Source organism: Canis lupus, chromosome X (genome assembly GCF_003254725.2).
Source record: "Canis lupus dingo isolate Sandy chromosome X, ASM325472v2, whole genome shotgun sequence".
NCBI lineage: Eukaryota > Metazoa > Chordata > Mammalia > Carnivora > Canidae > Canis > Canis lupus.
The window spans coordinates 79899780-80043958 of record NC_064281.1 but is presented as its reverse complement, the minus strand read 5'-3'; the positions used below and the strand labels follow the sequence as shown (position 1 = coordinate 80043958).

At 38.8% G+C, this 144179-nt stretch overlaps 3 protein-coding genes, 1 long non-coding RNA gene and 3 pseudogenes across 15 annotated transcripts in view; 3 read left to right on the top strand and 4 right to left on the bottom strand.

The window, feature by feature from the left end:
• PWWP3B (PWWP domain containing 3B) overlaps nucleotides 1-3681 on the bottom strand; it is a 26673-nt gene extending 22992 nt beyond the window's left edge. For 7 of the 11 annotated variants that reach the window (XM_025431542.3, XM_035711982.2, XM_049107451.1 and 4 more), the window contains exons 1-2: nucleotides 3527-3681; nucleotides 858-1041 (exon numbers count right to left, since the gene is read on the bottom strand). The gene's annotated coding sequence lies outside the window, so the exon portion shown is untranslated. Of the gene's footprint in view, nucleotides 1-857; nucleotides 1042-2300; nucleotides 2438-2643; nucleotides 2733-3526 lie in introns of all 11 variants that reach the window. The other 4 variants (XM_025431544.3, XM_025431546.3, XM_025431547.3 and 1 more) reach the window with 4 other exon arrangements.
• Nucleotides 3682-13678: 9997 nt separating this feature from the next.
• Nucleotides 13679-17608, bottom strand: LOC112649118 (histone acetyltransferase type B catalytic subunit-like; annotated as a pseudogene).
• A 7009-nt stretch (nucleotides 17609-24617) lies between these two features.
• On the top strand, nucleotides 24618-26763 carry LOC112649231 (heat shock cognate 71 kDa protein-like; annotated as a pseudogene).
• A 43880-nt stretch (nucleotides 26764-70643) lies between these two features.
• On the top strand, nucleotides 70644-72894 carry LOC118353703 (uncharacterized). The gene is made up of 3 exons (XR_004813037.2): nucleotides 70644-70774; nucleotides 70889-70971; nucleotides 72066-72894. It is a non-coding gene; the product is annotated as an uncharacterized LOC118353703 (long non-coding RNA).
• LOC112649532 (proline-, glutamic acid- and leucine-rich protein 1-like) lies at nucleotides 70667-111550 on the bottom strand. 2 transcript variants are annotated; one of them, XM_049107653.1, is made up of 2 exons: nucleotides 110139-111550; nucleotides 70667-71040 (listed from the first exon to the last, which is right to left on the bottom strand). In XM_049107653.1, exon 1 carries the CDS (start codon nucleotides 111265-111267, stop codon nucleotides 110542-110544), a length of 726 nt encoding a protein of 241 aa, XP_048963610.1. In that variant the 5' UTR covers nucleotides 111268-111550; the 3' UTR covers nucleotides 70667-71040; nucleotides 110139-110541. The 2 variants fall into 2 exon arrangements, with proteins under 2 accessions (XP_048963610.1, XP_025287661.1); XM_025431876.3 differs by lacking the exon at nucleotides 70667-71040 and adding an exon at nucleotides 108177-108443 and having other exon boundaries at nucleotides 109383-111550.
• On the bottom strand, nucleotides 104207-110450 carry LOC112649119 (CTD small phosphatase-like protein 2; annotated as a pseudogene).
• A 13860-nt stretch (nucleotides 111551-125410) lies between the features above and the next one.
• SERPINA7 (serpin family A member 7) lies at nucleotides 125411-143745 on the top strand. Its single transcript, XM_035711980.2, has 7 exons — nucleotides 125411-125551; nucleotides 125868-125910; nucleotides 139910-139956; nucleotides 140081-140716; nucleotides 141772-142045; nucleotides 142783-142930; nucleotides 143463-143745. Exons 2-7 carry the CDS (start codon nucleotides 125900-125902, stop codon nucleotides 143664-143666), a joined length of 1320 nt encoding a protein of 439 aa, XP_035567873.2. The 5' UTR covers nucleotides 125411-125551; nucleotides 125868-125899; the 3' UTR covers nucleotides 143667-143745.
• Nucleotides 143746-144179: the final 434 nt, after the last annotated feature.

The window sequence follows — 144179 nt, the reverse complement described above, 5'->3', positions numbered from 1 at the left end:
ATGCATGAGAGGCTTTGGCAGTATCAGACATTATTTGTGTTCCTGGATAATTTGGGCCATTGGGACCCCACTGGGTTATCACCAGGGAATGTTCGGCTTTAGGTTTTCTATGCAGCTGGTGCTGTCCTGTCTGGTCCAAAGCAATCTCATGGACAAAGATCATAGGGCTCAGCATCAACCTCATTAAGTGTATGACTTTAGGGAGTGAGAGAATTGTGACGGCTGTTGGGAACGAATTAAATGTCAAACCACTATAAGGTGCTATTCAAGAGAGTATACAGATGTCTAAGGTCAGAAGACTTTAAGCAGGTATTAGGGAATCTGTAACTATGTTATCTAGTATGTGGTGTCAAGGAATGGAGAGTCAGGCCATGGGCTAAAATCTCAGGTAGATACCTGAATAGACTCTTGCACAGTTTTCTTCACAGTGGTTTAACAGATGAGATTTTTTCCTCCAAACAAGAAGCTATGACTCTTAATTACAGGATGGGAAACAATATAAATTGTACTGCTAATTTTTGACCTGACATAATTTTAATATGAAATGTAGCTTTTATTTTATTTATTTTTTAAAGATTTTATTTATTTATTCATGAGAGATGCAGAGAGAGAGGCAGAGACAGAGGCAGAGGGAGAAGCAGGCTCCATGCAGGGAGCCCCATGTGGGACTCGATCCCGGGACCGTGGGATCATGACCCCAGCCAAAGGCAGATGCTCAACTGCTGAGCCACCCAGGTGTCCCTGAAATGTGGCTTTTAATTCAAAATGCTATGGTTACAGTGGGAAGCAAAACAAATTACACCCTAAGTTCTCAACACGTTTTTCACGTGAAGTATTTCATGAAACAAGAACTTTACCCAGTATCACGTGGATTATGGAAGGTCCAGTCCTGTGATCTGGTTGTCTTGATTCTCACTCCAGCTACTTCTCCAGCAGTCTTTTTTCTGCTCAGCAATTCTGAGGTCGCACTGCCTTTCTGGGGCTCAACTGGCATCACATGCAGATCCTTCAGGTCATGTGCATCTCTGATATCAACCTAGACTGTCCCAGGGGAGACAAGGAATCAAACCAATTAAATGGAAAAGGGGTAAAGAAATTTCCCTGACAAAACTTTCAGGCCCATCATGCTGAAACGCAGGAAGGAGGTGAAACTTCATCTGTGATGTAGATGCCATATTTATTACCCTTTGGGTTATTATGATTTGATTCATACTAAAATAAGCTCTCTCATGAAAAGTATGATTTGGGGACAGGAAAGAAGGGAAATAACAGTTGCCTTGTGTCTTCTATATCTAAACTTTGTAGCTACTTAAATAAAAATACTTTCTATTTGAATTCTCACCTCAGTCCTCGTGTGGGTCCTTTTTCTGTTATATATGTGAAAGATTTCAACAGAACTGAAATCACACTGCACATACAGTCTCATGATCTGCTAATGAAAAATATGTTTCATTGCTTTGTCCACTTCATAAAAATGGTTGCCTGGAGAAAATTTAGGACACCAGGCAAGCGCCATCTTGTGACCAGAAACAGAACTGCAGATACCCTGCCTTAGGGAAGGGTGGGAACTAATTATCCAGACAGTAGCCTTTTTGGGCTTCTAGATTTTTCCATTCTCAATTTAAGAACTGTGTTAGACAAAAATGGAATTATAATTCTGATTTTCATGTTTTTATTATGATATGTCTCATGCATACTGTATATCTTCATCTTTTTTCAAAGAAAGCAAATCTCCACAATAATGGTCAAAATAGAGTGGTTTGCTCTCTATATTTCTAGATTTTTTCCTCCAGATATTTATAAATGTGCATGGTTTTTAAAGAAGAACATATTTGATCATCTCTCCACATCAATATTTTCTTACATTATCTCGTTGCAAATTACTTTTACAAGGGTTGTCTCTATTTCTAAAATTTGATCCCATTTTTTCATAGTGAAAATTATTCTAGCTTACTCTTTTCAAAATAAGACTTTTTAAATGGAGAAATATGATATATAGAAGACTGAAGTGTTCTGTGTCTCCAACTATACCTATATCCCCAAATAATAAAGTAGCATGCGTATTTCCAGATTTTTCTGGCATATATTAATGTGATGCAGGTCATTCTGCAATTTGTTTATTCTTGGAATATACTATAGACACCTTATCTTATTATTTAGCTCATTGCATTAGCTTAGTCTTTTCACAGCTGCATAGTATTCAACATTATGGATGTACTATTCTATGTGACTATTCTATAATATGTTTCAAACATTTTTTGAATTATTTCCTAAGAGTACATCAAAATACAAATACATACCTTCTGCTTGAACCACCATCTGGACAATAGTCTAAATATCAGAATTGCAAGAAAACCCCAAGCAACCAGATAACCAGCCTTCTCAGATCCACCTCCAGGTAAAGACAATGGAGTGAATGTGGTGTCTATTTAAATATCTGTAACAAAACGGATTGCTCCCTCTCAGCTCCATTACATGTTTCCAAAAAATCTAAGGATACATAAAATCTAAAGAAGAAAATACACGCCCATCATTACTTCAACCACTGAATTGTTTACTTCTTACATTTGAGTCTAATCCCTTTGACTGTTTCCCTCATCATAGATATACTAGAATGTACTATCTGAGATTGCATTTACTCACCCATATATTTGAAGATCTTTCCATGTTTATATACGCTTACACATTTGGGGGAAGGTAGTTCCTCCGTGTTTTAAATTCTCTTCTTTATGCTGACACAGGTAATACATGTTAAGTGAAATGTGGAAGAAAGAAGAAGTGGAAAATTTCCTTTCTTCTTTTCCCCAGACATCTTTTATTGCTAGACACACAGTTTGTTGTGTTTCACTATGTTAACATATGTCTATTATTCCTTAGCTTATGATTTTTCAGATATTTTTCAGATTATAGTAAAACTAGAAATACATCATTCTTCTGATAGGTAGAGATGTAGACAAATATGGTCCTCTGAACATCCATAAAAAAGCAATTCTTTTAAGTCACTGAGTATCCCCTGACAAATAACCAAACTCCTAATTTTCAGAAGTACTTAAATCTGCACAGTTACACATTACTTCAGATTACTTCAGATTACTATATAAACTCCACCACAACAGTAAGATTTGTTAGAAACAAAATACAACCAAAGTAATATAAAAACCCAACACCCCCAACTAAGTTCATTTTTCATTTGGGATTATCACAATCTTTTTTTTTTTTTTTTTTTTTGGTCAAAATAAGAAAGATTAATTTCTCAACTTTTGTTTCACCATTTATCCCATCTTACCACTGCTTTTTGTTTAAAACCTAAAATGGTCTATTCAGAAGTTAGCTTTGGTAACCTCATGAAGTATTTTTTCCGCAGGTGTAATCTGATCACCACCTCCCCCACTTTCAATATGTGAACTTTTAAAATATCTGAAGGAATACCAAATTCAGATATTAATTCCCTCACAGAAACAAAGTCTCCCACAAAACGACATTCCTTTCCCTTTACTGCAAAGCAGCAGTCCCTTCTTTTCCTCACCTTTACTCGAAAGTTTCCAGAAATCTCCGAAAATAACTAGCTTTTACGACAGCCATTACCTCCAAGCTTCTTCTCTTCGGCGGAAGCCTCCAAGTCTGTCCGTAACGCAGCTCCTCCCCAAGACTGGCCCGGCACTGCTCACATCCAAGCTTCTAGAGAATGCTCCGCCCCCCCGCCCCCTGTGATGGAGAAAGCAGGAGGTCCTTCCCTCATTTAGAGGGAGGAGAATCACAAGTTAAACAGAAATACAGTTAAAAGAAGGAACTGGTCCTTTTAAAGAATTTTAAAGCATTTTGGCAAATATGTCTGTTCAATTTCCATTCAAACCCTTAAGGTGGGTGATTTCCTGAAAACAAAACAAAACAAAACAAAAAGAGAAAGGAAATAGAGATAGCGAATTTCTTTTCCATATACTAAAGATGCAGTTAGATTTTCCTTACATATTTTTTTTTCAGGCCTTCTATGATACTTTCTCTCTGGTAAATTTGAAACCTGCTAGTCAAGTTTCCCTACAAAAGCATGCTAAGTGTCTTGGTTGGGATTGCTATGAATGAATACTTTATTTTAGGTAGAATCAATTATTTACAATTTTGAATCTGAACCTGGGACATCATATATCTATCTCTCCTTCCACTTAGGTGTTATACTTCCTTCCTTAAGTAATTTCTAAACAAAAATCCTGAAACAAAATCTGGCTATACTGAAATTGAAAAAAAAAAAAAAAGAGTGTCAATAGTAAAATCGCAATAAGCCAAAGTAAAAAATCAACCACAGACATAAAAATGTTCTTCAATGCATATGACTGGATAAACAAAAATATCCTTAAACTGGTTCTTGTATTTCAATATGAAAGAGATGAACAGCAGGGTGGAGAAACTGGCAAGAGAAGCAATTCACAATTTTATTTCTTACTTCTAATACTCATTTCCCTGTGAAGAAAGCACAAGTAGTGCAACTTGAAGGTTCTGCTTCTAGACTAGAAAGGCCTCTAGGCTGATGAATAGTTTGCTTAAGTCTTAGGTTCTCTTAGTACCATTTCACTCTCATAATGAGCAGTATCCTGCAATCCACTTTACCCTCTCAATAAAGCTGACATTTTGGTTTCATTTGCTATTTCATTTATTTTGTTGTTGTGCAAGTTGTTCATTATTTCTGAGATGTCACAATTGTAGAGACATTTATGTATCTGCTAATTAACCTCAAAATTTTAATAATGCCAAATGGATAGGAATACATTACTGGACAAGTAAGAAAAATTTGCTTGACTCTAACAGAAGTGGGAGAAAATGCTGATCAGCTCTTCCTGAGGCTCTTCAGCATACAAAGCATTTTGATCTCTCCCAGATTAAAGTATTTATTTTGGTCAGAAATACCTGATATGATTTCTAACAGCACAATCTCTCAAGAGCTCTAATATAATTCCAAAAAACTAAAGCTTCTCAATACTGCAATTCTCTAAAAATAGTTTCTGTTCATGAGAATTTTTGCAAAATTGTGGAATCAGCTCTGCTGTTTATCAAGGACATAATACTGAGAAACATTGTTCTTTGAAACATGGAACATTGATAACAGAAAATTGATAAACTTTGTTCTTTAAAATGGAAAGCCCTTGAGAAACTATGTTGTTAAGAACAAAAAGATTCTCCTCTGAGGGTTCTCTTTGTTCTTGGTAGGACTGTAATTTTCTTTAGTATTGGAAAACGCTTTAAAAAGAAACAAGTGGAACATAAAAAATAAACATACCAAATCATAAAATATTGAATACATCAAGTATTGGTGAAGATAAGGAGAAACTAAAGGTTTGTACACTGTTGGAGTATAAATTGGAACTCATATTTTGGAAAATGTGTGACATGGTCCCTTAAGGTTGAACATTACAGAGGTTAACAGAGAATATTTATGGCTTTTGGTAGCAGAATGGCACGACTAAACAGGTAGTAGAGAAATGATCTCCACAGAGATACATATACTCAGAGCACATAGAAGACTATCTAGTCTGTACCAGGAAGTAAATATCCACAATTAATTGTTTTTCATTTTATTTATAAGTACCTTTAAATGCTTATAATAAATCACTTGTACCCTAATCTATTATACACTTTATAAAAATACAAACTGAGGGCATCAACGAATTTTTCACTATAGTGATAATAAAAAAATATGTAGAAATCTCTGCTTGATGGGACTCACAGCCCACCCAGTTCTTGCACTGGTCTTCTTCTTGAATTGCATTGTTTGGGGCTATGATATAAAAAGACTAATCTGAACTCCTAGATTGCCTATTACTGATTTTGCTGCCCATAGAATTTGCCATTATTCATTAAATGTTTAAGATAATAATGAGAAACTGAATTGTAGTAAGCCAAATTTTTTAAAAAACATATTTTATTTATTTATGAGAAACACACACACACAGGCAGAGACATAGGCAGGGGGAGAAGCAGACTCCTTGAAGGGAATCTGATGTGGGACTAGATCCTTATACCCCAGGATCATGCCCTGAACCATAGACAGACGCTCAACCACTGAGCCACCCAGGTGTCCCTAAGCCAAGTTTTTACAAAAGGATTGGTTCTTGCCAACTTCAGACACGGCCACAAAATATGTGGGCTTACAATTATCCCATTTGGATTATATTATAATATAGATTTTCACTGAAATATTATAAAGCCAAAATTTTAATATCAACTATGATTGTGGGTTTTTTTAAATGTCGACTTCATTTCTAAGCTCTCTCATTGACTTTGAGACTTCAAAAATAATGAGTGAATGCTTTTTAGATACCTGGGAAATTCCTAAGAAAATCTGAATCCATAAACACAAAGCATCAAACATATCAAGTTGCAATACAAATAATTTTTATTTAGAGTTTTATATATAAAAGTACTTATTTTTTACAAAGTTCAAATTAAAATGATAAAATCAATATGGTATATGCATCACCTTATAACATTTTGATATTAGTTATATTTTAAAGCTTAAGTTTAAACCTTTCTATAATATGAATAGTTTTGTATGTATCTGGGTCTATATGTTCAAGTATATACATATAGGGCAGTCCGGATGGGTTAGCGGTTTAGCGCCGCCTTCGGCCCAGGGCCTGATCCTGGAGACCCGGGATCGATCGGGCTCCCAGTGTGGAGCCTGCTTCTCTCTCTTCCTGTGTCTCTGCCTCTCTCTCTCTCTCTCTCTCTCTGTGTGTGTGTGTGTGAGTCTCATGAATAAATAAATAAAATCTTTAAAAAAAACCCAAATATATACATATAATGATACACTGATATAAAGAAGAGGGGATCCCTGGGTGGCTCAGCGGTTTAGCTCCTGCCTTTGTCCCAGGGCGCGATCCTGGAGTCCCGGGAGCGGGAGCGAGTCCCGCGTGGGGCTCCCAGCGTGGAGCCTGCTTCTCCCTCTGCCTGTGTCTCTGCCTCTCTCTCTCTCTCTCTCTCATGAATAAATAAATAAATAATCCTTAAAAAAATAAAAATAAAGAAGAGCAACGGAGGAATAATAGAAAGGAGAGGGCCAAACAGTTAAAATGAAAAAATGATCTTAGAATATACAATTTACCTTCACAATGAGATCATATAGAGTTATTTATTTTTCATATATTCTATCCAGATTGCAAAAAGATTTAATATACCTCACCTGCATGCATATTTTCAACTCAAAATAGTTCATCTGTATCCTTTTACATTGCCTCTTACCATATTCATAGATTCTGCATTTAAAGAAAAGCTAAAATTTTTACTATTGTTATGCTTCTTTCGGCTATGTTTATTTTATTTTACAGTTCTTTTTTATTGAAGTGTAGTTGACATATGATATTCTATTAACTTCAGGTGCTGTGTTTATTCTAAGTGTTGCATTGTTACTCTGGTTAACAAGGTAGCCAATGATAAAGCTGTTCCTTATTCTTAGGTAACTATGTTCTAATTTTAATGGAGCAGCCTGTTTCCCCTAATAGACCCTTTTGTTATTTTCTTCTCCAAAATCTAACCCTAAATTTAGAGTAATAAAACTGTCAGGTTGTCTCTTACACACAAATCATTTTTGGCAGTTTCTAGATGGCTAGAAGACAATACAAAAGGTTTATACTCTCACATCATAAAAGGCGAAATGGAAAACAGACTCAAGTATATTTGGTAAGCTTTTTATTTTGTAATTGGATCCACAGTGTTAGAATAACTACTATTTTCTTTTCAGATATGCATTACAGAAAAACTGTCAAATCAAAGAGAGAAAATCAACTCCTAGGTTAATTTTGTAGAGCTAAAGTACTAATGATGTAAATATTTTTCAGTAACTGCCTCTTCTGGGTATGTAGAAGTATGTTCTTTTGTGCATGGTCAGACACAACAACTTTTTACAAATTTCTGTATAAGATTTCATCACTAGGTCATTATTCTCTGCTTATTAGTGATGATTGTGCTCCACACTTTATGGGAAGGTTTTTTTTAAATTTTTTAAAGGTTTTTATTTATTTATTCATGAGAAATACATAGAGAGAAAGAGAGGCAGAGGCAGAGGCAGAGGGAGAAGCAGGCTCCATGCAGGGAGCCCGACGTGGGATTCGATCAATGCGAAGGTTTTTAAAGTCCTAGAAGTTTGTCAGTCATAATTCATAAAATGTTTTACAGTTACTTTTAACAAATATTGCCTAAGTCTCTAAGAAAAGGTCATGGTTAGGTCCATATATTTACATATTTTACCCAATAGGGAAATCCAGACTCCTATCCTGATATATTCGATCACTCTAATAAGTTAACCAAAGCCTGTCGATCTTGTATCTTCCTCCCCTGCACACATGAACCTTGTTATAAGCTACAGATACATGGTTGGGTATAGTGGAAGAAAGTTCCAAGAAAGTTAACCTTAGAGCTGCAATGAAATGGATTTTATAAAAGACAGGAGATTCAAGTTTCCCAAGATTATCTGACTCAGGAGCAAACTTCAAGAGGTAAGACTGCTGCTCCAAGAGGAATGGAAAAAAACAATTACTTACAGTGACTATGGGAGGACTAAATGAAATTAATAAGAAAAATCTAATGGTGATTGTTTGCATTGGGATGTTTTAGGTATTGTGCTTCATATTCTCTATTCACACAGTCTTATACTGCAAAGTTTTTCTCTTTCTTCTCCTTTTCTTCTTCTTCCTCCTCTTTTTTGAATTCTAACTCTCAAAATCATAGGTTAGGAGAAGTATCTCACTCCTTAAGTGATAGGAAATTTAAGTGATTCTCCAAAAACTCCATGCTAAGAATGTTTTAGCTCATGTCATCAAATTTTAGGATTCAACAGGCTAAATTCTACAGAATATTGCAGTATGGAGTGTAGTCCATTAGAATTCAGAAACACAAAATATCCTGTATATTTATATTATGACATTTTAATGTAAGAACAGACCGTAAATATGAATTTTCAGGGGAATAAAAAGCCTTAAAGATGGTGACTCTAGATATATAGGAGACTGTTTGAAAGGCCCACTCTTTGCATATTGCTGGGGAGGCATATGGCAAGATGCTTACATGTTGGATATTTCCATTATGACAAGCAGACTGTTAGATATGAACTTATTTGTCAATTCTGCTACTTATTAGTCATATAATCTTAAATAAGTTCCTTAACTTTTGGATGTCTCATTTTCTTCATCTGTAAAGTGTGTGTAATCTTATTAATGTCTACATCTAAAGTTGACAAAAGTAATTTTAACAATCATATATTTTATCAGATATCAAATCAAATTTGTCACCATACAAGAAATGTCACATTTGAGGGTAAAATCACCTAATTAAAATTAACAAGCCTTCCATCAAGAAACAAATATTACACTTGATAACCATACCTAAAGAGAACTTTCAGGAAACTGTCTGGTACTTGCTTTGTTATCCAAAGGGTCTCTGCCTCACAGATAGTAAAGAATATCTTTTCTGGCAGGTCAGGAACCTTGGAAATCTGGAAAGTTCTTAGGGGACGGCTGCACAGTAACAGGTATTGCAAACAGATGGAGGTGAATTTCTTAGCCCTTGTTCTATAGCTTGGGATGAGGTAAAAATAAGATAATAATACTAAAGGGCATTTCCGAAGAAATAGGGACCATTTAAAACAGAGCTTTCGGGGTGCTTGAGTGGTTTAAATATCCAACTTTTGGTTTTGGCTCAGGTCATGATCTCAGGGTTGTGAGATCAAGCCCTACAGAGGGCTCCATGCTCAGCTGGGAGTCTGCTGGAAGATTCTCTCCCTCTGCTCTTACTCTCTCACTCTCTCTCAAACAAATAAACAAAATTTTAAGAAAGATAAAACAAAGCTTTGTATTCATTTCATACTCTTCCAGCAAAAGTTATCAGGTCATGGCAGCTTCTCACTCCAAAAGTTGTTAATTATACAATAAGAAGGAATATGTATATTTAATAACATTATTGATGCAGTTATGTGAGTATCTGAGGGTATGTGTAAAAAGAACACACTCTTAGAGCCCAGGTTTATAAACAGAATTAAACTATTACCATTAAGATCGATTTACTTTGGAATTTTATTTGGAAAATTTTCCTAAAGGCTGGAAACTGAATTAAAGGAATAATATAAGTAAAAACCTTTATGATAATCATGATGGTAATAGTGATATATAAAGTAAGCCTATATCTACTTTTTGCTATATTCAAAAATTGTACAAAATGGTTACTCAAACAGTAAGTTAAAATGAGAATGATTATTGCTTTGTGGAGGAGAAAACCAAATGGAGTGACAAAGAAAAGAAATTGTCCCCAAATGAGAAATGAGCAAACTATATATTCTGCATCTTTGTTTCAGCTTGAAAAAAATTACTGACACTAACATTATTCAGTGACCTGTTTCCAATCCCTGTTGACTATGTTTCATGCTTTCCTGATAGATGTTCCTATTATGCACTATTGCTGGAGGATAAAACAAAGCCCCAATCTATGGCAGATACATTCCTAACATTTGCTACTTAAATGCACCTGCTTGTTATCTTCTTACTGATAGCATGTACCATCCTGCTACAAGCTTCCTTGGTAATAATTGGAACATTATGTGTTTAAGGACATTATGTCTTTAAGACTTTGTGAAAGGAAACTTTGATTAGTATAAAAATCTACTTGTTTATGTAAGCATTCCTGGTTCCCATGTTTGTAATCATTCCATTTCAAAATCCTTTCTGACCTGGCGCACTCTCATTTAAATGACTTTGTCATCTTGTTTCCCTTCCTGGTGAGTTAATAAAATTTGACACCTTATAGATAAATTCATTTAAAGCAAATTTTTATCAGATAATATACAAAGTGTGTAACAATGGCTAAGGCATAGGCCTTAGACCAATATCCAACACAGGCCATAAGCAAATAGCATGGCCATAAGAATGTATACTGGTTGCCCACCTTCTGTGCAAGAGCAGAAGAAAAGAGCTTCCTGGAGTTGAGCACTTAGGTATAGAGAAAGAGAAACTAGTCAGTGAGTTACTGTCAGGGCCAAAAGGGGCTGAGAAATTTCTGGTCAAATGTGTGGGAACATGGTGGTGAAGGACAAAGTGTTTCCAGTGGAGAGAGATGAAACTCCTCTGATACACTGCCCACAGAGATACAAGTTTAAGTTTGCCTCATTTTGGAGATTTTGTGTTCCTGAGTTGATACAAAAAAAAAGTCTACATACAGCAAATGGCTAGTGAAACTGAGTTGACCACTTCTTAAAGTAATTTGACAATAAGATTTTTAAAAAATGTAAGTAAAATTGCTGAAGACCTGACAACTACATTATCACAGTGCATAGGTAATTGAAAAAAACAACAACAACCAGCTCTTGTCCCACTCTGAGATAGCAGGTTGGAGTTGCAGTACAGACACAGCTCTTCTTGGGATTAACAAGCAAAGTGCACGACCCCTGTGGTTTTTCTTGAGGACTCTAAAGCAAGGAGTCATTTGACTCTCCAGAGGACTCATAAAAGAAGGACTAGGTTGGATCAGAATTATTCTCATACGTACATTAAATAGAGGTCATCATCATTTTCTCTTAAAAATATACGTATGAGACGATTCACAAGACCTACAATCTAGCCTTTATAAATCGTCAAGGGGGTTTATTCCAGGATGGTTACATATTTGATATTCTCAATATAATAGGCAATCTGATCAAAATTTATTTCCCAGCTCTACCACTTATTAGTTATGTGATCGTAAGTTCCATAACTTGTATGTACCTTAGTTTCCTGAGTACATAAATATAAAATCTGAGTAATCTTAAAACCTACCTCTGGGGTTGATACAAGTAATCAAAATAGTTCACTTGAAATGGAAACATCTGAGAATTCCAGGAAACTTCTGAAAAAGAAGTGTAAGTGTTTGAAGCCATATAAACAAAGTGACAATGATTAAAAGTGTTTAGCACTAACCTACCTAGGTGTATAGCAAGAGGCTAATTAAGGCATAGCAAGAATAAAAGAAAGAGAAAAAAAAGCCCCAAATGAACTACTGAGTATCTGAAGATACACATGGTCTATTAATATATGTGAATATAGATGAGAAATCCAGCATGGATTTTCTATGCTCTGGAAGAGTCCTTGGGCCATTGAGTGGTCTGGGTTTAATTCATGGTTTTCTACTAAAGCAGTGGTTTTAATAAGACTCTTTTGTTTTAGGGTTACTAATTGCTCTCACCGTTGGTTCCCTTGTCTTTTCCTCCTATAACTCCAGGGAGGTATGAAACTTTGTTTTGAATGGGCAATATTTGAAGATACTGGATTAAGGACAGGACAGAGCAGAAAAATCAGCAAAGAAATGTTTATATCAAAGGAGGAATTTTAAAAAGTTTTCTTATTTAAGTTTCAGTTGGTTAACATACAGTGTAATATTAGTTTCTGGTGTACAATTTCATGATTCAACACTTCCATACAACACTGGGTGCTCATCACAATAAGTGCACTCCTTAATCCCTATTACCTATTTCACCCATCCTTCCCTCCCATCTCCCCTCTGGTAACCATCAGTTTATTTGGTATGCCTCTCTCTCTTTCCCCCATTTGCTCATTTCTTTTGTTTCTTAAATTCCACATATAAGTGAAATCATATGGTATTTGTCTTTCTCCGACTTATTTCACTTAGCATAGTACTATCTAGTTCCATCCACATCATTGCAAATGGCAAGATTCCAGTCTCTTTTATGGCTGAGTAATATTCAGTGATATATATATATATTATATATATATATTATATATATCACATCTTCTTTATCCACTCGTCTGTCAATAGACGCTTGAGCTCTATCCATAATTCAGCTATTGTAGATAATATCACTATAAACATTGGGGGTGGGTATATCCCTTTGAATTAGTATTTCTGTATTATTTAGGTAAATACTTAGTAGTGCAATTGCTGGATTGTAGTGTACTTCTCTTTTTAAAAAAGATTTTATTTATTTATTCATGAGACACAGAGAGAGAAGGCAGACACAGGCAGAGGGAGAAGCATGCTCCTCGAGAGGAGCCCAATGTAGGACTCTATCCCAGGACTCTCAACCACTGAGACACCCAAGAACCCTGGGTAGATCTATTTTTAACTCTTTGAGGAACCTCCATATTGTTTTCCAGAGTGGCTGCACCAGTTTGCATTCCCACCAACAGTGCAAGAGGGTTTCTTTTTCTCCATATCCTCACCAACACTTGCTGTTTCTTGTGTTGTTGATTTTAGCTATTCTGACTGGTGTGAGATCTTATCTCATTGTGTTTTTATTTGTATTTCCCTGTTGATGACTGATGCTGAGCATCTTTTCATGTGTCTGTTGGCCATCTGGATGTCTTCTTTGGAAAAATCTATTCATGACTTCTGCTCATTTTTTAAGTGGATTATTCATTTCTTTGGTGCTGAATTGTACAAGTTCTTTTTTTATTGGAACTGAGCATTTATTACACTGCTAAGAAGGGAAGCAATTGCAGTGGTATATCAGAAACTATATATGTTTTTAAATGTAATATATGCTCATAGACTCCAAAAAATATTCAACTAAAGATAAGATAGATAACTTTTAATGTAAGAAAAATGTTACAAGATAAAGTTAAAGTCATTAGCTTTTCCACAATGTACAGAAATTTGCTAACTTCCTGTACAGAGCAGAATAATCTTTACTCTTGAATGAAGTATTCAATAGCTACTGGTAATCTTTCACAAGTTCCTGAAAGCTTTCTTCCAACTGTTCATGTTACATGCTTATTTCTATTTGATTCATCTGGTTTGTCAGTTCTTTTGGTCTGAGACATTTTCTCATTTTTGCAAGATCTCTCTGCTTTTTCTTATACAGGCATGTCCACTTTATAGCTTCTGTATTGTTCAGCATCACTTAATGCTGTTTATAGATTCTGTATTGTTCAGTTTATAGCTTCTGTATTGTTCAGCATCACTCATGACAGTTACCAGTATTCAAAGAATTTCATAAATCCATCTAGCATGTTGCTTATTTATTTTGAACTTCTGTTGTGCCTCTCTTGCCATATCTTCATTGAATCCTTGCATCAACTTTTCCTGAGAAAAACAGGGCAATCTGAACAAAGCTTCACAAGCACAAAGTCTCTTAATTTCACATAACTTTTGGATGAATCTTCCTTCGTAATATCAAGAACAGGAGGAGATGTAATGTAGTATCCTATGAACTGTTTCGAGAAGTTGAACACTGCCTGGCCTTGACCTTGAAATGGAGTCAGTATCAGCATCTGACTTACAGTGGGTTAGGTTTTATCTGGGTACACATAGTAATTACAGACTATCATGTAGCCTATGGTTGCAAAGAGCATATCTCCATCCTTAATTATACTTCTCAAATACTAGAAAGTAGTGTCATCTTTCATCATCCATGTCAATAAAGCTAGCAGTTTCAATAATCCACATCAAAAAGGTCTGAAGCTTTTCATGATATTCTCAAAAGCCTCTACATGTCATGTAAGCCTTGTATATCTGAAAGGTAAAATTTTCTGCTCCTGTTGGACTGAGTCCAGAGTATGTATGGAGGAAGGTTTCAAATGGCTTGAAATCAACTTATTTTTCCAGCAAATAGAGAAAAATCATTCATGTTTGTACAAAATCCAGGTAGAACTATTTGTTCAGTTTTGCCTTTTGCATCATAAGCCTTTACACAAAGTTTTTATCAACTTTAGATGCATACTCAACATGGAACATTGTTGACAGGCTACTAGCAATATAGTATAACAGGATCTTCAAACTCTTGTAACCAAAAGCAGTTTCATTATCCCCAAAGAGGTGATGGGTATATTCAAGAAAGAAAGTTCTAATGTCATTCTGAAGACCTTCAGGAAAATGAACTAACTTTAGTTCAATTGCTGTGATGGTGTTACATTTGTATTCTGCCAGTTTCTTCTCCTCTGAACTCTCATATGCAACCAAAGATTTCTCCATAGTACCAAGTCCAACTATTTCTGAACTACAAGCTCCCGTAGCTGAGGAAGGATGAATATATGAGTTCTTTATATATTTTGGATAAAAATTCTTTATCAGATATGTCATTTACAAATATCTTCTCCCAGTCTGTAGGTTGCCTTTTAGTTTTGTTGACTATTTCCTTCACGGTGCAGAAGTTGTTTTTCCCCCCTTTTTTATTCCTATATTATTTTAATTTTTAGTTTAAATACAGTTAATTAACATATAATGTATTATTAATTTCAGAGGTAGAGGTCAGTGACTCATAAGTATTATGTAATACCCAGTGCTCATTACATCAGGTGCCCTCCTTAATGTCCATCACCCAATTACACCATCTCCCCACCCCCATTCCAGCAACCCTCAGTTTGTTTCCTATGACTAAAAGTCTCTTATGGTTTGTCTCTCACTCTGATTTCATCTTGTTTTATTTTTTCCTCTCTTCCCCTAAGATCCTGTTTTGTTTCTTAAATTCCACATATGAGTGAGATCATATAATTGTCTTTCTCTGATTCATTTATTCTGATTCATTTATTTTACTTTGCATAGTACCCTTTAGTTCCATCCACATCATTGCAAATGACAAGATTTCATTTGATTTTAATGATTTTATTTATGGCTGAGTAGTGTTTCATTATGTATGTATATATATATATGTGTATGTATATATATGTATGTGTATATATATATATATATATATACATATATCACATCCAGAAGCTTTTTATTTTGATGAAGTCCCAATAGTTTATTTTTGCTTTTGTTTTCCTTGTCTCAGGAGACATATCTAGAAAGATGTTGCTATGATCAATATCAGGAAATCACTGCCTGTGCTCTCTTCTAAAATTTTTATACTTTCTTGTCTCATATTTAGGTCTTTAGCCCATTTTGAGTTTGTTTTTGTGTATCGTGTAAGAAAGTGGTCTAGTTTCATTCTTCTGCATGTTGCTGTCCGGTTTTCCCAACACTATTTGTGGAAGAGACTGTCTTTTCCCCATTGAATATTCTTTTCTGCTTGGTCAAAGATTAATTGACTATATAGTTGTGGGTCCATTTTTAGTTTTGTATTCTGTTCTATTGACCTATGTGTATATTTCTGTGTCAGTGCCATACTGTATTGATCACTGGAGCTTTGGAATATAACTTAAAGCCTGTAATTGTGATGCCTCCAGCTTTGCTTTTCTTTTTCAAGGTTGCTTTGACTATCTAGAGTCTTTTGTGGTTCCATACAAATTTTAGGAATGTTTGTTCTAGCTCTGTGAAAAATTTTGTTGGTATTTTTATAGGGATTGTATTAAATGTGAAGATTGCTTTGGGTAATATAGACATTTTAACAATATTTGTTATTTCAATCCATGAGCATGTAATATATTTCCATTTCTTTGTGTCTTCTTTAATTTCTTTCTTCAGTGTATATTTTACAGTTTTCAGAATATAAGTCTTTAATCTCTGGTTAGGTTTGAGTCTAGGTACTTTATTATTTTTGGTACAATTGCAAATGGGATTGATTCCTTAATTTCCTCTTCTGCTGCTTCGTTATAGGTTTATGGAAATGCAGCAGATTTCTGTACATTGATTTTGTAACCTGCGATTTTACTGAAATCAATCATCAGCTCTATCAGTTTTTTGATGGAGTCTTTTGGGTTTTCTACATAGACTACCATGTCATCTGCAAATACCAAAAGTTTGAATTCTTCCTTATCAACTTGGATGTCTTTTATTTCTTTTTATTCTCTTTGCTGTGGCTGGGACTCTCAGTACTATGTTAAATAATGGTGGTGAGAAAGAGAACATACCTGTCTTATTCCTAACCATAGAGAAAAAGCTCTGGTTTTTTTCCCCATTGAGGATGGTATTAGCTGTGGGTTTTTCATATATGTCCTTTATTAGGTTGAGGTATGTTCCCTCTAAAACTATTTTGGTGAGGGTTTTTTTTTTATCATGAATGGATGTTGTACTTTGTCAAATGCTTTTTTCTGGATCTATTGAAAGGATCATATGATTCTTATATTTTCTTTTATTAATGTCATGTATCACATTGATTGATTTGTGAATATTGAACCACCTTTGCAACCCAGGAGTAAATTCTACTTGGTCATGGAGAATGATATTTTTTAATGTATTGTTGGAGTTGGTTTGCTAGTATTTTTTTTAATGATTTTATTTATCCATTCATGAGAGACACAGGGAGAGAGGCAGACATAGGCAGAGGGAAAGGCAGGCTCCCTGCGGGGAGCCCAATGTGGAACGTGATCCTAGAACTCCAGGATCATGCCCCGAGCAGAAGTCAGATGTTAAACCACTAAGCCACCCAGGTGTCCTGGTTTGCTAGTATTTTGTTGAGATTGATTGCATCTATGTTCACCAGGGATTCAAAGAAGGAATCTTGTCAATGAGAATGCAATAAAGATAGGAGAATGAGGAGAAAAGATGTTACAGAGGCCTCAAGCATGGAATATACTTGAAAGAAAAGAAGTATAAGAGTACTGTCATAATACCCTGAGATGAACATATTCTAATCATTATTAATTTATTGTAAAGTGTAGGTATGTATGTCCATACTCGTGTGCAAGGGAGAGCAGCACTGATGTTACAGAAATCCAAAAGCTAAAAGTCACCTGCCACTTTTCTCACCAGAATCAAAGTCCATGAGTACCCTAAAGCTGTGGGGATTAGAGCATACAAGTGTTGTGTTACCAAGGCTTCTGGAACTCCCACTGCTATTGTTAAGGCCAGAGCCAGAAGCACACAGCTGCCTAGGCTGCTAGAGCATCTGTGACTTAACCACCATAGCTGGGACCTTTCTGCCTGAGCGGTAACCAAGGAGACTCCACTTCCACTGAGGAGCCTGTGTTCCTGCTGAGAAACCAACCTCCCCACTGTATCTGCTGTAATTTCGGGAAGTGTGGCAAGAAAACAATAGGAAAGAAAAGAAAAAGAAAGGAAAGCAGAGGAAAAGATAAAGGAAAGAAAATTAAAGAACAGAATAGAACAGAAAAGCAAAGAAAAGAAAAAAGAAAAGGAACAATCTCTTCTCTCTTTCTCCTACCTTCTAATCTCCTAACAGTACCTTTCATTGACATAGTCTAGAAGATGCCAAATAGGAAAGGGGCCCTGGGAAAATTAGTTTATGGGTTCCGATCACCTTTAATACAGAAGGATGGAAAAAGGAGCTGAGAGCATGAGATACAATAGGATTATAATGTCTTCATTGCCAACATTTTTCTGTAAAATAATTACATATGCTTATAGAAAAAATACTTAGCTTTCCTGTGTCTTAGAACATCTATATTTTCCCCTCATTCATAAAGGATATTATTCCCAGAAATAGAATTCATAGCTGACAATTCCTTTCTTTCAGTGCTTGGAAAATGTTGTGCCACTTCTTTTTGGCCTCCTGTGGTTTCAGATAAGAAATCCACTGTTACTGTATTCTCTCTGGCTTCTTTCAATACGTTTCTTTCCTTAGTTTTCAAAAGTTTAATTATTTTGTGTGTTGGTGTGAAGTTATTTATCATATTTGGGATTCTTCCAGCAACTTGAATCTATAGTTTTATATCTTTCAAAAATTAGGGGATTTTTCAGCTATTATTTCCCAGAATATGTTCTCAATTCCACTCTCTTCTTCTGAGACTTCAATATTATGGATGTTGGATTTTTTTTGAATGTTGAATAATTTGCTGCTGTCCCACAAATCACTAAAACTGTTCATTTTATTCAGTCTATTTTCACTGTTTTGTCCAGATTAGGCAAGTTCTATTAACCTGTCTGAAAATTTATGATTCTGCGCTCTATAATCTTGTCTCTGTTATTGAGCCCACTCATGTGGTTTTTATTTCAATTATTGTGTTTTCATTTCTAAAATTTATGTTTTGTTCTATTATGTGACTTCTATTTCTTTACTGGGATTCTCTTTGTTTTCATTTGTTTTAAGATTATTTTTAGTTGCTTGTTTAAGCCTTTTTATGATGGCTTTTTAAAGGATATTTAAACATTCATTCATTCATTCATTCATGAGAGATACAGAGAGAGGCAGATACATAGGCAGAGGGAGAAGCAGGGTCCCTGCAGGAACCCCATGTGGGACTCCATCCCAGGATTCCGTGATCACACCCTGAGCTAAATGCAGACGCTCAACCACTGAGCCACCCAGGTGATGGCTACTTTAAATCCTTCTCAGATAATTCCAACAGCTCATTCTCTTGGTGTTGGCTCTGTGTATTGTCTATTATCTGTTTTGTGTTTTTTCTGGTTCGTGGTATGTTTGGAATGATTTCCAGCTGTATCCTGGATATCCTACATATTATGAGACTTTGTATCCTGTTTCATCTTAATTTTAAGTAGGCTCTCACCCTGTTGAGGTGTAGTGTAAGGCTCAGGCTATATGTATGTTCAGCTTCTACCTCAATTTTACCAACACCACTCTGCAAAAGTGGGGCATTGACTCATACTTATTGCAGATGGGTGACACAGGAACACAGATACATGCTGGGCCTCACCAACACCAGAGAGGACAGGGTTGCTAACAAGCTCTGCTTTATACATTCTTGTTCATTCTTGTTGCTGCTGGGTGGATATGGAGGTTTAGCTCCCCAATGTACCTCACTGTCCTCAGGGATGGAGAGAGAAGAATGCTTACTACTTCTGACTTACATTGTCTTGTTCAGCATTGTTGATGCCAGGTGGGGTTGGAGACTCTGGTCACCATTTGTTGTCAGTGTGCCCTGGCAGATGTACTAGAGCACTACTTATTTCTGCAGGGAATGAAGATAGAAAATTAGCTGCCTGCTAGACCTTCCACCAACTGGCTGAGGAATCATAGTGCTGCCTGTTTCTGCCAGGTAGAGCATGGATTAACTTCTTGACCAACCTCACTGACACCATCAGGTGGGAAAATCAGAGTACAACTAATTTCAGAGGGTAGGTAAGTAGAATGGACAATCCACTTCCTGTTCACCCCACTGAACAGGAACTGTGGGATTGAAGGTGGTTTCTCATTGTGTTTCACTGAAATAGCGTGAGTATTGTCAAAAATTTTTTCTGTTGTTAAGCCATACTTATCTATGGCCTGGCCAGGAGGGATAGCCTTTTCTTTGAACTTGTGTTTATTTTTGTCTGCGCTTGTTGGTGTTTCAGAGTTGGATGCTTTTGCAATGACTGTCTGGTGCATATGGGAGGCAATAAGGCAACTAAAGTACCTCACTTGTTGTGTCCTTTAAATCCCAAGTTCCCTAGTCAATTTGTCTTCTAGTTTCCAATGATCAGCTTTTTTTTCCTTCTTATTTGTTATATTATGTCTAAGATTTTTTAGTTGTAAGTATAAAAGGAGGGAGATGATCATCCTCATTATTTTTTAAAATATTTTATTTATTTATTCATGAGAGAAACAGAGAGGCAGAGACATAGGCATACCAAGAAGCAGGCTTCCTGCGGGGATCCCGATGTGGGACTCGATCCCAGGATCTCAGGATCAGGACCTGAGTCAAAGGCAGACACCCAACCACTGAGCCACTCAGGCACCCTCATTAATTGTCCTCATTAAATCTCTAAATATGCATGTGCAAATAATGATATAAAATTAATGTTTGCCTATTCCTTATACTAGCATTAAAAATAAACTTAATACTTAAAGTATGTAGAAAAAAGCACACTGCTGGTGGTATTATACACTGTTACAATAATTTTACAGCAAATGTCTTTCAAAGTTTAAAAGTACCTTTTATACGTATGTCTGTAATAATGGTTTTAATTTTATTACAAAAGATGTATTTATAGATTACCTGTGGCTCTGTATTAAACTTCACTCAAGAGAGAAATTAAGATATTTGCATATAATTGTTGACCAATATGCAAATTCAAAAATGTATTGATTTTTTAAGGTATCTTTATTTTTTATTTAAATTTTAATTCGTTGACATACAGTGCAATATTGGTTTCAGGAGCAAAATTCAGTGATTCATCACTTAAACATACAACACCCAGTTCTCATAACAACAAGTGCCCTTTTTAATACTTATCACCCATCTAACCCATCCTTCACCTATCTCCGTCCATCAACCCTTGGTTTGTTTTATGTTGATAAGCATCTCTTATGGTTGTTTCCCTCTCTCCTTTTTTCTTTTCCCCCTTCCCATATGCTCATCTGTTTTCTTTCTTAAATTCCACATATAAGTGAGATAATATGGTATTTGTCTTTCTCTGACTGACTTATTTCACTTAGCATAATACTAATAGCTCCATCCATGTCATTGCAAATGGCAAGATTTCATTCTTTTTGATAGCTAAGTGATACTCTACTGTAATTATACGCCACATCTTTTCTATTCCTCAGTTGATGGACATTTGTACTCTTCATAGTACAGTTATTGTTGATAATGCTACCAAAAATATCAGTGCAGTAATCCTTTAAATCTGTGTTTTTGTGTCTTTTGGATAAATACCTAGTAGTGCAATTGCTGGATCATAGGGTAGCTCTATTTCTAACTTTCTGAGGAACCTCCATACTGTTCTCCAGAGTGACTGCACCACTTTGCATTCCCACTAAAAGTGCAAGAGGATTCTCCCTTCTCCACATCTTTGCCAACATCTGTTGCTTCTTGTGTTTTAATTTTAGCCATTCTGACAGATGTGAAGTGGTACCGAATTGTGATTTTGATTTATAGTTCCCTGATGATAAGTGATGTTGAGCATCTTTTCATAGGGCTGTAAGCCATCTGTGTGGCTTCTTTGGAAAATACCTATTCATGTCTTCAGCCCATTTCTTAACTGGATTATTTGGTTTTGGGGTGTTGAATTTGATAAGTTCTTTATAGTTTTTTGATACTCTTTATCAGATATGTCATTTGCAAATATTTTCTCCCATTCCAAAGGCTGCCTTTTAGTTTTGTTAATTATCTTCTTTGCTGAGCAGAAGCTTTATATATTGGTGAAGTCCCAATAGTTCATTTTTGCTTTTCTTTCCCTTGCCGCCAGCAGCATGTTTAGTGAGAAGTTGCTATGCCTGACTGCGGTCAAAAAAGTTGCTGCTAATGTTCTCCTTTAGGATGTTGATGATTTCCTGTCTCACATTTAGGTTTTAACCATTTTGAATTTATTTTAGTGTATGGTGTAAGAAAGTAGTCCAGTTTCATTCATTTCATGTGCATTTCATTCATTTCATGTTCATTTCATTCCATTTCAAGTGCATGTTGTTGTCCAGTTTCCCCAAGATAATTTGTTGAAGAGACTTTTTTCCATTAGATATTTTTTCTTGTTCTGTCAAAGATTAGTTGACCATATAGTTGTGGGTTCATTTCAGGACCATTATGTTCCATTGATCAATGTATCTGATTTTGTGCCAGTACCATACTGTCTTGATGATTACAGCCTTGCAATATAGCTTAAAGTCCAGAATTTTGATGCCTCCAGTTTTTTTCTTTTTCAGAATGCTTTGGCTGTCTGGGGTCTTTTGTGGTTCCATACAGATTTTAGGAATGTTTGTTCTAGTTCTATGAAAAATGCTGGTGGTATTTTGATAAGGATTGCATTAAAAGTGCAGATTGCTTTGGGTAGTATAAGCATTTTAACAGTATTTGTTCTTCCAGTCCATGAGAATGGAATGTCTTTCCATTTCCTTGTGTCCTCTTTAATTTCTTTTATAAATCGTTTAGAGTTTTCAGTGTTCAGAATTTTTTCCTCTTTTGGTAGGTTTATTCCTAGGTATCATCCTATAGTTTTTGGTGCAATTGCAAATGGGATTGATTCTTTGATTTCTTTTTCTGCTGTTTTGTTATTGGTGTATAGAAATGCAACAGGTTTCTGCATATTGATTTTACACCCTGTGACTTTGCTGAGTTCATGTATGAGTTCTAGCATTTTTTAAAAGAATCTTTCAGATTTTCATAGAATATCATGTCATCTGCAAATATTGAAAATTTGACTTATTTCTTGCCAATTTGGATGACTTTTATTTCTTTTTGTTGTATAACATAGACTTCCAGCACTATGATAAATAGTAATGGTGAGAGTGGACATCCTTGTCTTGTTCCTGGCTGTAGGGGAAAGGCTCTCAGTTTTTCCCCATTGAGGATGATATTAGCTGTGGTCTTTTTGTATATGGCCTATATAATGTTGAGGTTTGTTCCCCGAATTCCTACTTTGTTCAGGGCTTTTTTCAAGAAAGGATGCTGTACTTTGTCAAATGCCTTTTCTGTATCTATTAAAAGGATCATATGGTTCTTATCCTATTAATGTGATGCATCAAGGTAATTGATTTTAGAATATTGAACCTCCCTGCAGCCCAGGAATAAATCCCACTTAATAATGGTAAATTAATTCTTTTAATGTACTGTTGAATTCAATTTGCTGATTTGCTGGTATTTTATTGAGAATTTTTGCATCCGTGTTCATCAGTGATATTTGCCTGTAATTCTCCTTTTTAGTGGGGTCTTTGGTTTTCGATGCAAGGTAATGTTGGTTTCATAGAGTGAGTTTGGAAGATTTCATTCTATTTCTGTTTTATGGAACAGTTTGAGAATAATAGGTATTAACTCTTCTTTAAATGTGTGGTAGAATTCCCCTGGGAAGCCACCTGGTCCAGGACTTTTACTTGTTGGGAGATTTTTGACTACTGATTCAATTTCTTTTCTGGTTATGGCTCTGTTCAAATTTCTGTTTCTTCTTGTTTCAGTTTTGGTAGTTTGTAGATTTCTAGGAATTTGTCCATGTCTCCCAGGTTGCGACTTTGTTGGCGTAAATTTTTCCTAGTATTCTCTTATAATTGTTTGTATCTTTGTGTTGTTGGTTGTGATTTCTCCTCTTTCATTCATGATTTTATCTATTTGGGTCCTTTCTCTTTTCTTTTTGATAAGTTTGGCTAAGGATTTATGAATTTTATTAATTATCTCAAAGAATTAGTTAAGTACACTTAGTAAATTAGTAAAAACTCCTAGTTTTGTTAATCTGTTCTACTGGTTTTATTTTGTTTGTTTCTATATCAATTATTCCTGCTTTAATCTTTATTATTTCCCCTCTTCTGCTGGCTTTAGGCTTTATTTATTTGCTGTTCCTTTTCTAGCTCCTTCAGGTGTAAGGTTAGTTTGTGTACTATAGACTTTTCCTGCTTGAGTTAGGCCTGTATTGCAATATATTTCCCTCTTATGACTGCCTTTGCTGCATCCCAAGGGTTTTGGACAGTTGTGTTTTCAGTTTTAATTGCTTCTATTTTTTTAAATTTCTTTTTTAGTTTCCTGGTTAACCCATTCATTCTTTATTTAGTAGGATGCTCTTTAACCTCCATGTGTTTGAGATTTTTCTGAATCTTTTCTTCTGGATGAATTCAAGTTTCATAGGGTTGTGGTCTGAAAATATGCATGGTATGATCCTGACCTTTTTGTACTGGTTGAGGGCTGATATGTGACCCAGTTTGTGATCTATTTTGGAGAATGTTCCATGTGCCCTCGAAAAGGTGTATTCTGCTTCTTTGGGATGAAATGTTTTGAATATATCTGTTAAGTACATCTAGTCCAGTGTGTCATTCAAAGCCCTTGTTTCCTTGTTGATCTTCTGCTTAGATGATCTCTCCATTGCTATAAGAGGGGTGTTAAAATCCTCTACTATTCTCTCATTGAACGCTGTGCCAGATCTGCAGATGGCTGTTCTCTCCTTGAGCTGAGCCGGCCCATACAGAAGCAACTATGTCAAAGGGACCTGCAGTTGGGATCGATCTTGGCACCACCTACTCTTGCGTGGGTGTCTTCCAGCATGCGAAAGTGGAAATAATTGCCAATGATCAGGGAAACTGAACCACTCCAAGTTTTGTTGCCTTCACTGACACCGAACGATTGATTGGTGATGCTGCGAAGAATCAAGTTGCGATGAACTCCACCATCATGGTTTTCAATGCCAAGTGCCTGATTGGATGTAGATTTGATGATGCTGTCGTCCAATCTGATATGAAGCATTGGCCCTTCATGGTGGTGAATGATGCTGGCAGGCCTAAGGTCCAAGTAGAATACAAAGGGAAGACAAAAAGTTTCTATCCAGAGGAGTTGTCCTCCATGGTTCTGACAAAGATGAAGGAAATTGCAGAGGCCTACCTTGGAAAGACTGTTACCAATGCAGTTGTCACGGTACCTGCATACTTCAATGACTCTCAGCGTCAGGCTACCAAAGATGCTGGAACTATTGCTGGTCTCAACGTACTTCGAATCATCAATGAGCCAACTGCTGCTGCTATTGCTTATGGCTTAGACAAGAAGGTTGGAGCTGAAAGGAACGTGTTGATCTTTGATTTAGGAGGTGGCACTTTTGATGTGTCAATCCTTATTATTGAAGATGGAATCTTTGCGGTCAAGTCCACAGCTGGAGACATCCACTTTGGTGGAGAAGACTTTGACAACTGAATGTTCAACCATTTTATTGCAGAATTCAAGCACAAACACAAGAAGGATATCAACGAAAACAAGAGGGCAGTCCGTTGTCTCCATACTGCATGCGAACAGGCTAAGCATACACTTTCTTCCAGCACCCAGGCCAGTGTTGAGATTGATTCTCTGTATGAAGGAATTGACTTCTATACCTCTATTGCTTGTGCCCAGTTTGAAGAATTAAATGCTGACCTGTTCGGGATGCCAAGCTGGACAAGTCTCAGATCCGTGATATTGTTTTGGTGGGTGGTTATACCCATATCCCCAAGATTCAGAAACTTCTGCAAGATTTCTTCAATGGAAAGGAACTGAATAAGAGCAACAACCCTGATGAGGCTGTTGATTATGGTACAGCTGTCCAGGCAGCCATTCTTTCTGGTGACAAATCTGAAAATGTTCAAGATTTGCTGCTATTGGGTGTCACCCTACTTTCTCGTGGTATTGAAACTGCTGGAGGAGTCATGACTGTGCTAATCAAGTACAATACTACCATTCCTACCAAACAGACACAAACCTTTACTACCTACTCTGACAACTATCCTGGTGTGCTTATTCAGGTCTATGAGGGTGAGCATGCTATGACCAAGGATAACAACCTACTTGGCAAGTTTGAACTCACAGGCATACCTCCAGCTCCTTGTGGCATTCCTCATATTGAAGTCACTTTTGATATTGTTACTAATAGTATCCTCAATGTGTCTGCTGTGGACAAGAGCACATGAAAAGAGAACAAGATTACCATCACTAATGACAAGGGCCACTTGAGCAAGAAGGACATTGAGCGCATGGTCCAGGAAGCTGAGAAGTACAAAGCGGAAGATGAGAAGCAGAGAGACAAGATGTCTTCCAAGAATTCACTTGAGTCTTATGCATTTAACATGAAAGTAACTGTTGATGATGAAAAACTTCAGGGCAAAATCAATGATGAAGACAAACAGAAGATTCTTGACAAGTGCAATGAAATCAACTGGCTCGATAAGAACCAGACTGCAGAGAAGGAAGAATTTGAACATCAGCAGAAAGATCTGGAGAAATTTTGCAACCCCATCATTACGAAGCTATACCAGAGTGCATGAGGCATGCCAGGAGGAATGCCTGGAGGCTTTCCTGGTGGTGGAGCTCCTCCCTCTGGTGGGGCTCCTCTGGGCCTACCATTGAAGAGGTTGATTAAGCCAACCTGATGACAGGTCTAATATTGTTCCATACATTTGAAGGACCCAAATTTGTAGCAAATTCCATTGCAGTTTTAAAGTCAAGCTGCTATAGTAAAGATACTGGGCATTCTTCATATTTGAATATGGAATATGTGCACAGGGAAAGGAAATAAACATTGCACTTTATAAGCACTGTATTGTTAAGTGGAAAATGCAATGTCTTAAATAAAATTGTATTTAAAATTGGCACTAAAAAATCCTCTATATTATTGTATTGGTATCAATTATTTTATTTTTATTATTAGTTGATTTATATATTTGGGTGCTCCCAAGTCAGGATCATAAATATTTATAATTATTGGATCTTCTTGTCGGATAGATTCATTAATTATGAAATTAATGCCCTTTTTCATCTCCTGTTACAGGCTTTGTTGTAAAATTTAGTTTGTCTGATATAAATATGGATACTCCAGCTTTCTTTTGACATGCATTAGCATAATAGATAGTTCTCCATCCCCTCATTTTTATTTTTTATTTCTTTCCAGGTTCCAAGTCCCACTGGTTTTATTACATTTTTTGTATATATTTTTTGTATATGTTTTTACTGGAGTTCGATTTGCCAACATATACTATAACACCCAGTGCTCATCCCAACAACTGCATCCCCTCAGTGCCTGTCACCTAGTCACCCCATGCCCCCTGCCCACCTCCCCTTCCACTATCCTTTGTTCATTTCCCAGAGTTAGGAGTCTCTCCTGTTTTGTCAGCCTCTCTGATTTTTCCCACTCATTTTCTCTCACTTACTTTATAATCCCTTTCACTATTTTTTATACTCCCCATATGAGTGAAACGATATGATTGTCCTTCTCTGATTGAATTACTTCACTGAGCATAATACCCTCCATTTCCATTCACATCAAAGCAAATGGTGGGGATTCGTCGTTTCTAATGGCTGAGTAATATTCCATTCTACATATATACCACATCTTCTTTATCCAGTCATCTTTCAATGGACACTGAGGCTCCTTCCACTGATTGGCCACCGTGGACATTGCTGCTATAAACATTGGGGTGCAGGTGTCGCGGCTTTTCACTGGATCTGTATCTTTGGGGTAAATCCCCAGTAGTGCAATGCTGGGTCATAGGGTAGCTCTATTTTTAACTCACTGAAGAACCTCTAACAGTTTTCCAGAGTGGCTGCACCAGTTCGCATTCCCACCAACAGTGCAAGAGGGTAACCCTTTCTCCACATCCTCTCCAATATTTGTTTTTTTCTGTCATGTTAACTTTCACCATTCTCACTAGTTTGAGTTGGTATCTCTTGTGGTTTAGATTTGTACTTCCCTGATGGCAAGTGATGCAGAGCATTTTCTTATAGGCTCCTTGGCCATGAGTATGTAGTCTTTGGTGAAATTTCTGTTCATGTCTTTTTCCCACTTCATGATTACATTGTTTGTTTCTTGGGTGTTGAGTCTAATAAGTTCTTTATAGATCTTGGATACTACCCCTTTATCTGATAGGTCATTTGCAAATATCTTCTCCCATTCTGTAGGTTGTCTTTTAGTTTTATTGATGGTTTCTTTTGCTGTGCAGAAGCTTTTTATCTTGATGAAGTCCTAATAGTTCATTTTTGCTTTTGTTTCCCTTGCCTTCATAGATATATCTTGCAAGAAGTTGCTGTGGCCAAGTTCAAAAAGGGTGTTGCCTGTGTTCTCCTCTAGTATTTTGATGGATTCCGGTCTCACATTTAGAACTTTCATCCATTTTGAGTTTATCTTCCTGTGTGGTGTAAGAGAATAGCCCAGTTTCATTCACTGCATGTGGCTATCCAATTTTTCCAGCACCATTTGTTGAAGAGACTGTCTTTTTTTCATTGAATAGTCTTTCCTCCTTTGTCAAACATTAGTTGACCATAGAGTTGAGGGCCCACTTCTGGGTTCTCTATTCTGTTCCATTGATCTATGTGTCTGTTTTTTGTGCCAGTACCATACTGTCTTGATGATCACAGCTTTGTAGTACAACTTGAAATCCGGCATTCTGATGACCCCGGCTCTGGTTTTCATTTTTAATATTTTGCTGGCTTTTTGGGGTCTTTTCTGATGCCACAAACAACTTAAGATTATTTTTTCCAACTCTGTGGAGAAAGTCCATGGTATTTTGATACATATTGCATTAAATGTGTAAATTGCCCTGGGTAGCATTGACATTTTCACAGTATTAATTCTTCCAATCCATGAGCAGGGAATATTTTTCCATCTCTTTGTGTCCTCCTCAATTTCTTTCAGAAGTGTTCTGTAGTTTTTAGGGTATAGATCCTTAACCTATTTGATTAGGTTTATTGCTAGGTATCTTATGCAGTTGGGTGCAAATGTAAATGGAATTGATTCTTTATTTCTCTTTCTTCAGCCTCATTGTTAGTATATAGAAATGCCACTGATTTCTGGGCATTGATTTTATATCCTGCCACATTGCCAAATTACTGTATGAGTTCTAACAATATTGGGTGGATTTTTTTGGGGGGGGTTTAGGTATAGTATCATGTTATCTGTGAAGAGGGAGAGTTTGACTTCTTCTTTGCCAATTTGAATGCCTTTTGTTTCTTTTTGTTGTCTGATTGCTGAGGCTAGGACTTATAGTGCTATGTTGAATAGCAGTGGTGAGAGTGGACATCTCTGTCACTTTCCTGATCTTAGGGGAAAGGCTCTCAGTTTTTCCCCATTGAGAAATATATTTGCTGTGGACTTTTCATAGATGGCTTTTAAGATGCTGAGAAATGTTCCTTCTCTCCCTACACTATGAAGAGTTTTGAACAGGGATGGATGCTATATTTTGTCAAATGCTTTCTCTGCATCTATTGAGAGGGTCATATGGTTCTTGTTTTTTTTTTATTGTTGTGGGATCTATCACGTTGATTTCTTTATGAGTGTTGAACCAGCCTTACATTCTGGGGATAAATCCCTCTTGGTCATGGTGAATAATCCTCTTAACGTACTGTTGGATCCCATTGGCTAGTACCTTGTTGAGAATTTTTGCATCTGTGTTCATCAGGGATATGGTCTCTAATTCCCCTTTTGGAGGGATCTTTGTCTGACTTTGGAATTAAGGTGATGCTGGCCTCATAAAACGAGTTTGGAAGTATTCCATCCCTTTCTATCCTTTGGAACAGCTTTAGTAGAAAAGGTATTGTTTCTTCTTTAGATGTTTGATAGACTTCCCCTGGGAAGCCATCTGGCCCTGGACTTTTGTGTCTTGAGAGGTTTTTGATGACTGCTTCAATTTCCTCCCTGGTTATTGGCCTGTTCAGGCTTTTTATTTCTTCCTCTTCCAGATTTGGTAATTTGTGGTTTCCAGAAATGTGTCCATTTCTTCTAGATTGCCTAATTGGTTGGCATAAGCTGTTCATAATATGTTTTTAAAATAGTTTGTATTTCCTTAGTATTGGTTGTTATCTCTTTAATTTGTGATTTCATTAATTAGAGTCTTTTCTCTCTTCTTTTTAATAAGGCTGGCTGATGGTTTATCTATCTTATTAATTCTTTCAAAGAACCAACTCCTGGTTTTATTGATCTGTTCTACTGTTCTTGTGGTCTCTATTTCATTGAGTTTTGCTCAAATCTTTATTGTCTTCATCTGTTTGCTATACGTTTTATTTGTTGTTCTTTCTCCAGTCCTTTAGGTGCAAGGTTAGCTTACGTATTTGAATTTTTTCCCAATTTTTTGAAGGATGCTTGTATTGCAATGTTTCTCCCTCTTAGGACTGCTTTTGCTGTATCCTGAAGATTTGAATGGCTGTATCTTCATTTTCAATAGTTTCCATGGACCTTTTAAATTCTTCTCTAATTTCCTGGTTGACCCTTTCATCTTTTAGTAAGATGGTCTTTAACCTCCACGTGTTTGAATTTCTTCCAAATTTCTTCTTGTGATTGAGTTCTAGTCTTAATGCATTGTGCTCTGAAAATATGCAGGGGATAATTCCAATCTTTTAGTAGTGGTTGAGATCTGATTTGTGACCCATATTTGGTCTAATCTGGAGAAAGTTCCATGTGCACTTGAGAAAAATGTGTATTCAGTTGCATTCGGATATAAAGTTCTGTCAATATCTGTGAAATCCATCTGGTCCAGTGTATCATTTAAAGCTCTTGTTTCTTTGGAGATGGTGAGCTTAGAAAATATGTCATTTGCAGAAAGTGCTGTGTTGAAGTCTCCTACAATTAGTGTATTATTATCTAAGTATGTCTTTACTTTGGTTATTAATTGATTGATATACTTGGCAGCTCCCACATTCAGGGCATAAATAATCACGATTGTTAGGTCCTCTTGTTGGATAGACCCTTTAAGTATGATATAGTGTCTCTCTTCATCTTTTACTACAGTCTTTGGAATAAACTTTAATTTATCTGATATGAGGATGGCTACCTCTGCTTTCTTTTGAGGACCATTTGAATGGTAAATGGTTCTCCAAACTTTCATTTTCAGGTTGTAGGTGTTCTGAGGTCCAAAATGAGTCTCTTTTAGACAGCAAATAGATGGGTCTTGCTTTTTTATCCAGTCAAAACCCTGGATGGGATCATTTAGAGCATTAACGTTCAGAGTAACTAATGAAAGATATGAATTTAGTTTTTTAATGGGACCATTTAGCCCATTAACGTTCAGAGTAACTACTGAAAGATATGAATTTAGTTTTTTGATGGGATCATTTAGCCCATTCACATTCAGAGAACTACTGAAAGATATCAATTTAGTGTCATTGTAATACGTATTCAGTCCCTGTTTTGTGAATTATTTCTTTGGTATTCCTCTTTCTTTTACAGGGTCCCCTTAATATTTCTTGCAGAGCTGGTTTGGTGGTCACATATTCTTTCAGTTTCTGCTTATCTTGGAAGCTCTTTATCTCTCCTTCTATTCTGAATGAGAGCCTTGCTGGATATAGTATTCTTGGCTGCATGTTCTTCTCATTTAGGACCCTGAATATATCCTGCCAGCCCTTTCTTGCCTGCCAGGTTTCTGCGGAGAGATCTGCTATTAATCTAATATTTCTCCCCATATAAGTTAAGAATCTATTGTCTCTTGCTGCTTTAAGGATTTTCTCTTTGTCTTTGGAATTTGCAAGTTTCACTATTAAATGTGGAGGTGTTGAACGGTTTTTATTGATTTTAGGAGGGGACCTCTCTATATTCTGGATGGGAATGCCTGTTTCCCTCCTCAGAGTAGGGAAGTTGTCAGCTATGATTTATTCAAATATGCTTTCTGGCCCTCTGGGCGCTCATGGAACCCCAATTATATGTTTATTCATTCTTCTGAGGCTGTCTTTTATTTCCATTAAATTTTCTTCATGCACTTTTAGTTGTTTTTCTCTTTTTTTCCTCAGCTTCTTTCCTTGCCATCAACTTGTCTCCTAGGTCGCTCACTCTTTCTTGTACCTCATGAATCCTCGTCGTTAGGACTTCCAGTTTGGATTGCATCTCTTTTAACTGATTTTTAATTTCGGCCTGATTAGATCTAAATTCTGCAGGCATGAAGTCTCTTCAATACTTTATGCTTTTTTCCAGAGCCACCAGTAGCTTTATAATTGTGCTTCTGATTTGGCTTTCTAACATTGAATTGTAATCCATATTCTATAACTGTAGCAGAAAGTACAATTTCTGATTCTTTCTTTTGTGGTGAGTTCTTCCTTCTGGTCATTTTGCTCAGTGCCAAGTGGCTGAGTCAGGTGTATCAACCACGACATAAGTAAATTTCACCCTAGATGATTCTGATGAATTTAAACACCAGAAAATGTAAACAAAGATCAGAACAGAATAAAACAAAAGGACCACTAAAGTGAAAAATGAGTTTTAAAACAAAATAGTAAAAAATAAAAGGCCAAGATTCCCAAAGATGGAGAAAAGAAAGAAAAATGAAAAAAAGAGAAAAAAGCAACTGTAAAGAGGAAAAATAAGAAAAAAGAAAAAAAGAAAAGAAAGAAGATAAGGGGGGACTGGCAGGTGATGGTGGTGAAGAACTTGTTGTGGAGAGAGAATGTAGTCTACCTGAGGGGTCCTAGAGGGTGATCCTCTTGGTTCTGAGTGTATTAAGTTCTGTATGTTAGAAGACGCTCAGTCCCAAATTTATGTAAACCATAAATACTTGTAGAAAGCCCCACCATTGACCACCAAAACATAAATGAGATAAAAGTGGGCGGCAGAATGGGAATGAAGAGAGAAGATAATCTCACAGAATGAACTGACACCATATGCCACTTAGTTCTGGGGTGCATGCTGGTCATGTTTTAGAAGGTATTAACTTCTACCATTGTAGACCAAAATGAGGTAGAGAAAACAAAAAACACAAAACAAAAAAACATATCTTGTATATCTCCCAAAATTGAATTGAGTATGTTGAAGGGAATCTGTAAGTAGAAAATATATCTAAGGCATGTAATTGTAGAACTATGAAAGTCAAAAATGAAGATACTTATAAATGAAGGGGTGAAAAAATATTGTAGATAAGGTGGGAAAAGAGAAAAAATATCAGAAATTTTTAGTCTGATATAAAAACGAGTTCTACTGGAAAAAGAGAAAAAAGAGGGGTACCTTGTAGTTATATATACTATAAATCCCTCTACTTCCCCTGGAGCTTTTCAGCACTGTGTGGTCAGGAACTTTCTCTTCCTCTGTCCTTCCAGCTGGTCTTCTGGGGGCAGGCCCTGCTGTTCTGATTCTCAGGTGTCTGTACCTGGGGGAGATGTCCCGCCCCCTGCCATGTGCCAGGCTCCATGGGAGATGTTTGCCCTATGAGGCCTCTGTTCCCTGGCGGCCCTGCCCCACCCAGGTACATGGTGACACAAGGAGGAACAACAACACTGGTGGTGGCCAAGTCTCCAGCCCTGAGCTCCCCGTAGTAACTACCACAGTCTCCCAGTCTCCACTGGCCTAGATGCTCTCGGTGGGGCGGGGCGCTGATCTACACAGCTTGGGGGCAGCTGGTGGCAGTAGAGTCCTCGCTGTCCTGTGCCCTCCTTGCCTCCACCTGTCCTGGGGGGAGTGCAGGATCCTGGGCTGTGTCTGCCCGGCACCCTGGGATTTGGGCCTGGTGCTGCCAGAATCGTGCTTCTGGGGCCTTGGCTCCCGAAGAGCACAGGGCGCAGACTACTCTGCCTGGAGCTCCCACCTGACCGACCAGTCTCTCCTCGAGGCCCCACCCTATGCACGCTCCAGCCCCTTACTGAGATAGGTCTACAGTTTGTGGTGCGCTTTCCCCTGGGCACACTTCCTCTATTGGGGCCTCCAGGAAACTGGAGGCTTCACTGCTCCTCTTGTGATTCTGCCTGATTTCCCTGCTAAGTGCTTTTCTTTCCAGGAAGAATCCAGTGCGGATTTTTAAAGTTCTTGCTTCTCCGGGGCTGGGCTTTCCTGTCCTGGAGGCTCTCCCTGCCTAGCTTTAGTCCAGCTCCTCGTGGGGCCCCTCTCCCACTTGATTCTTTCTTATTTTATTTTTTTCCCCGCCTTCCTACCATGTTAGAAGCAAAAACGCTTCTCTCTGTAGCGATCTGGCTGTTCTCTCTTTAAATCTCAGGTCGAATTCTTAAGTTTTCAGGATGATTTGAAAGTTATCTAGGTAAGTTGGTGGGGCCAGGTGAGTTCAGGACCCCTACTCCTCTGCCATCTTGCTCCACCTCTCCATCTCCTCATTTTTAATCTGCAGGTGATTTTTAGGCCTAAGATAAGTCTCTTGTAGGCCGAATATAGATGGGTCTTTTTTTTTAATCCATTTTGATATTCTATGTCTGTTGTTTGTAGCATTTAGTCCATTTATATTTGGCATGATTATCAAAAGATATGAATTTAGTGCCATTGTGCTACCTGTAAATTTGGTGTTTCTGGTGATGTTTTCTAGTCCTTTTTAGTCTTTCTTGTTTTTGGTCTTTTTTCTTCAAAAAGTCCTCCTTAAAATTTCTTCCAGAGCAGTTTTGGTGGTCATGAAATCCATTAGTTTTTGTCTTGGAAACTCTTTATCTCTCCTTCTATCCTGAAAGACAGCCTTGCTGGATAAAAATTTCTTGGTGTATATTTTTCCAATTCAGCACACTGAATATTTTTTGCTGCTTTTTCTGGCCTATCAAGTTTCTGTGGACAGATCTGCTATGAACCTGATATGTCTTCCCTCGTAGGTTAAGAAAATTTTTTTTTCCTTCGCTACTTGAAAGGTTCTTTTCTTATCTGTGTATTTTGTGAGATTGACTGTGATATTCCTTGGTGATGTTCAGTTTTTGTTGAATTTAATGGGAGTTCTCTGTATTTCTTGGATTTTGATGTCTGTGTCCTTCCCCAGAGTAGAGAAGGTTTTAGCTATAATTTGCTTCAATAAACCTTCTGCCCCGTTATGTCTCTCTTCATCTTCTGGGATACCTAAGATATCAATGTTATTATATTTTAGTAAGTCACTGAGTTCCATAAGTCAACTTTCATGGTCTGTTACTATTCTTTTCCACTTCTTTTCAGCATCATTATTTTCCATAATTTTATCCTTTAGGTCACTGATCCACTCCTTTGCTTTGTCCATCTTCCTTTTTATGGGCTCCATTTGGGATTGCATCTCAGTTTTAGCATTTTTAATTAAAGTCTGACTAGGTTTTAGTTCCTTTATCTCTGTGTAAGAGATTCTCTGATGTATTTTGTGCTTTTTTTTAAGCCCAGGTAGTATTCTTATAATCATTGTTTTAAATTCTAGTTCAGACATCTTACTTATATCTAAATTGATTAAACCCCAGCCATAAATTATACTTCCAGTTTCTCCCATTGGGATGAATTTCTCTGTCTCATCATTTTGTCCAGAAAGGAAAAGAAGAAAGAAAACAAACAAATAAACAAGAAAAAAAACCCCAAAAGACCCAAAGAAACCCCCACTCCAAAAAACAAAATACTAGATCCTGGGTGTGTTTGGTCTGCTTGTTAAAAGAATCTAGATCCCAAAATAAAAAATAATAATAAAAATAATGTGAAATAGGGAGGAGGGGGAAGATGGCAGAAGAGTAGGGTCCCCAAATCACCTGTCCCCACCAAATTCCCTAGATAACCTTCAAATCATCCTCAAAATCTATGAATTCGGCCTGAGATTTAAAGAGAGACCAGCTAGAATGCTACAGTGAGAAGAGTTCGCACTTCTATCAGGTAGGAAGACGGGGAAAAAAGAAATAAAGAAACAAAAGGCATCCAAGGGGGAGGGGCCCCGCGAGGAGCCGGGCTAAGGCCAGGGCGAGTGTCCCCAGGACAGGAGAGCTCCGTCCCCGAGAGGCAGGAGCTTCACCAATCTTCCTGGGTGGAAAGGCGCCCACAGGGAGTCAGAGCAGGACCCCAGGAGGGCGGGGATGCCCTCAGGCTCCCTGGGACACTAACAGACACCTGCGCCCCGGGAGAGTGCGCCGAGCTCCCTAAATGGCTGCAGCGCACACGGCTGGACCCGGGAGTAGCTCAGAGGGGCTCGGGTGGAGGCTCCGTGGAGGGGGCTGCCCGGCCGGGAGTGCGAATCCAACAGCGGAGGCCCGGGAGCACAGGGTGCCCAGACACAGCCCAGGATCCAGCCTCCCCCCCAGACAGGCAGAGGCCGGGAGGGCCCAGGACAGCAAGCACGATCCTGCCCCGAGCTGAGCAGATCAGCGGCCCCGCGCCTGGAGCATCCAGGCCCCTGCAGACGGAGAGCTCTGTAGCTACTGTGGGAGCTGAATCCAGGGCTCCAGAGCTGGCTGCCGCCAGTAGGGTTATTCCTCCTGGGGCCTCACGGGGTAAACAACCCCCACTGAGCCCTGCACCAGGCAGAGGGCAGAGCAGCTCCCCCAAGTGCTAACACCGAAAATCAGCAAAACAGGCCCCTCCCCCAGAAGACCAGCTAGAAGGACAAGTTCCAGGGGAAGTCAAAGGACTTAAAGTATACAGAAACAGAAGATACTCCCCCGTTTTTTTCTTTTTGATTTCTGATTGCTTCCCCCACCCTTTTATCCCTATGTTTCTTTTTCTTTCTTTTTTTTCTTTATTTTCCTTGATTTCTTCCTTTTTACTTTTTTCTTTTTCTCTTTTCTTTCCTTCTTTCTCTCCTCTCTTTTTCTCCTTTTCCCAATACAACTTGTTTTTGGCCACTCTGCACTAGGCAAAATGACTAGAAGGAAAACTTCACCTCAAAAAAAAAAAAGAATCAGAAACAGTCCTATCACCCACAGAGTTACAAAATCTGGATTACAATTCAATGTCAGAAAGCCAACTCAGAAGCACTAGTATACAGCTACTGGTGGCTCTAGAAAAAAGCATAAAGGACTCAAGAGACTTCATGACTGCAGAATTTAGATCCAATCAGGCAGAAATTAAAAATCAATTGAATGAGATGCAATCCAAACTAGAGGTCCTAACAACGAGGGTTAACGAGGTGGAAGAACGAGTGAGTGACATAGAAGACAAGTGGATGGCAAAGAGGGAAACTGAGGAAAAAAGAGACAAACAATTAAAAGAACATGAAGACAGATTAAGGGAAATAAACGACGGCCTAAGGAAGAAAAACCTACGTTTAATCGGGGTTCCCGAGGGCGCCGAAAGGGACAGAGGGCCAGAATATTTATTTGAACAAATTCTAGCTGAAAACTTTCCTAATCTGGGAAGGGAAACCGGCATTCAGATCCAGGAAATAGGGAGATCCCCCCCCCTAAAATCAATAAAAACCGTTCAACATCTCGACATTTAATAGTGAAGCTTGCAAATTCCAAAAATAAATAGAAGATCCTTAAAGCAGCAAGAGACAAGCAATCCCTGAATTTTATGGGGAGGAATATTGGGGGAACCGCAGACCTCTCCACAGAGACCTGGCAGGCCAGAAAGGGCTGGCAGGATATATTCAGGGTCCTAAATGAGAAGAACATGCAACCAAGAATACTTTATCCAGCAAGGCTCTCATTCAAAAAGGAAGGAGAGATAAAGAGCTTCCAAGACAGGCAGGAACTGAAAGAATATGTGACCTCCAAACCAGCTCTGCAAGAAATTTTAAGGGGGATTCTTAAAATTCCCCTTTAAGAAGAAGTTCAGTGGAACAATCCACAAAAACAAGGACTAAATAGATATCATGATGACATTAAACTCGTATCTGTCAATAGTAACTCTGAACGTGAACGGGCTTAATGACCCCATCAAAAAGTGCAGGGTTTCAGACTGGATAAAAAAGCAGGACCCATCTATTTTCTGTCTACAAGAGACTCATTTTAGACAGAAGGACACCTCCAGCCTGAAAATACAAGGTTGGAGAACCATTTACCATTCGAATGGTCCTCAAAAGAAAGCAGGGGTAGCCATCCTTAGATAAACTAAAATTTACCCTGAAGACTGTAGTGAGAGATGAAGAGGGACACTATATCATACTTAAAGGATCTATCCATCAAGAGGACTTAAAAATCCTGAATATATATGCCCCGAATGTGGGAGCTGCCAAATATTTAGACCAATTAATAACCAAATTGAATAAATACTTAGATAATAATACACTTATACTTGGTGACTTTAATCTAGCTCTTTCTACCCTCGATAGGTCTTCTAAGCACAACACCTCCAAAGAAATTAGAGCTTTAAATGATACACTGGACCAGATGAATTTCACAGATATCTATAGAACTTTACATCCAAACTCAACTGAATACACATTCTTCTCAAGTGCACATGGAACATTCTCCAGAGTAGACCACATACTGGGTCACAAATCGGGTCTGAACCGATACCAAAAGATTGGGATCGTCCCCTGCATATTCTCAGACCATAATGCATTGAAATTAGAACTATATCACAACAAGAAGTTTGGAAGGACCACAAACACATGGAGGTTAGGGACCATCCTGCTAAAAGATGAAAGGGTCAACCAGGAAATTAAGGAAGAATTAAAAAGATTCATGGAAACTAATGAGAATGAAGATACAACCGTTCAAAATCTTTGGAATGCAGCAAAAGCAGTCCTAAGGGGGAAATACATCGCAATACAAGCATCCATTCAAAAACTGGAAAGAACTCAAATACCAAAGCTAACCTTACACCTAAAGCAGCTAGAGAAAAAACAGCAGATAGTTCCTACACCCAGCAGAAGAAGAGAGTTAATAAAGATTCGAGCAGAACTCAACGAAATCGAGACCAGAAGAACAGTGGAACAGATCAACAGAACCAGGAGTTGGTTCTTTGAAAGAATTAATAAGATAGCTAAACCATTAGCCAGCCTTATTAAAAAGAAGAGAGAGAAGACTCAAATTAATAAAATCATGAATGAGAAAGGAGAGATCACTACCAACACCAAGGAAATACAAACGATTTTAAAACCATATTATGAACAGCTATACGCCAGTAAATTAGGCAATCTAGAAGAAATGGCCGCATTCCTGGAAAGCTACAAATTACCAAAACTGGAACAGGAAGAAATAGAAAATCTGAACAGGCCAATAAATTGAAGCAGTTATCAAAAACCTCCCAAGACACAAGAGTCCAGGGCCAGATGGCTTCCCAGGGGAATTCTATCAAACGTTTAAAGAAGAAACCATAACTATTCTCCTAAAGCTGTTTGGAAAGATAGAAAGAGATGGAGTCCTTCCAAATTCGTTCTATGAGGCCAGCATCACCTTAATTCCAAAACCAGACAAAGACCCCACCAAAAAGGAGAATTACAGACCAATATCCCTGATGAACATGGATGCAAAAATTCTCAACAGGATACTAGCCAATAGGATCCAACAGTACATTAAGAAAATTATTCACCATGACAAAGTAGGATTTATTCCCAGGACACAAAGCTGGTTCAACACTCGTAAAACTCTCAATGTGATTCATCATGTCAGCAAGAGAAAAACCAAGAACCATATGATCCTCTCATTAGATGCAGAGGAAGCATTTGACATAATACAGCATCCATTCCTGATCAAAACTCTTCAGAGTGTAGGGATAGAGGGAACATTCCTCAACATCTTAAAAGCCATCTACCAAAAGCCCACAGCAAATATCATTCTCAATGGGGCAGCACTGGGAGCCTTTCCCCTAAGATCAGGAACAAGACAGGGATGTCCACTCTCACCACTGCTATTCAACATAGTACTGGAAGTCCTCGCATCAGCAATCAGACAACAAAAAGACATTAAAGGCATTCAAATTGGCAAAGAAGAAGTCAAACTCTCCCTCTTCGCTGATGACATGATACTCTACGTAGAAACCCCAAAAGCCTCCACCCCATGATTGCTAGAACTCATACAGCAATTTGGTAGCATGGCAGGATACAAAGTCAATGCCCTGAAATCAATGACATTTCTATACACTAACAAGGAGACTAAAGAAAGAGAAATTAAGGAGTCAATCCCATTGACAATTGCACCAAAAGCATAAGATACCTAGGAATAAACCTAACCAAAGAGGTCAAGGATCTATACCCTAAAAACTGTAGAACACTTCTGAAAGAAATTGAGGGAGACACAAAGAGATGGAAAAATATTCCATGCTCATGGATTGGCAGAATTAATATTGTGAAAATGTCAGTGTTACCCAGGGCAAGTTACACGTTTAATACAATCCCTATCAAAATACCATGGACTTTCTTCAGAGAGTGAGAACAAATTATTTTAAGATTTGTGTGGAATCAGAAAATACCCTGAATATCCAGGGGACTTTTAAAAAAGAAAACCATAGCTGGGGGCATCCAATGCCAGATTTCAGGTTGTACTACAAAGCTGTGGTCATCAAGACAGTGTGGTACTGGCACAAAAACAGACACATAGATCAATGGAACAGAATAGAGAATCCAGAAGTGGACCCTGAACTTTATGGTCAACTAATATTCGGTAAAGGAGGAAAGACTATCCACTGGAGAAAGACAGTCTCTTCAATAGATGGTGCTTGGAAAATTTGACATCCCCATTCAGAAGAAAGAAACTAGACCACTCTCTTTCACCATACACAAAGATAAACTCAAAATGGATGAACGATCTAAATGTGAAACAAGATTCCATCAAAATCCTAGAGGAGAACACAGGCAACACCCTTTTTGAACTTGGCCACAGTAACTTCTTCCTCGATACATCCACGAAGGCAAAGGAAACAAAAGCAAAAATGAACTATTGGGACTTCATCAAGATAAGAAGCTTTTGCACAGCAAAGGATACAGTCCACAAAACTAAAAGACAACCTACAGAATGGGAGATGATATTTGCAAATGAAGTATCAGATAAAGGGCTAGTTTCCAAGATCTATAAAGAACTTCTTAAACTCAACGCCCAAGAAACAAACAATCCAATCATGAAATGGGCAAAAGACATGAAGAGAAATCTCACAGAGGAAGACATAGACATGGCCAACATGCACATGAGAAAATGCTCTGCATCACTTGCCATCAGGGAAATACAAATCAAAACCACAATGAGATCCCACCTCACACCAGTGAGAATGGGGAAAATTAACAAGGCAGGAAACCACACGTGTTGGAGAGGATGCGGATCTTACACTGTTGGTGGGAATGTGAATTTGTACAGCCACTCTGGAAAATTGTGTGGAGGTTCCTCAAAGAGTTAAAAATAGACCTGCCCTACGACCCAGCAATTGCACTGTTGGGGATTTAGCCCAAAGATTCAGATGCAATGAAATGCTGGGACACCTGCACCCCGATGTTTCTAGCAGCAATGTCCACAATAGCCGAACTGTGGAAGGAGCCTTGGTGTCCATCGAAAGATGAATGGATAAAGAAGATGTGGTTTATGTATACAATGGAATATTACTTAGCCATTAGAAATGACAAACTCCCACCATTTGCTTCAATGTGGATGGAACTGGAGGGTATCATTCTGAGTGAAGTAAGTCAATTGGAGAAGGACAAACATTATATGTTCTCATTCATTTGGGGAATATAAATAATAGTGAAAGGGAATATAAGGGAAGGGTGAAGAAATGTGTGGGAAATATCAGAAAGGGAGACAAAACATAAAGACTCCTAACTCTGGGAAATGAACTAGGGGTGGTGGAAGGGGAGGAGGGCGGGGGGTGGGCGTGAATGGGTGACGGGCGCTGAGGGGGGCACTTGACGGGATGTGCACTGAGTGTTATTCTGTATGTTAGTAAATTGAACACCAATAAAAAAATATTTTATTAAAGAAATAATAATAAAGTGAAATAAAATGAAGGTAAACCAAAAAGTATATATATAAATACAAATTTTAAAAATAATAAAATATAAAAAAGGAATCAAAAATAAGAAAATAAATGAAAAAAATAATAAGAAATAAAGGATGAAATTTAAAAGGAAACTAGATCTTATTTCCCTTAGAGCTGACGTTTTCAGCACTCTGATCAGTAGACTTAGTGCAAGTTAGTTGTTTGTACTGGTCTTCTGGGAGAGAGGTCTGCTGCGCTGCTTCTCAGGTTGGTATGTTTCAGTGGAAATGCACCTCCTGTGTGGGAAGAGAGGGCTGGCCTTAGTGTAAGCTGCTCTTGCTTCCACTAAGTGGTGCTTTTTTACACCCTGAAAGCCTTCAGTGCTGATGGAAAGGATGGATAAGGCAGCATCCCGTTCTCTAGCCCTGGAGTTGAAGGCTTGCTGCCCACCCCTCTCTCTCTTCAGTGAATCCTCACAGAAGAGCAATTAATTTTCCTCTTGTGTCTGGTTTCCATCTGAAGTCTGCATTCACCCTGCCTGTGTCTGTCTGAGGTATTTTATTTTATTTTATTTTATTTTATTTTAATTAAGAAAAAGTTTTTATCCTAAGCATGAGACTGAGTTTCAAAACTTCAAATTTTAGGAACTCCTCTGGCATGGACCTCCAGTGTTCCTCCAGGAGAGCATCTCACCACATTTTTGCCATTTTCCAGCTGGTCCCAGGAAAGCCATTGCTCAACTGTGCAGTGGTTTGCAGTTATGGCAAAACAGAACAGAAAGCCAGCACCAAGACCTGCTGTTCTCAGCTGGCTTCCCAGCTTCTATGCCTAGGAACAGTGTAACACGGTTGGCACCATCTGTTATTATTGCAACCTAGGGGATCCTTAGACCATGCTGTCATCCCTGGCATTCAGCCCAGCTTCAACACCTGAGCACCTTTAAGCCAGGCCAATCTTCAGTGTAGCAGACTTCCAAAAGTTCAGATTTTGTGCTCTGCTGCTAATAATACTTGTGGTAGCCTCCATAAGCAGGATTCCTCCCAGTTGCCTTAGCTAGAGCTATAGCTCCCCTAAGTCAACTCTCTGCACATCCTACCTTCCAAAAGGTGGTCACTTTTCTACTTGTAGACTTGCAGTTTTTGTTCTCTCAGATTTCTTGGGTGGGTCAAAATGATTTGATAACTATTTAGCTATATTTGAGGGCAAGGCAAGCTTAGGGTCCCCCTCCCTACTCCTCTGCCATCTAAATTTCTCCTCCTCAAATTTACTGATTTTTTAATTAGCAATTTTATCATTTCAACATATTTTCCCCACTGGATTTCATGTTTTTCAGTTGAAGTACACTTTAAAAAATTAAAATAAATATTGTACAGCTCAATGTCATAAACACCCTTATAACCACCACAGGTTCAAGATATAGAACACTTATCCCATTATAGAATATTTTCTTATGCTCTTCTCTAACCAGTAGCTATAGCTACTGAGCCAACAGTTTTTCTGACCTTTATCAATATATATTACTTTTCTCTGATCTTGAACTTCATATAAATTGAATCATACAGCTTATATTATTTTGTGTAGATGGTTTCTTTTAATAAACATCATATGTTCTATTCATCCATGTTGATTTATTAGTGATTTCTTTTTTTAATCTTTTTTTAAAATTTTTTATTGGTGTTCAATTTACTAACATACAGAATAACCCCCAGTGCCCGTCACCCATTCACTCCCACCCCCCGCCCTCCTCCCCTTCTACCACCCCTAGTTCGTTTCCCAGAGTTAGCAGTCTTTACGTTCTGTCTCCCTTTCTTTTTTTTTACTGCATAATATTCCATTGTATGAATGAATCTAATGTACTTCAATAGAAGTGCAGGAAGGACCTCAAGGTGGCAACATAGGTCATTCCTGACTTCAGTTTCCCTCAGAAGATCATCCAGCAACTATTCGTAGACAAGAAACCACTTTGAAAATCCCAGAATGCAAAGGTGAGACTGAAGCACACCCCTGCTCCACAGAGGCCAGGAAATACCACATGACAAAGGTCATAAGAGCAGCTTCACTTTAACCACAATGCCCCTCCCTAAGGCCAGCACATGGATGGGGCCCCACTGAACTTATGATTTCTCCAGTGTGAAAAAGAGAATCCAATATGGACATCCAGCTTTGCAGAATTGTGGGCTACTTCCTGGGAGGCCCATCCAGGTCTCATTTCATGGGGTTCACTGGGGGAATCTGCTGGGTTTGACCACTGAGGATTAGACAGAGAAGTGAGGGGCAACTTACAGCAACCAGCACTCAGATCTCAGTGGGCCATGTTTCTGCTTACATTGGTGCTTGAGCAGAGATCCCAGCTAGTGGATCTGCCCATCTGCAGAGTTGAAGCTCTAGCTCCCTCTAGCCAAGGACCTTGGTTGGTTCTGCCTGATTTGGATCCCTAGACAACAGGCCATTCCAGCTTTGGAGTCCATTGTAAATCTCTTCCCAGGCAGGGGAACTAATTTTCCTTAGCCCAACTGCTAAGCACTACTATCAGTCCTGCCCCTCTGAGAAATGTGGCCACAGATACCCAGCAGCTGTGGAACACACATTGTGGCCTTCCTGGCAAGAGAACAAATTTGCAGTCTTGCCCAGTTCCTGAGCATAGCCTCTAGGTCCCACCCCTCCAGGAAGTGCAGCCAAAGGCACCTAGAAAGTTCAGAGCCCATCCAATGATCTATCTACCTAGGCACGGAGCCAAGCCAGCAGCCCTGCCAACTGTTGAGCATAGCATCTGGGCCTGCATAATCAGGAAGCCTGAAAAGTGACCCTAAGCAGCCTTGAAGCCCATCCTATAGTACCAATAAATCCAGCCTGTAACCCCACTCAGTGGCAGAGCAAAGCCTAAAGCTTTATTACTTTATTACTGAATACTTTATTACTGCTTTACTACTGAATACACCTTGTGGTCTCACCCAGGCAGGGAGCTCAGCCAGTGAGTCTGGGCAATAGGAAAGGAAAGCACAGCCTGTAGCTCCAGCTAACCAGACAGCCAAGACAGCAACCTAGACCCAGTGTGGAACATGGTTACTAACCCCACTCAACTGTGTCCAGAGACCTTTGCTAGGAACCTTGAACAATAGCAGAATACAGCCAACAGCCTATCTAATTGCAAAACCCAGCTTGTGGCTCTGTTTAACTGCAGTGCACAGCCTACAGTTCTCTACTTGATCTCAAAGTATAGTCTGAGGCCCCATCCAACTGTGAAGCCTGACCTGTGGCTCCACTTGAATGTGGAATCCAGCCAGTGGCACCATCTGGTTGTTTGGGGAGCACAGCTGGAAGTCCCACCAAATCAGATGTGGTTGTAGACACTAGCTAGTGGACCCAGCTGACCTTGGAACACAGCCAACAGCCCCTCCCAACCAGAGAGCTCAAAATGAATCCCTGCTTGAACATAGAGCCCAGCCAATAAGTATACTCAATCATGGAGCCCAGGCAGGAACTCCCTCCACTCCCAAGAGCACGAGCAGTAATATCACCCAACTAGAGACCCTGATAGCAAGCCCTGTCTACCCTTGAATACTACCAGCTGACCTGAACAGTACGTTGAGCTAAGCTGATTGATGAAGCTCTTTCTCTGCCAAAGTAAACCAATGAAGTCTGGAAGAGGAGACAGCTTATTCAAATGTGCAGATACCAATGCAAGGTTACAAGGATTGTGAAGACTAAGATAAAAGTTATACCACTAAATGACACTAATAAAACTTCAATAATTGACCCTAAAGAAATGGAGAACTAAGAACTGACAAATAATTCAAAATAATCCTCTTTAAAATGTTCAGCAAACTCCAAAAACACACAGACAGCAAGTGAGGAAACAAAGAACAAAGGATATACAAAAGAGATAATAATTAACAAAATGGCAGTAGAAGGTCTTTGCCTATCAATTACCTCAAAAGTAAGTGAATTAAATTATCCAATCAAAAGACATAGAATGGGTAACTGGATTAAAAAATCCAATGATATCTTGCCTACAAAAGACTCACTTTAGCTTTAGAACATGCTTAGTCTGAAAGTGAAGGGATGGAAAAAGAAATTCCAAGCAAATAGTAAACAAAAGAAAGCAGAGGTAGCTGTATTTATATCAAAAGATAATATTTAAGCTAAAAATGATCACAAGATAGGAAGAAAATCATTACAGAATGATAAAAGGGTCAATTCATCAAGAAGATGTAACAACTGTTAATAATTATGCACCCAATATCCTGGAATTCAAATATATAATGCAAATAATAACAGAAGTAAAAGGAGAGGGGATCCCTGGGTGGCGCAGCGGTTTGGCGCCTGCCTTTGGCCCAGGGCGCGATCCTGGAGATCCGGGATCGAATCCCACGTTGGGCTCCCTGCATGGAGCCTGCTTCTCGCTCTGCCTGTGTCTCTGCCTCTCTCTCTCTCTCTCTGTGACTATCATGAATAAATAAATAAAATCTTAAAAAAAGAAGTAAAAGGAGAAATAAACAGCAATACAATAATAATTGGGGACTCCAAAACCCCACTCTTGACAATGGATAAATCATCCAGAGAATCAATAAGGAAAATGGTTTTGAAGAACACTGTAGATGAAATGGACTGAACAGACATATACAGAATACTCCATCCAACATCAGCAGAATACACATTTTTCTCAAGCACATATGAAACAAGACTCAACAAATTCAAGAAGATCGAAAATTATATCAAATGTCTTTCTGACCAGAATTGTATGAAACTAGAAATTGAGAACATGAGGAATGTTGGACAATTTACAACTATGTGACAATTAAGCAACACTCCTGAAAGAACGATGGATAAAAGAATAAATGAAAAAGGAAATTCAAAAATATCTCAAGACAAACAAAAGTGGAAGTACAACATACCAAAATTTATGTGATGCAACAAAAGCGGTTCTTGGGGGAAAGTTTAGATTTTAAGTTTAGTTTATAAACACACACACCAAGTAAAAGGAAAGATCTCAAAAAAACAAACAAACAAACAACACTACTCAAGGTACTAGAAAAAGAGCAAACTAAACCTGAGGTTAGCAGAAGGAAGGAAATAATAAAGATTAGAACAGAAATAAATGAAATTAAGAATAAGAAAACAATAAAGATTAACAAAACTAAGAATTGGTTCTTTGAAAAAGATAAAATTGGCAAACTTAGCTATTAAAAAGGAAAAAAGAGGGGAGACTCAAGTAAGATCATAAATGAAAGAGAAGAAATTACAAAGATACCATGGAAGTACAAAAAATTATAAAAGCTACTATGAATAATTATGTCAACAAATTGGATAACCTAGAAGTGGATAAATTCCTAGAAACATACAATTTACCAAGACTGAATCATGAAGAAATAGAAAATGTGTAGACCAATAACAAGTAAGGAGATTGAATCAGCAATAAAAAACCTCCCAACACACTGAAAACCAGGACCAGATGGTTTCACAAGTGACTTCTACCAAACATTAAAAAAATTAAAAAATTCTGCAGAGTGGGGGGGAGGTGGAATTCAGCTTTCACTGAGAATTGTTGACAGCAGGAGTGAGGGAAACAGTTGAGTATCTTCACCTCAGATTGCTCCATTCAGTACCATTGGTTCCAGATAGGTTTGGAGAATCGGTATCCCACTGGGCCCCACTGACAACAGGGCATGGGGCAAGCAGATTGTCTAATAGCTGTTTATCATCACCTCCTTCCGTCTCATTGCTGCCATGCAGATGTGGAGACTCATCTCTCCATTGGATTACATGAACACTGGTGCATTTAGCAGGGTGACTGAGGCAGACTGGTGCCTTGCTCCAGCCTCTCATCAATTCATTAAATCTTGTTGCTCTCAGGCAGACTTGGAAGCTTGGATCACCACTAAACCCCACTGACACTACCCAGGTAAGAAAATCTACACACCATTTGCTTCTAGAAGGATAGAAGATTAGCTTTCCACTCAGTCCAGCAGCACCTGGCAAGGGAATCAAGAGTGTCATCTGTTTCTGCCTGGCGGGATATGAAATAGTAGCACATTTTCAGTCTCACTGACACCAGCACTTGCTTCTGTGGGGTAGAGGAATGTTCTGGAGAATCACTTTCTCATTAATCCCTGGTAAAACATGAGAAATAGATTTTTCCATTGGTGTTGGTTGTAATAGGATAGATATTGACAAAAATTTCTGTTGGTGACCATCCTTTCTTGGTTCTTTCCTTAGAAGAAATGGTATTTTCTTGGAGCTTTTTTATCTGTGTATTTTGGTGTTTTTGGATTGGATCTTTCTGTAGTGTTTTTTTCATGAATATAGGGAAAGCAATAAGGCCATTTAGGGAACTTACCTCCATATATTCCTCAAGTTCTGAGGTTCCCCCCAAATCTATATTTTTAATACATTTTGAAGCCTTTCTATGTTTCTTTTTTAAAATTTTTTTTAAAATTTATTTGTGATAGTCACAGAGAGAGAGAGAGAGAGAATGAGGCAGAGACACAGGCAGAGGGAGAAGCAGGCTCCATGCACCGGGAGCCCGACGTGGGATTCGATCCCAGGTCTCCAGGATCGCGCCCTGGGCCAAAGGCAGGCGCCAAACCGCTGCGCCACCCAGGGATCCCCTTTCTATGTTTATTTACTGTAATTTTATGTCCAGAGTTTTTAGTTGAAACAGGTAGGATCTGGGAAGAAAGGAGTTACTCTATTTTGGCAGAACTGGGAGTCCCAATTAAACCAACTCTGTACTCTTTAAATTTTTTAAAAGATTTTATTTAGTTATTTGAGATAGAAAAAGAGAGCGAGTGTGTGAGCATGAGCAAGGGGGAGGGGCAGAGAGCGAAGGAGAAGTTAGGAGTCTGGCTCCAGGCTCGATACCAGGACCTCAAGATCATGACCTGAGCTGAAGTCAGAAACTTAACCAACTGAGCCACCCAGGCGCTCTTTAAATTTTTTTAAATTTAAATTCAATTAATTAACACATAGTGTATTACTAGTTTCAGGGATAGAGTTTAGTGATTCATTAGTTGCATGTAACACCAAGTGCTCATTACATCACATCCCCTCCTTAATGCCCATCACCCAGTTACTCCATCTCCCCACCTCCCCTACAGCAACCCTCCTCAGTTTGTTTCCTATAGTTAAGAGTCTCATGATTTGTCTCCCTCTCGATTTCATCTTATTTTAATTTCCCCTCCTTTCCCCAATAATTCTATTTTGTTTCTTAAATTCCACAAATGAATGAAATCATATAAGAATTGTCTTTCTCTGATTGACTTATTTTGCTTAGCATAATACCCTCTAGTTCCCTCCATGTCATTGCAAATGGTAAGATTTCATTGTTTTGGATGGCTGAGTAATATTCCATTGTGTGTGTGCATACATATAAGTGTATGTCCATTCATCTGTCAATGGATATTCTGGGCTCTTTCCATTGTTTGGCTCTTGTGGCAGTGCTGCTATAAACATTGGGGTGCAGGTGCCTCTTCAGATCACTGTTTATATCCTTTGGGTAAATACCTAGTGTTGCAGTTGCTGGGCCATAGGATGGCTCTACTTTTAACTCTTTGAGGAATCTCCATCCTGTTTTCTAGAGTGACTCTACCACCTTGCATTTCCACCAGCAGTGTAAAATGGTAATGATAAATAGATAGATGATAGATAGATAGATAGATGATAGATAATTGATCTAGATCTAGATCTATACTTAAATTTAACACTAACATGAATCTTTATAGGATTGTCCAAAATGGTAAAATACATAATATGGTTAACATTGAGAAATACTGCAACTGGAGACTTTTTGCACATTTTCACAATCCAAATTAGGATTAACAATAAACAAAATTTCCAAGTAAGAGTGATGTCAGTAAAAATGAAAACTTAGGGAACTCCAAAACTCTGTTTTCCCACAAAAGCAATAAGTAAATTGACAAAAACTCAGAATTATCTTTATTGGAACTTTGGAAATGAATCAAATGTTTACAGCAACCAGATGAATGGTTAGTCAAGAATAACAACAATGACAAAAATACCTGAATCTTGGTAATGGAGTTCTGTGGTATTCTAACTTACCCTGGGTCTATCCTCAACTTCCCAGATCAATGGTAGCATTGAAGACAACAGGCCATATTCCCAGTATAGATTCCTAATTTTGGAAGGAGGTAGAATGAATCTTATTTTCAAAGAATTGTAGTTTTTTGGTTTAGTTTGTCTTATGGGTTCCCTGAACAACTAGGTCAGAGTATGCATTTATTTTGTCTGGCTCAGAACTCTGTCAGGGAGAAGCATCTATCCAGAAGATTTTACCTAAACATTTAAAGGCAAATATTTACAACTCAACAACAACAACAACAACAACAAAAAACCTTAATTTAAAATAAACAAAAAAACTTGAAAAGACATCACTCAAAGAAGATATGTAACTATCCAACAAGTTTTTGAAAAGAAACTGAACACCATTAGCCATTAGGGAAAAATAAATTAAAACCACCATGATGTATTATTTTACATCTACTAGGATGTCTATAATAAAAATGATAGAAAATAAATGTGAACAAGTATGTGCACAAATTTGATCATTTGTACATTGCTGGTAGAGATGTAAAATGGTTCAGCTATAGTGGAAAAGATTTTGTCAGTACCTTACAAAGTTAAACATGGAATTACCACATGGCCCAACAATTTTACTTCTAGGTGTATACTTAAAAGAATTGAAAACAGGTGTTTAAACAAAACTTGTACACAAATGTGCATAGCAGCACTGTACCTAATAGCTAAGAAGTAGAAACCTCTCAACTATCTATCAACTAATGAATAGATTAAAAAATCTGTTATGTACATACTATAGAATATTATTCAGCTATAAAAAGAATTAACAAGGCAGGAGACAACAAATGTTGGAGAGGATGCGGAGAAAAGGGAACCCTCTTACACTGTTGGTGGGAATGTGAACTGGTGCAGCCACTCTGGAAAACTGTGTGGAGGTTCCTCAAAGAGTTAAAAATAGACCTGCCCTACGACCCAGCAATTGCACTGTTGGGGATTTACCTCAAAGATACAGATGTGATGAAACGCCGGGACACCTGCACCCCAAAGTTTATAGCAGCAATGGCCACAATAGCCAAACTGTGGAAGGAGCCTCGGTGTCCATCGAAAGATGAGTGGATAAAGAAGATGTGGTTTATGTATACAATGGAATATTACTCAGCTATTAGAAATGACAAATACCCACCATTTGCTTCAATGTGGATGGAACTGGAGGGTATTATGCTGAGTGAAGTAAGTCAGTCGGAGAAGGACAAACATTATATGTTCTCATTCATTTGGGGAATATAAATAATAGTGAAAGGGAATAGAAGGGAAGGGAGAAGAAATGTGTGGGAAATATCAGAAAGGGAGACAGAATGTAAAGACTGTTAACTCTGGGAAACGAACTAGGGGTGGTGGAAGGGGAGGAGGGTGGGGGGTAGGAGTGAATGGGTGACGGGCACTGGGGGTTATTCTGTATGTTGGTAAATTGAACACCAATAACAAATAAATTAAAAAAATAAACTCAATTGCCCCCAAAAAATAAATAAAAAGAATGCAGTACTGATATAGACATGGATAAACCTGGAAAATATTATGCTAAGTAAAAGAAGACAGACAAAAATGTCACAAATTGTGTAATTCCATCTATATGAAATATCCAGAATAGGTAATCCATAGAATCAGAAAACAGATCAGTGATTTCTAGGGGCAAAGAAGGTGGGGAACTGGGAACAACTACTTCACAGATACAGTTTCCTTTTGGAGAGATGAAGATATTTTGGAACTATAAAGAGGTGGTGGTTGCACATTATTGTGAATGCACTAATTATCATTGAATTTTCCACTTTACAGTGGCTAATTTAATTTATGTGAATCTCATCTCGCTAAAAAGACAACTAGGACATTATATAATGATAAAAGTGTCAAATTATCAAGAAGATCTAAAAATAATATATGTACAATATACACAACTAACAACACAGCCCCAAAATATATGAAGCAAAAACTGACAGAATTGAGGGGACAAATAGATAATTCTACAATAATAGCTGGGTACTTCAATAATATCACTTTTAATAACAGAATAATTATACATATGATCAGTAAGGAAATAGAAAACTTGAAAACACTATATATAAACCACCTAGACCTAATATGCTTATATAGAACCCTCCACCCTCTCACCCAACCACAGCAAAACACATATTATTAAGTATACATTAAACATTATTGGATAGGCTATGAGTTAAGCCATGAAATAAGTCTCAATAAATTTAAAAAAGATTGAGATCATACAAAGTATCTTCTCTGACCACAATGGAATAAAATTAAAAATCATTAATAGCAGGGGCACCTGAGTGACTCAGTCTGTTGAGCCTCAAACTCTTGACTTCAGCTCAGATTATGATCTCAGGGTTGTGGGATTAAGCCCTGTGTGGGGCTTTGCACACAATGCAGAGTCTGCTTGTCACTCTCCTCTCTTTCTCTCTGTCAAATAAATAAATAAAATCTTTAAAAAAATCATTTAACAGTAGGTAAAGAAGAAAATTTTCAAATGTGTAGAAATTATAGAATACATTCTTAATCAATGAATCAAGAAGAAATCTCAAGATATATTAGAAAATATTTTGAGATGAATGAAAATAAAAATTCAACATACCAAATCTTATATGATGCAGAAAAGTGATTGTCAGAGGCCAAATTATGGCAAATTATAGCGTCTGGATATTTTCTTTGGAAAAATATCTATTCATGTCTTCTGCCCAATTTTATTTGGATTATACATTTTTTAGGTGTTGAATTTTACAAGTTCTTTGTACATTTTGGATACTAACCTACTTTATGCCTTAAGGAAATAAAAATAAGAACAAACTATACTCCCTCAAATCAGGACAGCAATAATGAAGTTTATAAAGGGTATAATTGAAATGAAGTATAGAAAAACAATAGAGAAAAACATCAAAACTAAAACTGTGTTCTTTAATAAAATCAACAGAATTAAGAAATCTTTAGCTAGACTGACTATAAAAAAGAAGAGAACGTTCAACTTAATGAAATCAGAAATGAAATTCAGGGTATTACTACTAAACTACAGAAAATACGAAGGATATAAGAGATTATTATGAACAGTTATAAACCAATGAATTAGATAACTTAGATTGAATAGAAAAATTATTTAAATCACAGACTAATGCAAATGATTCAAGAAGTGGAAAACGTTAATAAGTCTATAGCAAGTTAAGAGATTAAATATTAATCAAAGATCTCCAGAGAAGAAAATCCCAGTAATAGATGTCTTCAATGGGGAGTTCTAGTAAATATTTAAAGAAAAAGTAGCACCATTTTTTCTCAAATTATTCCAAAAGTTTGAAGAGAAGGGAACACTTCCTAATTCATTCTGTGAGGCTAAACTTGATAACAAAGTCAGGTGAGAACATTACAAAAAATGAGAATTAAAGGCCAATATGTCTTTTGAATACGGATGCAAAAGCCCTCAAAAAAAATACTAGTAAACTGAATCCAGATGCATGTTAAATGGATTATAAACCATGACCAAATCCTTGGGTTTATCCCAGTGTTGCAAGGGTAGTTCATCATATAAAAATCAACAGTAGGATAACCTTCATAATAGAATGAAGAAAAATCCCAACATGATCATTGCAATTGGTGCAGGAAAAGTATTTGACAAAATTTATCACCCCTTCATGATAAAAAATTGTAAAAAATTAGGAATAAAAAAATCCTTCTTAACATGGAAAAACTTGTAGCTAACATCACAACAATGGTTTCTATGATTAGGAACAAGACAAGTATGTCCACTTGATTCAATATTTTATTGGAAGCTCTAGCCAGAACAATTAGACAAGAAAAAAATTAATGGAATTCAAGTTGGAAAAGAAGTAAAACTATATTTACAGATGACATTCTATAAAAATTCATAAAAATTTCACAGAAAACCCGACTATAGCTAATAATCAAATTCAGCAAGACTGCAGGATATGAAATGAATACTTGATGAAAATGGGCAGAAGTGAGTACATGTATAACTTGTGTAACCTACGTGGGAACTCAATAAGGCACCATGAAAGGAGAATCAGCAGTCTCTATAGAATTTTTAAATTAGCCTACCCAGGGAACATTATGGAAAAAAGTATGAAGCTTCCTCAAAAAGTTAAAAACAGAATTACCATATGATCCAATAATCCCACTACTGGGTATTTACACAAAGAAATTAAAACACTAATTTGAAAACACTTGTGCACCCCTTTATTTATTGCAGCATTCTTTTCAATAGCCAAGACATGGAAGCAACCCAAGTGTCCATCCACAGATGAATGGATAAAGAAGATGTGAATATTACTAAGTCGTTAAAAAAATAAGTCTTGCCATTTACAATGACATGGATGGATACAGAGAGTATGATGCTAAGTGAAATAAGTCATACAGAGAAAACAAATACCTATGATTTTAGCCATATGTGGAATTTAAGAAAGAAAACAAATGAACAAACAGAAAAAAAAGAGACAAACAAAATAGCAGACTCTTAAATATAGAGCACAAACTGGTGGTTGTCAGAGGGGAGGTGGGTGGGGGAATGGGTGAAGTAGGTGAAGAGGATTAAGAGTACACTTATCATGATGAGCACTGAATAATGTATAGAATTGTTGAATCATTATATCATGCACCTGAAACAAATATAACGCTGTATGTTAATAATATTTTGATAAAAATAATAAAATAAATAAAATTAGTCTACTTAAATTTCTGATTTTGAAAATGACAACCTAACTTCTTGAGAAAAATGTATGGGGAAGAAGAAAAAGGGATAACAACTACTTGTTTAATGGTACAAGAAAACTAGTGAGGCAGCCAAACATGCAGGAGAAAAGAATCCCAAAAGATCATGAAGTGGTGAGACCTGAATTTGGCAAGGTGTTTCTTGCTGTAAGAGATTTGCTGATTTTGAAAGCAGCATCTATCTATTCATCTTTCAATAGACACCGAGGCTCCTTCAAGTTTGGCTACCATGGACATTGCTGCTATAAACATTGGGGTGCAGGTGTCGTGGCTTTTCGCTGGATCTGTATCTTTGGGGTAAATCCACAGCAGTGCAATTGCTGGGTCGTAGGGTGGCTCTATTTTTAACTCTTTGAAGAACCTCCAACAGTTTTCCAGAGTGGCTGTACCAGTTCACATTCCCACCAACAGTGCAAGAGGGTTCCCCTTTCTCCACATCCTCTCCAACATTGTTGTTTCCTGTCTTAACTTTCACCATTCTTCCTGGTGTGAGGTGGTATCTCATTGTGGTTTTGATTTGTAGTTCCCTGATGGCAAGTGATGTGGAGCATTTTCTCATGTGCTTGTTGGCCATGAGTATGTAGTCTTTGGTGAAATTTCTGTTCATGTCTTTGGCCCATTTCATTATTGGATTGTTTGTTTCTTGGGTGTTGAGTCTAATAAGTTCTTTATAGATCTTGGATACTAGCCCTTTATCTGATAGGTCATTTGCAAATATCTTCTCTCATTCTGTAGGTTGTCTTTTAGTTTTGTTGACTGTTTCATTTGCTGTGCAGAAGCTTTTTATCTTGATGAAGTCACAATAGTTCATTTTTGCTTTTGTTTCCCTTGCCTTCATAGATGTATCTTGCCAGAAGTTGCTGTGGCCAAGTTCAAAAAGGGTGTTGCCTGTGTTCTCCTCCAGGATTTTGATGGATTCTTGTCTCCCAATAAGATATTTCATCCACTTTGACTTTATCTTTGTGTCTGGTGTAAGAGAATGGTCCAGTTTGATTCTTGTGCGTATGGCTGTCCAATTTTCCCAGCACCATTTAATGAAGAGGACGTCCTTTTTCCATTGGATAGTCTTTCCTGCTTTGTTGAATATTATTAGTTGACCGTAGAGATGTGGTATATGGAATGGGAGTTGGGTGGGGGGATGGGGTGACTGGGTGACAGACACTGAGGGAGGCACTTGACGGGATGAGCACTGGGTGTTATACTATATGTTGGTGAATTGAACTCCAATAAAAAATATACAAAAAAAAAAGAAAGAAAGCAGCATCTAATAGATTTTGGACCTGAGCAGAACTTCTAGCAGCATCATGGAGCTTGAGAAACAAAAACTGGATTCTTGGGTCTGATACAGAGTAAAAGCCCTATGAAAGCTCAAAATCTTCAGTAAAGCATTATGAAGAACTAAATTCTAAAAATAAAAATTAACTGGAAATTGATCAGCCCTCTCAAAGTTTGAATCCCAGCTTTGAATCACCTGTCTGAATTAAGGTCCTCTGCCTTAGACAAAACAACCTTAATGTAAAGGGCTAAAGGGAGATGTAATTACTATCTCAGAATGAAAAATAATACAGAATGAATGGAAGAAATATAGGAAATGAAAATAGCAGAGAATTTCTAAAATAAATATTGAATGGTATCCAAACAAAAATTCTAGAGATTCTACAAACTCCACAACAAATACAAAGAACATCAACACTTAAACACATTATGGTGAATTTATTGAAAATCAAATGCAAAGAAAAAATAGCACACAATAGTTATTTAAATAGCCTTTAATGGTATTGTTTTTAAAAGTTGGAATCATGAAGGCGAACAGAAAGAAAGAGACATTGAGAGCACAGAGGAAGTAACAGAAGGAATCAACTACCACCACCAGAGATGGGATGAAAAAGGGGAAAGAGATTGGGGTTATTAAAATATGTTTGCAAAACTCTATTTCTGGAACTATAAAAATCACCAGACCCTCCCATCACAGGTGTCATGTCAAATCACAGAATAAGATGTGTACAGTACACAATTGGAACATTAATCTTCCTTTGGCAGGAGCAACCAGCTTTTCCCACACAAGAGAAGGGATCAGATGACCCTTGGCTCCAGTTATATCCCCCCTTTAAAAAATACAAAACTCATAATAATAGTGGACACTCAATATAGCTGGTGTGAATGGAGATATTCCTCTTTTTTTGCCTGTAAATACACTACTACATATTTCTCTTTCAGTATATATGGGCATAACCCAGGTGCCATAGAAAACACAATGTCATTATGCAATTTTGATAAAATTATTGTTAGGTTTCTATGCAAAGTAGAAAATATAAATTCATCCTCAGAGGTAGACCTTTAATCTAAACTTCAGCCATTTATAGCCTTCTTAATACAATTAATGAATTAGTAGATAAAATATTAAAGGTAATGACAATTTTCAAAAAAACATTGAAGGAAAAACAGCTTTCGGTGGATTATGGAGGACACAAGGTATCATTAATAGTTTTGTCCTTCCAACAGACACACAGACCTGGGTTTCAATCCCTTTTAAGGATGGCCATGACAGATACCTAGGGTGGAACAGATCTTAATGCCCCAGAAGCCCCAAATCCAATCTCAATATGCAATTGCCATAAATGACCCCTACTTAAAGATGAGCAAATGGAGGCATGTCTTAAATATGTCTTATGACCTTTTCTAAAGGCCTCAGGTCTGAGTAACTTTCCAATGGACCTTGGACCCTCAATCTAAATCCCCAGGCAAACATACACATTAAAATCTGCAAAGATTGGGTCATTAGAGATTCCCAATATTGGATCATAGTATAAAGCATAAAACTTCAGGTCATAATTGTGTTCAATACCTGGACCTCCAGGTATAAATTTCTTTATCCCAGGCAACATAAAAATTAAAATGTGGATGGGTCACAAGATTAACATATACATGGTTATAAATATGTCATGTTTATAAATGGTCACACCATTAACATATCCTTTCTATGGTATCTCTGCAAGTGCTACCTTAAAACACTTCTCAATATTCACATATTTCTTTCAAAGCTAGACATGAATGAATGAATGAATGAATGAATGAAAAAATATGAAAAAAAGTTAAAACCTGGAGATAAAGAAGACTCAGATGAGAAAGTAGAACCTATGTAATACATGTGAGTAAATATTTTATTAGACAGAGATCTATATAAAGCATGAAAATTGCCCAATTACAACAGTCACCAGAACTCTCATGAGGAGAAAAAAATTTTAATGAGGATGGGTTACACAGGTTCGGAGAAAACAAACAAACATTGAGGCAATGCTAAGACCAAATGGTATAATCATTGGACCAACATGTATGATGAAAGTGAAGAAAAAATTAAGCTTCTGGAGAAGAGAAACAAACTCTAACAAAGTATCCTATGCTGTTGTGACCACAGGTAGAGAAACTTGAACCTGTCATATTTGGGAAATTGCATTCCTCAGAAAATGCTAAAACCTATACCCTGCAAATGGATAATGATGTGTGGAGTTAAGTAGCTTTTGCTCATTCTACAATGAAACCAGCAAACAAACAAGTAGCTTTGCAAAGGACCTCACAACCTCACCATCAGAGTACATAAATAAGCATACCATTACACAAATACGAGTTATTCCAGTTAGAGAGACAGAACAGTGGTATGGCTTTGATTGACTTCAGGAGATCAATACAAGCGTTGATTTTTATTTTAATTAATAAGAAGATTAACAAGACAATTTCCTTTTTGTTCAGGCCTGGGTGGGTACTCTAAATAAGATGAAACCATCTCATACCTCTGGAACCCACAAAAGAAGTGCCATCCAGGATAAGATTACATATGTAGCTAAGAAAGACAGTTTTTTTTTTACCATTCTTGGTAGGTTATAAATAAATAAAGTACTGAGAGGATAAAGTCATTCCAGTTTTTAAACCTACTTGGATTGACTTACTAGGCCACTAGCAAGGGTGTGAGGAGAAGGTCACTCTCAGGCATGTGGCCAAAGTCACACAGGTGGGAAGCAGGGAGCCCAACCTGGACTCAGATCTGACTCCTCCATAGCAGTCAGGTGCATTATTTCCACCACTCTTTCACCAAACCTGTGTGAGGAACCAGTCATTGTGGTGGTCACTTCCAGGATGATGTTCATGCGTAGAATGAGAAAGTCTGTGATTATAACCTCAGAGTAAGTTTTGCTTAATTTTATGGCCCTGATGATCATTTTGGGAAAACTCTGGCTATTTTTGGTAATCTCTATTATATTTTTTCACTCTTTCTCACACTCTCATGTTTTCACACTTTCACTGTCATACTCACATAGTCTTCTATTTATTTGAGACAGAGAAAGAGAGAGAGAGCGAGAGCGGTGGAGGGGTAGGGGAGAGGAAGAGGGACAGACAGTCTCCCCACTGAGCATGGAGCCCAAAAAAAACATGGGGTTTGATCACAGTACTCTGAGATCATAACCTGAGATGAGGTCAGATGCTTAACCAACTGAGCTACCCAGGCCCCATGCATAGTCTTATACTCTTGCTCCTAAACTTTACATTCTTACGTTCTCACACTTACAGATTCACATACATTCACATATTTTAAAATGCTCAACCTTAAACAAAACACACACTCACACACCTATTTATGAACATTCATTTGATCCTGTGTAAAAGATTTTGTTCTGATCATAGAATGATCTAAGTCAGTGGTTTATAGACACTTGCAGACAGACAAAACATCTTTTAAGGATGATAAGATTATATTTCAAATTAAATTATAAGACTTCTTATAATTACAAAGGAATATCCCATAGCAGCCTCTTAGAATTCCAAGGTAGAGAAGGAGTTTCTTTTGTTTTCATTGAGTAGATTATAAATTGATACACAGAAAGGTCCCAAAGAATATAAAGAAATTGCCTCAGCTTGAACTGATAGGGATTATACAAAATAAAAAGAGGTACTGGGACATCCAAACTTTTCTGAGAGTGTAGAAAATAGGTTACTCAGTTTTTTTCTTAAATTAATTAATTAATTTATTTTTGGTTACTCAGTTTTAAACACAGGCTACCTCTTAGGGAAAAGGAAAGATTAGTCCAAAAGCAGAAGCAAGATCTGCAATGCAAACAAGAGCCACAGAGAATAGATCCCAGGGAGTAGGACTAATCCCTAATCAAGGAACTGCAAGGGATGACTAGTTGGATTTGAATAGCCATGTTCAGTGGCTGTTATGTGCCTATTATTTACCCTTTTGAATTGTAGTGTCTATAGTAATTTTCCTGTACTTTTCTCATATTTTATATTGGAAGGGAAGGAGCAATTATTTGTCTCAATTCAGAGGTCTTCGGATTGAGAAGAATGGTACTCAACTAGGTGAACCTGAAGAACAATATGCGAAGAGCCGCATGTGCACTGGACCGGAGATGTTGAGATCTTGATCTTGAGAGAATCCTTAATGGTAAGAGACTTTTAGAGGGTCTTAAAAGAGACAAGTGTAATTGGCATTCATTTTTGTAATTTGCATTCTGAAAGAATATTGAAAGAATATTTATTGCTTTACAGTAGACTGTGGAAGATCGTATTTTCCAAAGATGGCTACTACCTCACCTTCCATCAACATTGCTTTACCCCATTGAGATGTGGGGGTCTATATTCCTTCTCCTACCAACTGGGCAGGTTTGGGAGAATGTTTTATCTAATGGAGTTTGGTGAAAGTGACATTATTTGACTTTCAAGGAAAGATGAAGAGTCAATGCAACTTCTATATCGTTTTCTGAACACTTGCTTTTGAATCCTGAGCCACTTGTAATAAGTCTAATTATCTGGAGGCTGCCATGATATAACGAAGTCATGTACAGAGTTCTCATGCATGCATGTGCTCTGATTGGCAGTCAGCTTTTGAGTTCTTCCAATCCAGGCACCATATGTGTGAGTGAATGCACCTTAATATTATTCCATTTGCCAGTAAATGAGTGACCCTTAGATAGACCCAAGTCTATCAAGTTGAGGCCCCAGATATAATAGAGCAGAGATGTCTTCTACTGTGCCATCTCAGAATTACTGACTCACAAAATCTGATAACATAATAAATTTTTTGTTTTATATCACTATATTTGGGATAATTTGTTACACATAATAATAATAATAATAATAATAATAATAATAATAATAATAATAACCAGAACAGGAATTGGCATCAGAAGTATGTTTAGAGAAACCATTTTAACGATGCATTCTCTGAATTAGTTCTTGATACTTGGGAATTAGTTCTCTGATCTTATTATATTTAAAAATATCAATGATTCTGTTTCCATTGGCAAAGGGTACAAATGATAGTTCTTGGTGTACATCAGCAAAACAGTTTTTTATATTATCACCTGTAGACACTTAGAAGCAAATGCATGTATGTGGAAAGACTTTGGGTGACTAAAATATACTTGCAGCTATAAAACACTTCAGTGAAAATAAAGATTATAAAGCAGTGGTTGTTTGCTTCTACATGTTTCAGAGAACTTGAGAAGGAAAATGATGAGTTCAGGGCTTTAAATTCCCAGATCAAATTTTGGATAGAGAACCAAACCCTATCTATGAGTGTTTTTAAAAAAACAGTCATTATCTTTTGTAGTCATGAGGCTGAGATTTCTGAAAAGCAAAACTAAAGTATAATCTCATGGAGTGCTGAAGTATAATGCAAATTTATTTTCCAGCCTCATGGGTTCTCTTATGTTAAAGTTAGAACATTGTGTATAGGGAAGAGATTAAACAATGAAAATTTAGACAGGGACATACAGGAAGATCAGGATGAAGCTAATTTCCTTGAAGTACTAAGTTCTACTATTCTCCCTTTGCCTTTACACTCATGTCTCGGCAGATCAGTATCTTGTAGCAGGAAAAACCTGTAATGGTCTTACCTGAGGTAGTTGCCTTGTGAGGGACTACTGATCCACCTCAGGACCTACCCATACCATGTATCATTGCTTTTCTTTTAGTTTTATTTTTCTCAACTTTATTAAGATACAATTGACATATATGTAAGTTTAAGATGTACAGTGTGTTGGGACACCTGGGTGGCTCAGCGATTGAGTATCTGTCTTCGGTTCAGGGCGTGATCCTGGTCTAGGGATCAAGTCCCGCATCGGGCTCCCTGAGAGGAGCCTGCTTCTCCTTCTGCCTATGTCTCTGCTTCTCTCTATGTATGTCTCATGAATAAACAAAAAAATATTTTTTAAAAAAAAGATGTACAATTTGTTGATTAGATATACTTATTTATATACACTAGTTCCCTCTTATCTATGGTTTCACTTTCCAAGGTTTTAGTTACCTATGGGCAACTGTAATCTGGAAACAGATTATCTTTTTTTTTGATGAATCATCAAAAGTCAATAGTAGCCTAAGGCTATATCATGATGCCTATGTTATTCACCTCACTTCATTTTATCATGTAGGCACTTTATCATTTCACATCATCACAAGAAAAATGATGAATACAGTATAACATGATATTTTGATAGAGCACATTCACATAATTTTTATTATGGTATATTGTTATAATTTTTCTATTTTATTATTGTTATTAATCTCTTATTATGCCTAATTTACAAATTAGTATTTATCTTAGATATGTATTTAAAGAAAAGAATGTAGTATAAATGGGTTTGGTACTATCCATGGCTTCAGGCATCCAGTAGGGATCTTGGAACATATCCATCAACAGATAAAGGGAGGGCTATTGTACTGCAAAATGATTACCACCACAGTGTTAGCTAATACTTCCATCATGTGACATAGTTACTATTGCTTTTATATCTGTAATCAGATTCAAGTCCTAGCAGCTTCCAGAGCATGAAGTAAAAAGTGTAGCTTATGAAGAAATGTGATACACATCAAATGAATTATAGGATTTTTTCACTTTTATTAATGGAAACCTAGGATACATGTATGAAAATAGATCTAAAGTTGTTGTCAGGATGGAAAAATATGTAGTATTGGGCCAAATTTATTTATATGGTGTCACTAAGTAGAGATCTCATATTTAATATGTCAGCTTGAGTGGTGAGAGTGACCCTAACATTTTGCTTGGTTATTTGACAGAAACATGGGCCCAAAGATATCCTATAGTAAATGAAATTAAAGTGCCAGGACTTCCTTAGAAAAATGGAGATGAAGGTATCCAAAGGTTTAGAGAGTTTGAAAGGATAGACTGGATTTATCATTTAAGACCTCCACTATTATGTCCAGAAAATTCCAGAAGACTCTTTACCAAAGCTATAAGAAACATATTCCTGGGGGGAGCCTCAGCTTCACTGAGGATCTGTGATGTATAATCTTGGTAGGGCATAAATGAGAGTGGAAACTGCCACCATCAAATTGGGCTTCCTAAATTGAAAAGGGTTATTGTGTTCCTGCTTTAAAAGGAGCTAAGTGGAGACATACATTTGCCAAAGACAAGATGGGTAGGGTTACTAAAATAGGCAGCAGAGCTTAAGCTGTAATAATAATTTTCTGACTCACAGTGATCTTCGGTGTTGAGAAGTTGATTATGGTACCCCTAGAACAAAAATAGATGGGCAGCCTACTCAATTCTACTTCATCTGTATAAATCAAATGGCTCTATATCTAATGAATGGAGATCTGACTTGAATCACTATAGTGAATCACAGCTCCTTGTCAATTTCCATACTTGAGCCACTTCACAGACCCAGTGCCCTGTGAAAAAAAACAGAGGCCAGATCTCCTTGGCAAAAGGACTCTGCTACCCAGCCAAAATAAATTTTGTAAATCTTAATCTGGTCTTCCCTAAAGGGACTTGCATATACTTACCAGGTAATTGTACATTGAGGAAACAGGGAAGAAGTCATACATGTCAGAGATTACTAGATACTGACTCTGAAGGAATCCTAATTCCTGGAGACCCAAAATGTCACTCAAGTAAGTGACGAATTTTCACTAACTTGTTGTTATCCCCATTACAGAATGCACAAATAAAATATGGATAATCAGAAACTGAAAGAATCCCCACATTTGTTTCCTAATCCATAGAATATGAGCTTATTTGGTAGAGAAAGCCAAATGAAAAACACAAAAACTGTCTCTAACTAGCAATATAGTATACTGAAAGCAATATTGTATACCAGAGGAAACTTCAGGAAACTTCAGAGGTTAGCATCGCCAGCAAGGACTTGAAATATTCAGGGAGTGGAGATTATCATAACATTTCCATTCAACATTCTGCTCTGGCCTGCACAGGACAGAGATGGGTTTTCAAGATTAACAATGGATTATTGTAAAAGCGGTCAAATGATGACTCCAAATATAGATACTATTTAAAATGTGGTTTCTTTGCCTGAGAAAAGCAACATATCCCCTGGAACCTGGTGTGAAGCTTATTTTCATCTATGTTTAGCAGTGAAGACTATATGAAACAGTTTGATTTTGGCTGGTAGGACCAGCAAGTTACTTTCATGTTCTGTCAGAGCTATATTAACTCTCCAGCCTTATGTCAAAATCTAATCTTCAGTGAGATTTGTCAACTCTCTGTACCATAGGATAGTGGTAGTGTCCCTTACATTGATGCTATCAGGCTGATTGGGCTGATGAGCAGGATGTAGCATGAATCTTGGCAAAATAAATACATGCTGGAGAGTGGAAAATGAACCCCACAAAAATTCAATGACTGGCCTTCTTGGTGAATATTCTGGGGGTTCAAATGTATAGAGAATGTTAAAATATCCTTCTAGGGGAAGAACAAGTTGCAGCCACTGGCCCCTACTACCAGGAAAAATGCCTAATAGATTTCTTTTGATTTTGAAGTCATTATATATCTTTTTTGGGAGTGATAATCCTACCCATTTAGTGAGTATACTAAAAGGCTGTCAATTTTGCGTGGGGTCCAGAATAAGAAAAAGTTGTGTAGTACACTCAGGCTGCTGTGCAAGCTGTTGTGCCACTTGGTCAATATGGCCAAACAGATTCAATGGTATTTGCAGTGAGAATGGCAAATCAGAATGCTAGGTGGATAATTTTTCAGACACTTATTAGGTGGTAGTTTGATTACATTTCATTCAAATACCCATGGCAAATATTTGATTTGATTTGATACCATTCTCCAGATAATAGTGGTATACTAGCTGCTATATTTACCACCCTTTACTTTTTCTGAGAGGGGACCAATATGAGGTTATTCTCATTCTGGCAATTCCCATATTAATATTCTATTTTCCAAAATTAGCAATATAACTTTCTTAAAATAAAGAGGTTACGGATTTCTCAATTCACAGAGGCACATTCTGATGTTTTCCACCTTCTCTGTAGCTTCCCTGGTCTTTTTCTCTATAAAAAACTATAATTGCAAAAATAAAAACTCTTCTATAGCCCATGTCAATCTATTTGTAACAGAGGAGAGAAATAAAATAAGATATTGACAGTCAGACCAAAAGATTGTCAGAGAAGCAGAATGTTCTTAAGAAGAGTTGTTCTTTTTTATTCTTTTTTTTAGTGTGTCAATTGCAGTTACTCCCACTTTTAACAATTTATCTTTATTTTTATTTAAGAAATTTTTAAGCTTATAAACAAGCTTAGGGGATCCCTGGGTGGCGCAGCGGTTTGGCGTCTGCCTTTAGGCCCGGGGCGCGATCCTGGAGACCCGGGATCGAGTCCCACATCGGGCTCCCTGCATGGAGCCTGCTTCTCCCTCTGCCTGTGTCTCTGCCTCTCTCTCTCTCTCTGTGAGACTGTCATGAATAAATAAATAAATAAAATCTTTAAAAAAATAAAAAAATAAACAAGCTTTTTAAGAAATTTTAAGCTTATTTTTAAGCTTATAAACAATAAAAATGTATTTCTTTTTAAAATTCCAGTTAGTTAGGGGATCCCTGGGTGGCTCAGCGGTTTAGCGTCTGCCTTTGGCCCAGGGTGTGATCCTGGAGACTCGGGATCGAGTCCCACATCAGGCCCCCTGCATGGAACTTGCTTCTCCCTCTGCCTGTGTCTCTGCTTCTCTCTCTTTCTGTATCTCTCATGAATAAATAAAATCTTTAAAATAAATAAATAAAATTCCAGTTAGTAAAAAAAAGAAAAAAAAGAAAAAAAATCCAGTTAGTATACAGTGTTATATTACTTTAAGGTGTACAATATGGTGTTTGAACACCAATAAAAAATAAATTTATAAAAAATTTTAAAAAAATATTTATTCTTACAATATGGTGTTTGTATTCTTTGGTAAATATCAAGTAGTGAGATTACTAGATAATAGGGTAGACCTATTTTTAACTTTTTGAGGAACTTCTACACTGTTTTCCACAGTGGCTATATCAGTTTGCATTTACATCAACAGTGCAGGAGTGTTTCTTTTTCTCCACATCCTCACCAACACTTATTGTTTCTTGTGTTATTGGTTTTAGCCACTCTAACAGGTGTAAGGTGATATCTCATTGCAGTTTTGATTTGTATTTCCCTGATGGTAAGTGATGACGAACATCTTTGTATGTGTCTGTTGGCCTTCTATGTCTTCTTTGGAGAAATGTCTGTTCATGTCTTCTGCCCAATTGTAATTGGATTGTTTACTTTTTGGGTGTTGAGTTTAAGTTTGTTATATATTTTGGATACTAATATTTATCAGGTATGTTATTTTCAGATATTATTTCCCAGAAGAATCGTTCTTAGGGAGGATTGTTGTGTATAATCCTTAAATGGGTTCCATAAAGGTATGTCTGAATGAGATGATGGCTGGTAGCCGGTAGCTGATTATTTTCATGGGAGAGAGGTGGTCTTGAGTAACAGAATTTGTGTACTCAATATGTGCAGAGAAAATGAGATGTGTGGGAAAGAGGGTGGGTATGGTCAGGCGTGGGCAGCATTTCCAGAGCAAAGGGTAACACTGTTTCTGTACTTAGGCAACAAAGCATGACAGGGAATGAGGAAGGGAAAGAGGTATTCCTCTTTCAAATATTCCAAATTAAATTCCAAATATTTAATTTGGACTACCTGTAACATTTATAACATTTATTTTTTTATTATTTTTTTAAAGATTTTATTTATTTATTCATGAGAGACAGAGAGAGAGAGAGAGAGGCAGAGACAGGCAGAGGGGAGAAGCAGGCTCCATGCAGGGAGCCGGATGTGGGACTCGATCCCGGGTCTCCAGGATCAGGCCCTGGGCTGAAGGCAGTGCTAAACCGCTGAGCCACCAGGGCTGCCCCATTTATAACATTTAAAGGTTTCAGGGCAAGAGTTCAATTGGGGGCCTACCCACTATGTATAATTATCTGTGAAAGGTTTAAATCAATTAATAGACTGTTAAAAAATATCTTACCTACCATGAAAAATATACCTTTATACATTTGTATTAATCTGAATGGCCAGGTTCAAATTAGACTACTCAGTGTATTTTAATGTTTCTTTTTCTTATAAAGTTTATTGAAGGAATTTTAACACAGAGCTTTCAGTGACAGTTATATGTCAGGAAAGGTTGGGTGATACTCGAGATCACATATCCAGATGCCTAGAGTCTCCAGGGCTGCCAAGTGCAGTGTATTAGTTTTCTGTTGTCACATAACAAATAATCATATAGAGGATCTCTTTTCCCCCCTCCTCTCACTCTCTTACTCTCTCTGGACTCTATTGGTTAGAAGAAAGTCATTGCTATCCCTCCAAACTCAAGAACAGGGGATTATACAAAGAGTGTGAATACCAGAAAGTAGGAATTATTGGGGAGGTCAGCTTATGACCTGTCCACTATACTTAGACTCCTCTAAATTCTATTCCAGTGGTGTGGGGAGAATAGAGCCCCTCACCCTTGGCCTGTGCTCCTCATTCCAGGCTCCAGGTTCTAGGCCCCAGCCTCTCCTCCATTGCTCCTCCGTATACACTAGGCTCCATTCTTCCCCTCAATAGGCTTCATGTACATATGTGTGGATAATGTAGTCAACTTATCCTCTGTTCCCTGTATATAACCACCACCTCTTAGTTAACTTGCAGTCTGGATGTATACATACATTGGCAGTGAACAATCGAGCACAGATCCATTGAAGAAGAGCATGCAAGCTTCTTGGAGCTTGGGATTTAGGGTCACGTGAGGAGAAAATTCTGGGCACCAGATGAATGGAGCATGGCTCAAGGTGGGAGGCATGGTTTCTAAGTATGCATATCCCCTTAACCTCACACACTGGACTCCCAGCCATTTGCAGAATTGCAGACCACCAGGTAACCTTCCACAACTAAATTGTCTTCACTCTCACTCCATAATATGTAGCCACTATCCTAAGTAAGTAATTCTTATACATGACTTCCTGCATGTTACATATGCATGTATGATTCTTATGTATTCTTTTTACTACATGTATATTTACCTGTTATCGATTTAAGGCAATTAAAAAATGTTGATAAACTTTGCATAAATTCCATTATAAAGTTTGTATACTTTTGGCACTAGTTTTTCCCTTATTCATTTTTCCATTGCCACCACCCAATCCTTGCACTTGTAGGTCTTTTTCTGTGTCTCCACCCCTGAGAATTCTAGTCTCTTCTCCAGTCCAATTTTTATTGTCCTGTTCAATTTACCTAAAACAGTCTTAAGACAGTGAAGTAAGGCTGGTCATAACATAGATGAAGCTCAAACCAGTGGTTCTCAAACTTTAGTATGTTTCAGAATCATCAAAAAGACTTTTAAAACTATAATTCCTGGCCTATCTTCTAATTTCTAGTTCAGCAGGCCTGGAGTGGGGTCTGAGACTTTGCATTTCTAACAAGTTCCCAAATGATGTTAATACTACTGGTCTACATCAACCCTGTACCAGCTCAGCACCATCTGGTCAATTCAGGTAAGCTAGGCAATTTACCACGTTATTTCAATAAAATGCAATAGGGAGAGGCAAGACCCTCATCTCTCTTTATATAAATTGTTTACAACCTGATATTTTAATTATTTTGTGGCTGCATTAAAAGGGCTTAAAACATGGTTGAAAGTGATCTTTTTTTCAATGATTGTAAGGGGTAACAAAAGAGATTTAAAGATAAGTTTGGGTCAGTGTTATTTTTCCAGAAAATCTGAAGCTTATATATTTCAAGCAAACTTTTATTTTTATTCTGAACAAATACTGTCATATATCTCTGAAAGATATAAGAGCAAAGTAAAATATCAGTGGATGTTACATTTTGGGTGATGAACTTTGGAGCAAAACCAGTGTTGATAAAATTTCCCAGACTGCTGAAAATCAGAAAATCTGAAATCTGTGAAGAATAAATTCATTGTTTTTTCTTCATCCATGTCTTTCTATGCCTTGACACTCAAGAAAGAAAAAGAGAATATTAGCAATTGAACACAATTAACATACATCAATGACTTTCTAAATCTAATAGTAAATCCTATGTATGTCTGTTGTCTCAACAAGAGAAAACAATGCAATTTTCCTCTTGCAATCTAGACTCTTGGGTATCAGGCTGTTTATGCACCAGTTGATGTCTTCAATCATCTGATCACACCAACCTCATTTCCCACTTGTCAAACACCACAATTTTTTTTTTTTTTTTTGGTGGAGGGTGGGAGAAAACCATTTAGGGATATAAATAAGTCTTTCCACCTTAAAAGTCTTTGCTCTTTTCATAAACCATAATCTCTTAACCTCCCAGGCCTTTTGTGCATATCTATAAAAGGAGAGAGAAAAGAGGGAAATAAAAGAGTACACGAGATCTAAGTTAAATTAACAATTCAGTGATAACCAAAGCCTTACTCTATGTTTTATTTTGACTGTCACATGAAACACAAAAACTTAAAATTGAATGGTTAGGAATAAATCTTTATTTTTTAAAATATTTTATTTATTTATTCATAAGAGATACAGAGAGAGTGGCAGAAGGAGAAGCAGGCTCCCCGTGGGGAGCCCGATGTGGGACTCGATCCAAGGATCCCAGGAACATGCCTTGAGTGAAGGCAGATGCTCAACCACTGAGCCACCCAGGCATCCTGGAATCAATCTTTAAATGTGCTCCTACTTGATATTCATTTTTTTTACAACTTTTTAGGTAGCCACATTCTCCAAGGTATTATCTCATATTTAGTACAAAAGACCACATTTAAGCAGGCATGGATGATGAAGGCCCATCTAGTGTATTTTTCAGTCACTTTAGCCACTTGTTCTAGTAACTGCCTTCTAAACAAATATGATATCAACCACTGAGGGAGGTACTTGAAGGGATGAGCACTGGGTGTTATACTCTATGTTGGCAAATCAAACTCCAATAAAAAATATACACCCCCCAAAAAAAAACAACAAAATAAATATGATATCAACTACCAGGTCTGAAATATCCCACCTGTAGAAGTCTTACAGTTTCAGCTCAAAGAGTAGGTATGCCTATGACAAAAATACATTTCAGTATGTCCTCCACTGTATATGATTTAGTATATATGTAAATTTTTAACACTAAAATTGGTTTATATAAATAAATTTAAAACATTATTTAAGTTACTGAGAAAATGTAGGAATATAATATGTGTATGACAGGAATGGTTGGATGATACTCAACATGGATTCTCGCAGGCTGTGCTCTACTGATCTGGATCCTTTTCAGGCCCTCTGGTTTCTATTTTTTTAAAATTTTATTTATTTATTCATGAGACACACACAGAGAGAGAGAGAGAGAGAGAGACAGACAGACAGACACAGACAGAGGGAGAAGCAGGCTCCATGTAGGGAGCCTGACGTGGGACTTGATCCTGGGTCTCCAGGATCAACACCCTGGGCTGAAGGCGGTGCTAAACCGCTGAACCACCAGGGTTGCCCTGGTTTCCATTTTTATCCTTTATTTTCTCCTCCTCAGTTTCAGCTATTTCAGTGATGTATGTCAGGCATGGCTGGGTGATACACAAAACTACATACACATACCTGGGTTCTTAACAACTGCTCTCTTCTGGGTCCAGATCTTTTCCAGCCCTTTTGTCAGGTTTTTCATTTCTGATCACTTCTTTCTTTTCCTCACCTCCAGCTTCTCGAGCATCATCATCAGCACTTTCATAGTTATAATCTCTGGCTTTATTAGTGAAGAATAACACGGACTTCGGGACCAGAACTTCACGGAAAAAATAGCCCAACTTATAATCGGTGGCAACATCCATCTCTCTGCCCTCAGGAGAATCAGGAGGATAGAAGTAGATGAAGAAAGAATAGCCAGGCATCTTCCTGGTGATGGATGCAAAACTTTTGCGGCCCTCACCTCTCTGCAGCTTGCTAGTTTTCACGGTGACATCTTTCCCCTCTTTCCAGTAGATCTTATACCCTGTGCTACTGATAATTTCTGGCCCTTTGGAGAAGAAGGGATCAGAATCACCTGGGTCTGATCGCAGTTGGTAGGTTTTCGTCAGGACTTTGTTGAAAAAGTATTCATTTGACTTGATGATGAATTCTATGGTGAAGCTCATTGGTTCCTCGAATCCTGAAATTTTAATTTTTACATCTTCCAGGTGCTCTAGTACAAGCTCATCACTTTTTTGGATCATCCTGCTGAGGATCTTCACGTTTTAAAAAGCTGTCAACCAAAAGTGAGGTATGCCATTTGTGTGCCCTTCTCCCACAGGCTCTCTTTCCATATCTCCACATGTGCCTTCCTGAACACCTACTTGCCATTGACATTCACCTTCTGTGGGCTCGTGGATTGCATTGATGATCTAAGATCTCTTATCAAGCAGAGGTTGGTAGAAGGCAGCATACTTTTTCTCTAGATCGTGAAAGTCTCTGTAGAATTGAGCTTCTACTTGGGCATACTGGGCCTGAAGGTTTTTGAGAGCTTTCACCACTGCTTAATGGCTACAGGCAAATGCTGGGCACCTCTTGCTTTTGGGCTGGGTGCCCCAATGGGGGAAACAATGACCTGAGGACACAGCTGCAACTTGGTAGTTACAGTCCCTCTGGCTGCACAGGCCCCCAACTCATAGAATACCTCTGCATTGGGGACTTGCTTTCCCAGACCTTGGAATCCTCTGGTTCTCTGCCTTCTAGTATATAGCCCTTGGGCAATTTCCTTGGACAATTGGATGCAGTTTCTTTCTGACAGGTATTCACCCTTTCAGTTCTCTACTTTATCTACCAGGCCCTGACCCTCCTGAGGTGTGAGTACCTCTCCTAGATCTTCAGGTTTCCAGGGACCATGCCTTACCAACATGTGATCTGCATGGGGCCAAACCAAGTGGTGGTTATTATAATGTACAAGTTGTGGAATGGAACAGATACAGGAACTAAAACCATGCTGTGGGGAACTCATGGGTCCTATAAGGGTGATTTCAGCACCCTCTTCCTGTGCCTTCTTGTCTTCTCCTTCATCTTCATCTTCCTCCTGCTCACCATCATAGTCCTGTTCCTCTTCCTCTTCCACCACTTCCTTATTGCCTTCCTCCTGACCCTCCTCCTGTTCTGCTGCCTGGATAGCCCTGTCCTTAACTATGGGCTGGGAGGCCTCCTGCCCGGCCTCTTCTTCCTTAAGAGTTCTTGTAACTTTCTGGGAAGCCATAAAGGCCACAGGCCCTCAAATCCTATCTGATCCTTCTGTAGGATCTAGATAACTTGAAGAGTCTTGGTCATGGTCTGCTGCACTATCAGCTCTGTCTTGGCCTCCATGTGCTGGGTTTCATTCCTCTTTGGCAGACATAGCAATAAGGATGCTCCAGTCTATGTTTGGGCCTGAGTGCTGACCTGGTTGCTGTGATGACTTTGGTGAAGATGGCAACTACCAAGATGGCTGTTTCCTAGGAGAACCTATTGACTGAAGGGCCTGCCTACAGGCAGTGGGGTCAACAAAGAAGATGGATGCAGAGTGCACAACAGTCTTTAAAGGTGTGAAAGCCCTACCACAGAAAGGGCAGGAGGCCTGCTGGAGGAGGGGTCAACTAAGACTGCACTTGAGATGGCATTGGAAGGTGATAAAAATCAGGTGGGTAGATGAAAAGAAGCAGAACTTGGAAGGGTCAACAAAGGGCCCCTCTGTCATTGCAAGCTCTACATTCATTTACTGGGAAGTGAGAATTGATGTGCCTGGTGCCCCGTGAGTGATCAAAGCCCTTTGATTTTCGTCTCAAAATCCTCGTATATGAGACCATAGAGGTCTGGGTTATTTTTAAGCTCATGCAAATCCCATCCATTTAACGCCACTATTTTCAGAAAACTATAGAGCTCCAGTATGACTGTCTTCTGTGTCATTGGAACTGTGATACCCACCCCTACTCCCCATTTTTCATCTAGGGACAGCTCATGTCAGTAGAATGGAGCCTTAAAGAATTGTACAGCTCAGCAGTGTTAAAAATCTCCAAGAAGAGAGATAGAAAAAATTCTGGGGGATCCCTGGGTGGCGCAGCGGTTTGGCGCCTGCCTTTGGCCCAGGGCGCGATCCTGGAGACCCGGGTTCGAATCCCACATCGGGCTCCCGGTGCATGGAGCCTGCTTCTCCCTCTGCCTGTGTCTCTGCCTCTCTCTCTCTCTGTGTGACTATCATAAATAAATAAAAATTTAAAAAAAAGAAAAAATTCTGGACATACTAACATTATTAAAGCTGCCTTGATAAAGAGCATACAAAGTTAAAATGGATTCAGTCAGAATAGAGTTGAAGAAATATTAAAAAACAGGAGCAGGAAAGTGTTTACTAAATGCTGTTGTTTCACATCAAGCCTCTACAATAAAAATACAGAAAAGAGGACACATAATTACAGGCAACCATTAAAAGCTTAATGTTTTTTATCCCAGGCACCTTGCTGGGATAATCTGAGTAAACTAAGACTTTCTGTTGCATTCAGACATACTAACAAAGAAATCAAGTGCAAAAAGAATCCTTACAATGATGGATAAATTAAGCATTTTTTCATATTTATTCCGAAAAGCAAAATGTTGGTGTACCTGCGTGTCTTAATTGGTTGAGCATCCAACTCTTGGTTTTGGCTTCGGTCAAGATCAAAAGGTCATAAGTTCAAGCCCCACATCAGGCTCTGCTCTCGACACAGAGTCTGCTTGTCCCTCTCTTACTGCTCCCCTGCACCCGATACACATTCTTTCTCAAATAAATAAAATTTAAATATATTTTAAAAAAGAAAAGCAAATGACATATAACTAACGCTGAAAAATATTTTAGAAAAAAAATCATAGCAAATGAATTAAGAAACATCACATTCAGAAAATAACACTGAAAAATTCCTTTTTATCACCCCAATGCTCTTTCAATGTATTTAATTTTGTTCATGGTCCCACTTCAAGAGGGAGCATGGCAATGTCAAAAATCTTGATTTAAATTTTGAAGGGAATGTAGCAAAGTAACTAACCAGAAAAAAAAGGAAAAATCAATGGCACAAAGCACCTAATAGATTTGCCAAAGGTCACACAAATTACTGGCAGAGTCAAGTATCTAATCAAGATTTCCTGATGTCTAATTTGCATTTAAGACAGAATTGCTTATTTCCTATCCAACTTGGGGAGAAACATGAGAACTGAAGGTTAATTAACCAGAAGGCCAGTGGCCTTAATTGAGGGAATCTGAAAGGACCAGGCCAAGTTGTCACGAGCATGCCCCTTCCACCGTTGATTGAAAGCATTTTCAGGGACTGAGAAAGAAGTCCCATAGTTCGAGGAAACAAAAGGCTCAAAGTATGGCTTGGAGAAAAGGGTAAATGTGAAGTGGATCCATAACATGTAATATATTGACTACAAACTGTGTAGTTTAAAGAATCAGAAGGGATCACAGTGGGTGGGCTCCTATCAAGAAAGAAGGGAGTACTTAAGGTAGACATCAGAGGCTAGGCAGCAGACTCCTAATTGGATAGGACAAACTTCACTTCGCCTCTTCAGTATGCCCTTGCCTTCTCAGAGTATCCTTGATTCTCTCATAGAAGGAAATTATAATAGAGATTTGACTTTGCACTACTGTAAAAACTGATAAAAAATTCTTGATTCAGCGTCTCTTTGGAGTCTGATGCTGATCCTCAACTCACTGGACACATGGTTAGGAAGCAAGAATGAAAAAGAGCTGGGAAATGTAGGGAAAACTGAAACATGCAAATAAGATGGAACCTGTATCTTTTCTCCCATTGAACTCCAGGTCAGATTTTATCTCTTTTTAAGCCTAAAAATTTGTTCCATGAGTGACATGCAGGAGAAATGGAACTCCTCCCGCAAAATCTCCGTTAATCCTGGCCCAGAAATGGGAGAACCTTGGAGGGGTATGACTCTGGTAGCTGAAACTATGAACCTTGTTACAGTCATTGCCAACAAGTGAAGCAGCAGATGCACAAAAAAGTGAGTGATGCACAGCAGAGCTTCTGATATACACCATCCTTTCAAGAGTGAAACGTGGCTACTGTTTCATTTTTGCTTTCCAGATCTTAGGCAAAATTTTACCGTGGCCAATCTTAACTGAAAACATGCAAAATAAAAGATTCTGGGAAATGTAGTTTCACTTAACCTAGTTGATGCTACCCAGAGCTTTCATAGTCCAGCCTTTGTCAACTTGGCACCCATACACACTACCAACAAAAGAAAATAAAAAATCCATGCTTCTGCCTCTCATGATGCAAGTAACCCACATACAACTGAGAACATACTCACCTTCTTCATAAAAGATGATACAAGATTATTTTATCTACCTAAGATAATGCTCATTCTTCCTCTATGTTCCCTTGAACATCCAGTAACTTGTCCACTGAAATAAAAATTAACCATAATTAACAAATCACATGTAAATAAAAAAGAATAGGGGTAAAGGAGGGTAGAAGAAAATGGTTTAGCATAAATACAGATATATAGGTATCATTATAAGGAAGAAATATTCATAACTATTATAGTCCTATGTTTTCAATCTGCTCTAGTGGTCATAGCTGATATTTTCAACTATCTTCTTCCACTCCTCATTATATATTCTCACTGGTCTCAGTAAGCCCCTTATATTTAGGTAGTCAATGTTTCTTGGTTGTTGGAGCAAACAAATTCTTCATTCCTGGATGATCTGGACCATTAGCCCTCCTGTTAGTGTTGATTGATGTAGTTTTCCATTGACTTTATTAACAGAACATGGGAGTACTTTGAGGGTTAGGGTTAGGGAAACTTCTACATTACAAACTACCATTTTGAGAGGGAGGGGCAAGATGGCGAAAGAGTAGGGTCCCCAAGTCACCTGTCCCCACCAAATTACCTAGATAACCTTCAAATCATCCTGAAAATCTACGAATTCGGCCTGAGATTTAAAGAGAAAACAGCTGGAATGCTACAGTGAGAAGAGTTCATGCTTCTATCAAGGTAGGAAGATGGGGAAAAAGAAATAAAGAAACAAAAGGCATCCAAGGGGGAGGGGCCCCACAAGGAGCCTGGCTAAGGCCAGGGCGAGTGCCCCCAGGACAGGAGAGCTCCGTCCTGGAGAAGCAGGGGCTTCACCAATCTTCCCGGACAGAAAGGGGCTCACAGGGAGTAAGAGCAGGACTGCAGGAGGGCGGGGATTCCCTCAGGCTCCCTGGGACACTAACAGACACCTGAGCCCCAGGGAGAGAGCGCCAAGCTCCCTAAAGGGCTGCAGCGTGTGCCCGGCTTGACCCGGGAGCAGCTCGGAGGGGCTCAGGCGGCAACTCCGCGGAGAGGGGGCTGCCCAGCCGGGGGTTCGAATCCAACAGCCCAGGCCCGGGAGCACAGGGCTCCGGGGACACAGCCCAGGATCCGACCTCCCCCTGGGACAGGCAGAGGCCAGGAGGGCCCAGGACAGCAAGAACGCTCCTGCCTCAAGCTGAGCAGATCAGCGGCCCCGTCCCCAGAGCCTCCAGCCCCTGCAGACTGAGAGCTCCTTGGTTACTGCGGGAGCTGAATCCAGGGCTCCAGAGCCGGCCGCCGCTACTGTGGTTGTTCCTCCTGGGGCCTCACGGGGTAAACAACCCCCACTGAGCCCTGCACCAGGCAGGGGGCAGAGCAACTCCCCCAAGTGCTAACACCTGAAAATCAGCACAACAGGCCCCTCCCGCAGAAGACCAGCTAGACTGACAAGTTCCAGGGGAAGTCAAGGGACTTAAAGTATAGAGAATCAGAAGATACTCCCCCGTGTTTTTTTTTTCTTTTTGATTTCTGTTTGCTTCCCCCACCCTTTTTTCTTTCTCTTTCTCTTCTCTTTTTTCTTTTTTCTTCCTTTTTTCCTTTTTCTTTTTCTCTTTTCTGTCCTTCTTTCTCTCCTCTCTTTTTCTCCTTTTCCCAATACAATTTGTTTTTAGCCACTCTGCACTGAGCAAAATGACTAGAAGGAAACCCTCACCTCAAAAGAAAGAATCAGAAACAGTCTTCTCTCCCATAGAGTTACAAAATCTGGATTAATATTCAATGTCAGAAAGCCAATTCAGAAGCACTATTATAAAGCTACTGGTGGCCGTAGAAAAAAGCATAAAGGACTCAAGAGACTACAAGACTGCAGAATTTAGATCTAATCAGGCAGAAATTAAAAATCAATCGAATGAGATGCAATCCAAGCTAGAAGTCCTAACGACGAGGGTTAACGAGGTGGAAGAACGAGTGAGTGACATAGAAGACAAGTTGATGGCAAAGAGGGAAACTAAGAAAAAAGAGGCAAACAATTAAAAGACCATGAGGATAGATTAAGGGAAATAAATGGCAGCCTGAGGAAGAACAGCCTACATTTATCTAGGGTTCCCGAGGGCACCGAAATGGACAGAGGTCCAGAATATGTATTTGAACAAATCATTGCTGAAAACTTTCCTAATCTGGGAAGGGAAACAGGCATTCAGATCCAGGAAATAAAGAGACCCCGCCCCTAAAATCAATAAACACCATTCAACACCTCAACATTTGATAGTTAAGCTAGCAAATTCCAAAGATAAAGGGAAGATCCTTAAAGCAGCAAGAGACAAGAAATCCCTGACTTTTATGGGGAGGAGTATTAGGGTAACAGCAGACCTCTCCACAGAGACCTGGCAGGCCAGAAATGGCTGGCAGGATACATTCAGGGTCCTAAATGAGAAAAACATGCAACCAAGAAGACTTTATCCAGCAAGGCTCTCATTCAGAATGGAAGGAGAGATATAGAGCTTCCAAGACAGGCAGGAACTGAAAGAATATGTGACCTCCAAAGCAGCTCTGCAAGAACTTTTAAGGGGGACTCTCAAAATTCCCCTTTAAGAAGAAGTCCAATGGAACAATCCACAAAAACAAGGACTGAATAGATAACATGATGACACTAAACTCATATCTTTCAATAGTAACTCTGAACGTGAACAGGCTTAATGACCCCATCAAAAGGCGCAGGGTGTCAGACTGGATAAAAAAGCAGGACCCATCTATTTGCTGTCTACAAGAGACTCATTTTAGACAGAAGGACACCTCCAGCCTGAAAATACAAGGTTGGAGAACCATTTACCATTCAAATGGTCCTCAAAAGAAAGCAGGAGTAGCCATCCTTATATCAGAAAAACTAATATTTACCCCGAAGACTGTAGTGAGAGATGAGGAGGGACAATATATCATATTTAGGGGATCTATCCAACAAGAGGACTTAACAATCCTCAATATATAGGCCCCGAATGTGGGAGCTGCCAAATATATAAATCAATTAATAACCAAAGTTAAGACATACTTAGATAAGAATACACTTATACTTGGTGACTTCAATCTAGCGCTTTCTACACTCGATAGGTCTTCTAAACACAACATCTCCAAAGAAATGAGAGCTTTAAATGATACACGGGACCAAATGGATTTCACAGATATCTACAGAACTTTCCATCCAAACTCAACTGAATACACATTCTTCTCAAGTGCACATGGAACTTTCTCCAGAATAGACCATATACTGGGTCACAAATCGGGTCTGAACCAATACCAAAAGATTGGGATCGTCTCCTGCATATTCTCAGACCATAATGCCTTGAAATTAGAAATAAATCACAACAAGAATTTTGGAAGGACTTCAAACATGTGGAGGTTAAGGACCATCCTGCTAAAATATGAAAGGGTCAACCAGGAAATTAAGGAAGAATTAAAAAGATTCATGGAAACTAATGAGAATGAAGAAACAACCATTCAAAATCTTTGGGATGCAGCAAAAGCAGTCCTGAGGGGAAAATACATCGCAATACAAGCATCCATCCAAAAACTGGAAAGAACTCAAATACCAAAGCTAACCTTACACCTAAAGGAGCTAGAGAAAAAACAGCAAATAGATCCTACACCCAGCAGAAGAAGAGAGTTAATAAAGATTTGAGCAGAACTCAACGAAATCGAGACCAGAAGAACTGTGGAACAGATCAACAGAACCAGGAGTTGGTTCTTTGAAAGAATTAATAAGATAGATAAACCATTAGCCAGCCTTATTAAAAAGAAGAGAGGGAAGACTCAAATTAATAAAATCATGAATGAGAAAAGAGAGATCACTACCAACACCAAGGAAATACAAACGATTTTAAAACCATATTATGAACAGCTATACGCCAATAAATTAGGCAATCTAGAAGAAATGGACGCATTCCTGGAAAGCCACAAACTACCAAAACTGGAACAGGAAGAAATAGAAAACCTGAACAGGCCAATAACCAGGGAGGATATTGAAGCAGTCATCAAAAACCTCCCAAGACACAAGAGTCCAGGGCCAGATGGCTTCCCAGGGGAATTCTATCAAACGTTTAAAGAAGAAACCATACCTATTCTACTAAAGCTGTTTGGAAAGATAGAAAAAGATGGAGTCCTTCCAAATTCGTTCTATGAGGCCAGCATCACCTTAATTCCAAAACCAGACAAAGACCCCACCAAAAAGGAGAATTACAGACCAATATCCCTGATGAACATGGATGCAAAAATTCTCAACAAGATACTAGCCAATAGGATCCAACAATACATTAAGAAAATTTTTCACCATGACAAAGTAGGATTTATTCCCGGGACACAAGGCTGGTTCAACACTCGTAAAACTCTCAGTGTGATTCATCATGTCAGCAAGAGAAAAACCAAGAACCATATGATCCTCTCATTAGATGCAGAGAAAGCATTTGACAAAATACAGCATCCATTCCTGATCAAAACTCTTCAGAGTGTAGGGATAGAGGGAACATTCCTCAACATCTTAAAAGCCATCTACCAAAAGCCCACAGCAAATATCATTCTCAATGGGGAAGTACTGGGAGCCTTTCCCCTAAGATCAGGAACAAGACAGGGAAGTCCACTCTCACCACTGCTATTCAACATAGTACTGGAAGTCCTAGCTTCAGCAATCAGACAACAAAAAGACATGAAAGGCATTCAAATTGGCAAAGAGGAAGTCAAACTCTCCCTCTTCGCCGATGACATGATACTCTACATAGAAAACCCAAAAGCCTCCACCCCAAGATTGATAGAATTCATACAGCAATTTGGCAGCGTGGCAGGATACAAAATCAATGCCCAGAAATCAATGGCATTTCTATACACTAACAAGGAGACTGAAGAAAGAGAAATTAAGGAGTCAATCCCATTTACAATTGCACCCAGAAGCATAAGATACCTAGGAATAAACCTAACCAAAGAGGTCAAGGATCAATACCCTTAAAACTATAGAACACTTCTGAAAGAAATTGAGCAAGACACAAAGAGATGGAAAAATATTCTATGCTCATGGATTGGCAGAATTAATATTGTGAAAATGTCAATGTTACCCAGGGCAATTTACAAGTTTAATGCAATCCCTATCAAAATACCATGGACTTTCTTCAGAGAGTGAGGACAAATTATTTTAAGATTTGTGTGGAATCATAAAAGTCCCCGAATAGCCAGGGGAATTTTAAAAAAGAAAACCATAGCTGGGGGCATCCAATGCCAGATTTCAGGTTGTACTACAAAGCTGTGGTCATCAAGACAGTGTGGTACTGGCACAAAAACAGACACATAGATCAATGGAACAGAATAGAGAATCCAGAAGTGGACCCTGAACTTTATGGTTTTATTCGATAAAGGAGGAAAGACTATCCATCGGAAGAAAGACAGTCTCTTCACTAAATGGTGCTGGGAAAATTGGACATCCACATGCAGAAGAATGAAACTAGTCCACTCTCTTGCACCATACACAAAGATAAACTCAAAATGGATGAACGATCTAAATGTGAAACAAGATTCCATCAAAATCCTAGAGGAGAACACAGGCAGCACCCTTTTTGAACTCGGCCACAGTAACTTCTTGCAAGATACATCCATAATGGCAAAAGAAACAAAAGCAAAAATGAACTATTGGGACTTCATCAAGATAAGAAGCTTTTGCACAGCAAAGGATACTTTCAACAAAACTAAAAGACAACCTACATCATGAGAGAAGATATTTGCAAATGACCTATTAGATAAAGGGCTAGTTTCCAAGATCTATAAAGAAGTTCTTAAACTCAACAGCAAGGAAACAAACAATCCAATCATGAAATGGGCAAAAGACATGAAGAGACATCTCACAGAGGAAGACATAGACATGGCCAACACGCACATGAGAAAATGCTCTGCATCACTTGCCATCAGGGAAATACAAATCAAAACCACAATGAGATACCACCTCACACCAGTGAGTATGGGGAAAATTAACAAGGCAGGAAACCACAAATGTCGGAGAGGATGCGGAGAAAAGGGAACCCTCTTACACTGTTGGTGGGAATGTGAACTGGTGCAGCCACTCTGGAAAACTGTGTGGAGGTTCCTCAAAGAGTTAAAAATAGATCTTCCTACGACCCAGCAATTGCATTGTTTGGTATTTATCCCAACGATACAGATGTAGTGAAAAGCCTGGACACCTGCACTCGGATGTTTCTAGCAGCAATGTCCACAATAGCGAAACTGTGGCAGGAGCCTCGGTGTCCATTGAAAGATGAATGGATAAAGAAGATGTGGTTTATGTATGCAATGGATTGTTACTCAGCCATTAGAAATGACAAATACCCACCATTTGCTTCAACGTAGATGGAACTGGAGGGTATTATGCTGAGTGAAATAAGTCAATCGGAGAAAGACAAACATTATATGTTCTCATTTATTTGGGGGATTATAAATAATAGTGAAAGGGAATAGAAGGGAAGGGAGAAGAAATGGGTAGGAAATATCAGAAAGGGAGTCAGAACATGAAGACTCCTAACTCTGGGAAATGAAGTATGGGTGGTGGAAGGGGAGGAGGGCGGGGGGTGGGGGTGAATGGGTGACTTCCACTAAGGGGTGCTATTGATGGGATGAGCACTGAGTGTTATTCTCTATGTTGGCAAATTGAACACCAATGAAAAATAAATTTATTATTAAAAACAAAAGAAAACAAAACAAAACAAAAAACAAACTCCCATTTTGTGTAGCAGTGGAATTTCTTCTTGATAGTCAAGATCTACTTCACCAACCAGTACTATAACCCCCCTTTTTTTCTATTGATTCGGTGGCATGAGTAACCCAAGGTGACCAGGTGGCAATCTCAACTAGAAGCTCAATGGAGCATTTGAAGTTAGACATTCAAACCAGGAGAGCCTAGCTCATGGGAATGGGAAGCAAGAATTGTGCTAGGGGAGCAATGAGAAGATTTACTCATATTTTTACTTCTTGATTTCTCAACCTGTGAATCCAGGCTATGGAAAAATAGCACAACATATTGGACGCTGATTTAGAGCATATAGCACATTACAGAGGTCATGGTTTACCTTACTAATTGTTGTCATCTAGATGACTTAATAACTGAGTCATCAAAAGACCATTCTACTCTCTATCAGACCAACTGCTTCAGGTGATGAGAAACATGGTCAAACCAGAGAATCTCATGATTATCAGACCGTTGCCATATGATTTTTTTTTTTGCCATACAATTTTTTCGTGTGGAATGAATATTTCAGTCAGAAGAAATGTTATGTAGATTACCATGATTGTGGGAATAAGGATGGAGGAAGATGGAAGAGGAAGATCCTAAGTTCACCTTGTCCCATGGATACAACTAGAGAACACTCATGTCAGTGTAAAGAACCAGAAAAATGACTCAAAGACTGGGAGAATAAACTCCACAACTAAAGATAGAGAATAGACCACATTGAAAAGGATGGGAATGGATGAGACTCAGTAGGGGTCTAAACTATTTGGGGTGAGGATCCATGGGTAGCTCAGGTAGTGCTTGCCTTTGGCCCAGGGCATGGTTCTGGAGTCCCGGGATGGAGTCCCACATCAGGTTCCCTGCATGGAGCTGCTTCTCTCTCTGTCTGTGTCTCTGCTTTTCTCTCTCTCTCTCTCTCTCATCAATAAATAAAATCTTTAAAAAAATAAACTGTTTGGAGCTATCCACAGGAGAGAGGGTGGGACACTGTGAGCATGTAGAGAGGAGAGAAACAAACTATCAACCTTCTTGTGCCCAAGATTGCGAATCCGAGAAACCACCAAGGAGCCCACACCGATGCAAGCGCACGGGGGTTTATTTGCAAGCTCGAGCTTGGGTCCAAGTATACCTAACACAGCGGAGCAGGGACTTGGACCCCGAAGTGGGTTACAGCTGGTTTTTTTATAGGCTGGTCTGGGGGATTTTCAGAAGGGGTGGAGGAATTTCTCAAGTTCTGTTTACATTCTGATACGGGGCTTAAGGGCATTAAGCTCTGTTCTCATTCTAATATGGGACTTTCTACCACGGGCGTGGGCTCTGTTGTCTTTCTGATATGGGATTCCCTGCTAAGGACATTGAGGACATTCTGCAGTTTTTCCCATAAAGTTCGGCTCTTATTCACAGGGGCCTAAGATGGCTGTACTTGTGCTAATGCTAAACTTTAGGTGGGATGGCCTTAACTTTTCTCGGCCTCCACAAAACTGAGAAGCCCTCACAGAGATGACAAATTCCCATAACATTTGACTATGAAAACTAGAGGCGTTGAATTTTGTGAGTTCTTATATCCAGTGGGACTTAAAGCCTAAAATTTAAAAAATCAATGGGCTTCATTTCTGAGAAAGAATGGAGGGCAATAGGAAGCTGAATCTCCACTGTTAAAGAGAGCATAACAAACAGCTGCAGATATATAGCATAGACATTTGAAAAATGCAGGAGGCATATAGGAGGCAGAATTACTTACTAGTCTCAGAGTAAGTCCAGAAAGTGCATGATTTGCTGAGGGACTTCTTCAGGAACAAAGGAGCTGGCCAGTGTCATCTCCCTGCTATATACCATAGCATAAAACCATGGCCACCTGCAGGAATGAGCATGGTGCCAATATTCAGTACCTAATTTGCTTACATCAAGCCCTGATGACCTGGGCTTTGGAAGAACTGCTTTTTCCAGTCATGCTTGCCTCAGTCCTGCTGGTCTCTTCCCCCAGAAGGCCTGTGAAAAACTTGCCGATACCATGTTTCCCAACCTGCACACTTTGTGAGGACTCAGTCCCAGTGGTAGCAACAGCAGTGGTAGTGCTATCCCTGCCACAGTAAACCAGAATGAACCTTGTTAAAATTGGTCTATTAACAGCACATGGATTAAACACCTCCCACAATAAGCAAAGAGAAAAAGTGCCAACTACTGGACTGAAGGAAAGGGCAGCCAAGACAAAACAGCACGAGGCACAAACACACATAGGAGATACCCCTGAAGCACCAGTTTTCAGTGAACATGGGGCTTTTCACTGCAGGACACTACAGGATCTCCACTTCATAAAGCCATTACTGTCAAAAGCAGGAGACATAAAGGAGGTTCTTAACACAAAGAAATAGACACAGGTGGTTCGACAAAATAAAAAGAGGAATAAGTCCTAAATGAAAGAACAGGACAAACCATAGCAAGTCACCTAAGTGAAATAGAGGTAAGAATTATGCCTGATAGATAATGAGCATAAAAATACTCCCTGGACTTGAGAAAAGACTGTGGGACATCAGTGACACTCTTAACACAGAGATAGAAAAGAACCAATCAGAGATGAAGAACATGATAAATGAAATTAAAAATACACTAGATGAAATAAATATGAGGCTAGAGGAAGCAGAAAAATGAATTAGTAACCTGAAGGACAGAGTAATGGAAAGTAAGCTAAGCAGATGAGAGAAAAATATGCAAAATGAGGAGAGACTTAGGGAACTCAGTAAATCCATCAAGTATAACACATTACAATGATCCCAGGAGAAGAGGGAAAAGGGAGGAGAAAATTTATTTGAAGAAATAGTAGCTGAAAACTTCCTAAATCTGAGGAAGGAAACAGGTATCCAGATCCAGGAGTCACAGAGATCCACCAACAAAAGCAACACAAAAAGTCCACAACAAGACACATAGTAATTAAAATGACAGTGAGTAGTGATAAAGAGAGAATTTTAAAAGCAGCAAGAGAAAGAAGACAGTTGCATACAAGAGAAAATGGTTAAGGCTATTAGTGGATTTTTCAGCTGAAACTTTGTGGGCCAGATGGAATGTATGATAAATTCAAAGTGCTGAATGGGAAAAGTCTGCCTCCAAGAATACTTTGTCCATCAAGGTTATAATTCAGAATAGGAGAGATAAGAGTTTCTCAGATAAACAAAAGTTAAAGGAATTTTTGACAACTAAATCAGCCTTTCAAGAACTGTTAAAGGAAACTCTTTGAGTGGAAAGAAAAGACCGTAAGTAAGAGTATGAACAGTAGGATGCAAAAATGCAGTAAGAAGACGTATATCTGTTCAGTGCCTGAGTAGCACAGTCAGTTAAGTATCTGACTCTTGATTTTGGCTCAGGTCATGATATCAGAGCCATGAGATTGAGCCCAGTATCAGGCTCTGCACTGGGGATGGAACCTGCTTAAGATTCTCTGTCTTCTTCTTCTGCACCCCCTCATGCTCTCTGTCTCTCTTTCTTTTTAAAAAAGGGTTATTTGTAAAAATCAGTCAAGGGACTTACAAAATACAAGGACATAAACTATAGCATCATATACCTAAAATGTCAGAGGAAGAGGAGTAAAGAATGGATTCAAACTAAAATGACCATCATCTTAATATAGACTGCTATCTGCAGAAGATGTTATATACAAAACAAGTGGTAAACACAATAAAAAACCAGTACTAGATATGCAAAAATAAAGAGAAAGGGACTCAAGTATATCACTAAAAAAGTCAGCAAACTGTGGGAGAAGAGAAAAAAAGAAGAAAGGAACAGAGAAGAAATTCAGAAATAACCATAAAACAAGTAACAAGACAGAAATGAATACAAACTTATGAATAATTGTGTTCACTTTGGCAGCACATATACAAACTTATGAATAATTACTTTGAATGTAAGTGGACAAAATGCTCCGATCACAAGACATAGGGTTGCAGAATGAATAAAAAAGCAAGATTTATTTATATGCTACCCACAGGAGACTCATTTCAGACCTAAACACACACACAAATTTAAAGTGAGGGGATGAAGAAACATTAATCATGAAAAATGGGTGTAAAAAGAAAGCCAGGGCAGGAATACTTATATCAGACAAAATAGACTTTAAAACAAAGACTGTAATAAGAGTTAAAGAAGAACACTAAAAAATCATAAGGGGGCAACCCAAGAAAAAAATATACCAATTGTAAATATTTATGCACCCAACATGGGAGCACCCAATTACATAAAACAGTTAGTAACAAACATAATAGAACTAATCAATAGTAAAACAATAATAGTTGGGGATATTAACACCCCACTTATATCAATGGACAGATCATCCAAACAAAAAATCAAGAAGAAAACAGTAGGTTTGAATGACACCCTCAACCAGATGGATTTAATACATATCTTCAGAACATTGCATCCTAAAACAGCAGAATATACATTCTCCAGAATAGATCACATATTAGGCCACAAATCAATTATCAACAAATTTTTAAAAACAGTGAATCCATACCTTTAATCTTTTCTGGCCACAATGCTATGAGACTAGAAATCAACCACAAGAAAAAAATATTGAAAGGGCACAAATACATGGAGGTTATATAACATGGTACTAAACAATGAATAATTCTACCAAAAAAATCAAAGAAGACATAAAAATTTAAATGTAAACAAATGAAAATACAAATGCAATGGTCCAAAATCTTTGGGATGCAGCAAAAGTTCTTCTAAGAGGGAAGCTTTTGGCAATACAGGCCTACCCCAAGAAGCAAGAAAAAGCTCAAATAAACATCCTAACCTTACACCTAAATGGGGCTAGAAAAAGAACAAACAAAACCCCAAACCAGCAGAAGGAAGAAAATAATAAAGACCAGAGCAGATATAAATGATATGGGAACTAAACAAAACAAAAGAAACCCCCCACCAGCACCACAACAAAACAACCCAATAGAACAGATCAATGAAACCAGGAGCTTGTTTTTGAAATGATCAAGAAAACTGATAAATTTCTAGGCATACTCATAAAGAGAGAGAGAGAGAGAGAAAGAGAGAGAGAGAATCAATGGTACAAAATGAAATTAAAGAGGAGAAATGACAACTGACACCACAAAAATACAAAGGTTTGTAAGAGAATATTATAAAAATTATATGCCAACATTTGGACAACCTAGAAGAAATGGATACATTCCTAGAAACATATAACCTACCAAAACTGAAGCAGGAAGAAATAGAACATTTGAACAGACCAATTACCAGCTAGGAAAATAAATCAGTAATAAAAAAAAAAAAACTTCCAGCAAACAAAAGTCAAAGGCCAGACAGCTTCACAGATGAATTTTAGGCAACATTTTTCCCCAAAAATTTATTTATTTATTTATTTGAGAAAGAGAGTGAGTACAAGCAGAGGGAGAGGGGGTGGGAGCGAGAAAGGGAGAAGCAGACTGTCTGCTAAGCAGGGAGCCCGATTCAGGGCTTGATTCCAAGCTCCCAGGATCAGTACCTGAGCTGACGGCAGATGTTTAACTGACTGAGCCACCCAGGTGGTCCTTAGCCAACATTTAAAGAGGAGTTAATACCTGTTATTCTTAAAATTTTCCAAAAAAATAGATGAAGGAAAACTGAAATCCATTCTATAAAGCCAACCACCCTGATAACAAAACTGGATAAAGACATCACACACACACACACACACACACACACACACACACACACACGAACTACAGGCCAATATCTCTAATGAACATAGATGCAAAAATACTCAAAAAAATGTTAGCAAACTGAATTCAACAGTACATTAAAGAATCATTCATCAGTGGGATTTATTCCCAGGATGCAAGGGTGCTTCAGTATTCCCAAATCAATTAGTGTGATACATCACATCAACAAGATAAAGGATAAAAACCATATAATCATTTCAATAGATGCAGACATTTGACCAAGTATAAATTCCATTCATGATAAAAACCCTCAATAAAGTAGGATTAGAGAGAATATACCTCAACAAAAAACGCATATCTAACATCATATTTAATGGTGAAAAACTGAGAGCTTATCCCTTAAGGTCAAGAACAAGAGAAGAATGTCCACTGTCACCACTTTTCTTCAACATAGTACTGAAAGTCTTAGCTACAACAATCAGAAGACAAAAATAAATAAAAGGCATCCGAATTAGCAAAGAAGTAAACCTTTCACTATTCTCAGATGACATGCTACTATATATAGCAAACCCTAGAGATTCCACCAAAAAACGGTTATAATTGATAAATGAATTCAGCAAGATCACAGGATACAAAATTAATGTAGAGAAATCTGTCTGTTGTATTTGTATGTATTAATAATGAAACCTTATCATTTACATTAATGTGGATGGAAGTGGAGGGTATTATGCTGACTGAAATAAGTCACCCAGAGAAAGACAATTATACAGTTTCATTCATATGAAGAATATAAGAAAAAGCACAGGATCATAGGGGAAGGGAGGGAAAAACAGAATGGGAAAAGTCAGAGAGGGAGATAAACCATGAGAGACTCTTAACTATGGGAAAGAAATTGAGGGCTTCTGGAGAAGATGTGGGTAGGGGAATGGGATAAGTGTGTGATGGGTATTAAGGAGAGCATATGATATGATGAGGACTGGGTGTTATATGCAACTGATGAAATACTGAACTCTGTCTCTGAAACTAATGATGTACTATATGTTGCCTAACTGAATATAAATTAAAAAATAATGAAGCAGCAGAAAAAGAAATTAAGAAGACAATCTTGTTTACAATTGCACAAAAATATTAAGATACTTAGCAATCAACTTAACCAAGGAAGGAAAGACCTGTACTCTAAAAACTATAACATACTGATGAAAGAAAATGAAGACAACACAAACAAATGGAAAGACATTCCATGCTCGTGGATTGAATAAACAAATATTGTTAAAATGTCCATGCAACCGAAAGCAATCTACAAATTTAATACAATCTTTATCAATGTACCAACAGCATTTTCCATAGAACTAGAAAAAACATTCCTAAAATTTGTATGGAACCACAAAAGACCCTGAATAGCCAACACAATCTTCAAAAAGAAAAGCAAAGCTTGAAGCCTCACAATTCCAGACTTTAAATTATATTGCAAAGCTGTAGTAATAAAACAGTATGGTAACTGGCACACAAATAGACACCTAGATCAATGAAACAGAATAGACAGCCCAGAAATAAACCCACAATTGTATGTCCACAATAGTCAAACTGTGGAAGGAGCCTCGGTGTCCATCAAAAGATGAATGGATAAAGAAGATGTGGTTTATGTATACAATGGAATATTACTCAGCCATTAGAAATGACAAATACCCACCATTTGCTTCAAGGTGGATGGAACTGGAGGGTATTATGATGAGTGAAATAAGTCAATCGGAGAAGGACAAACTTTATATGGTCTTATTCATTTGGGGAATATAAAAAATAGTGAAAGGGAATAAAAGGGAAAGGAGAAAAAATGAGTGGGAAATATCAGGGAGGGAGACAGAACATGAGAGACTCCTAACTCTGGGAAACGAACTAGGGGTGGTGGAAGGGGAGGTGGCAGGGGGTGGGGGTGACTGGGTGATGGGCACTGAGGAGGGCACTTGATGTGATGAGCACTGGGTATTATTCTATATGTTGGCAAATTGAACTCCAATAAAAAATAAATTTATTTAAAAAAGGTTTTGCACAATAGAGTAAACAACAAAACCAAAAGACAACTTCCTGAATGGGAGAAGATATTTGCAAATGACAATTCTGATAAAAAATTAGTAATAAAATATATAAAGAACTTATATAACTCCATTCCAGAAAAACAAATAATCCAATTAAAATGGACAGAAGACATGAATGGACATTTCTCCAAAGAAGACATACAGATGGCCATCAGACACATGAAAGGAGGCTCAACATCACTCATCATTAGAGATATGCAAATCAAAACTACAATGAGAGGGACACCTGGGTGGCTCAGCAGTTTGGTGCCTGCCTTCAGCCCAGAGCATGATGCTGGAGTCCCGGGATCGAGTCTCCTATCAGGATTCCTGCATAGAGCCTGCTTCTCCCTCTGCCTATGTCTCTTCCTCTCTCTCTCTCTCTCTGTGTGTGTGTGTCTCTCATTATTTATTTATTCATTCCTGTCAGAATGCCTAAAATTGCTTACATAGAAAACACAAGAAATGGCAGGTATTGGTGAGAATAACAATAGTATAGCTGGGAAGTGGAAAATTTGGCTTGAGCAAGTTCTGGAGGAACAAGAATGATGCATAAATGTGGTGTAATGGGAAATATATATTTGATCTTTGTCTCCAGTTCCTGTCACAGAGATCCTTGAACCCTTCAAATATCCCGAGTGATAGAAATGATAGAAACTTCTTTTATTTTTCATAACAAGCTCCTTTCAGCTATACCTGAGTTTATGCTCTTGAGGTGACTTAACTGGACCCTATATTGGGGCTGGTCACTAGAAAACATCAAGCCATCATTAGAGGGTTAGAGCTTTTAGCTCCCATACTAATTTCTAGGGAAGGGAGAGAGATTAGAGATTGACTTCAATCACCACTGGCCAATGATTAGATCAATCATAACTACATAATTCAACTTCTATTTTTAACCCTTAAACAATAGAATGTGGGAAACATCTAGGTTGGTGATTGCACTGAAGTGGTGGGAAGGTGGCATACCTAAGAGGGCATGGAGGCTTCAGTATTTTTTGATAGCAGGGGCATTCCATTCATGTGGACCAAGTCTAGGATTTCTATGAACCATTCTCTTGTGGATTCAAGCGGCAGTCTATCACACATCTACTTGCTCTAAAGTATAGGACACCTTAGTCTCAGTATTTCATAAGCATAATCTGCTCATTGATTATGTTTTTCCTCATTAGCATTAGGGGGCTTTTTGGTGAGTGTCCACATGAACAACAAAAATCTTTTTAGGAGAATTGATTTTTATTTAAATGTCTCTGACTCATAAGGGGGCTTGGTTTTTATGCAAGTCTGAGATTTGCTAGTACCCTGGAAAATGTCTAGGCCATTGGCTAAAACCCATGGTTTGCATAAGTTTATAGTCTTCCACATGTCTCACTAAAATGGCACTAACTGTAGCAATTCCCATCAGGGCTTGAGGGCAAGAATAGCAGGATGCACATAGAATATATATCAATCACATTCATTAGTGGGAGCCATTAAAATAGAGATTTTTTAGGAGTCCTAAGAGACCATCCATAGCCCAGCTTGGGAAAGAGTCTTCATGATGATGGCTTTAGATTCCAAACCAGAGGGTATTATCAACTTTTCTCTCTTGTCTTGGTGCCAGGGGTTGTGGGGACCACAGTCACCTATGAAATGCCACCTAGAAGGCAAAAGAGTTTAATTTTTTTCACTTTGGCATAGGAACTCTGGTTTAACTGGGTACTGAGCAAATTGGTTTGACCCCCTAGTCTTGTTTGTATTTGAAAGCTGAGAGGTCAGGTTTCAGTTAAAGATGGTGATGTAGGAAGATCTTCAATTCACTTCCTCCCACAGACAGATTGGGTCTACAACTGAACATGGAAGAATTTTCTCTGAAAACAACTTAAAGAGTGGCTGAGAAGAAAAATACATCAAAGTGGCAAGAAGAGGCTGGAACACAATCTCACTATAAACCCTACCCAAGCACGGCAACCTACAAATTGGAAGGGTACTCAAAACCTTCACTGAGAAGTGAAGGGTTTGAACCCCATATCAGGCACCCCAGTTTTTAAAACCTGAGCCTGATAGAAAAGTTCCTAAAAGATCTGGCTTTGAAAATCAATGGAACTAGCATCCACAAGATCCACAAGACTTTAGTGAACCAAGAAACACTTCTTACAGGGCTCATGCACTTGGGCTTACCCACCCCAGGTCCCAGCTCAGAGGCAGCTGCACTGAGACCTTAAATGAAACAGGTTTATGTGTGTATATTAAAGCTTTGACATGAGGAGTAGGCATCTAATTTAACACATACACCTACCAGTCTGCAGAACACTCTGGGGACAGAAACTGATGGGCATCATCTTAGCACTCTCCCTCTTCCTTGCTGTAGTCAATGGGTGGCATCCTCCCTCAATTTTTTTTCCCCAGTGAGTATCCTCTTTATGATCCCCTCTGCCTTACTATAGCCAGTGTGTACTATCTTCCTACTCTCCAGAGCACCGGTATCTCACAGAAGGGAACTTTTACATGCATCTGGTGCCCTAATTTTTGCAGCTACCACTCAGGGGATGCCCCTTGATGTCCAGGTCCTGGAGGCCAGGGAAGTTTGCAATCCTGGGTCCCATGGGACTGAAAAAAACCCCAAGGACAGTTCTTGGCAATCTACAACGCTGAAGGCATTGCAGACAGGAGAATAAAATACACCCTGTTCTTTCTGTGAAAGATGCCTATTTATTTGTCCATGCACTTTGATCTGAGGGGCAGGCTTCTTGTTTGACACACATCTAGTGACCTAAGAAGTCATTTCAGGGAACAGAGGTTGGTGGATGCAATCTTTTCATTCTCCTTCAGCCTTGTCCAGCTTGCTGGTATCTCCCAGAAAGGAGTTTATAACCTTGTTTGGTTCCCTGATTTTGCAGCTACTACTAGAAGACATGTCTACATGGTGATCTTGTGGCCATCAGGGCTTATGTTCACAGGTGTCACAGGACTCTAACCAATGGGGAAAAAAAGTTTTTAGATAGCTATCACTCCCACAGCACACAAGAGGCAACAGATCCAGGAGCCCAGTTTCTGTGAAAGAAGCATATTAGTATACTTCCAGCCTAAAGGGTAGATTTTGAATTCAACACATATCTAAGGGCTAACTATAATATAATCCTTTCCAGAGATATCAGAAGGTGGGTACTATCTTCACATTCTCTCTGTGTCATGCTCCAGAGCACCAGTAGCCATCACAGGGGAATTCTTACACAAGCCTAATACCCTGGTTTATATGTTTAGTAATCTATTTTTATGGCTGCTGCCCAGGGGATGCCCCTTGACCACCTGGCTCTGGTGACCAGGGAAGCTTGTGTTTCTAGGTCCAATGAGACAGTAACTTGGAGGGACAATACTACCACCTAGAGGGAACTGCACGGTAAACAGACTGAAATGCATCCCCAATCTTTCTGTGAAAGAGACCTATTTGTCCTGGATCTTTGGCTTGAGGGACAGGCTTCAGGTTTGTCTCGTACCTAGAGGTCTACAGAGCTGCTGTCAGGGAGCATAGGCTGATGGATGCCATCTCCGTGCTCTCCATCTTCCTTGCTATAACTCACTGGTATCTCCCAGAAAAGAACTTATACACTTGTCTGGAGCCCCACTTTTTACAACTGCCACCCACAGGACATCTCCAGATTCCCTGGATCTAGTGACCCGTGGAGCGTACTATGTCTGTGGTATTAAAAAACTGTATATGTTTGCATACTTTAATAGCTGTTGCCTTAAGGTCTAGCTTCCAATCAGCCTGAATCTAGATGCTGACTGAGATCTTCTCCTTTGGGACACTAATAGCTTTTGGCACACCTCCCAACTACTGGAAGCTATTAAAAATATAATATGCTGCTTGGTCAATCATAAAGTTTTGAGAGGCAACAAGGAGCTAAGGCAGACATGAATGACCAGATTAATCTCCTTTATAAGGCACAACTTCAAGACTGGCAGAGGTGGTTGTTTCATTGAAGGCATTGAAGCTAATACAGAGGGTCAAGCAAAATGAAGAAACAAAGGAATATGTTCCAAATGAAATAACACAAAAAAAAAAAAAAAAAAAAAAAAAAAAACAAATGAAATAACACAAATAAAATGAAGGATAAAATTATATGATTATCTCAATATATGCAGAAAATGCATTTGACAAAATTCAACATCCATTTTTGATAAAAACTCTCAATGAAGTGGGTTCAACTGTAGTGTACCTTAGCTTAATAGAGCCATATATGAAAAATCCACAGCTAACATCAGATTTAAAGGTGAAAGGCAGAATGATTCTCCTCCAAGATCAGGAATAAGACAAGTAGACCCACCCTGGCCACTATTATTTAACATAATATTGGAAGACCTTGCAAGAACAATTAGGAAAGAAAAAGAAATATAAGCCACCCAGATAGAAAAGAAGAAGTAAAACTGTCACTATTTGCAAATGACATAATATGTATAGAAGGCCCTGACGACTCCATCAAAAAGCTGTTAGAACTAATAAAAGAACTCAATAAAATTGCAGGATATGAAATCAACATACAAAAATCTGTTGCATTTCTATATACCAAAATTGAACTATCAGAAGGAGAAATTAAGAAAACAATTTCATTTACAATTGCACCAAAATAATAAGATACCTAAAAATAAATTTATCCAAGGAGGTGAAAAACCTGTACACTATTAGACTTTGATAAAAGAAATGAAAAAAGACGTAAATGAATGAGAGGATATTCCATGCTCATGGATTCCAAGAATGAGTATCATTAAAATATTCACACTACCCAAAGATGTCTATATAAGTTTAATGAAATACTTATCAAAATTATGATGGCATTTTTCACAGAAATAGAGCAAACAATCCTAAATTTTTTGTGGAACCACAAAGACCATGAATAGACAAAACAATCTTGAGAAAGGACAAGGCTGGGCATCACACTCCCAGATTCCAAAGTATGTTTACAGAGGTTTAAAAATCAAAACTATACTGGCATAAAAAACAACACATAGATCAATGGACCAGAATAGAGTCCAGAAATAAACCTTCACATCTATGGGCAATTAATTGAAGACAAAAGAGCCAAGAAGATACAGTGGGAAAAGGACAGTTATTTCAATAAATGGTACAAGGAAAAGTAGACAGCCATATGAAAAAGAATAAAACTGGATCACTCTCTTATAGCATACACAAGTTAACTTCAAATGGATTAAAGACTTGAACGTAAGGCCTGCAATCATAAAATTCCTAGAAGAAAACATAGTATCTTCCTTAACATTGGCCTTGGCAATGATTTCTTGGACCTGACTTCAAAATCAAGGCTACAAAAGTAAAAATAAACAAATAGGGCTACCTAAAACTAAATAAGTTTCTGCAAGGCAAGGAAAACCAACAAAATGAAAAGACAACCTATTGAACGGGAGAAAATACTTACAATTTCTAAGTAGATAGTTTTCCAAAGAAGATATAGAAATTGCCAACAGGCAAATGAAGAAGTGCTCATTTTCACTAATGATCAGGGAAATGGAAATCAAAACCACAGTGACATTATCATCTCACTCCTATTAGAATGGGTATTATAAAAAAGACAAGAAGCAGTGAGTGTTGACAAAGATGTGGAGAAAGGGGAATCCTTGTGCACTGTTGGTAGGAATGTAAATTGGTGCAGGCATTATGGAAGTCAGTGTGGAGGTTCCTCAAAAAAAATAAAAATAGAATTATATTATCATCCAGCTATTAAACTCCTGGGCATCCTACTGAAGAAAATGAAAACACTAACTCAAAAAGATATATTCACATCCATGGTCATTGCAGCATTATTTACAAAACCCAAGATATGGAAACAATGTGAGTATCCATCAGTGGAGAGATGGATAAGGAGTATGTGGTAAAAATGCATAATAGAATATTATTCCACCATAAAAAGTGAATTCTTGGCATTTGTGACAGCATCGATGGACCTCTAGGGCATTATGCTAAGTGAAGTAAATCAAAGACACAGCATGATCTCAATTATATGTGGAATACAAAAACAGAAGTAAAACAAACAAAAAACCAGTGCAGAGATACACACCAGAGATTGGTGGCTTCCAGGGGCAATGTGTGTGTGTGTGTGTGTGTGTGTGTGTGTGTGTGTGTGTGTGTGTAGAAGAAATGGTTGAAGGAGGACAAAAGGTACAAAGTTCCAGGTATAAAATAAATAAATCATGGACATGTAATGTACAGCATGGTGGCTATAGTTAATAATATTGCATTGCATATTTTATTTTTTTTAAAGATTTTATTTATTTATTCATGAGAATACAGAGAGGAGAGAGAGAGGCAGAGACACAGGCAGAGGGAGAAGCAGGCTCCATGCAGGGAGCCCGACGTGGGAATCGATCCTGGGTCTCCAGGATCAGGCCCTGAGCTGAAGGTGGCGCTAAACCGCTGAGCCACCCGGGCTGCCCTGTATTGCATATTTTAAAGTTGCTAAGAAAAAAATCCTAAAATTCTCATAATAAGAAAAAAATTTTTGTAACTTTGCAAAATGATGGATGTTAACTAGAGGACTTATGGTGATCATTTTACAATGTATATAAATATTGAATCATTATTCTGTGCCCATGAAACTAACAATGTCATGTCAGTCATAACTCAATTTTTAAAATTATTAAAAAAAAGAAGAAGAAGAAGAAAAATAAGAAAGCTGAGACAATTAGATAAAAGCTTCTGGGCCTTTTGATCTACCCTGAGGCCCACAGGGAGAAGTGGAGAGAACAGGAATTGCATCATTCACAGGCCCCAGCAGGGCCACCTCCCTGCATTTGGCCAAAAGTTTCCATGAGAGGGAGAAGGAAAGGTAGCAGAGAGTGGGTGAAGCAACTGGCTTGGAAGGACAGCTGTTTCCTGGCTGGGATTCCTGGGTAGGGCTGTTCAAGCAGATCCCAGGCTTCTCTGAAGGGGGGCAGCAACCAGAAGGCTGCAGCTGCTTTTGCTGCTGCTGCTTGCATTATTATCCTGGCAACGGCTGCTGTAAGGCACTCTGAAGGAGGGGTTTATAGTAACATACTTCACATTGTGTCACTCTCTTTTCTATTAACTTTAGCCAGATTATGTCTGGAGGGATCTAATTAAATTTCCAAGGTCTCTTGAGGGCTGCTGGACAAAACAGTCTTGAAGGGTATTGTTCTTTCTCTTGAAGTTCCAACAACTTGCTCACTGTAGGGTATTTAGTGGCACCAGTAACATACTTAGAACTACTCAGCTATGTAAGAGCCCCCACCCCCATCTCTGGTCCTGCTGTTGGAGCAACTTAAGCACTGGCTATGATATTGCTTCTCTGGCTTTCTTTGAACCCCTATGTTGGATCACTTATCTGACCAGCTAGGCAAGATAGGCTCCAGAGAGAGACTAAAGCGATCTCCCCCAGAACTGAAAAGTTTATATTAAAAATCTGCTAACACCTTCTAAGAATGCTGCGTGTCTACCTCTAGCGTTCCTCAAGACACATAGCATGGCTGACAAAGTGCCCCATAGGACATTCAGACTCTGGAAACTATCTGCTAGCACCCTTCTGATATGCCTTGCTGACTCTGTGAATATTTTGCAAAGGTACCTCATGGGATCTGCAGGCTTTCTGCTTCTCCAGAATGGCACTGTGGTTAATTGCCTGGCTCACTACACAGATTTGTCAGGAGCTCAGTTGAGCTGGAGAGAAAACTGATCTGCCAGAGTAGATGCTTTAGACAACAAGCCAAAATGAAAGTAACAGTCAAGCCTTAAATCACTGACTGCCATAAGAAAAGCAAAAAGCTAAACTGGAGAGAGTGCTGACTTCTCTCTGTTCCATTTTTGCCCATGGACCAGCACCAGTATAGGGTCAGATGAATGAACACAGACCTGAGGATTGTCCCACTGTGGAGGGACCCCTGAAAAAAATGCTTCTGAAGTTTTATGGATGGAGGATCTCAGGAATGCTGGAAGGGGGAAGGGATTAGAGTGCAGGAGTACTGATTTAGAGAGAAGAAAATGTTTCTCGGCGTTCCTTCCCTCTCTATCCCCTCTAAGGAGACTTCAGCTGAGGTACCCGAGGAAGACCTCTGCCAAGGCAAGTGATAAAGAGGCCTCCAAATGGAGGCACCTGAGCTAGGAATGCAGCCCCATGTAAGAGCATGGCAAGCCAGGAGAGCCTGATTTCTTGACAACTCCCTTTAGAGACTTCAGTTCATTAGCTGTACAAGTCTGGTTTGGGAAGAGCAGGAATCTCTTATGAGGTCTGCCATGGAAACCTTTGTAATTGCCTATAGTCAGGCCTTAAAAATCACACGTGAGTTTCTCTTTTTAATTCCAGTATAGTTAACATACAAAGCTAAATTAGTTTTGGATGTATATGATTTAACAATTTTATATATTACTCTATGCTTATCAAGATAAGTGCACTCTTTAATGCCCTTCACCTATTTCACCCATTCCCTTCCCACCTTCTCCCTGGTAACCATCCATTTGTTCTCTAAAGTTACTAGTTTGTTTTGGTTTCTCTCTCTGTCTCTGTCTCTCTCTCTGTCTCTGTCTCTCTGTCTCTCTCTCTCTCTCTTTTGCATTGGTTCATTTGTTTTATTTCTTAAATTCCACAAATGAGTGAAATCATATGGTATTTGTCTTTCTCTGATTGATTTATTTTGCTTAGCATTATACTCTCTAGTTCCATCTATGTTGTTGCAAATGGCAAGGTGTCATTTTTTATGATGGCTGGATAATATTCCATTGTAAATATATACCACAACTTCTTTATCCATTCATCTATCCATGGACACTTGGGCTGTTTCCATAATTTGGCTGTTGTAGATAAAGCTGCAGTAAACAGAGGGGTGCATATACCCTTTTGAATTAGTGTTTTCAAATTCTTTGTGCAAACTCCCAGTAGTGTGATTATTGGATCATAGGGTAGTCCAATTTTTAACTTTATAAATTTGAGATTTTTCTTATTTCATATATTAGGCCTCTAAAATTCCCTTTTAGGAAAGCTTTTGCTGCATCTCAAAGATTTTGGAACATTGTGTTTTCATTTTCATTTGTCTCCATGTATTTTTTAAGAAATTTTCTCTGATTTCTTGGTTGACCCATTCATTATTTATTAGCATGTTATTTAACCTCCATGTATTTGTGCTCTTTCCAGATTTTTTCTTGTGGTTGATTTCTAATTTCATGATGTCGTAGCCATAAAAGATGTATGGTATGACTTTGATTTTTGTGAATTTGTTGAGATTTGACTGCTGCCTAGTATGTGATACATCCTGGAGAATATTTTGTGTGTGCTTGAGCAGAATGTATATTCTGGTGTTTTAGGATGGAATGTTCTGAATATATCTGTTAGATCCATCTGGTCCAAGGTGTCACTCAACTCCAATATCTCTTTCTCTTTTTTTAAGATTTTTATTTATTTATTTATTCATGAGAGAGAGAGAGAGAGAGAGAGAGAGAGAGAGACGCAGGCAGAGGGAGAAGCAGGCTCCATGCAGGGAGCCTGACGTAGGACTCGATCCCGGGCTTCCAGGATCACGCCCCGGGCTGAAGGCAGCACTAAACAGCTGAGCCCCCGAGGCTGCCCTATTTCTTTTTTTTTAAGATCTTATTTATTTATTCATGAGACACACACACACACACACACACAGAGAGAGAGGCAGAGACACAGACAGAGGGAGAAGCAGGCTTCATGCAGGGAACCTAATGTGGGACTTGATCCCAGGACTCCAGGATCACTTCTTGAGCTGAAGGCAGATGCTCAACCTCTGGGCCACCCACAGGTGTCCCTAAATCCAATATCTCCTTGTTGATTTTCTGTATGGATGATTTGTCCATCAATGTAAGTGGGGTGTTAAAGTTCCCTAATATTTTTGCATTACTACCAGTTAGCTCCTTTACATTTGTTATTAACTGCTTTATGTATTTGTATGCTCCTATGTTAGGTGCATAAATATTTACAATTGTTATATCCTCTTTTTGGAGGGTTCTGTTTATGTTTATATAGTGTCCTTTGTCTCTTGTTATAGTTTTTGTTTGTTTTAAAATATATTTTGTCTGATATGCATATTGCGACTCTGGCTTTCTTTTCATATTCATTTGCATGATAAATGGCTTCTCTGTCCCTACACTTTCAAACTGCATGTATCTTTAGGTCTGAAACGAGCCTCTTGTAGACAGCATATAGATGGGTCTTGTTTTCTTTCATTCTGTCACCCTATGTCTTGTGATTGGAGTGTTCAGTACATTTGCATTCAAGGTAATTATGATAGGTATGTATTTATTTCTGTTTTGTTACTTTTTTGTGGTTGCTTTTGTAATTCTCTTTTCCTTTCCTCAAATCCTCTTCTCTCATGAATAGGTGGCTTTCTTTAGTGGTATACATGGATTTCTTTCTCTTTATTTTTTGCATATATATTACGGGCTTTAAATTGTGGTTACCAGATTTGTATGAAAACTCTTCTGCATATAGCAGTCTATATTAAGCTGGCTTGAACCAAATCTTTCCCCTCCCCACATTTTAAGTATATGGTATCATACTTAATATCCTTTTATTTTGTGAGTCCCTTGACTGATTTTTACAAACATACTATTTTTATTGCTTTTGTGCTTTCTACTTTTCATACTCAGTTATGCTCTGTCCTTTACACTCAGAGTCCCCTTCAGCATTTCCTGAAGGGATGCTTTAGTGCTCAAATGTTACTTTAACTTTTGTGTGTATGGGAAATTCTTTTTCTTTCCTTCTATTCTGATTCATAGCCTTGCTGCATATAGTATTCTTGGTTAAAGATTTATTTTCATTTCAGCACTTTGAATATACCATGCCTCTTTATTCTGGCCTTCAAAGTTTCTGCAGAGACATCCACTGGTAGCCTTATAAGGTTTCCTTTGTATATAACTGTCTTCTCTTTTATTGCTGCTTTTAAAATGTTCTCTTTATCTCTACTTTTTGCCATTTTAATTACCATGTGCCTGGGTGTGGATTAATTTCGGTTGGTTTTGTTGGGGAATCTCTATACCTCATAGATCTGGATTTCTGTTTCCATCCCCAGATTTTGGAAGGTTTAAGCTATTCAATGAAATATTCATGAGGTGGGGGGCAAGGCAGAAGCATTAGCAAGATATGGGGCAGGCTTCTTGGCACTATGCGGTTTCCCACAGATGGCCATGTGTTTATGGTGGGGACAAGGGGAGCAAAATGTGCTGCCAGCTTCTCTGTTCATGGAGGCGTCTGCCAAGGATCTCTGTCCCTCCAGTATCTGTTGTGAGATGAGTGAACAACTTTCCCTCACATATGCCTAGGCATTTTTCAAAGTGTTACTTCTATACTTTATCTCCATGAGCTGTTTATTGTGGTATATTTTAGAGGGCAGGGAGTCAATTTCTTATCACCCTGCTGGCTCTCTTAGACTTGAGCCCTTTGGTTTTTAAAATTCCAGGTTTTAAGGCTCACCAGTTGTAAGAACTCATAAAATGTAACCTCTCTGTTTTTTTAAAGGCAGATGTTATGGGATTCATCTTTTCTGTGTTATGCTACTCAGTGTGATATATGTTTCTCTCCCCTCTCCATGCCTGCAGCATTCCTCCCTCCTAAGGACAGTCCCATGGGACTATTTAGCTCCATCAACTTGTCTCATCCCTTCCTACCCTTTCCATGTGGCTTTCTCTACCTTTAATTGTGGAGTTGTTCTGCTATCTATCTATCTATCTATCTATCTATCTATCTATCTATTATTTATTTATTTATTTTATTTATTTATTATTTATGACAGAGGGCACAAGCACAGAGGAGTGAGAGAAGCAGGCTCCCCACTGAGCAGGGAGCCCAATGCAGGGCTTGATCCCAGGACCCTAGGATCATGACCTGAGCCAAAGGCAGACCCTTAACTGACAGCCACCCAGGTGCCCCAACAATCTTTTTTTGGATGAGGCATTGTCATCATACTTTTGTGTGTACTTTAATAGTGGTTCCTGGGCAGCCTGGGTGGCTCAGCGGTTTAGCGCCGCCTTCAGGCCAGGGCCTGATTCTGGACTCAGGATCGAGTCCCAGGTCGGGCTCCCTGCGTGGAGCTTGCTTCTCTCTCTGCCTGTGTCTCTGCCTCTCTCTCTCTCTCTCTGTGTCTCTCATGAATAAATAAATAAAATCTTTAAAAAATAGTGGATCTTTTAGTTTTTGAACATACAGTGGTTAATTTGTGATAACTATTTGTTAAATATGGCATCAGGTCAGTCTCACAAGCAGTCCCTTTATTTGAAACTATGAATTTTTTTTTTCTTCAGGAAAGATGGAGACTAAAAACATAAAGATGGCTAGATATCTTAACAAAAGTACATATCAATGATTATCATTAAAATAAATCTGTAATATTTCCTATAAGCAAAATACCTTGATGTAAATTTAAAAATGGCATTCTGAATTGCAAATGATTTCAATTATTTTTGAAGAAAATCTGCCATAATTATTTTTTAAATAAGAAATTTCTTCAAAATAAGCTTGCTGAAGTTGCTAATTTTTAAAAAAAAGATTTTATTTATTTATTCATGAGAGACAGAGAAGCAGCCAGATGCGGAACTCGATACCAAGACTCTGAGATCACACCCTGAGCCAAAGTCAGATACTTAACCACTGAGCCACCCAGGCATCCTAAAATTGCTAATTTTTATACTTTAGTAAACATGCTGACTACATACACAACAGGTAATATAGTGAGAAAATGCTCAATCTGATGAAATGTGAAAATCTTAACATACTGATAATTGCTATAACTAGTGGTTTTAAAATAAATAATTCAAAGTTAAATGTTCTCCTTGTTTTAGGATTCATTTGATAACAAAGCTGCATCTAATATGTAAAAAGTACAAGTTTTATTAGTAAGCAATTAATATAAATAATAACTAGTTGAAATATTCAACTTCCACTTGTCCACTCTTAATTTCTAATACTATACTTTCTTAACAAGCATAGAAAATATCAAACTTCTCTCTAGAAAAAAGATTTTTTCTTTGACACTCTAAAGAAAAGCAGTCTGAGTCTGTGGCACCCATTATAGGAAAGCAGACTGAGCTTATGGCAAGTTAACTCAGTTAATAGGAAAACATTCTATTACATATTACACATTTGAGTTTCAAATAAAAACTCACTAAAAGCAGAATAAAAATTACTATAAAAGTATCAATCACTTATGGTAGCTCTACCAGAGAACTGAGCCTTAAAGACCACTTTCTTGTCACAGAGAAAACCACTGTAAAAGCATATTAAGTATGTTTATGGCTCGAATGTGTGCTATGCCACAAGATTATGTATAGAATAAGTTATAACCAGAACTGATGCACAGAGCTTTAACTAGATTACCACTGAGAACATAACAGAGGTACTCAGCCCATGCAAATTAAGTGAAAATATTGAGTCACTGTGCTGAATGCTTCATTCCTGGAGAAAGCTAAAGGGAGCAGCAATCAAATTAAATGCAAAAGGTGGCTGAATTCACTCTCCTTGAAGATTCCTGATGTCCGAGGCATACCTTCATCCATTAAATCTGTGTGCTGTTGGAAGATATTACCATTTGGGACATATGCCATCACAATGGTTTACATCTTATGAGTATTAGTCATTTATATATTCTTATCTACTCGATGTCTTCATTTCTGAAAAGATTTCAACTACAGTGAAATATTTAGGAAACAAAGTGTAAATGCGCATCTTTCTAAGTGAAACTTGGACTGAAATTAGAGAGAATTTTAAAACAAATACACAATATGCAGGCAGGCAGAACAAGTAGGCAAATGGCATTCAAGTGTATTGTAAAAAGCAAAATTGACCATTTAAAAAAGGCTATGAAGTGCTTCAGCTAAAATACATAATGAAATTCTGACACAGGTCAATAAATGTAAAAAGAGTTATAAACCCTAACAGGAAAAATAAAACAACTTTTACTGGCAATTTCTATTAAGATGATAATCTTAAAGTAACAGAAAAATGGCTTTGAATCCACTGAGAACACCAAATGGTGAGAGAAATACAAGTCCATTTTCATCTTTTTTTATTATAAAATCTTTTATGACTACAGGTCAAAAGTACTTGTGGCAGAAGCATAATTCTATGTAAACTACATATGTTCTGTATGTAAAAAATTTCAGAGTTGCATGAATTCCAAGGACATTTTGCCTCAGCCTCTCTATGTATTGAATCTGAGATAAAGTCTCTTTCTGTAACCATTGATTATCACTGAACACCACAATTAAGAAATGCAAGATTTGCTAAAAATGAAAAATTTCAATAGTAATAACAATGTTTTGCCTTCATCCAATAGGGCCCTGTATTCTCTCTCCCTTAAGCGATTTGACAAGTCTTTGTATTTAATCTGAAGACAGCAAATCATGCAAGCAAAATTTTCCTCTGATGTGAGGTCGAAAATCTCCATTCAAGACTACAAGCTTCTACAAAAAAGGAATCACTTTTAGGAGTATATTGTAATATATTAACTACAAGCCTGCTTTTTGTAACAATTCCATTGAAAAGCTGATATGTAAAGGCTTGTGGTAGTTTGTCAACAATTACAATTTTGAAAGATGTCTTCTGAGGGTAAATACTTTGTATATGTTCCTTATAAATTAAAATAATGTTCACAGAAAGGTTAGTGCCTGAGCAATTGCCTTTTAGGGTCTAACACTTTTAGGTGGTATTGCTAATGCTGTCTGAGGAATAATAAAAAGAACAACCTCATATTTTGAGATAAACTGATTTTCAGGATTCCTGGAAGCATAGTCTTAAACTAACCAAAATCTGATCAAGGATATCTTGCAAATGACTGGAAAGTAAGGTCAACATCTCCAAGGTCATTTAGACTACAGTGCATGTAGTGTTTTATACAGGTCTAAAATTAGGCAGAATTCTGGTGTGCTCCTTTCATTCAGGAGAAAAGCAGATTTACGATTTAGTTGTTCTTCTGTTAGTAGCAGAGCATATTTCATGACATAATAAAGGTCAAATACTTTCTAGTCTGACTCATAGGTGGCCTCTGCATGACCTGATGAATAACTGCTATCTAGAATTACTGGTGCTTAAAGGGTGAGATATCCCAAAGAACTGTTTCTTCCTCTTCTTCTAAACCATTATCAGTTGCCTCACTTGAACTGCTTGATTTGAATTAACTGCTCCATTAGTTGATTCAGCATTACCAGAAGCGGTCTCACCCACTTGTGCCATATCAAGTGGTTTTACCGTCTCTTCAGTTTTACAGCTTGTCCTGGAGAATCTAGGTCTGATGTGTCAGTTATTCAATGTTAAAAAAAGTGGAAGACATGAGAAAATACAGACCCAATAACATAGTCCACCAGAGATTGCCAGAGGGAAGATTATGTTCTATTTTCCATTTTGCTTTACATACTGATTTGTCATTTCATAACCACCAGCTTTCTAGATACTTGTTAGACTTTCTTCTGCTCTTGGTATTGATGTGATCAAAGTAATATCTATATCAAGTCCAATTCTACTTTGTTTCATGGATTTCTCTTTTGTGTTTATACTTCCTATAATTTAATAAATTGATGTCAACAATCCAGTTTCATTCTTTGGTGGATTTACTCCTCCTGAATGCAGGCTTTCATAAAATCTGAATATTTCCTTTTTGCTCTGGTAAGACATTGTGCTTGGATTTAGTTTGATTGCTAAGAAGCTTTCTTTCTCTTGGCCTCACTTTTTTTTAAGATTTTTATTTATCTATTCATGAGAGACACAGAGAGAAAGGTAGAGACATAGGCACAGGGAGAAGCAGGCTCCCTGTGGGGAACTCAATGTGGGACTCAATCCCAGGACCCCAGGATCAGAACCTGAGCTAAAGGCAGACACCCAACAACTGAGCCACCCAGGGACCCCCCGGCCTCATCTTTTATGAGTGCTTCATGTAACACTCTGATGCTAGAAATATACCCTCAGGCTCCTATGACAGTCCTGACTGCACAATCTTTGTTGTCTTTCCTACTTAGCCTGCAGCAGCCACTTCAACAATTCACAATTTCTCACTTACTGATCTGCAGTCCTTCACAAGCAGGGATCCACAGGGAAAGCCAGGCAGTTCCTTTTGATGAGTTTTTTCCCACTGTTTAGGTCTATATTGGAAGGCTTAAAAATCCATGTGCTACTTTGACATGTGGACTCAAAAGCCTAGCTGTGTGTCCTTCTGCTATTACCCAATATTGCCCCCCAGCCAGTGGGAAGACCTGTCTAGACAGACAGGTCCCCTAAGAGCCAGATCGCTATACTCCACCCAATCCTCAGCCTAATATTTTTCACTTCCTTGTCAGATTGCAAAACTATTCAAACCAATCACATCCTCCCATAAAATTAAGGGTCACATTAACCTCTTGTTTCTACAAAGCCTTTCCTCCTCAGCCCCTGCTTATTCACTCTGTTTCCAAGTACAACTCTCAAGTGGCCTTGGGTAGACTGCCATGATTTCCTTTGGAACTGTACAACTGATTAATAAACTTCTGTTTTATTTCATCTGTCTTGTGTTTGGCCATCCCATCCCATTTAGGGTGGAGCATCTCTTTCTTACCAGTGAGGTGGAAAGCAGTAAATCAAAACTGGGGTCAGACTTCCCTGTTTCTTTGCACATCTCTTAATTTTTTGTGGAAAACTGTGCATTTGAGATGATAATTGTAGCTATTCTGCTACTGGTTCCCCCTCTGGTGCTTGTTATTGTTCTTTGCTTTTTTATTTGTTTAAAGACTGGTTGGATTACTTGGGCAAAGCCTATTACCCCTCCTCTAAAGTGTGAAACCTCTGATTTTCCACCCCAGAGAACAAAGCACAGGATTTTATATGCCTGCAATCATCCTAGGTTGACTGTTTTTGCAAGGCTCCCTTTGATTGTCTCTTTCTCTGACCAGACTCAGCTGGTAAACTTCACCATTTACTGGATAAGGCACAAATTGCTATTGGGACTTCATCAAGATAAAGTCTTCTGCACAGCAAAGGAAACAGTCAACAAAGTAAAAGACAACCTATGGAATGGGAGAGGATATTTGCAAATGAAATATCAGATAAAGAGCTAGTATCCAAGATCTATAAAGAACTTCTCAAACTCCATGCCCAAAAATAAACAATCCAGTCATGAAATGGCCAGAAGACATGGACAGACATTTCTCCAAATAAGACATGCAAATGGCCAACAGACACATGAAAAAATGCTCCATGTCACTTGCTATCAGGGAAATACAAATCCAAACCACAATGAGATTCCACATCACACTGGTGAGAATGGCTAAAGTTAACAAGACAGGAAACAACAAATCTTGGAGAAGGTGTGGAGAAAGGGGAACCCTCTTGCACTGTTGGTGGGAATGTGAACTGGTACAGCCACTCTGGAAAACAGTGTGGAGGTTCCTCAAGAAGTTAAAAATAGAGCTACCCTACGACCCAGCAATTGCACTGCTGGGTGTTTACCCCAAAGATACTGATGCAGTGAAACCCTAGGACACCTATACCTCAATGTTCATAGCAGCAATGTCCACAACAAACTGTGGAAGGTGCCTTGATGTCCTTCAACAGAGGAATGGATAAAGAAGATGTGGTATATATAGACAGTGGAATATTGCTCAGCCATCAGAGAGGACAAATAACCACCATTTGCTTTGACATGGATGGAACTGGAGGGTGAGCCTAAACTCAATGACTAATATGACTGTAAGATAAAAGAGAAGGAAAATTAAGTCACAGACACACAGGGAAGGTCATATGAAAACGGAGGCAGATATTGGAGTTATGCTGCCACAAGCCAAAGAATTCCAGGAGTCACCAGAATCTGGAAGAGGCAAGGAATATTCTCTCCTTGACCTTCAAAGGAAATGTGGCTGTGTCCTCAACCTGATTTTACCTGAAAACAGAATTCCAGAAACAGAGAACTGCCAGTGTCAGCCCCCAGAGTGTGAGGGTATAAATTTCTGTTTTATACCAACTATTTTATGTAATTTGTTATGGCAGAAGTAGAAAACTAAGATATCCTATCCCCAATTTAATTATCCTCTAGCCATCTACACAAGACATAACCAGTATCCTAAAAAAGATCTTTATTGTTCCACTACATGCCTTTCTGCATGCTACATATTTGTGCATTGCTCCATCACTTTTTACTACATATATATGTATCCATAATCTAAATGTTTATTTTGCATGTTTTGAAAGTTCATATACATGGTGTCATAGTGTTTGTGCATTTCTGCAATGAACTTGTTCCCTTATGCATTATTTTGCACTGCCATCATCTAATGTTTGTCCTTCTAAAATGTCGTTCTCTGTGTCCCAGGTCTTTGAGAATTCCATTCTCATTCCCAGCTCAGACCTTACAGTCTACCTGAACCAACCTCACATCACTGAATTAATGCTGTTCCTACCATAGATGCATTCATTGCTTGAAATGAGTGGTTCACAAACATCATTGAGATTCAGAATCACCTGGGGGACTTCTAAAACTATGACTGTGGCCCAGCATCAGAATTACCAATTGAGGCCTGAGTGAGGCCTGAGAATTTGCATTTCTGACAAGTTCCCAGGTGATGCTGCTGCCACCGGTCCACATCAGTGCAGTACAACCCAGCACCACTGGTCTCCAGGTAAGGTAGGTCATCCATCAGATAACTTTAAAAGAATGCAGTAGGGACAACATCCTTTATATAAGTTGTTTATAAGTTTTTAATTAATTGTAGGATATATAAAAGAACCTAAAACAACCAAATTGTTGAAAGTAGTTCCTTTCAGTAATAGTCAGGTGGGCCCAAACAAAAAGATACAAAGATAGATCTGAGTTGGTGCTATATATCTAAAAAATCTGCGAATTATTCATTTTAAACAAACATTTATTTTTAATGTGAACAACTGCTGTCATAATTCTGGAATATCTGAAGACATTGGAATAAAATGAATGGTGATAAAATTTCATGGACAAGTGAAAATTGGAAAATCTTGATTCCATGAAGAACAAACACATTGTTGCTTTCTTCATTCATGTCTTCTATGCCTCCGAACTGTAGATGAAATAAGATACAATTAAAAATTGAACTTGACTAACATGCAACAGTGACTTTCTTAGTCTAAGAATAGGCAATCCTATGTACTTCTGAGCTAACAGGAGAAATCATGTTTTCCTCTTGTAACCCAGAACCCTGGGTATCAGGGCGCTCTTGCATAATCTAATGTCTTCAATTCTGTGACATGTCAACCTCATCTGTTATTTGCCAAACACCAAAAAGGCTTATTCATTTTGTTTTGAGGAAACATTCTGTATTTAGCCATTTCTTTGATTTTAAAAGCCTGTACTCTATCCATAAAGTATACTTGTTTACCTCCCAGAATCCAAGTTCCAACATCTGGGAAAGGAGAAATTTAAAGGAAAGGACAAAATATGTTGGACATAGATCAACTTGTGTACCAATCCAGTGATAAACAGTAATCTTGCCAGGACTATTTTCTTTCTTTTCACTGTCCCCTGAAATATAAAAATTATAACTGAACAAATGGCTAGGCATCACTCATTAAATGTGGTCCTACACACAATTCTTATGATACCTGTGTAAGTAGTCACATTCTCAAAGGAATTATCTCTACTTCATATAGGAGGTCACATTACTATAACTAAATGATGAAGGCGCAGCTAGTGTTCATATAGGCTGCTTTAGCCACCTGTTCTGGTAACCATGTTCTAAAGAAACATTGGTCTCTGCTACCAGGGCAGACACATTTCCCACCTGTAGAAGACTTACAGCTGTAACTGGAAGGACTTGTAGCTGTGAATGAAGTACATTTCAGAATATGCTGCATTCTATACAAATAGACATCATTAACATTACACTGGCTCACCGAACTACGTTTTAGACATAGATCTTGTGGTTTACTGAGAACGTTTAGAAGCACAACTGATGTATGTCAGGCATGGCTGGGTGATACACAAAACTACACACACATACCTGGGTTCTTAGCAACTGCTCTCTTCTGGGTCCAGATCTTTTCCAGCCCTTTTGTCAGGTTTTTCATTTCTGATCACTTCTTTCTTTTCCTCACTTCCAGCTTCTCGGGCATCATCGTCAGCACTTTCATAGTTATAATCTCTGGCTTCATTAGTGAAGAATAACACAGACTTCTGGACCAGAACTTCATGGAAAAAATAGCCCAATTTATAATCGGTGGCAACATCCATCTCTCTGACCTCAGGAGAATCAGGAGGATAGAAGTAGGTGAAGAAAGAAGAGCCAGAAAAAAAAAAAAAAAGAAAGAAGAGCCAGGCATCTTCCTGGTGGTGGATGCAAAACTTCTGCGGACCTCACCTCTCTGCAGCTTGCTAGTTTTCATGGTGACATCTTTCCCCTCTTTCCAGTAGATCTTACACCCTGTGCTACTGATAATTTCTGGCCCTTTGGAGAAGAAGGGATCAGAATCACCTGGGTCTGATCGCAGTTGGTAGGTTTTCGTCAGGACTTTGTTGAAAAAGTATTCATTTGACTTGAAGATGAATTCTATGGTGAAGCTCATTGGTTCCTCGAATCCTGAAATTTTAATTTTTACATCTTCCAGGTGCTCTAGTACAAGCTCATCACTTTTTTGGATCATCCTGCTGAGGATCTTCACGTTTTAAAAAGCCGTCAACCAAAAGTGAGGTATGCCATTTGTGTGCCCTTCTCCCACAGGCTCTCTTTCCATATCTCCACATGTGCCTTCATGAACACCTACTTGCCACTGACATTCACCTTCTGTGGGCTCATGGATTGCATTGATGATCTCAGATCTCTTATCAAACAGAGGTTGGTAGAACGCAGCATACTTTTTCTCTAGATCGTGAAAATCTCTGTAGAATTGAGCTTCTACTTGGGCATACTGGGCCTGAAGGTTTTTGAGAGCTTTCACCTGCTGCTTAATGGCTAAAAGCAAGTGCTGAGTACTGCCTGCCTTTAAGCTGGGTGCCCCAGTGGGGGCTTCAAGGTCCTGAGGACTTGGCCGCCACTCACCATCTTGGAACTTGAAGGATACACAGTCCCCATCTTCCTAGGACTCAGAGGCATCTCCCAGGGCCTCTGCTGCAGGTTCCTCTGCCTTTTGGGATGCAGGGCCCTCTGTTGGTGCCTGTCGCCCTCAGGGTGGGGAGCCCTCTGCCTGGTATTCGCCCACCCAGACTTCTGCTTCCTCTCTCGGGTGCTCCTGATCCAGGACTCTTCCTGGCTCTTCCACATCTGGAGGCACCGGTCCCTCTCCACGGTCCTGGGCCTCCCAGGAGTGGCAGCTGATCACCATGCAGCATGTGTGGGGCTGGACCAGGACATGGTCATTATCATGGATACGGTGTAGCAGGGAATGAATCAAAACCCTGAAGAGGGACCAAAATCGAGTCATGGGGGCCTCAGGAGGCCCCGCAGCAATTTCTGCATGCTCTTGGCCTTGGCTGTTGCCTTCCTCTTGCTCAATCACTTCCTCTTCCTCCTCATTCTTTTCCTCGTTGGCCTCGCCCTCTTCTGACTCAGACTCCTCCTCATTCCCAAACTCATACTCGAAATCTGGCGACTGGTACTCATCGACTTCCTGGTCCCCGAACTCGAAATCAAACTCCTCTTCTTCCTCTTCCTCCTCCACTTCCCCCTCATGCTCCTCTTCTAGCATCTCTACATCCCAGATCTTTTCTGCGGCTTGGGCAGCGTCCCGCCCACCCTCCTTTTCAAGAAGGGCTCGGGAAAGCCCTTCAGAAGCTAGGAAGGCTGCACTCTCCCTGACTCCATCCACCCCTTCTGAAGGTGACAGTGGGACCCTGAGGGGCCTGGGGTCCTGGCCACCTGGCATCAGACTTGGATCCTCTGTGGCAGACATGGCAGGAGGGGCCCGCAGGTCTGTGCCTCAACTGGAGCTGTGATCAGGCCGCAGCGATAACTGCGGCGAAGATGGCACCTGTTGAAGTGACTTCCCCCAAGGGGAGGTTGTTGGCAGAAGCACCTGTCAGGAGGCTGTGGGGGCGGCAGAGAGGATGGCTTCAGAGGGCCCAACAGTCCATGAAGGTGCCTGTGGAAGCCCTGTCACAGCAGGCACAGAGGGGCACCCCAAGGAGCCCTCGAAGAAGATGGCGCCTGAGGTGGTTGTGGACAAGGCACGAAGGATTCCATTGGCCTGAAGACGAGAGGTGGAACTTGGAGGAGTCAACAAAAGGCCACTTCCTCCACCATGAGCTCTAAGCTGATTTGCTGAGAAGGAATGATTGACATGGCTGGGGTCCAATGGTGAGCGAGGCCTCAGGTTACCCCTAGACCCGAGGGTACTACTATTTGAATTCTTCTTTAATCCCACAGTACTCCCCACCCTTATATTCTACCTTTGAGACAAATCAGTGTCCAGATATGAGAGCACTTTGGGGCATGCAAACTGATTTGTTTCCCAGTTACCTCCTGGGGTTGGTTCATGCCAATAGAGACCACTCATTATTATTATTTTTAATGGATATATCAAACAGCAGCAACGGTAGAAACCTCCCATGAGAGAGGGAGAGGGAATTTGGATATTTTCTCACCATTAAAACTACTTGGGACAGAGGAGGGAAGATGGTGGAAGAGTAAGGGACCCTCGTTTCATCCGATCACTTAAAGTCAGATAGATAGCTTTCAAATCATTTTGAACACTTGTGAACTCAAGCTGTTATCTAAGAAAAGAATTACTGCAATTCTACAAATAGAAAAGTGACCACTTTTTGCAAAGTACGAGGTGCGGAGAAGTGAATGAGGGGATATATTGGAAGATAAACTGAGGGGGGGGAAGGGATCCTCCATATTCCAGCTACCAGTAAGTGATACAGCAGTGGAGTGCAAAATCAGAACTTTCAGAAGCTGCTCTGATGAGGAATGTTCCCACCTGAAAGGTGCTTAGCTGGCACAGTGGGGCAAAATCCTATGTGGGACAGTGTGGTCTCAGGATTCCCGGGGTCACAGAAAGAACAGGGTGCCTGAGTGTTACAGAGTCCCCAAGCATTGGAGCAGGGAAGCTGGTTGTAATCAGGGAGCCTAGGCATGGGCTTTCAGCTTGGTGTTGCCATAAACTGTGAATTACCAGCAAGGTCAGGAGATCAAATTAATAAGACTGATAAACCCCTGGTCAGACTTATCAAAAAGAGAAGAAAAATGTCCCAAATTAATAAAATCATGAATGAGGGAGGGGCAAGATGGCGGAAGAGTAGGGTCCCCCAAGTAACCTGTCCCCACCAAATTACCTAGATAACCTTCAAATCATCCTGAAAATCTACGAATTCGGCCTGAGATTTAAAGAGAGAACAGCTGGAATGCTACAGTGAGAAGAGATCACGCTTCTATCAAGTTTGGAAGACGGGGAAAAAGAAATAAAGAAACAAAAGGCATCCAAGGAGGAAGGGCCCCGCGAGGAGCCTGGCTAAGGCCAGGGCGAGTGTCCCCAGGACAGGAGAGCCCCGTCCCGGAGAAGCAGGAGCTTCACAATCTTCCCGGGGGAAAGGGGCTCACAGGGAGTAAGAGCAGGACTGCGGGAGGGCGGGGATTCCCTTAGGCTCCCAGGGACACTAACAGACACCTGCGACCCAGGGAGGGTGTGCCAAGCTCCCTAAAGGGCTGCAGCGTGTGCCCGGCTTGACCCGGGAGCAGCTCGGAGGGGCTCAGGCGGCGGCTCTGCGGAGAGGGGGCTGCCAGGCCGGGAGCGCGAATCCAATAGCCCAGGCCCGGGAGCACAGGGCGCCAGGGACACAGCCCAGGATCCGACCTCCCCCTGGGACAGGCAGGGGCCAGGAGGGCCCAGGACAGCAAGGACGCTCCTGCCCCGAGCTGAGCAGATCAGCGGCCTCGCCCCCGGAGCATCCAGGCCCCTGCAGACTGAGAGCTCTGTAGTTCTGCGGGAGCTGAATCCAGGGTTCCAGAGATGGCCGCCGCCACTGTAGTTGTTCCTCCTGGGGCCTCACGGGGTAAACAACCCCACTGAGCCCTGCACCAGGCAGGGGGCAGAGCAACTCCCCCAAGTGCTAACACCTGAAAATCAGCACAACAGCCCCCTCCCCCAGAAGACCAGCTAGACTGACAAGTTCCAGGGGAAGTCAAGGGACTTAAAGTATACAGAATCAGAAGGTATTCCCCCGTGTTTTTCTTTTCTTTTTGATTTCTGTTTGCTTCCCCAACCTTTTTTTCTTCTTTTTTTTCTTTATTCTTCCTTTTTTCTTTTTCTCTTTTCTTTCCTTCTTTCTAACCTCTCTTTTTCTCCTTTTCCCAATACAACTTGGTTTTGGCCACTCTGCACTGAGCAAAATGACTAGAAGGAAACCCTCACTTCAAAAGAAAGAATCAGAAACAGTCCTCTCTCCCACAGAGTTACAAAATCTGGATTACAATTCAATGTCAGAAAGCCAATTCAGAAGCACTATTATACAGCTACTGGTGGCTCTAGAAAAAAGCATAAAGGACTCAAGAGACTTCATGACTGCAGAATTTAGATCTAATCAGGCAGAAATTAAAAATCAATTGAATGAGATGCAATCCAAACTAGAAGTCCTAACGACGAGGGTTTACGAGGTGGAAGAATGAGTGAGTGACATAGAAGAAAAGTAGATGGCAAAGAGGAAAACTGAGAAAAAATAGACAAACAATTAAAAGACCATGAGGGGGATCCCTGGGTGGCACAGCGGTTTGGCGCCTGCCTTTGGCCCAGGGCACGATCCTGGACACCCGGAATTGAATCCCACATCGGGCTCCCGGTGCATGGAGCCTGCTTCTCCCTCTGCCTGTGTCTCTGCCTCTCTCTCTCTCTCTCTCTCTCTCTCTCTCTGTGACTATCATAAATAAAAAAAATTAAAAGACCATAAGGATAGATTTAGGGAAATAAATGACAGCCTGAGGAAGAAAAGCTGCGTTTAATTTGGGTTTCCAAGGGCGCCAAAAGGGACAGAGGTCCAGAATATGTATTTGAACAAATCATAGCTGAAAACTTTCCTAATCTGGGAAGGGAAACAGGCATTCAGATCCAGGAAATAGAGAGATCCCCCCTAAAATCAATAAAAACCGTTCAACATCTCAACATTTAATAGTAAAGCTTGCAAATTCCAAATATAAAGAGAAGATCCTTAAAGCAGCAAGAGACAAGAAATCCCTGACTTTTATGGGGAAGAGTATTAGGGTAACAGCAGACCTCTCCACAGAGACCTGGCAGGACAGAAAGGGCTGGCAGGATACATTCAGGGTCCTAAATGAGAAAAACATGCAACCAAGAAGACTTTATCCAGCAAGGCTCTCATTCAGAATGGAAGGAGAGATAAAGAGCTTCCAAGACAGGCAGGAACTGAAAGAATATGTGACCTCCAAACCAGCTCTGCAAGAACTTTTAAGGGAGACTCTCAAAATTCCCCTTTAAGAAGAAATCCAGTGGAACAATCCACAAAAACAGGGACTGAATAGATATCATGATGACACTAAACTCATATCTTTCAATAGTAACTCTGAACGTGAACAGGCTTAATGACCCCATCAAAAGGTGCAGGTTTTCAGACTGGATAAAAAAGCAGGACGCATCTATTTGCTGTCTACAAGAGACTCATTTTATTTTTTTTATTTTTTTTTATTTATGACAGTCACAGAGAGAGAGAGAGAGAGAGAGGCAGAGACACAGGCAGAGGGAGAAGCAGGCTCCATGCACCGGGAGCCCGATGTGGGATTCGATCCCGGGTCTCCAGGATCGCGCCCTGGGCCAAAGGCAGGCGCCAAACTGCTGGGCCACCCAGGGATCCCAAGAGACTCATTTTAGACAGAAGGACACATACAGCCTGAAAATAAAAGGTTGGAGAACCATTTATCATTCAAATGGTCCTTAAAACAAAGAAGGGGTAGCCATCCTTATATCAGATAAACTAAAATTTACCCCGAAGACTGTAGTGAGAGATGAAGAGGGACACTATATCATACTTAAAGGATCTATCCAACAAGAGGACTTAACAATCCTCAATATATATGCCCCGAATGTGGGAGCTGCCAAATATATCAGTCAATTAATAACCAAAGTTAAGACATACTTAGATAATAATACACTTATACTTGGTGACTTCAATCTAGTGCTTTCTACACTTGATAGGTCTTCTAAACACAACATCTCCAAAGAAATGAGAGCTTTAAATGATACACTGGACCAGATGGATTTCACAGATATCTACAGAACTTTACATCCAAACTTAACTGAATACACATTCTTCTCAAGTGCACATGGAACTTTCTTCAGAATAGACCACATACTGGGACACAAATCGGGTCTGAACCGATGCCAAAAGATTGGGATCGTCCCCTGCATATTCTCAGACCATAATGCCTTGAAATTAGAACTAAATCACAACAAGAAGTTTGGAAGGACCACAAACACGTGGAGGTTAAGGACCATCCTGCTAAAAGATGAAAGGGTTAACCAGGAAATTAAGGAAGAATTAAAAAGATTCATGGAAACTAATGAGAATGAAGATACAACCGTTCAATATCTTTGGGATGCAGCAAAAGCAGTCCTGAGGGGGGAAATACATCGCAATACAACATCCATTCAAAAACTGGAAAGAACCCAAGTACAAAAGCTAACCTTACACATAAAGGAGCTAGAGAAAAAACAGCAAATAGATCCTACACCCAGCAGAAGAAGAGAGTTAATAAAGATTTGAGCAGAACTCAACAATCGAGACCAGAAGAACTGTGGAACAGATCAAGAAAACCAGGTGTTGGTTCTTTGAAAGAATTAATAAGATAGATAAACCATTAGCCAGCCTTATTAAAAAGAAGAGAGAGAAGACTCAAATTATTAAAATCATGAATGAGAAAGGAGAGATCACTACCAACATCAAGGAAATACAAACGATTTTAAAAACATATTATGAACAGCTATACACCAATAAATTAGGCAATCAAGCAGAAATGGAGGCATTTCTGGGAAACCACAAACTACCAAAACTAGAACAGGAAGAAATAGAAAATCTGAACAGGCCAATAACCAGGGAGGAAATTGAAGCAGTCATCAAAAAACTCCCAAGACACAAAAGTCCAGGGCCAGATGGCTTCCCTGGAGAAGTCTATCAAACGTTTAAAGAAGAAACCATAACTATTCTCCTAAAGCTGTTTGGAAAGATAGAAAGAGATGGAGTACTTCCAAATTCGTTCTATGAGGCCAGCATCACCTTAATTCCAAAACCAGACAAAGACCCCACCAAAAAGGAGAATTACAGACCAATATCCCTGATGAACATGGATGGAAAAATTCTCAACAAGATACTAGCCAATAGGATCCAACAGTACATTAAGAAAATTATTCATCATGACCAAGTAGGATTTCTTCATGGGCCACAAGGCTGGTTCAACACTCGTAAAACACTCAATGTGATTCATCATATCAGCAAGAGAAAAACCAAGAACCATATGATTCTCTCATTAGATGCAGAGAAAGCATTTGACAAAATACAGCATCCATTTCTGATCAAAACTCTTCAGAGTGTAGGGATAGAGGGAACATTCCTTAATATCTTAAAGCCATCTAGTAAAAGCCCACAGCAAATATCATTCTCAATGGGGAAGCACTGAGAGACTTTACCCTAAGATCAGGAGCAAGACAGGGATGTCCACACTCACCACTGCTATTCAACATAGTACTGGAAGTCCTAGCTTCAGCAATCAGACAACAAAAAGACATTAAAGGCATTCAAATTGTCAGACTCTCCCTCTTCACCAATGACATGGTACTCTACATAGAAAACACAAAAGCCTCCACCCCAAGATTGCTAGAACTCATACAACAATTTGGCAGCGTGACAGGAAACAAAATCAATGCCCAGAAGTCAGTGACATTTCTATACACTAACAATGAGACTGAAGAAAGAGAAATTAAGGAGTCAATCCCATTTACAATTGCACCCAAAAGTATAAGATACCTCGGAATAAACTTAACCAAAGAGGTCAAGTATCTATACCCTAAAAACTATAGAACACTTCTGAAAGAAATTTTTTTTTAATTTTTATTTTATTTATGATAGTCACACAGAGAGAGAGAGAGAGAGTCAGAGACACAGGCAGAGGGAGAAGCAGGCTCCATGCACCGGGAGCCCGACGTGGGATTCGATCCCGGGTCTCCAGGATCGCGCCCTGGGCCAAAGGCAGGCGCTAAACCACTGCGCCACCCAGGGATCCCGACTTCTGAAAGAAATTGAGGAAGACACAAAGAGATGGAAAAATATTCCATGCTCATGGATTGGCAGAATTGATATTGTGAAAATGTCACTGTTACCCAGGGCAATTTACACGTTTAATGCAATCCCTATCAAAATACCATGGACTTTCTTCAGAGTGTTAGAATAAATTATTTTAAGATTTGTGTGGAATCAGAAAAGACCCCGAATAGCCAGGGGAATTAAAAAAGAAAACCATAGCTGGGGGCATCACAATGCCAGATTTCAGGTTGTACTACAAAGCTGTGGTCATCAAGACAGTGTGGTACTGGCACAAAAACAGACACATAGATAAATGGAACAGAATAGAGAATCCAGAAGTGGACCCTGAACTTTATGGTCAACAAATATTCGATAAATGAGGAAAGACTATCCACTGGTAGAAAGACAGTCTCTTCAATAAATGGTGCTGGGAAAATTGGACATCCACATGCAGAAGAATGAAACTAGACCACTCTCTTTCACCATACACAAAGAGAAACTCAAAATGGATGAACGATCTAAATGTGACAAGATTCCATCAAAATCCTAGAGGAGAACACAGACCCTTTTTGAACTCAGCCACAGTAACTTCTTGCAAGATACATCCACGAAGGCAAAATAAACAAAAGCAAAAAATGAACAATTGGGACTTCATCAAGATAAGAAGCTTTTGCACAGCAAAGGATACAGTCAACAAAACTAAAAGACAACCGACAGAATGGGAGAAGATATTTGCAAATGACATATCAGATAAAGGGATAGTTTCCAAGATCTGTAATTAACTTATTAAACTCAACAACAAAGAAACAAAGAATCCAATCATAAAATGGGCAAAAGACATGAACAGAAATCTCACAGTGGAAGACATAGACATGGCCAACACGCACATGAGAAAATGCTTTGCATCACTTGCCATCAGGGAAATACAAATCAAAACCACAGTGAGATACCACCTCACACCAGTGAGAATGGGGAAAATTAACAAGGCAAGAAACCACAAATGTTGGAGAGGATGCAAAGGAAAGGGAACCCTCTTACACTGTGGGTGGGAATGTGAAATGGTCCAGCCACTCTGGAAAACTGTGCGGAGGTTCCTCAAAGAGTTAAAAATAGACCTGCCCTACGACCCAGCAATTGTACTGTTGGGGATTTACCCCAAAGATACAGATGCAATGAAATGCCTGGACACCTTCACCCTGGTGTTTATAGCAGCAATGTCCACAATAGCCAAACTGTGGAAGGAGCCTCGGTTCCATTGAAAGATGAATGGATAAAGAAGATGTGGTTTATGTATACAATGGAATATTACTCAGCCATTAGAAATGACAAATACCCACCATTTGCTTCAACGTGGATGGAACTGGAGGGTATTATGCTAGTGAGGTAAGTCAATTGGAGAAGGACAAACATTATATGTTCTCATTCATTTGGGAATATAAATAATAGTGAAAGGGAATATAAGGGAAGGGAGAGGAAATGTGTGGGAAATATCAGAAAGGGAGACAGAACATAAAGACTCCTAACTCTGGGAAACGAACTAGGGGTGGTGGAAGGGGAGGAGGGCAGGGGGTGGGGGTGTATGGGTGACGGGCAGTGAGGGGGGCACTTGACGGGATGAGCCCTGGGTGTTATTCTGTATGTTGGTAAATTGAACAACAATAAAAAATAAATTTATTATATAAAAACATAGACCCCACCAAAAAGGATAATTACCGACCAATAACCCCGATGAATATGAGTGCTGAAATTTTCACCAAGATACTAGCCATTTGGATCCAACAGTACATTGAAAGGTGGGGGGTTGGGGTAACTGGGTGATGGGCATTAAGGAGGGCATAGATGTGATGAGGACTGAGTGTCAGACTATATATTGTCAAATTGAATTTAAAATAAAAAATAATTAAAACAGAACAAAAGAAAAAAAGGGGACAACAGGAATCTTTGGGGATGATGAAAATGTCTTTTATATTGATTATGGGAATGTTTTCAAAAGTATGTACAAGATACCTAGGAATAAACGTAACCAGGATCTGTACTCTAGAAACTACAGAACACTTATGAAAGAAATTGAGGAAGATACAAAGAAATGGAAAGACACTGCATGTTCATAGATTATAAGAACAAGTATTGTTAAAATGTCCATACTACCCAGAGCAATCTACACATTTAATGCAATTCCTGTCAAAATCTCATCAGCATTTTTCAGAAAGCTGGAACAAATAGTCCCAAAACTTGAATGAAATGAGAAAAGACCCCATATAGCCAGAGGAGTATTGAAAAAGAAAACCAATGCTGGTGGGATCTCAATGTTGGGTTCCAAGGTGTATTACAAAGCTGTGATCATCAAAACAATATGGTACAGGCACAAAAACAGACACATACTCAATGGAACAGAATAGAGAAGCCAAAAATAGACACTAAACTCTATGGTCGGGCAGCCCAGGTTGCTCAGTGGTTTGGCACTGCCTTCAGCCCAGGGCCTGATCCTGGAGACCCAGGATTGAGTCCCATGTCAGGCTCCCTGCATGGAGCCTGCTTCTCCCTCCACCTGTGTCTCTGTCCCTCTGTTTCTCATGAGTAAATAAATAAAATCTTAAAAAAAAAACACAAAGAAAAATAAACTCTATGGTCAACTAATCTTTCACATAGCAGGAAAGAATAGCCAATGGAAAATGGACAGTGTTTTCAATAAATGGTGTTGGGAAAATTGGACAGCCACATGCAGAATAATGAAACTGGACAATTCTCTTACACCATACACAAAGATAAACTCAAAGTGGTTGAAAGATCTAAATGTGTGGCAAGAAGCCGTCAAAATCCTAGAGGAGAACACAGGCAGCAGCCTCTGTGAGGACCCTGGCCACAGCAACTTCTTGCTAGACACGTCTCCAAAGCCAAGGGAAACAAAAGTAAAAATAAACTATTGGGACTTCATCAAGATAAAGTCTTCTGCACAGCAAAGGAAACAGTCAATAAAGTAAAAGACAACCTATGGAATGGGAGAGGATATTTGCAAATGAAATATCAGATAAAGGGCTAGTATCCAAGATCTATAAAGAACTTCTCAAACTCCATGCCCAAGAAATAAACAATCCAGTCATGAAATGGCCAGAAGACATGGACAGACATTTCTCCAAATAAGACATGCAAATGGCCAACAGACACATGAAAAAATGCTCCACATCACTTGCTATCAGGGAAATACAAATCCAAACCACAATGAGATACCACCTCACACCAGTCAGAAAGGCTAAAGTTAACAAGACAGGAAACAACAAACTTTTATGAGGCTTTGGAGAAAGGGGAACCCTCTTGCACTGTTGGTAGGAATGCAAGCTTGTACAGCTACTCTGAAAACAGTGGGGGTTCCTCAAAGAGTTAAATATAGAGCTACCCTATGACCCAGCAACTGCTGTACTTAATAGTATTTACCCCAAAGATACACATGTAGTGATCCGAATGGGCATCAGCACCCCAATGTTTATAGAGTAATGTCCACAATAGCAGACTATGGAAAGAGCTCAGACGTCCATCTACAGATAAATGGATAAAGATGATATCAGCTCCCAAAGCCAAAACTCAAGTATAAATAATTCTTAAAATTATGGAGAAACAAAACACTGTTTCATTCTTATTTTGGAAAATAAGTTGTTTTTTAACTGAAAATATTTTTTCGTAAAAAAAGAACAATAAATTATTTTTACATACCATATTTTAGAAAATAATTATTGATACAGTCCCTTCATCACTCCAAACAAATATCAATGATTTGTTAAAATATTTTCTTTTTTTATATGTATATTTTTTATTGGAGTTCGATTTGCCAACATATAGTATAACACCCAGTGCTCATCCCATCAAGTGCCCCCCTCAGTGCCTGTCACCCAGTCACCCCATCTCCCCATCCACCTCCCCTTCCACTACCCCTTGTTCGTTTCCCAGAGTTAGGAGTCTCTCAAGTTTTGTCACCCTCTAATTTTCCCACTCATTTTCTCTTCATTCCTATAATCCCTTTCACTATTTTTAAAAAGACATAAACAGAAATTTCACCAAAGAAGACATACACATGGCCAACAAGCACATGAGAAAATGCTCTGCATCACTTGCTATCAAGGAATACAAATCAAAACCACAATGAGATATCACCTCATACCAATGAGAATGGTGAAAATTAACAAGATAGGAAACGACAAATGTTGGAGAGGATGTGGAGAAAGGGGAACCCTCTTGCACTGTTGGTGGGAATGTGAACTGGTACAGCCACTCTGGAAAACTGTGTGGAGGTTCCTCAAAGAGTTAAAAATAGAGTTACCCTGCGACCCAGCAATTACACTACTGGGATTTACCCCAAAGATACAGATGCAGTGAAAAGCTGAGACACCTGCATCCCAATGTTTATAGCAGCAATGTCCACAATAGCGAAACCGTGGAAGGAACCTTGGTGCCCATTGAAAGATGAATGGATAAAGAAGATGTGGTATATATTACTCAGCCATAAGAAATGATGAATACCCACCATTTGCTTCGACATGGATGCAACTGGAGGGTATTATGCTTACTGAAGTTAGTCAATAAGAGAAGGACAATCATTACATCGTTTCACTCCTACCGGGAATATCAATGATTTTAACTTTTCTCTGGTTTAAAAAGGAAGGAGTATAATATTGTCATAAATCATTGGTTTCAATCTGGAATGAAATGTAGAAATCTTCTAATCTACCTCCTTCATAAAGACCATAAAAGTGAGTCACAATCCCAATCTGAGGTCTCAAGTTGGTTTAATAAATGTCTCCCTGATGGGACTTTGTTGTGTTTCTTTCCATTTCTAGGCCTTGATTTTATCATCTATCAATTTAGAGAAATGTTACCCCAGTTACATCACAAGGGCTTTCTGAGGATCAGATAAAGTAATGGACACTTTTCAGGGTTTCCTGTGTTATACATGTATACATTATATCAATAACATCTTTGTCCCATTCTTGAATTATTTGAGAGAAAGTTTTGATTACTGTCTTGGGTTTTCAGAATAAACCTTCTAATTGGTTTTGGAGGAATCCATTTTTTTCTCAGATATATGGGGTTTAACCACTAATTCTCTTTATGGTTGTGTTAAAAATTATGTTTGGCTTTTATTTTAAGTAGTTTAGATGCTTATATACATATATCTCAAAGATATATTTGCACTCCCATGTTCATTGTAACATTTTTCAAAATAGTCCATATATGGAAACAACCTAGGTGTCCATCGATAGGTGGATAAAGAAAATGTAGTGCACATATGTATATGTTCCATGATGGGGAGTTATATGCAAAATGACCTACAGAGGCCAAAAGAACTGTATGAAGGAAGAAAAAAGCTAGTAATTGCACCTTCACAAAAATGGCTTATTAAAGTGACTTATGGACAGAAGTTTGTCTTAGGTGGCTGCAAAATGAGTTCATCTTTGTAAACTCCACCTCCTCTAAGATCTGCTTTTATAGCCTGAGTGGTTGGGAAGTAGTGCTGGAGACCACTAGGGAGGAAATGTTTGAGAAATAATTGTATACCATAGTCATATGTCAAAGCAGTCAAGGATGCTATGCCCTAAAGATATACTTAAGGGTTATTATGTGCGTTTATTTATTTTTTTTAAAGATTTTTATTTATTAATGAGAGACTCACACAGAGATTGAGAGAGAGAGAGACAGAGACAGAGAGAGACAGACACAGGCAGAGGGAGAAGCAGGCTCCATGCGGGAAGCCCAACATGGGACTCGATTCAAAGTCTCCAGGATCACACCCTGGGCTGAAGGCAATGCTAAACCGCTGAGCCACCAGGGCTGCCCTATTGTGTGCGTTTAGATAAAAAGAACGAATGGGGAGGGAGGGCTATGCTCAAAAAAGCCTTAAAGTCACAGAGTGTTCTTCATGATGGATTTATCCAAGATGGCATTAGTCTCATTCATACATTATATAATGGAATATTATTCAGCCATAAAAAGAAGGAAATCCTACCATTTGTGGCAACATGGTCAACCTTGGAGGGCATTATATATTTTTTATTTTAATTCCAATATAGTTAATACACAATACTATGTTAGTTTCAGGTGCATAATATAGTAATATAGTCACTCACCAATTCTATGTATTCCTCAGTGCTCATCAAGATAAGTGTACTCTTAATCCCCCTTCGCCTATTGCACCCATACTCTCATTCACCTCCCCTCTGGTAACCAACATTTGGTCTCTATAGTTAAGGGTCTATTTTTTGTTTGGTTTGTCTCTTTTATTTCCTTTGTTCATTTGTTTCATTTCTTATATATCTGTTTCTATATAAGAAAATCATATAGCATCTGTTTTTCTCTGACTGGCTTATTTCACTTAGCATTTTACTCTTTAGTTCCATCCAGGTTGTTGCAAATGGCAAGAATTCATTGTTTCTTATGGCTGAATACTTTTCAATTGTATACATATACCACATTTTCTTTATCCATTCATTGATCAATGGACACTTGAGCTGTTCTCTATCTTGACTATTGTAAACAATGCTGTAATAAACATGAGTGTGCATGTATCCCTTTGAATTAGTGTTTTCATATTTTTGGGGAAATATCCAGTAGTGCAATTACTGGATTATAGCATAGTTCTTTTTTTTTTTAATTTTTTATTGGTGTTCAATTTACTAACATACAGAATAACCCCCAGTGCCCGTCACCCATTCACTCGCATAGTTCTATTTTTAATTGTTTTTAAACGTCTTTATTGAAGTTCTAGTTAGTTAACATACAGGGTAATATTAATTTCAGGTGTACAATATAGTGACTCAACACTTACATGCAATGCCTGGTGCCCATCACATGTGCACTCCTTAATCCCCATCACCTATTTAACCCATCCCTCTACCCATCTTCCTTCTGGTAACCATTAGTTTGTTCTTTATAGTTAAGAGTCTGTTTCTTGTTTTCTCTCTCTCACTTTTCCCCTTTGTTCCTTTGTTTTGCTTTTGAAATTCCACACACGAGTGAAATTACATGGTATTTGTCTTTTTCTGATTTATTTCAATTGGCATAATAATTTCTATCCATGTTGATGCAAATGGCAAGATTTCATTCTTTTTTATGGCCATGTAATATTATATATATACCATTTCTTCTTTATCCATCAGTCAGTAGATAATTGGGCTGTTTCCATAATGTGGCTATCATAATGCTGATATAAACATCGGTACATGTATCCCTTTGAATTAGTATTTTTTGTACTCTTTGGGCAAATATGCAGTAGTGCAATTACTGGATAATAGGGTTAGGGTTACACCATTTGCTTCAACGTGGATTGAACTGGAGGGTATTAAGTGTGAAATAAGTCAATCGGAGAAGGACAAACATTATATGTTCTCATTCATTTGGGGAATATAAATAATAGTGAAAGGAATAGAAGGGAAGGGAGAAGAAATGGGTAGGAAATATCAGAAAGGGAGACAGAACATAAAGACTCCTAACTCTGGGAAACGAACTAGGGGTGGAGGATGGAGAGGAGGGCGGGGGGTGGGGGTGAATGGGTGATGGGCACTGAGGGGGGCACTTGACGGGATGAGCACTGGGTGTTATTCTGTATGTTGGCAAATTGAACACCAATAAAAAATAAATTTATTATAAAAAATAATAAAAAAATAAAAATTGTAAAAAAATAGGGTTAGGGTTAGGCTTTTTTAATTTAACTTAATTTAATTTAATTTTATTTTATTTTTATTTTTTAGGGTTAGGCTTTTGAGGAACTTCGATACTGTTTTCCACAGTGGCTGTACCAGTTTGAATTCCCAACAACAGTGCAAGAGGTTTCCTTTTCCTGCACATCCTCATCAACACCTGTTGTTTCTTGTGTTTTTCATTTTAGCTATTCTGACAGGTGTGAGGTGATAATTCATTGTACTTTTGATTTGCAGTTCCCTAATGGTAAGTGATGATGAGCATCTTTTCATGGGTGTATCTTTTTACCACTAAATTTCTTCTTTGGAGAAATGTCTGTTCATGTCTTCTGCCTATTTTTAAATTTTAAATTAGATTATTTGTGGGATTTTTTGGTGCTGAGCTGTGTAAATTTTTTAATATGTTTTGGATACTAACCCTTTATCAGATATGTCATCTGTAAAATTGCTCCCACTCCTTAGGTTGCCTTTTAGTTTTGTTGATTGTCCCCTGAGTTGTGCAGAAGGCTTTGTTTTGATGTAGTCCCAGTAGTTTATTTTTGCTTTTGTTTTCCTTGCCTCAGGAGACAGATCTAGGAAGAATTGGCCACAGCTGATGTCAAAGAGGTAACTGTTATGTATTCTCCTCTAGGATTTTTATGGCTTTATATCTCACACATAGGTGTTTCATCCATTTTGGATTTATTTTTGTGTATGGCATAAGAAAATGATCCAGTTTCATTGTTTTGCATGTAAATGTCTAGTTTTTCCAACACCATTTATTGAAGAGACTGTCTTTTCCCCATTGGATATTCTTTCCTGCTTTATCAAAGATTAATTGACCATATAGTTGTGGGTTAATTTCTGGGTTTTCTATTCTATTCTATTGATCTATGTGTCTATTTTGTGCCCAGTATCATACTGTTTTGATCGCTACTGCTTTGGAATATAACTTGAAGTCGGGAGTTGTGATGCCTCCAGCTCTGGGTTTCTTTTCCAAGATTGCTTTGGGTATTTGGGGGTCTTTCCTGGTCCATAAAAATGTTAGAATTTTTTGTTCTATATCTATGATAGATATTGTTGGTATTTTGATAAGTATTGCATTAAGTGTGCATATTGCTTTGGGTAATCTAGGCGTTTTAATAATATTTCTTCTTTCAATCCATTATCATGGAATGTTTTTCTATTTCTTTGTGTCATCTTCAATTTTCTTCATTAGTATTTTATATTTTTTAGAACACAGATCTTTCACATCCTTGGTTATATTTATTCCTAGTTATTTTATTGTTTCTGGTGTGATTGTAAATGGGACTGATTCCTAAATTTTTCTTTCTGTTGTTTAATTATTGTTGTATAGTAGTGCAACAGATTTCTATACATTGATTTTGTGTCCCGTGACTTTACTGAATTCAGGTATCAGTTCTAGCAGTTTTTTGGTGGAGTATTTGTGTTTTCTAAAGAGACTAGCATGTCATTTGCAAATAGTGAAATTTTACTTCTTCCTTGACAGTGTGGATGCCTTGTATTTCTTTTTTGTCTTAGCAGGGGCTAAGACTTCCATTGCTATGTTGAAGAAAAGTGGTGAAAGTAGACATCCCTGTCTTAATCCTGATTGTAAAGGAAAAGCTCTCAGTTTTTCATCGAGTTATGATGTTAGCTGTGGGTTTTTCATATATGACCTTTATTATGCTGAGGTGTTTCCTCTAAACCTACTTTGTTGTATAATGAATGGATGTTTTACTTTGTTAAATGCTTTTTTGTGTTTATTGAAATGATCATATCACTTTTATACTTTATTTTAGTAATGTGATGCATCATGTTGATTGGTTTGCAAAAAAAAAGTCACCTTGCTTGCAACCTGGGAGTAACTGTCACTTGATTGTGGTGAATGATTTTTTTTGATGTATTGTTGGATTCAGTTTGCTAGTATTTTATTGAGAATTTTTGTATGCATGTTCACAAGGGATATTGGCCTGTAGTTCTCATTTTTCAGTGGAGTCTGTATCTGGTTTTGGTGTCAGAGTAATGCTAGTTTCAGAAAATGAGTTTAGAAGTTTTCCTTCTTATAGGTTTTGGAATAATTTGAAAAGAGTAAGTATTAACTCTTTAAATGCTTGGTAGAATGTGAAGCCATCTGGTCCTGGACTTTTGTTTGTTTGGGAATTGTTTGACTACTGATTCAATTTCTGTGCTGGTTATAGGTCTAGTTTTCTTTTCTTCCTGTTTCAGTTTTGCTAGGTTATATGTTTCTAGAAATTTATTGATTTCTTCTAGGTTCTCTAAATTGTTGGCATATAGGTTTTTTAAAATAATATTTTCTTATATTTGTTTGCATTTCTCTGGTGTGGATTATTTCTCCTCTCTTATTTGTAATTTTATTTCTTTGAGTCCTTTTTGATAAGTCTGGCTAGTGGTTTATCAATTTTATTAATTTCTTCAAGAACCCACTCCTGGTATCTTTGTTCTATTCTACTGTTCATTTTTCACTTTCTATGTCATTTATTTCTGCTCTAATCTTTATTATTTCCATCCTTCTGCTGGATTTACGCTTTATTTGTTGTTTTTCTGGCTTCTTTAGGTGTAAGGTTAGGATGTTTATTTGAGGATTTTCTTCCTCCTTGAAATAAGCCTGAATTGTTATATACTTCGCTTTAGGACCATTTTGCTGCATCCCAAAGGTCTTGGAACATTGTGTTTTCATTTTCTTTGTGTGTGTGTGTGTGTGTGTGTGTGTGTTTTCATTTTCATTTTCATTTGTTTCCATGCCTTTTAAAAAAAATTATTTTGTGATTTCCTTGTTGATCTATTCATTATTTAGTAGCACGTTGTTAAATTTATATGAATTTGTTGTTTTTCCAAAGCTTTTCTTGTTGATTTCTAGTTTCACGGTGTGGTAGTCAGAAAAGGTGCATGGTATGATTTTAATCTTTCTGTATTTTTTGAGACCGGATTTGTGACCTAATATGTGATCTATTCTGGAGAATGTTTCATGTGTACTTGAAAAGAATGTGTATTCTGATGTTTCTGAATGGAATATTCTGAATATATCTGTTAAGTCCCTCTGGTCTAGTGTGTCATTCAAAGCCATTGTTTCATTGTTTATTTTCTGTTTAGATGATCCATCCATTGATGTATGTAAGTGGAGTGGTAAAGTTCCCTACTATTAATTATTCTTATCAATTACTTCTTTTATGCTGCTTATTAATTCTTTTATATATTTGGGTGCTTCTATGTTGAGTGCATCAATATTTACAATTGTTATGTATTCTTGCTGGATTGTACCCTTTATTGTGATATAGTGTCTTTCTTTGTCTCTTATTACAGTCTTGGTTTTATTTTTTATTTTCTTTTTTCTCCTTTTTTATTATTTATTTATTTTTTTTAATAATAAATTTATTTTTTATTGGTGTTCCAGGGCAGGTCAAGGGACTTACAGTATACAGAATCAGAGGATTTTATTATTTTTTTATTGGAGTTCAGTTTGCCAACATATAGCATAACATCCAGTGTCCATCCCGTCAAGTGCCCTCCTCAGTGCCAATCTCACAGTCACCCCAACCCCCCACCCACCTTCCTTTCCACCACCCCTTGTTCATTTCCCAGAGTTAGGTGTCTCTCAGGTTCTGTCACCCTCACTGATATTTCCCACTCATTTTCTCTCCTTTCCCTTTATTCACTTTCACTAATTTTTATATTCCCTAAAGGAGTGAGACCATATAATGTTTGTCCTTCTCTGACTGACTTACTTCACTCAGCATAATACCCTCCAGTTCCATCCACTTCGAAGCAAATGGTGGGTATTTGTCATTTCTAATGGCTGAGTAATATTGCACTGTCTATATATACCACATCTTCTTTATCCATTCCTCTGACGAAGGACATCTAGGCTCCTTCCGCAGTTTGGCTATTGTGGACATTGCTGCTGTGAACATTGAGGTACAGGTGTCCTGGGGTTTCAGTGCATCAGTATCTTTGGGGTAAACACCCAGCAGTACAATTGCTGGGTTGTAGGGCAGTTCTATTTTTAACTCTGAGGAAGCTACACAGTTGTCCAGAGTGGCTGTACCAGTTCACATTGCAAGAGGGTTCCCCTTTCTCCACATCCTCTCCAACATATGGGTTTCCTATCTTGTTAATTTTCCCCATTCTCACTGGTGTGAGGTGGTATCTCATTGTGGTTTTGATTTGTATTTCCCTGATGGCAAGTGATGCGGAGCATTTTCTCATTTGCTTGTTGGCCATGTCTATGTCTTCGTCTGTGAAACTCAACAGCAAAGAAACAAACAATCCAATCATGAAATGGGCAAAAGACATGTGCAGTCTTGGTTTTAAAGTTTAGTTTGCTATAACTATTGCTCTACTGGCTTTCTTTTGCATGAATGATGTTTCTCCATCCCCTCACTTTCCATCTGCAGGAGTCTTTAGGTCTAAAATGAGTCTCTTTTAGGCAGCATATTGATGGGTATTGTTTTTTAAATATATTCTGAAATCCTATGTATTTTTTGTTTTTTAAAAAAGATTTTATTTGTTCATAAGAGACACAGAGAGAGAGAGAGAGGCAGAGACATAGGCAGAGGGAGAAGCAGGCTCCATGCAGGGAGCCCAATATGGGACTCGATCCTAGGACTCCAGGATCATGCTCTGAGCCAAAGTCAGATGCTCAACCACTGAGCAACCCAGGCGTCCCTATCCTATGTCTTTTGATTGGAGCATTTAGTCTATTTACATTCAAATTATTTATTGATAGTTATCGTATTTCCTTCCATGTTATTACTTGTTTTGTCATTATTTCTGGAGATTTCTCTGAAACTTTCTTGTCCTTGTCACTTTTGGTCCTTTCTTTGTACTCAAAGAGTCTCCTTTAATATTTCATGCAGGGCTGGTTTAGCGGCAATATCCTCCTTTAGTTTTTGTTTGTCTGGGAAACTCTTATCTCTCCTTCTATTCTGAATGATAGTCTTGCTGGATAGAGTATTCTTGGCAGCAGATTTTCCCCATTCGGCTCTTTTAATATATCATGCCACTCCCTTCTGGCTTGCCAAGGTTCTGTTGAGAAATCTCCAGCTAGCCTCATAGGTCTTCCCTTTTAAGTTAAGGACTTCTTTTGTCTTGCTACTTTCAAGGTTTTTTTCCTTATCACTATATTATTGCAAATTTAATTCCAATATGTTTTGGTGTTGGCCTGTTTTATTTATTTATTTATTTATTTATTTATTTATTTATTTATTTATTTTGATGGGAGTTCTCTGTGCCTTCCAGATCCGATGTCTGTTTCCTTCCCCAGATTAGGGAGGTTTTCAGCTATTATTCCCTCAAATAAATTTTCTGCCCCTTTTTCTCCCTCTTCTTCTTCTGGGACTCTTAAAATATGAATGTTATGTTTCATGGAGTATCTGAACTCCCTAAGATTATTCTCACGTTGCATAATTCTTCTTTGTCTATTTTGTTCAGCTTTCTTATTTTCCATTATTTTGTCTTATAGGTCACTAATTCATTCTTCTGCTTGTTCCAACCCATTGTTCATTGCATCAAGCTGTTTCCAATCTCATTTATTGCATTCTTTGTTTCTGATTGATTCTTTTTTAAACTCTTTTATCTCTGTGGTAAAGGTCCCATTGATGTTTTCTTTTCTCAAGCCCAGTGAGTATCCTTATGATTGTTCCTTTAAATTCTCCCTTAGTCATGTTACTCATATGTGTTTTGCCTAGACTTCTGGATGTGGCCTTATCTTATTCTTTCATTTAGGATAAATTCCTCCATCTTCACATTCTGTCCAAGTCTCTACCTTCTTATTTGTGTTAGAAAAGCCACTTATGTGCCCTGTTCCTGAAAGTAATGGTCTTTTGCAAAAGAAATCTTGTAGTGCCCAGGGCCTGGAACCTCAGTGTGTGTCTCTAGTATGTTCTATGTGCTCTCTGCTGTTTTGTTGTGTCTTCTCTATCCTTCAGGCCAGTCATCTGCAGAGGCTATCCTTGCCAGGTATGGACAATGTTTGGTCCCTGGTCTGAATGTGTTGAGTTTTAAGTAGTTGTGGTCTGATGTACTTGTAAAGTGAGAACTGAGGCCTTGCAGAGCTCTCTGGTTGGGTGATGTGGTGGGGGTAGGGGTTTTTCCCAGTTTTCTGGGGGAGGTACCCACCACACTGGGCCTGAGGCAAACTTGCTTGAGAAGGGCAGTCCCACCAGAGTGCATAGGGGTGATGCTTGGTGTAGGCAAGTTAGGCTGTCAATATCAGCTCTGTGTTGTTTCTTGCAAGTGGCTCTGTGTTTATAGCCAGGAGAGAAATGTTGATAGTCAGTTCCTTTGTTCCCACAGAGTAGTCTCCATGAACACTGCTTCTCAGGGGTGTGCTCAGAGAAGAGCCAATAATCTCCCCACTGTGTGAAGCAGGCATCCTTCAAATTTCTGTTTCTACACAGTCTGCCCCCAGGTTATTTATGTATATTCTCTCCAGGAGCAGTGAATTCTCTATCCCAGTCAAGCCTGCTGACCTTTAAAACTCCAGGCTTTAATTCCCAGTAATTACAGGAACTCAGAAATTCATCCCTTCTCATTTTCCAATCCAGCAACTTTGAAGAAATGTTCTTCTGTGTTTCCCTGTGTGCTTCTCTCTTTCTTGCCATTCTCTGCAATCACAGCTCCCTCCCCTCTGAAGCACTCAGGATCTGTTTTTCTCCTAAACTAGTCTCCACACTTCCTACTGTCTTTGATGAGGAGTCTTCTTTCCTTTTAGTTATGGAGTTTGTCCTGTCAGTCTTCAGGTTGAAATCTGATATATCAAGGATGATTTAATAGTTATCTAGTTGTGTTTGTGGGTTAATAGTTATCTTGTTGTGTTTGTGGGACAAGATGAGCCTAGGGTCCTCCTACTCTTCTGCCATCTTCCTCTTCTCTGTACTATTTTTAATTTTTTGAATATGCTCCACACTATTTACCTCAGTGGTTGTACTGGTTTGCATTCCCACCAACAGTGCAAGAATGCTCTGTTTTCTCCACATATTTGTCAATGCTTGTTTTTTCTCGAAATTTTTATTTTAGCCATCTGACAGGTGTGAGGTAATATATCATTGTGGTTTTCATTTGCATTTCCCTGATGATGAGTGACTTAGAGCATCTTTTACTCTATTGGCCATTTGGATCTCTTCTTTGGAGAAATATCTGTTCATGTCTTCTGCCCATTTTTTAAAATTTTATTTTATTTTTATTTTTTATAATAAATTTATTTTTTATTGGTGTTCAATTTGCCAACATACAGAATAACACTCAGTGCTCATCCCGTCAAGTGCCCCCCTCAGTGCCCGTCACCCATTCACCCCGCCTGTGTTTTATTATTTATCCATGAAAGACAGAGGGGGAGAGAGAGGGAGACAGAGAGAGAGGCAGAGACACAGGCAGAGGGAGAAGCAGGCTCCATGCAGGGAGCCTGATGTGGCACTCGATCCCAGGACCTGAGGATCACACCATGGACTGAAGGCAGCGCCAAACCACTGAGCCACCAGGTTGCCCTAATGCTGGTTTTTGACAACTGGTTATCAGTCTGTTTATATATAATATCTTCTGCATATAGCAGTCTATATTAAGTTGGTGGTTGCCTAAGTTTGAACTCATTCTTTACTCCACCTTCCCAACATTTTAGGTATATGGTGTTATATCTTATATCCTTTTATTTTGGGAGTCCTTTTATTTCTTTAGATATGCTTTTGTGATTCCTACTTTTCCTACTCCTACTTATGGTCTTTCCTTTCCACTCAAAGAGTCTTTAACATTTTTTACAGTGCTGGGGTAGTGGTCATAAATTCCTTTAACTTTTGTTAGTCTGGGAAACCCTATTTCTCCTATTCTGAGTGGTTCCCTTTCTGGATAGTGTTCTTGGCATCAGATTTTTCCCTTTCAGTGCTTTGAATATATCATGCCACATTCTTCTGACCTGCAAAGTTTCTGCTGGAAAATCTGCTGATAGGCTTTTGGAGGTTCCCTTGTATGTAAGCATTTTCAGTTTTCCTACTACTTTTAAAATTCACTAGCACTATTTTTTTTCATTCTAATTACTCTTTGTTTGGTGTGAACCTCCTTTTGTTGACTTTGTTGGGGGTTCTCCCCCTTGATCTGGATATCTCTTTCCTTCTCCCAGATTTGGAACATTTTCTTCTATTATTTCCTCAAATAACTTTTCTGCCCTCTTTTCTCTCTCTTCTCCTTCTAGGATCCCTATAATGCAAATGTGATTACACTTGATATTGGCCTTGAGTTCCCTAAGTCTATTTTCATTTTGTGTTATTATATTTTCTCTCACTTGCTCAGATTGCTTGCTTTCCAGTATTGTGTTCTCCATGTGGCTGTTTCATTCATCTGCTTTCTCTAGCTTACTATTTATTTAATGTAGTATATTTTTAATTTCACTTATTTTGTTCTTAATATCTGATTGGTTCTCTTTGATCTCATTGTTAAGGGTCTCACTGATGTCCTCCTCTTTTCTCAAATCCACTATCTTTATGATCATTGCTTTCATTTCTCTATCAGGCATATTAGTTATCTCCGTTTCATTTAGGTCTCTTGCTGTGGTTTTGTACTGTTCTTTCATTTGTGAATACTCCTCTTTCTCCTCACTTTGTCTAGCTCTCTGTGTTTGTTTCTAAGTATTAGGAAAATCAGCTACATCCTCTGAACTTGAAAGTAATTACTTTATGAGTAACAGGTCCTGTGGTTCCTTGTAACACAATGTTCTCTGTTCACCAGAACATTATGTTTAAGGTGTGTCTTCTGTGTGTGTTGTGTACATCCTACTATTGTGTCTGACCTGCATTTGATTTTAGTCCAGCCAACTCCAATGTCCCTATTTGTCTGTTGTGGGCACAATGGGAAAAGTTTGGTTTCTGTGCTATTAAGGGGCCAGTCTGGAGTTGCTGTGGTGTTATAGTTGGTCAGTGCCAGGAATTAGATCACATGCCTGTCCTTAGCCCATCTGCCAGGACTACAGATGCATCAAACTTCAGATCTTTCTCCCTGTGCTGTACATGAGAGTTTTTTGTTGGTCAGTAGGATGACACTCAGATCAGATTCCTGCCCCGCAGATCATCTACTAGGGCTGCAGTTGCACTGATCAGAGGGCACTCTGTCTGCACTGACAGTTATAAGGTTTGGCTGCAGGCACTGGAGTTGCACTGGTATATACAGTTATCTTTCCCTATCTTCAGGGCAGGAGTGGTGGCAGTCTGTGCTGATGCTGATTGAAAGGTGTGTTATGGCAAGAGCTGCTTTGGAGGCATGCCTGCCAGGTAGGGCTGTATGATGGGGCAGGTCTGCAAAAGAATGTGGGGGTAGGGTGTGCAGTGTTAGGAAAATAGGTGGAGAATGTTTAGGTTGGTTCCTATAAGTGTCTGGCTATCAAAGCATGGGAGGAGTGTGAGAAATGACATAGGTCAGCTGTTTTTTTCTTGGAGAAGTCTCCTAAAGATCCCTTCCCCCTCAACTCAAGTTCTGAGATAAATAATTTAATCTCCTCATATACTCGAGGCACTTTTTAAACTGCTGCTTCTGTGCTGTATCCTCGTGGTTTATTTGCTGTGCTGGCTCTTTAAGAGCAGGGGCTTGTTTTCCTATTGCCCCCTGGTTCTTCTGGATCTAAGGTGACTGATTTTTAAAGTACTTGGAGTTAATCCCTGTTGATTGTAAAAACTCACAAAGTTAAGGCCCATATTTTGGTTTTCAAAGTCAAATATCATGAAGATTCATTTTACCAGTGCAAGTCCCCCATGCCTGGGGTGCCTGGTGTGCGGACTGATCTCACTTCTCTTTGCTTGTGGTGTCCTTCCCATTTGTGGTTGGTCTCACCTTAGGGCTTGTTGCTAACCATGTCTCTGCCCCTCCTACTCTTTTCAATGTGGTCTCTTCTTTAGGATTTTTTTTTTAGGTTTTATTTATTTATTTGAGACAGAGAGAGAGAGAGAGAGAGAGAGAGGCAGAGGGAGAAGCAGGCCCTACGCAGGGAGCCTGACGTGGGACTCGATCCCGGGTCTCCAGGATCACGCCCTGGGCTGAAGGCGGCACTAAACCGCTGAGCCACCGGGGCTGCCCTCTTCTTTAGGATTAACTGTGGAAAGTCTTCGTGTTGTTTTCTGACTTGCACTGATGTGTCTGTTATCTTTGTGTATCCATAGGATGAGGTGAATTTAGGATTCTCGTACTCTGCCAACCTAGAATTTCTTACCTAATGGAGCTAGAAGGCTAAATTAGCACTTGATCTTGTGAATTATTAAGTTACAGAATAATATTTAGTTCCCAGCATTGACAGGTCATATTTGTCAGTTAGTCACTGAAATAAAAATAATAAGAACTTAAGAATAAGTAAATTGAGAGAACTAAAAAATACCTCAGGCTCAAAATACCCATTCAGCTCCCCTTGACTACAGAAACATTCCTTCTCTTTGTTCAATGTGGCTCCCTTTTGTGTAAATACACAGTACTTCATAAAATTTCAATTGTGAGAAGGAGCCCATTTTTCTACTGCCACCACCCCACACTCATTAATGTCTCCAGACTTACAACTAGACTAAGACACCATCATTTACCCCAAAACTAGGATATAGGATCAAATATCAACTCAAAAGTAGGAGAAAAATGTTTATGCATTAAAAGATTTGTGAAACTAGGGGCACCTGGGTGGCTCAGTAGGCTGAGCATCTGACTCTTGATTTCAACTTAAGTCATGATCTCACAGTTGTTGGATCAAGCCTCACCTTGGGCTCTGCACTGGACATGGAGCCTCCTTGGGATTCTCCTTCTCCCTATCCCTCTGCCACTCTCTTCCACCTTGCATGTGTACACATTCTTTCTTAAAAAAAAAACAACTCTGAAACTGTAGAATTTTGAATTGTGAAATTTCCAAAGTAAAATTCTGAGCAAGTTGTGTGAAAATGGATTGTTATGGTGTTCATCCAAAGAGGGAGAAACTTAATTTTAGAACTGATTGAATTTATTGATATGGTTACACTTCCTAGAGATTCTATATTCAATGTGCTAGCCTCAGCAGCTTTACACAAGATTAAATTATTGTTTTAAATATAAGTTTCAAAAAAGATCTTATACATTCATAGTCAATCAATCACTTCATCTTAGTGAGAATGTATTTCCAGAAAGCAGAACGAAACAGCAGTTAGGAATGGAGGAAGTGGAATACAGGGCCTGTGGAGACTTTGGGTAGGGGGAGAGAATCAAGGCCAGTAGATGAAAGAGAAGAGAATTAATAGCTGCTGAATCCTGGTTATATGCCAGGCACTATATAGAAGCTTTTGGGCAGCACCTCTACATTTCACTTGATACTAGTGATATCTATATGATAACCACATGATGTGGGGATTGTTATCATTTCACTATAGAAGTGAAGAAACTAGGTTCTAGGACATTAAGAAACTTGCCACAAATTACATTACTACATAGGAAGGACATGATAGGATAGAACTCCAGAGCACAAAATGGGTGAGTCTGCAAGGAGAGGGCTGCCCTTCTTATGTGCCAGAAACAGATCCTGCAGTTACTACCTGCCAGCAAAGCTTAGCTGAATCAGATGCATCAGATAAAAAGCTGTATCATTGTTTGACTATGCCACCAGAGGGCACAGGTTTAGAAGTTTTCTTTCTGGATAGTCTTTTGCCTGTTTCTTCTGTAGTGACTGGCTATAGTTGAGAGAGGATATATGTGTTTATACCAGAAGTGATCATGGACTGACCTCAGTGTCTGGAGATCTGATGTTTCCACTGCCTTGGAGTGGAACACATGAAACTGTGACCATCCCATATGTGAGGTAGGCCCTTTCCTTTTAAGATGGGTAATTAGAAAGATCCTTTGGATACAGGGCTGATATTTAGCATTTACCTCTGAAATCCCACTTTTCAGTGGGGAGTTTTTTAGTGTGGTACTTTTCACAGGAACTCTGTATGTTTGAGAAGAAACAATGTTACAGCAAAATCATCCTCTATCTAGTCACTGCCTTGCCAAAATCCCCCAGTGGTTTTTTTTAATGACCTCAATGTGAACTATTTTACCTGGTTTCTACATCCCCTCATAGACTGTAATCAGACTTCTCTCAAATTAGCCTCTATTTTCCTAATGTCCAACCTTCACTTAGCATATGCATATCCTTAATGTCTTGAAACAGTGTCTGGAATTAGATGCTTCACATCATGCCCTGCGTATGGTAAATACTCAATAAACAAGAGTTGTTACTACTACTACTACTACTACTACTACTACTACTACTACTACTATTACTACTGCTACCACCAGACCTAGAAAATGGCAGAGACAGGATGGAAATTAGGTCTCCTGAGTCTAGTGTTTTTTGCTCCCACTGCTACTTTGTATCACACAGCTCAGTACACAGTTAATACTGGACAGTGAAATCTTTCATTCTACTCTCCTTGTCTCCTTCTGCATCCTCTTTTATTCTTGTGACCCAGGAGATGGCACAGGGGGTTTTAGAGACCAGAGGATAGGACTGGTTTCCCCTGAGCAGACATATGTGTGCAGCATCAGAAGTCTAGAGTTGGAAGCTACTTTGACATCATCTCCTCCGTGCCAATGCACAAATAATTTGTATAGCACCCGTTAGAGAGGCCCATCCAGCCTCTGCCTTTATGCAACTTTCCCTCAAAAGATCGCCAGTCCCAACACTAGTCCTGATGCATAAAACAGTCTTTATCCTTCTGCATTTTCCCATGGTCCTCATCCTGCCTGGTGAAAAGACACATTTCCTAGCATGAATCTGGGCCTGCCACCTCTGATAATTATCTTTCTCTTTTGTTATAGATGAAGGATTTGGCAGCTAAAGCAATCATTCAGAGTTCTATCCTTATCATTTTTCACTTTGTTCTTATTGGCCTTGGTTTTGTGCATCAGCTTTGAAAATATCATCCCAGGGTTAATGCTGGGGTTAATGAGTAACTAAGAGTGCTCTACTTTTGCAATACAGGACATGTTATAAAGATGGAAAGATTTTGCTTTCTGAGAGATACAAGTAGCTTCTTGGACATGTGCTGTAAGTAATCTTTTTCTCTCTTTGGGAATTTTGGACATTTCTATCAGCAAGTCAAAATCCCAGATAACTGTGTGCCCCAAATTCCTAGCTCCAGAGGCCAAGGTCTAAGTGTGGTCGTCTGATAATTGACCTCTTACCAGCTTCTGCAATTTTTACAGAGGGAGGATTCTAACAACATGTAGAGATTGGATAAAGGTGTAAATGCAGGGGGTTGGGGTGGAAGAAATTGGAGATAGTGTGACTTGCTAGGAGCTAGTGAAGTAGTTCAGGCCATGAGCTTAGGCTGTGGCAGGAGAAAGGAGATGTTTTCAGAGACATTTAGTATGTATTACTCAGAAGGCATCGTGACTCAATAGATGTAGGGAATGAGAATGAAAGAAGCCCCTAGGATGGCACCCAGGCTTCTGGCATGGGAGTCTCAGTTGATAGTGATATAGAATGAAGATGTAGGAGCAGGACTGAGAGCTAAGGAGATGTTATATTTACCTTTGGAAACTTTAAAACTTCCAAATCGAAACTGAAGTATGTGTGGAACATTCTGGTGGCTATACCAGTAGACAGTTGGAAAAATGTCTGGTAATATAAGATAGTCATCTGTATTAGAGAATGTAGTTTTGTGTGGTGGCAGATGAGTTCCTAGGAATGGATGAGACTACTCAGAGGAAGGTTGGAGGACTGAGTGAGAACTCCTGTCCTGACTCCATGGATCTTTTTCTTTTGATCACTTATGTCCGTGGTCACTGGATTCCACAGCCAAATTCCTTATTCCCATGCCTTGTACCTTTCCAGGCTCAGAGAATACTACACTATATTTTTTGGCTTCTGTTCTAATATAATTTAAAAAAAGAACCTGAGTGTAAGAATAATAGTGTTAAGATGTCATATAACTTAGAAATGACTCTTTAGATAATGCTGCTGATGAAGGACATCTAAACTGCAAAAAGTTGGGGCACCTGGGTAGCTCAGTGGTTGAGTATCTGCCTTTGGCTCAGGTTGTGATCCTGGGGTCCTGGAATCAAGTCCTGTATGGGGGTCCCCTCAGGGAGCCTGCTTCTCCCTCTGCCTATGTCTTGGCCTCTCTCTGGTCTCTCATGAATAATAAATAAAATCTTAAAAAGTAAACTGCAAAAAGTTATACTTTCATCTTTCTGTTGTTTGGAGATACTTCTGTGGCTTCTGTGTGTTGCATGAATGTTTTAATTTCAGCTCATGACCTTGTACCTGGCTCCATTAACCTTCCATCTCAACCAAACATATCTTGTGAAAATTATTCTCCTTTGTATGTTATCCAAAGGAATGTAAAGATAATTCTCTCGTCTCATCTCTTGAAGATTTTCTCTTAAGAAAAATGCTAAATTAAAAAAAATCCAAAATTCTAATCTACAAAAATTAACATAAGCAGAGGGAGTGCTAGTTTTATCAAAGGATACCTCACTCTCTGAAAAGCTGCTTCTTATTGAAATAAAAAGTAATTTAATTTTCATAAATGTAATTTCCTCACAAAGTTTTCATATGTTGTTATTACATTTGAAAGACTGTCCATGCCATTGATGGCCCCCACAAGCTACCTTTCCTACTCTCTGTCCCTATTAGATGTATCTTCAGTTGTTCAGAGGAGAGAGGCCTCCACACAGACTCTGGTGAGCACACCATTAAATATTTTCTATTGTTTTACTAGTCATGATGGACAATTATTATGTTTCTGACTAAGATTTTTCATCCAGCTAAGATCCCCCAATGGTTCTCTCATCTCATTTCTTATAGATCACTTTCCTTCCAAAATGCCACTATTCCTCTATCTGGCTCTCTTGGTACTTGAGCTTCATTGTGCATCATCTATCAGATCTGAAGGCAAAGTAATCACCTGCAATTCCCCCCCAAAAAATGCCACTTTCTATAAGATGTCATCCATCAATGCTGACTTTGCATTTAACCTGTACCGGAGATTCACTGTGGAGACCCCAGATCGGAACATCTTCTTTTCCCCTGTGAGCATTTCTGCAGCTTTGGCCATGCTCTCCTTTGGGGCCTGCTACAGCACCCAAATTCAAATCCTGGAAAGCTTGGGGTTTAACCTCACAGACACCCCAATGGCAGAGATCCAGCAGGGCTTTCAGCACCTGATCTGTTCACTGAATATTCCAAAGAAGGAGTTAGAATTACAAATGGGAAATACCCTCTTCATTGGGAAGCAGCTGAAGCCACTGGCACAGTTCTTGGATGATGTCAAGAGCCTCTATGCAACTGAGGTATTTTCTACCGACTTCTCCAATGTTTCTGCAGCCCAGCAGTTAATCAACAGTCATGTGGAGAAGCAAACCAAAGGGGAAGTTGTAGGCCTCATCCAAGACCTCAAACCAAACACCATCATGGTCCTGGTGAACTATATTCACTTTAAAGGTAAGGCCCTAAGATACGCATTCCTAGATCAGTGTTCCCATAATTTGATGGGATTCTCTGGGGAGCTCATAGTCTCTTCACATTGGCATCAGGTGTCCCTCATACCACAGTGACTTGATCTACTGTACATAGCTGTGTATAGTTTTGAATCTTCCAGGAGGGATACATAGTTCCTTGAATGAATCCAGAGAATTTCTAGGGAGAGGGCACTTTCAATGAGTGACAATGGTATGAACATCTTGCTCACATCTAGCTAGAGAATCATGGTTTCTAAAAGATTTTGTGAGGTTGGACGAGCTTGTGCTTGGAAGGTAAATAGACTTGGGTTTAACCTCTACTGTGACCCTCACTTGCTGTGCATTCTTGGGCATGTTACATAAATATTTCTATCATGTACAATGCACCCACTATGTGTTTAGCACCATGCTACATGTGTGGTTTGCATACATTGTCTCATCTACTCCTTACAAGGGCCCATGTTCACAGCTAATAAGTTTCAGAGCTGGCATTCCCACCCAGGTTTGTCTGATTCTAAAGCTCGTGCTTGTAACAACAAGAAACATGTGACTCTTTTCTGAAGGTGCTGTGCCCAAATGATTTCTCCTGGTTCTACAGCACATGTCAGCCATGTTTGGTGGAGGAGTGAACAATTCTTGGCCACAAACCACACACTTGTAGACGGATAAAACGGCAGAACAGATCTGTTGTCTCATTTCACCCTGTGTGTTGGATGTGCTTATACCTTTATACGGAAGAAGAAACTGTGGCTCTGATGGGTTTAGTGTAAGTATAGTGGTTTTGAACATAGATGGAACAGCAGTTGAGCATGGAGTCCAACAGTCCTGGGTGTGACTCCTGGCTCTGCCATGGGCTAGCTGGAAGAGCATGTAAAGTCACTTTCTCTCCCTGGTTCTCACTCACTTGTGAAACTGGTTAACAGCAGATACCTACCTCTGTGGTGGTCTTAATTACCAGATAAGATGACTGATGGAAAAATTTATACTGGCATTAATACTGGTTTTAAAAAAGGAACTCTTTTCTCTCTGTACTTTAAGCCCAGTGGGCAAATCCTTTCGATCCATCCAAGACAGAAGAGGGTTTCAGCTTCTCAGTGGACAAGACCACAACAGTGAAAGTGCCCATGATGCACCAGATGGAGCAATACTATCACCTGGTGGATACGGAGTTGAACTGCACAGTGCTTCAAATGGACTACAGCAAGAATGCTCTGGCACTCTTTGTCCTTCCCAAAGAGGGTCAGATTGAGTGGGTGGAAGGGGCCATGTCATCTAAAACACTGAAGAAGTGGAACCGCTTACTGCAGAAGGGGTAAACACTTTAGATGATGTGAGAAGTAGAGGGTGGGCATAATGTTACAGGTGAAACAGAGTTCAGCAGAAACCCAGAGGCAGGAGAATTACCCTGAACCACTTAACAATTGTGTGATGACTACTAAAGTATACCAAGGTGATACTTTGTGTCAGTCCCTTTACCAAGTGCTTTACATACTTCATCATTTCATTTCATTCAAAGCACATCAACAAACCTACAAAGGATATAGTATCATAGGGATTTTTCAAGTGAAGAGTTAGGGCTAGAGAGAAAATGAAGTCTTCAAAGCCAGTCAGTGAGCAAATTGATGTCTTCCCAGAAGCCAACTAGAATTTAGGGGGTGGGTAGGATTTTGACATTAAGAGGTAGATAAATAGCCATATTATCTGGGAGTGCTAAATGGAAAACCATGAACATTTCCAAGTGCTACCAATTGTCATTCATGTTGTTGACTCCCCAACCTTGGCTAACACCCCAGAGATGTTTCTTTTTTACTATAAATGAGACACAGCTCCCTGCTTTCAGTGCTGTCACCCACATTGGCCAAACCATAGTTCATTTATTTCAGGATAACTCCTGAGGTGCAGAAACCATGTATTGATCTGAATATCAATGGTTGACAATACTTAGGGGAGGAGCAGAGCCCAATATAATACAATGGTGACCGACAGAGGAGGAGAATCATGAGCTTGGTGTGCTGATAGCCATGTGTTACCTCTCCCTTTCCCCTACAGGTGGATTGACTTGTTTGTTCCAAAGTTTTCCATTTCTGCCACACATGACCTTGGAGCCACCATTCTGAAGATGGGCATTCAGGATGCCTTTGCTGATAATGCCAATTTTCGTGGACTCATGGGGAACAATGGTCTTAAATTTTCCAAGGTAAGTTGGTTGATTAGAGTTCCTTGAATGTATAAGTTGGAATAGCCGTTAAGGTCAATTAATTAAATTCTCTCATTTTATTAATGAGGATTCTGAAACCCAGAGAGGCAGAATGACTCCTCTTATGCCAGATTCACTCTAGAGTCATTCTCATTACCCCCCAAAAAGTAACTGTGACAGTTAATTCAATCCTCAACTTTCATGTCCTAAAACAATTCTGATAGATAAACTTAGTGATTACAATCAACTCTGGTGAGATAGAGCTCTGGAGGAGGTGGCAGGGTAAGGAAAAAGCATAAAAATGTGATTTCTGGAGGCAGAAAGCCATGGAGTAAGTGGTTCCCTGACAGCTAACTCTAAAATCACCAGAGATTCAATAACCACACTTAGCCAAATAGCCTCCATATTAAAGCACCATCAACAGTGCAATAAAGAGATAGCCCTATCCTTTCTTTTCTTTCCCTACTTCCAAACTGTTCCAAAGACTTTTCCTGTTTGTGATCAGTACTATTTGTTCCTTCCCTCTCCGCAGGCTGCTCACAAGGCTGTGCTGCACATTGGTGAAAAGGGAACTGAAGCTCTACTTGTCCCTGAAGTCAGGTTCCTGGATCAGCCTGAGATAACTCTCCTTCACCCTATCATCCAATTTGATAGATCCTTTCTGTTGTTGATTTTGGAGAAAAGCACCAGGAGCATTCTCTTTCTAGGGAAAGTTGTGAACCCAATGGAAGTATAATTGGGAAATAGGCTGTTGGCTAATTGCATGTGCTTGTTGCAATAGGAAATAAATAAATAGTATGGCTTTATGTGATCGACATGGGCTTGGACATGCTTTCCTTTATACAGGGATGAAGACTGGACCCTATCTAAAACTGCATTGGGTGCGAACGAGGCCACCTATAACCAAATATTCAGATAGTCAATGAATGACTCATTACTCAAAGCACAAAAAATACCATGTCAGTGCATTCCTTTTGGTCAAAATGCCTGTCCCCCATAACACCACAAGTTAGTTAGCTCCAAGGAATTTTACTGAGTTGGCAAGTGCATCCTCTTCTGCCCTTTGGAGAATAGTTAAAATTCAGGTTAAATATTCATACTCCATTATTCTAACAGGATTCTAATAATGATTCTTGCTGGAACTGCCATTGTTCAGTTATAGAAAGGTGCTTCCAATCCAGAGATGAGTAACTGACAACTACTGCTAGGGATCTGACATTTGTGACCTAACAAGTATGGGACAAAAGAG

Excerpts from the sequence above, each read along its gene's own strand:
- LOC112649532 (XM_049107653.1), bottom strand. The coding sequence starts at position 111,267 with ATGTCTGCCACAGAGGATCCAAGTCTGATGCCAGGTGGCCAGGACCCC.
- SERPINA7 (XM_035711980.2), top strand. Across the intron at positions 142,046-142,782 it reads AACCGCTTACTGCAGAAGGG|GTGGATTGACTTGTTTGTTC; the intron begins GTAAACACTTTA and ends TTTCCCCTACAG. Across the intron at positions 142,931-143,462 it reads ATGGTCTTAAATTTTCCAAG|GCTGCTCACAAGGCTGTGCT; the intron begins GTAAGTTGGTTG and ends CCCTCTCCGCAG.